Source organism: Rana temporaria, chromosome 1, assembly GCF_905171775.1.
Source record: "Rana temporaria chromosome 1, aRanTem1.1, whole genome shotgun sequence".
Lineage (NCBI taxonomy): Eukaryota > Metazoa > Chordata > Amphibia > Anura > Ranidae > Rana > Rana temporaria.
This window is the reverse complement of record NC_053489.1, coordinates 21,164,504-21,308,682: the sequence shown is the minus strand read 5'-3', so window position 1 is coordinate 21,308,682 and position 144,179 is coordinate 21,164,504. Positions and strand designations below refer to the sequence as shown.

General features: G+C 44.5%; 2 protein-coding genes across 2 annotated transcripts; both read left to right on the top strand.

Annotated features, from left to right (window-relative positions):
- The first annotated feature begins 43,115 nt into the window (after positions 1–43,115).
- Positions 43,116–76,768, top strand: LOC120928058 (vomeronasal type-2 receptor 26-like). The gene is made up of 4 exons (XM_040339174.1): positions 43,116–43,389; positions 48,704–48,995; positions 66,678–67,460; positions 76,073–76,768. The coding sequence occupies exons 1-4, from the start codon at positions 43,172–43,174 to the stop codon at positions 76,766–76,768; spliced, it is 1,989 nt and encodes a 662-aa protein (XP_040195108.1). The 5' UTR covers positions 43,116–43,171.
- A 627-nt stretch (positions 76,769–77,395) lies between these two features.
- On the top strand, positions 77,396–126,845 carry LOC120927981 (vomeronasal type-2 receptor 26-like). The gene is made up of 3 exons (XM_040339059.1): positions 77,396–77,581; positions 81,682–81,805; positions 125,652–126,845. Exons 1-3 carry the CDS (start codon positions 77,396–77,398, stop codon positions 126,542–126,544), a joined length of 1,203 nt encoding a protein of 400 aa, XP_040194993.1. The 3' UTR covers positions 126,545–126,845.
- Positions 126,846–144,179: the final 17,334 nt, after the last annotated feature.

Sequence of the window (144,179 nt, the reverse complement as noted above, 5' to 3'; positions counted from 1 at the left end):
ACCTCCAAGGCGTAAAGGGCAAGCTCAGGCCATGTGCCCAATTTGGATACCCAGAAGTTTAAGGGGGCATAGCCGTCATTGAGTACGTGTAGGCGTGTGCACACATACTGCTCCACCATGTTGCTGAAATGCTGCCTCCTGCTAAAACATTCCATATCAGCTGGTGGTGCTGTTTGTTGTGGTGTGCTGACACAGCTTTTCCACATTTCGGCCATGCTAACCCTGCCTTCTGAGGTGCTGGCGGTGCCCCTGCTGCGTTGGCGACCTCTTCCTCCTCCTCTGCCTTCACCTTCTGCTTCCACTGTGCCCCCGCTGCCAGGTGGGAATTGCACCAGCAGCGCGTCTACCAGCGTGCGCTTGTACTCGCGCATCTTGCGTTCACGCTCCAGTGAGGGGATTAAGGACGGTACATTGTCCTTGTAACGGGGATCCAGCAGCGTGGCCACCCAGTAATCAGCACCTGTTATAATGTGCGAAACACAACGGTCGTTGCGGAGACACATGTAATTAATCATGTGTGCCAGGCTGCCCAGAGGCAACGAACAGCTGTCCTCTGTGGGAGGTGTATCATCTGTGTCCTCTGTATCCCCCCAGCCACGCACCAGTAATGGCCATGAGCTGGTCTGGATGCCATCCTGCTGTGAACATGAGAAGATTTTCACCGCTCCAGGTGAGCCCTATAGACAATCAGGGACGGTCGGATTACCAAGGTGCTGGCAATGCACGTAGCAGTAGCAATAGGAGGAAGGAGATGGACAGCCGCACTCCGAAATAACTTTTCAAAAAAGTTGTCTTTTATTTTCAAGCAGGAACATGCATAATCACCACAACCATAAACCAGGACAGCCGACTAGTTTCGCACTCTTGCTAGTGCTTAATCATGGCTTAAGCACTAGCCATGATTAAGCACTAGCAAGAGTGCAAAACTAGTCGGCTGTCCTGGTTTATGGTTGTGGTGATTATGCATGTTCCTGCTTGAAAATAAAAGACAACTTTTTTGAAAAGTTATTTTGGAGTGCGGCTGTCCATCTCCTTCCTCCTATTGCTACTGCTGTGAACATGGTTCCTCCTCCTCTTCCATGTCTTCCTCCTTCTCATCCTCCACCGCATCATCCTCCAGAACTGTGCCCTTGCTGGACAATTGTGTACCTGGCCTTTGTTGGTGCACGAACCCACCCTCGGAGCCACTTGTGAATTACTGCCCTGAAAGCCTTGAAAATGATCCCGATTCCTCCTCCTCCTCCTCCTGTGCCACATCCTCTTCCATCATCGCCCGTAGCGTTTTTTCAAGGAGGCATAGAACTGGGAAAGTCACGCTGAGAGCGGCGTCATCGGCACTGGCCATGTTGGTGGAGTACTCAAAACAGCACAACAAGGCACACAGGTCTCTAATGGAGGCCCAGTTATTGGTGGTGAAGTGGTTCTGTTCCGCAGAGCGACTCACGCGTGCGTGCTGCAGCTGGAACTCCACTATCGCCTGCTGCTGCTCGCACAGTCTGGCCAGCATGTGCAAGGTGGAGTTCCACCTTGTGGGCACATCACATATGAGGCGGTGAGCGGGAAGTTCGAAGTTACGCTGCAGCGCTGCCAGGCGAGCAGCAGCAGGGTGAGAACGCCGAAAGTGCGCACAGACTGCCCGCACTTTCTACAGCAGCTGTGGCATATCGGGGTAAGTTTTCAGGAAACTCAGCACCACCAAATTCAGCACATGCGCCAGGCAAGGGATGTGCGTCAAACCGGCTAGGCCCAGAGCTGCTACGAGATTTCGCCCGTTATCGCACACCACCAGGCCCGGCTTGAGGCTCACTGACGCCAACTACTCATCGGTCTGTTGTTCCATGTCCCTCCACAACTCCTGCACGGTGTGTGGTTTTTCCCCCAAACAGGAAAGTTTTAAAACTGCCTGCTGGCGTTTACCCATGACTGTGCTGAAGTTGGTGGTGAATTTGTTACGCTGACTGGATGAGGAGGCGGTAGAGGATGAGGAAGCGGAGTAGAAGGAGTTAGGAACAGGAGGCAAACTGAAGCGCCCTGCAATCCTCAGTGGTGGAAGGACATGCGCCAAACTGCTATCCGCCTCAGGCCCAGCTGCCACTACATTTACCCAGTGCGCTGTTAGGGAGATATAACGTCCCTGACCGTGCTTACTGGTCCACGTATCCATAGTTAGGTGGACCTTGGCACAGATGGCGTTGCGCAGTGCACACCTGATTTTGTCCCCCACTTGGTTGTGCAGGGAAGGGATGGCTTGCCTGGAAAAGTAGTGGTGGCTGGGCACGACGTACTGTGGGACAGCCAATGCCATCAGGCTTTTAAAACTCTGCGTCTCCACCAGACGGAATGACAGCATTTCAAAGGCCAGGAATTTTGAAATGCTGGCATTCAGGGCCAGGGATCGCGGGTGGGTAGAAGGGTACTTCCTCTTACGCTCCAGTGTTTGGGAGATGGAGAGCTGAATGCTTCCATGGGACATTGTGGAGATGTTTGGTGACCCAGGTGGTAGTGTTGCTTGCCGGTCCTCTAATTGAGGGGTGGCAGGTGGCACTGTCACTACAGAGGTGGATGAAGAGGCAGAGAGGCCCGAGACTGATGCAGAAGAGGAAGCAGGAGGAGCCAGAGACATTTCTTGGTTTTTGAGGTGTCTACTCCACTGCAGCTCATGCTTTGCACTTAGATGCCTGGTCATGCAGGTTGTGCTCAGGTTGAGAACGTTTATGCCTCGCTTCAGGCTCTGATTGCACAACGTGCAAACCACGCATGTCTTGTCATTAGCACATTGTGTGAAGAACTGCCACGCTAGGGAACTCCTTGGACCTGGCTTTGGTGTGCTCGGTCCCTTGCTGCATTGGGCAGTAGCAGGCATACTGTCTAGGGGACGGACGCTCTGCTTTGGCACCCTGCTCCCTCTTCTGCTGTGCTGGTGGCTCTGTGCGACCACCGCCTCTTCCTCCGAACTACACGGGTCACCTGCATGAGGTTGATTCCATGTCGGGTCGAGGACCTCATCATCCTCCACATCATCTTCCACCCAGTCTTCACCACTGCCCTCCTTGTCGGTCTGTACAATTGCAAAAGCACCAGCAGTTGGCAACTGTGTTTCATCATCATCCAAGACGTGCTGTGATGGTCCCCCCATGTACTCATCTTGAAATATAAGTGGTTGGGCATCGGTGCACTCAATCTATTCCCCTTCTGGGGCTGGGCTAGGTGGATGGCCCTGGGAACACATGCTAACAGACTCATCAAAAAGAAGAAGAGACTGCTGCATGCTTTGGGGCTCAGACTGCTTGGCTGATTTGCAAGGGGGTGAGGTGAAAGACTGATGGTGGACATCGGCTGCAGGCGCCAACTCTGAACTTTCAGCACAAGACTGGTTGGAAAACAATGTGAAGGAACTGGAGGCACTGTCAGCAACCCAATCTACTACCGCCTGTTCTGCTCCTGGCCTCAACATTCGTAGAGCTGGATTAGGCCCGACCAAATATCGCTGCAGGCTCTGTTGGCTACTCGCACCTGAGAAAGGTGTTTCACTTGTGCATGTAGCTGGCACAGATCGACCACGTCCTCTCCCTGTAACAGGAGCTCCACCAGCAGCACCACAACCGCGGCCACGTCCCTTATTTGACGTTTTCCTCATATTTCTCAAATTTAGGGTCTTGCCCTAATTTTGAGAAATTTTAAATACAAAAATAGTGTAATATGGTGAAATAGGCAGAGATTCACCTATATATTTCTCTACCTATAGCAAGAAGTAGGAACCTACCCCTAAAAAATCTACTGCACAGACAGTATATCACAGGGGACAGGTAGAGTGCTGGTGAACTAGGCAGATATTCACCTATATATTTCTCTACCTATAGCAAGAAGCAGGAACCCATCCCTAAACATGGTACTGCACAGACAGTATATCACAGGGGACAGGTAGAGCGCTGGTGAAATAGGCAGAGATTCACCTATATATTTCTCTACCTATAGCAAGAAGCAGGAACCCAGCCCTAAACAATGTACTGCACAGACAGTATATCACAGGGGACAGGTAGAGTGCTGGTGAAATAGGCAGAGATCCACCTATATATTTCTCTACCTATAGCAAGAAGCAGGAACCCAGCCCTAAACAATGTACTGCACAGACAGTATATCACAGGGGACAGGTAGAGTGCTGGTGAAATAGGCAGAGATGCACCTATATATTTATCTACCTATAGCAAGAAGCAGGAACCTACCTCTAAACAATGTACTGCACATACAGTATATCACAGGGGACAGGTAGAGTGCTGGTGAACTAGGCAGAGATTCACCTATAAATTTCTCTACCTATAGCAAGAAGCAGGAACCCAGCCCTAAACAATGTACTGCACAGACAGTATATCACAGGGGACAGGTAGAGTGCTGGTGAAATAGGCAGAGATTCACCTATATATTTCTCTACCTATAGCAAGAAGCAGGAACCCAGCCCTAAACAATGTACTGCACAGACAGTATATCACAGGGGACAGGTAGAGTGCTGGTGAAATAGGCAGGGATTCACCTATATATTTCTCTACCTATAGCAAGAAGCAGGAACCCAGCCCTAAACAATGTACTGCACAGACAGTATATCACAGGGGACAGGTAGAGTGCTGGTGAAATAGGCAGATATTCACCTATATATTTCTCTACCTATAGCAAGAAGCAGGAACCCAGCCCTAAACAATGTACTGCACAGACAGTATATCACAGGGGACAGGTGCAGTGCTGTTGAAATATACATAGTCACCTATAGATTGATGTCCCTATAGGAAAAGTTCTGGAAACTGTCCCTGAACTATGTACTGGACACACACCGTATATCACAGGTGCACAGGTGGTGGCAGGTGCAGTTGAAATATACAGAGTCACCTATAGATTGATGTCCCTATAGGAAAATTTCTGGAACCTGTCCCTGAACTATGTACTGGACACACACAGTATATCACAGGTGCACATGTGGTGGCAGGTGCAGTGCTGTTGAAATATACAGAGTCACCTATAGATTGATGTCCCTATAGGAACATTTCTGGAACCTGTTCCTGAACTATGTACTGGACACACACAGTATATCACAGGTGCACAGGTGGTGACAGGTGCAGTGCTGTTGAAATATACAGAGTCACCTATAGATTGCTGTCCCTATAGGAAATATCTGAAACCTGTCCCTGAACTATGTACTGGACACACAGTATATCACAGGTGGTGGCAGGTGCAGTGCTGTTGAAATATACAGAGTCACCTATAGATTGCTGTCCCTATAGCTGAACAAAATTCCTAAACTATATGAAGCACAGCAGATGTCACAGGAATAAAGTGTGCTTGTTGAGATTTCTGAAGCAGGATACACCTAAATGACACTGTCCCTAAGCAGCAGCAGCAGCCTCTCCCTATCATAACTAAAGCACAGTGACGAGCCAGAAACCATAAGATGATGCAGATATCAAAGAAATAAAGTGTGCTTGTTGAGATTTCTGAAGCAGGATACACCTCTCTGACACTGTCCCTAAGCAGCAGCAGCAGCCTCTCCCTATCATAATTAAAGCACAGTGACGAGCCAGAAACCATAAGATGATGCAGATATCAAAGAAATAAAGTGTGCTTGTTGAGATTTCTGAAGCAGGATATACACCTCTCTGACACTGTCCCTAAGCAGCAGCAGCAGCCTCTCCCTATCATAACTAAAGCAGAGTGACGATCTGTGCTGTGTGCCTCGATCTAATATAGAGGCTGGTCACATGCTGGGTCACATGCTGCACTGGCCAATCACAGCCATGCCATAAGTAGGCATGGCTGTGATCAGTTCCCAGTCACAGTAGAAAAACAAATGGCGATTGGCTGCCGTGCAGCGCGCCAAAACATACCCGAACTCCAAACCCGAACCCAAACTTTTTCCAATTATTCGGGGTCGGGTTCGGGAGCAAAAAAAAAAACAAAGTCCGTACTGAACCCGAACTTTACAGTTCGGGTTCGCTCAACCCTAAATGTTATACCATTCTTGTTATTTCTAGTTTTACCGCATATCACGTGTGTCACTCACATGTATATTGAAATCTGCAACGTGACAATAAATACACAAGATAAGAAACAGCAGTCTATTATTGTGTGCGCAGAGAAAGGTCATCTGCCTAGATAGCTCCGGGAGTATGGGAAGCGAGTCCAGGACATTACCCCAAAAACATATAGATACCTTGCTGTCTCTGACTTCAGTAAATCAGTGGCAAAAATATTTACTGTACAACTAGAGTCAGACATCTCTGATATGAAAACATCAGAACAGCCAAAGAACTAGCATTCTCGAAGGAGAGTTCAGCAATGGCAACCTCCTTTAGGAAGACCAGTGAATGTCTGTTTGTTGATCTCCCCTATCTATTTATAACCTCAGTAAAAAGTCACTTAGGGGCCCTACTGCCACTGGGAAGAAGCTAATGGAGCATAATCTGCACTCCATTCGTTTAATGCAGGGCAGGGGAGACATCGGGGGTCTCATTAAAGGGAACCTCTTCCAAAGGTAAAGGGTAATGTCCTCATGTGATAAAAAAATAAAGTGTAAGAAAATAAAGTTAAATCTAAGCACTTTAACCTCTCGAAATACATACAGTATATATGAGCCTCCCCCACCCCCACATATACGCATATACAAAAATAAACACAGATAGCAAGGGCGTCTGCACACTAAAGCTTCCATTTTTCACAATCAAATCTTTATTAAAAGTAGAGAAGAACATAACATTGTACATGGTAATATATAACTTGTACAGGGAGAGAGTTTTAATTCACACACACAGTCACAGCATATATAAGCACAAGGTAATGGCTGTTGTAATAGGTAAATAATACAAAAGAAATGTTATTTATGGAAAGGAAAAATAATAGGATAACATGTAATGTAATATCATTTTTATTAAAATAAAATCTAATAAAATACATGGCCTATTTGTTATTAAGGTTTAAATGGAATATAAATAAGGGGGCAATGTAGTGCTATTGATAAAAGTACATCTACACTCAAAAGAGGTATACAACTGGGATCCAAGGCTGTATAAAGTCCATATACAACATTTTAAGTGAATGTACATATGATCCAAGAAGGTATAATGTGAACAAATTATAAATATTGATAAACCTATGGGCTTTGCAGCTCTTATGCCACGCACACACGACCGTTTTTCATGACGAGAAAACTGCCATTTTTTAGATTGGTCGTGAAAACCGGTCGTGTGCATGCTCCATAGCAGTTTTCTCAATGAGAAAACTGCCCGCAAAAAAATTAGAACCTGCTCTATTTTTTCTCGCCGTTTTCCCCATCATTCTTTTTTTTCGTCGCAAAAAACGTTCGTGTGTATACTTTTCCGAAGGGAAAAAAAAGTGCATGCTGAGTAATTAGCAAAAGCGTCCCAAAGGGTGGCGCCATTCGAATGGAACTTCCCTTTTTTAGTGCTGTCGTACGTGATGGACTCAATTTTTATTTCCTGATGGACTCGATGGCAGCCTACGTGTGGGTTAACCCCACCTGCTCTCCAATGTTATAAGACCCCACTCCCATACATTTTGGGAACTACGTCTGCCATGGAGTCCATCAGGAAAGGAAAATTTGCGTGAGTATTTGATAGGAAATTTTCCATTTTCCTGACAGACTCCATGGCAGCCTGTGTGTGGAAAATAACTAGCCAAAAACCACATGGGCGGGATTACTGAACAAAAGAAGGTTTTAATTTCCCCCGTCAACAGGATTATTAAAAGAAAATTCACAGAGGATAAGGATCCAGGTTCTACACAATAATGCACCATGAAAGTGTTGATAGAGGCCCATAAGGCCGCCCTGCAGATAACATCTGGAGCCACAATTTGGGAGTGTGCAGTCACCGCCTCTGGAGGAACCAAGCTCTTCACCCTATAGGCCTGCTGGATGGCCTGGACAATCCAGGATGTGATTGTTCTAGACAAAGCATGGTTTCCCCTGTTTTTTCCTGGAAAAAAGGATAAAGAGATGATCTGACAGTCTAAAAGAGGCCGTAGCTTGAATGTACTCATTTAGTGTCTCACCCACATCTAGAGGGTGAGCCTCAGTGGCTTATGGTGTCTCGAAGGTAGGAACAATGATCTCTTGGTTCTCGTGGAAGACCAATGTGACTTTGGGATTTGAGTCAAGCATCGGTATAAGTACTACCCAGTCTGGAAAGAAGACTAGAAATAGTTCTTTGAAATCCGAGATTAAGGTCACCCAGATACTTGAAAAGTGGAGCAGGCATGCCCCCACCTGACATGCCTGAGCGGGCCCAATCTCAAGAGGACTCAAAGGGCTCACGTCCACCAGAATTTGAGTTTTTGGCAGACCTCTGGAAGGATGTTTGTCCCCTCTTCCAGTTTCTCCTGAAGTCCAGACCTGGTCTATAGAAACTCACATCCCTTGCCCATTCTGTGCTCTGTCTTCTTGACTGGGGCCAAAAAGGCCTTTGTCTTGGGGTAGGAACCCCGACTTCCCGCCTGTGGCCCAGACTATGGCACTATGCAGCTTGTTGCCAAATAGTGAGGACTCCTCGAAGGGGATCCTACACCAAGCTTGCTTGGAGGTCGGATCAGCAAGCCCGGGATGCGGCCATAATGCTTGCTTGGCCATCATGGAAGAGAGCATAGTCTGGACCAGAGGGCGGATAATGTCAATGGAGGCTTCCCCAGGAAGACCGATGCCAGTTTCAGCTCCTGAATAGCTGAGCCTATGGCCACCTCTTCAGAGATGACCCTGAGTACTGTATCAGTGTTTTTTGTCTAAACTTCCATTGCCCTGGACATGGATGCCAGGGCCAAGGCAGGTTTGCAGGCCATTCCCGCCATCACGTAGATCCTTTTCAGGTCTCCATCGATCCTTCTCTCGAGACCGTCCTTGAAGGACACAGTGGAGCTGATTTACTAAAAGCAATACGCTGCGCCGGTTCGTGGCTTAATTGGCACGAACCAGCGGGGGGCGGGGTCACAGTAGGATTACACGGCGGGAACTTCTTGCATGAACGTGTGTAGTTCTTGAGGGGAGGACCAGAGACAGCCGCCGAGGGACCTCAGAAGACATGGATCGGGGCCACTCTGTGCAAAACAAACTGCACAGTGGAGGTAAGTATAACATGTTTGTTATTTAAAAAAAATTTTTTTCCTTTAGTGACCCTTTACGTAATGTTGTAGTAGGATTGGGTTGGAGGGTTACATTAACCACTTAAGGAGGGGCGTGGCCTGCAGCGGAGCCGGATGGTAGCCTAGAGAGAGAGCTCCGCTATCCACGAGTGTACAACGGCACTAAACGGCCTGAAAAGGACAAAAATTGACCCTACAGCTAAGCGATCCGGTCCGGGCAACTTCAGGGAGGATGGCAAACAAACGGAAAGGCTCCGTAAAACCCCAACGCCTGATGGACATGTTTACAGTGCCGAGAGACGGAGGCAGGCAAGATGGCGCCGACGCGGCCTCGACTCCCATGCCTAACCACCAGACCAAAAGCAGTGGGGGAGCTCACTCTTCTCACGGAGCACAGCAGTCTCCTCATGGAAGTCAACGATCTACTCCTTCCCCCTCTGATAGCCCTGCAAAAGCTCGTATGAGGTTGGATGGCGCTGGATGCGGCCCTGCAGTGAGCCCTATAACAGAATCCGGAGACGACACACGTGAGTTACCAGACTCCATTGCCACCTTTCCCACTAGCAATCAACCTGTGATGGACACTGTCCTCAGAGATATGCTTGTGACACTACGTAGCTCACTACAGGCAGACATGATGAACTGTATACACAGAGTGAGTGGAGAACTGAGGGAGGTGGAAGACAGGGTGGAACACATTGAGACCAAGATGGGGGAGTATGCCTCCACTATCAACAGCCTGGTGGATGCTAGTGAAAATCAGGAGGAGAATAGTGAATGGATCAAGAATAAGTTAGCAGACCTCGAGGACAGATCCAGGAGAAATAACATGAAAATAAGGGGAATCCCTGAGTCAATACAGCCCCTGGATCTGCGATCGTATGCGATCGACTTATTTTCATCTCTCCTCCCTAACCTTACTGAAGTGGACATTACTATAGATAGAATCCACAGGCTTCCAAAGCCCGCCTTCCTCCCTGCTGCTGTACCCAGGGATGTGATCCTGCGTATGACCTTTTTTCATGTAAAGGAACAGATTATGCAGGCGATGCGTAGGAATGATAATATTCCATCCAGGTTTCAAAACCTACAATTCTACCCTGACCTATCCCAGCATACTCTACACAAAAGACGGAATCTTGGTACTATCACCAAAGCTCTGAGGAACCATGATATCCCCTATAAATGGGGTTTTCCCACTAAACGTGTCATCACCTATAGAGATAGATCATTTAACGTAGACTCTGTGGACAGAGGAATTAAGCTGTTGAAAGAGTGGGATATTCTGCCGGTTCCCAGCGAGAACGACAATCCGACTTCTCAAAAAACAAATGTCACCCCTGACTGGAAACAGGTTACACAGAGAAATGCCAGATCACATAAGTAATTTCCACCATGTCCTTTGTCAGGATATATGAGATACCTCGTGGAATCCGTAATAGGTTTTGGGCATGAACTTATCCCTCCCTAAACCTGAGCAGCATGTAGCTGCACCCGGGTGTGACCCTTCTATGTTACCTCTTGTTGCCATGGGAATGGCTGGATGTCCATTGATATCCCAACTACTTTTTTGTGTTATTGGATCTTTTGTTCCTTTCTTTTCTTTCCTGTTTTTGGATCCATACAGATACCCACGTACCCTCGAAATGGAACTCTACCGGAAGCTCTGCTCGATCTCCACACTGTGGACCTACAGAACAAAAGGTCACCTACAGAACAACTTACCAACCCAGGATCGCAGTGAGTACTTTTGAGTATAAGCCAACAAAGGCATTGCTATCTGGCCTGTTAGGAGGGGCTCTGACCCCTCAGGGATTGGTTATGCCAAAGTCTGCATCATTCCTTTATTGCACCGATGCCAATTAAGATTCTATCTATAAATACCAGGGGAATGAACCACCCTGTTAAGAGAAGATCCCTATGGAAGGAAGCCATGCTTCATAAGAGTGACATCATATGCACCCAGGAAACGCACTTCAGCAAGGAATCCCCACCTCAATGCTCTCATAGGAGCTTCCCCCATGTATACACTGCAAACGCCAACACCAAAACAAAGGGGGTGCTAACAGCCATACAGGACACGGTAGCCTTTACTCTGCACACGGAACTGGCGGACCCTGGAGGGCGATACCTGGCCGTGGTGTGCGATATCAATTCAGTGACTTACACAATTGTTAATGTTTACGCTCCAAATGCCCACCAGATTACATTTTTCAACAAGCTGATGAGAAGGATACAGCCTATTAAGAGAGATTTTCTTTTGATGTGTGGGGACTTCAATGCTGTACCAGATTTAACCATGGATACCACAACCAGAAAGCATAGAGCTGGAGTTTCCCTTCAGGGGTCTATCCATAACGCGGAGATGTTTGATGTGTGGAGGTGTCTCCATGCTGGAGAAAGATACTTCACTTTCTTTTCGCCCCCACACCGCACGTACACGAGGATAGACTTGTTTTTGACTGACTACAATACTCTGAATAGGGCTATTTCAGCATCTATTAACGATATAACGTGGTCGGACCATGCTTCAATCTCTTTATCTCTTAAAGATGCTTCACCCACCAACCCGCCCCCTGTATGGAGGGCTAACACGTTCCTGCTGCAATGGCCTGAATTGCGGCAATCTGTAGAGAAGCACTTAAAGGAGTTCTTCGCTATAAACGATACACCTACCCAGGACTAATTCACCTTGTGGTCTGCCCATAAGGCATATATTCGGGGGATACTTATTCAGTTGGGGGCCAGGACAAGGAAGCAGCGGCACAAACAAATCAAGGACCTCACGGATGAAATTGCACGGGGGGGAATGTGAGAATAAAAAACATTCTTCACAATCATTATCTGCTAGGCTCACACAACTGAGAAGTGACCTCAGACTTCTCTTACTGGAGGACTTTGAGAAACACTCTAAAAGATTAAAAATGAACTACTATGCACAGGGTAACAGGGCAGGTAAAATGCTGGCGAACAAAATTAAGGGACGCAGGATCAAAACCAGAATACCCTACATTCTACACCCCCTACACAAAACAAAACTGTTTCATCCTCAAGATGTGGCGGATGCCTTCAGCCAATACTATGGCACCCTTTACAACCTAAAAGAGGATAGAGACACACACCAACCCACTACATCACTGATAAATAATTTTCTGAGCAAAGTGTCTCTACCTCAATTATATCTAACACAAATTGATAAACTAAATTCACCCTTCACTATTATGGAAATTAAAAAAAATATAGATTCCCTTTCACCCAACAAATCCCCGGGTCCTGATGGTTTTGTAGGGGAATATTACCAGATGTTTAAATCCACCCTGTCGCCTTACCTTGAAAAAGTATTCAACAAAGCTGCTGCCTCCTCGTCCTTCCCCTCAGAAATGTTGGAAGCACTTATTGTGACCTTGCCCAAGCCAGGGAAAAACCCGGACACTCCAGCAAATTTTAGGCCCATTTCGTTATCGAATAACGATATTAAATTGTACGCCAAGCTTATTGCCAGCCGTCTGGTGGATATACTACCTGTACTGATCCATCCTGACCAGATTGGATTTACCAAGGGGCGACAGGCCTCGGACGCCACGAGATGGCTGGTAAATGTTGTTCACCTCGCGGAGGTTCAGCGAAGGCCTTCTCTGCTCCTTGCCCTGGATGTGGAGAAGGCCTTTGATAGGGTCCATTGGGGGTATTTGGAGCTGGTCCTCAAGAAGTTTGGGTTCATGGGACCCATCCTCTCCGCGATAATTAGTGTTGCTCACGAATATTCGTATTGCGAATATTCGGCTCGAATATGGCATATTCGAGTATTCGCGATATATTTCGAATTTCGCGGTGAATATTCGCATTATTTTTTTTGTAAGAAGGAAAAAATTGCGCATACCTTAAAAAAAGGGGAGAATACAGCAGCAACTCAAAAATGTTATACAACATAAATTAATACAAGACAGAAAATGGAGTCGCTCTACAAGAATAAAAAATATGTCTAGTGACAAGACATGTGGGCAAATTATAAAATAAGCAAGCGCAAATAACTTGTGAAATACACAGTGAAACAAATATATAAAGAAATATAGTCCCAATAATAGAAAAATAATCTTTCATAAAAATGTCTTTGATATGTGAAGTGAAAAAAAGTCCAAAGCATGCAGCATGAACGTGTTCAATCTTCAAGGTGTTTGATTGACAAACGGCTGTGACAGATGGATAGAGTAAAGAATCACCACCAATGCAAAACACTTTTTATTTTCTATTGTAAAATATCACGAATATTCTGAGCCAATCAGAGTGCTCCTTCCGCATTTGCCGAATATTCACAATTATTTTGTATTGTAAAATATCAAGAATATTCTGAGCTAATCAGAGTGCTCCTTCCGCATTTGCCGAATATTCGCAATTATTTTGTATTGTAAAATATCACGAATATTCTGAGCCAATCAGAGTGCTCCTAGCGCTGTTGTCGAAATTTCGCCATCAATATCGCATTCGCATTTTGCGAAATTTCGATAAAATATCACGAATATTCTGAGCCAATCAGAGCGCTCCTACCGCAGTTATCGAAAATTCGCAATTATTTTTGCATTCGCAATAGCGAAAATTCGCAATCATTTCATTTCGATAAAATATCACGAATATTCGAATTTAGCGAATATATCTCGAATATTCGACTATATATTCGAGATATATCGCGAAATCGAATATGGCGTATTCTGCTCAACACTAGCGATAATGGCCCTTTACTCATCACCATCAGCTAGAGTATTTACCTCTGGAACACTCTCTAGACCCTTTACTATTACTAATGGCACTCGCCAGGGGTGCCCTCTATCCCCCCTAATCTTCAATTTGATTCTAGAACCCCTTGCCTCGTACATCAGAACACATAGTGACATCAGTGGATTCCCTACATCTAAAACGGAACACGTCATCAGTCTTTTTGCTGATGACATTATTCTGATGCTCTCGAACCCCGATGTTTCCCTGGCTTCGGTACACGAAACACTGCAACTATTTGGGAAAATATCTTACTATAAAGTTAATGAAAATAAGTCCTTTATTTTGGGGTTGGGTGTTAACGCTGGATTAAGACGTTCGCTCAGTTCACGATTTCCATATGCATGGAGCAACGAAGGCATTAAATACCTGGGCATTACATTGACGGCTACATCAAAAAAACTTTTTACATCCAACCATACCCCATTCCTGACCTCCCTTCCGGCTAAACTGCAAAATTTGGCTAAGAGCGAACTTCTATGGTCAGGCCGCTTGGCGGCCTTCAAAATGATGGTTCTTCCACAAATTATTTATCTATTTAGGACCCTCCCCATCCCGGCCCCTAATTCCTTTTTTACTAAAATCCAGACCCTGATCAACCAATTTCTATGGAAGGGTAAGAAAGCAAGGTGGGCGTTTAGGAATTCTATAGCCTCTAGAGGAGCTGGAGGGGTGGGAAATGTAGTGGTTAGAGACTATCATATAGCTGCTGTTTTGGCGCAACTGAGGACTTGGTTCCCTAGTTTGCCAGCCACAAGATGGCGGGAACTGGAGGAAATTCAATATACCCTCGGGAGCTTACATGATCTCTTAATGGCATCTGTACTTATATTCAGGCCTCCAGACGGACTGTCCCCCACAATGGTGGCTTCTTTGACAGACTCTGGTGTACTACTGCCGACATCCCAGACACATCATCCTGGGAAGGTCTTTCCACTGCCGATAACGTGCCTCACCGCCGTCATCCCAGACTTAAACATTGCTCAATGGACCAAAAAGGGAATAGTTCACATCTCCGATCTGATGATAGGCCCCCAGGGGAAGACATTTAGATCACTCCAGGTGGAGTTTGGACTGGGGGAGGCTGAATACTTTACTTTTCTGAGAATACACCATTTCCTTAAGACTGGTCCGCCTCTCTCATTCCAACTCCACTGGAGGGTAACACTTTACCTCACTAAACAGGCTACCAACATAAAGGGGATATCTCTGTTTTACAACGCTATGAATAATAAACTGGTATTTGCGAAATCTACCAACATAGAAGCGTGGGAGGGAGACTTAGATGTTTCCTATTCCTCGGAACAATGGCAATGCGCCCTGCAAATTACCTATGCCTCCACCAGATGCATCAATCTCTGGGAACAACACCAGAAAGTGCTGCTAAGGTGGTATTTAACCCCTTTTAGAATCTCAAAATTTAATCCTCAAGCATCCCCACTCTGTTGGAGGGGATGTGGCCTAGTGGGAACTCTGTTTCACATATTGTGGGGGTGTCCATATGTACGCCAGGTATGGAGCGCAGTTTTTGACCTAACGGCGCAAGTAGTGAAAGGAGAGGTACCTAAAACCCCGGGGTTCGCTATACTTTCATTGGAGATTGACTCTATCCCGAAACCCAGTAGAGAGACTGTTTCCCATATGTTACTAGGCACCAGACTGGCTATCACTCGCCACTGGAGGGACCAGAAGGTTCCCTCAATACAAGAAATAATTGCAACAATCAACACCCATATAGGCTACGAACTGATGTTCGCAGCATCTCAAGGTAGATTTGTGTCGGCCTGCAGTAGGTGGAGGTACAAGGTGGGACATAGTGATCACCGTAATCTATGCATCTAGACTTACTGAATAATTGAGTACTTAATGTAGAAATGGATTCCAACAGAGCTTAGTGATGCTTAGTATCTGTTAATGTCCTATTTTCATTTGTCCCGTTTTCTTTCTCTCTTCCTTTCTTTCCTTTTCTTCTCTCTTCTCTCTCTTTCTTTTTCTCTTCGATGTTGTTTCTTTAACCACTTTCATATCACCTTGACAATCTCGAATATGACAAATATAGGTTCACTCCTTGGGTCTTGTTATTATTATGTGCAAGGTCGGGTGGGGATGGGGGAAGGGCCCTCTCAGGAAGCACGCAGTTAGATCCCATGGGGGTGTCGGGAGGGTCCATTTTATCCTCTGTCTCCTAGTTCATCAATCCCCCTGAGACCACATTAGTTTGAGAGTTGTTTGACCTATTAGGAGGTTCTACCTAGAGATATGTCACTCACATACGGCATACGGATATATTGGTGTGTCACTTCTTGCCTTGCAACTAAGATGTCAAGATTTTCTGATGATATGCAAACCATTTGTTGTTTATTGTATCTACCTCTTGAAAAATTTAATAAAAACGTATTGAATTAAAAAAAAAAAAACACTTAAGGACCCCTTCACGCTGATATACGTCGGCAGAATGGCACGGCTGGGCACAGGCACATACCTGTATGTCCTCTTTAAGAGCTCAGCCGTGGGGTGGCGGCGGACTCGTGACCCAGTCCGAAGCTCCGTGACCGCGCCCATGGGAACCACGGACCCGATCACCGCCGGTGTCCCGTGATCAGTCTCAGGAGCTGGAGAACGGGGAGAGGTGAGTGTAAACACACCTTCCCCATTCTTCATTGTGGCAATGTCAGTGATCGTCTGTTCCCTGATATAGGGAAAGACGATCACTGATGTCACATATCCAGCCCCACCCCCCTACAGTTAGAAACACATATGAGGTCACACTTAACCCCTAGTGGTTAACTCCTAAACTGCAATTGTCATTTTCACAGTAATCAGTGCATTTTTATAGCACTTTTCGCAGAAAATGTTGTATGGTAATTTATCGTGACCCCACGTAATTGACGCTCCTTATGAACGGCGCATGCGCCGTCCGTGAAAGCATCCCAGTACTCCAAATAATGCCGCAAATAATCAATGCTTTAGACATGAACGTAACTTACGCACAGCCCTTTTCGCGTACGACTTACGCAAATGACGTAAACAACGCAAAATTCGACGCTGTCCCAACATCCATACTTAACATTGGCTACGCCTCATATAGCAGGGGTAACTTTACACCGGAAAAAGCCTTACGTAAACAACGTAAATCAATGCGCCGGGCGCACATACGTTTCTGAATCGGCGTATCTAGCTCATTTACATATTCTACGTGAAAATCAATGGAAACGCCACCTAGTGGCCAGCGGAAATATGCACCCCAAGATACGACGGCGTAGGAGACTTATGCTGCTCATATCTAGGCAACAGTGAGGCGTATCGCACGGCCGCGCAATTGTCAGTTAAAGTGTCGCAGTGCCGAATCACAAAAACTGGCCAGGTCCTTTACCTGCATATTGGTCCGGGTCTTAAGTATCTAAACATTTTGGAGGCATATGTATATATTTCTTTCCAAAATGTTTGTACTGTCAGACAGAACCACCAAATGTGTTTGTATATACCTTCTTCTGTGCAGCCGCGGAAACAATGACCAGGATAGTCAGGGGTAAATTTAGCAATTTTGGCTGGTACTAAGTAGTGTTGCTCACGAATATTCGCATTGCGAATATTCGACTCGAATATAGCATATTCGAGAAATCGCGCTATATTTCGAAATTCGCGGTGAATATTCGCAATTCCGAATATTCGATTTTTTACAATTTTTTTTTTTAATCAGATCACATCCTAGATATCTCCATCGACGTCTAAAAGCATTGCTGGTATCATTAGAGACCCTGGGCCGAGTAGCTGAAGCGTTCATTGAATTTTCCAGAAAGATCGCAATGCGATTATTCGGCAAACGCAATATCGCGCGATTATTTTCCTCGCCCCGATCTTCCGCATCAGAGCGATTTTTACAGTTTCATTTTTAAAACAGATCACATCCTAGTGATCTCCATAGACGTCTGAAAGCATTGCTGGTATGATTAGAGCCATTGGCCGAGTAGCTGAAGCGATCATTTTATATTGCCGAATATTCGCAATGCGAATATTCGGCAATAGGAATATTGCGCGATTATTTGCTCCGCCCTTTTGCATCAGAGCCAATCAGAGTTCTCCTTCCACACTCGTCACAGGTTAGCAACCAATAGGAACCTGCCTGCATGGACATTATATAAGCTCACTCCCAGCACCATTTCATTGCAGATTCAGAAGCTGGCTATAGAGTGTGGAGGCTGTTTCTGTGTTCCTGGTTTCCTGTGTCTTTGTTCTTGATTGATTTAGATCATCACCAGCATTGCTATTTAGTGATTCCAGTGGATCTTTTCCAGTATATCAACTGCTTTTTTCAAAGCAATAGACCCAAGAGCTTTTTTCAAAGCTACGTTTTGTGCTGTTTTGTGCTGTTTTTTTCATTTGTGTTACTGTTTGATCCTGCAATCCTCGCTGTTCAGTTATATTTGCAAGAGATTTCAGAACACATTTTGCTGAGCTTTATAAAAGAGCTTTTCTAAAAGCTAAGTTTTGTTCATCTTGTGTTACTGTTAGATCTTGCAGGTTCGCTGTTCAGTGATATTTGATAGGCATCTCAGTTCACATTTTGTTTAGTTTTCCCTAAAGAGCTTTTATAAAAGCTAAGTTTTGTGTTCAGTTTAGTTAAATTTTGTGTAGTAAGTGTACACACTGTTAGTGTACATTTATTTCATCTAGCTTAGCTTAGTGTGTGTTTAGTGTCTGTGTTTTGTGTTTAAAAAAAAAAAAAAAAGTTAGTGTTTGTTTAGTGCTTTTTTTTTTTTCTTTAATTTTGTAGTCCTTGTCTGGTGTACTACTTTTCTTATAGTTTAGTAGCTGTCTGTGTACGTCTTTGTCTGCGTGCCTGTCTTGTAAAAAATACACAAAAACACATTTTGTTCACATTTACCCCCCCCAATAAAGTTTACCCCCCCCACACACATATTAGCAATAATGAGCGGCATCCGTGGCCGTGGCAGCAGGGGTAGGGGAGTTACTCCCAGTGCTGGATCGCTGCCAGCACGGGGTACCTCTCGTGCCCCTACTAGTGGTAGAGGATCGGGTGCAAGGGGAGTACGCCTGATCCGGGAGTTCTTCCCATCGGGCAGCCGCCCGATATTGCCATCTCAGGCTCAAGTAGTGGTGGACTACATGGGGCACAGCAGTGCCACTGAGTCGTCGGTCCCGACTCACAGTAGTACCACCATTACACCGGTGACTGTACTACCCCCCCCCAGCCCCCAAGAGTCCAGCATCTTACTGTTCGACAGCGACAGTGAGAGGGATCTCTTGGGGGAGGCCATGCATCAGGCAGACCTCCAGCTCTGTCCTGATGGTCAGGACCTTTTTGAAGGGATGGATGAGGAGGATGGGATACCTGCTGGCAGTATCCCAGAGACATCCCTTCAAACTGGTGCTGCTGTTTTGGTGCAGGAAACAGCAGCACCTAGTCAGACCCAGGCGTGGGTGAGGGGACAGCGGAGCCAGGCTAGAGGCTCCATGTCACGTGGTTCCCTCAGACCAACACATCTCAGCCCTTGGTCTGACATCTCTGGGGGCGAAGAGGGTGACCCATCATGGTTGCCATCTGACGCGTCGGCTCACTACGTCAGTGACGACGGGGAAGGTAGGCACCCTGGTGAAACGGTGCGCCAGGTCACCACCAGGGAGACCATCGTCAGGGTCTCCACTGGTGATGGCAGCAGGAGGTGTCAGGAGGAGGAGCAGCAGCAGCAGCAGCAGCAGCAGGCAGCTCCACCTGTGCGCACCGAGTCCCAGCAGGTGCAAGTAAGCGTCACCCCATCTGACAGGAGGGCGGTGCTGAAGTCACCTGTCTGGAATTTCTTTACCCTGGTGGCAGACAACCCTACCGTGGCCATCTGCCGGATTTGTAAAGTGAGGGTGAAGAGAGGGAAGTGTTTGGCTCGGGTGGGTACCACAGCCCTGAACCAGCACCTGAGGATAAACCACTGGGCGTTGTATGACGAGATGAAGCGTGGTGGTGGTAGCAGCGCCACCACCACAAGTGAGCAGGGTACAGCAGCCCCTGCCACATCTTCATCTGTTTCCAGCAGGTCATGCCCCCCCGCTCCCTCTAGTAGAGGTACTGGTACCGGCAGCCAGACCTCTACTTCCACAGCACCCTCCACGTCTGTGTCCCGCACTGCCGTCCGGCGCCAGGCGTCGATTTCAGACGCCTTTGACCGCACCACTCCCTTCCCCCCTGGAGACCGACGTGTGCGTTCCCTCAATGGGCTCCTGGCAAGGGTTATTGCCCAACATCTGCTGCCCTTCAACATAGTTGACAGCAACCCCTTCAGGCAGATGTTGGAGCAGGCCCAACCCCAATGGCGTGTCCCCAGCCGCCATTTCTTTGCCAGGACTGGTGTCCCTGCCCTACACCAGCACATTGTGCAGAATGTAACCCTGTCGCTGGATCACGCTGTCAGCGACAGGGTTCATCTGACAATGGATGGCTGGACCAGCAGGCATGGGCAGGGACGCTACATCAGCTTCACGGCCCATTGGGTTTCCCTCCGAGGCGTCGGTGAGGGATCGTCGGCAACCGATCTTGTGGTGCCGCCCCGGGGTGTCCAGGGGAGAACTGCTGGTCTCCCTCAAGCCACTGTCTCCGCAGCTGCTGAGCCTCCCAGCAAGCGCCCCCGTAGCTACTCAAGTGTGGGGCACGTGCGCTGTCAGGCCGTGCTCCAGCTTGTTAGTTTAGGGGACCGGAGACACACTGGAGAAGAAGTGCTGAAAGCACTTCAAGCTCAGGTCCAGAAGTGGCTGACACCCCGAAGGCTCCAGCCAGGTATGGTTGTCTGCGATAACGGCAGCAACCTACTCGCCGCCCTCCATGCTGGCAGTCTGACGCACGTGCCCTGTCTGGCACATGTCCTCAACCTGGTGGTGCAGAAGTTCCTGCGCACTTATCCAGGGTTGAGTGACATTGTGGCAAAGGCGCGTAGGATTGCCAGCCACTTCAGGCGCTCCCCAACCGCTACCGCGTCCCTGTCCAAATTGCAGCGGAAGTACAATCTGCCCCTTCACAGGCTGATTGTGGACAGTGTGACGCGGTGGAACTCCACCCTCCACATGCTGAAGAGGTTGTGGGAGCAGCAAAGGGCGGTGAGGGAGTACCTGATGGAACTAGGCACTGAGAGGGCTTCACCACAACTCCCTTTCATCGCCTGTGCGCAGTGGGGGCAGATAAACCAGGTCTGCCAAGTGTTGTCCTCCTTCGAGCAGGCGACCAAGATGGTCAGCAGTGAGCAAATTGGCCTCAATAGCGTGCTGCCAATACTGTTCATGCTGGAGAGGACACTAGATCGCCTGCTCGAGGCTGGGGAGAGTGCCTTGGTGGAGCAGGAGGAGTCAGCAATGCTCCACCGAGACCAGGGCCAGGACGAGGAGGAGGAGGAGGAGGAGGATGATGATGAAGAGGAGGAGGAGGTGGTTGCTGGTGTCGTCCCGGAGTCAGGGCCTGGTCAGGAGGGAGAGCCGGTGTTGGGGGCACCGATAGTCCGGGGGTTGGGCATGTCTGAGTTTGACCAGCAGCGCCTCAGGGATGAAGAGTCGCACCTCATTCACCTGGCCAGCATTGAGGAGTCACAGCGGGCTGTGCTCTTCCCCATGGCTGCCCACATGCTGAGATGCCTCAGGAGGGACCCCCGGGTTAAGACCATCAAGACGAGGGATGATTTCTGGATGGCCACCCTTTTGGATCCCAGGTGCAAGGGGAAACTGGAGCAGTTCATCCCAGCCAGCCGGAGGCAGCACCGGATGGAGGAACTGCAGGCAGCCATTGTCAGACGGTTGGAGCAGGCAACTCCCCGGCCTCCAGTTGTCCCCCCTCATCTCACCCAGCAGGTGGCTGCACCCAGCTGCAGCCGAGCAGGGGACCTAATGGAAGAGATGAGGATGTTCTTCCAAACCGAGCGACCCAGTACCACCACCAGCAGCAGCAGCAGCAGTCACCACCAGCGGCTGGCCCACATGGTGGCAGACTACATGGCGTCCGTCGGTGCTTCTGACAGTATGAGCACCGACGACCCCATGGAGTACTGGGTTGCCAGATTGGACACCTGCCGCGAGCTCGCTCAGTATGCGCTGGAGTTATTGTCTTGCCCCCCCTCCAGCGTACTATCTGAGCGGACATTCAGCGCGGCAGGTGGGGTGGTCACGGACAAGAGGACCCGTCTGTCCACAGACTCCGTGGACAGACTCACATTCATAAAGATGAATGAGTCCTGGATCGGCGGTGACTTTCTGGCACCCGTCATCGGTTCAGGGCGCTGAAGGGTCCCTTGCCATGCATTCCCTGATGAAGCCCCGGACCTGATGTATTTACAGTGCTGAATATAACTATTTCAACATCAGAGAAAATCAATGTTAATATTTGGTACAGTAGGCTTTCTTTGCAATTACAGCGGTCAAACATTTCTTGTAGTTTTACACCAGCTTTGCACACACTGGAGGAGGGATTTTGGCCCACTCCTCCACACAGATCTTCTCTACATCAGTCATGTTTCTGGGCTATCGCTGAGAAACACGGAGTTTGAGCTCCCTCCAAAGATTCTCTATTGGGTTTAGGTCTGGAGACTGGCTAGGCCACGCCAGAACCTTGATATGCTCCTTACAGAGCCAATCCTTGGTTATCCTGGCTGTGTGCTTTGGGTCATTCTCATGTTGGAAGACCCAGCCTCGACCCATCTTCAAAGCTCTAACTCAGGGAAGGAGGTTGTTGCCCAAAATCTTGCAATACATGGCCCCGGTCATCCTCTCCTTAATACAGTGCAGTCACCCTGTCCCATGTGCAGAAAAACACCACCAAAGCATGATGCTACCACCCCCATGCTTCACATTAGGGATGGCGTTCTTGGCATGGTACTCATCATTATTCTTCCTCCGAACACGGTTAGTGAAATTATGATCAAAAAATTATATTATAGTCTCATCTGACCACATGATTTTCTCCCATGACTCCTTTGGATCAGTCAAGACAATTATGTCAGCAGTTATTTCACACCCTATATACTCTTATTAAGACTGCTGTACATCATGGCAACTCCTGCCCATGTGATATGACTCTGTATCAACTACTACTGTTAATACTACTACTGCTGCTGCTTCAGCTGCTGCTGCCGCCCAGTCAATACACCTATGTCAGCAGTTGTTTAACACTCTATATACTCTTATTCCTACTGCTGTTCATCATGGCACCTCCTGCCCATGTGATATGACTCTGTATCAACTACTACTGTTAATACTACTACTGCTGCTTCTGCTGCTGCTGCTGCCGCCCAGTCAATACACCTATGTCAGCAGTTATTTCACACTCTATATACTCTTATTAAGACTGCTGTACATCATGGCAACTCCTGCCCATGTGATATGACTCTGTATCAACTACTACTGTTAATACTACTACTGCTGCTTCAGCTGCTGCTGCCGCCCAGTCAATACACCTATGTCAGCAGTTGTTTAACACTCTATATACTCTTATTCCTACTGCTGTTCATCATGGCACCTCCTGCCCATGTGATATGACTCTGTATCAACTACTACTGTTAATACTACTACTGCTGCTTCTGCTGCTGCTGCTGCCGCCCAGTCAATACACCTATGTCAGCAGTTATTTCACACTCTATATACTCTTATTAAGACTGCTGTACATCATGGCAACTCCTGCCCATGTGATATGACTCTGTATCAACTACTACTGTTAATACTACTACTGCTGCTTCAGCTGCTGCTGCCGCCCAGTCAATACACCTATGTCAGCAGTTGTTTAACACTCTATATACTCTTATTAAGACTGCTGTACTTCATGGCAACTCCTGCCCATGTGATATGACTCTGTATCAACTACTACTGTTAATACTACTACTGCTGCTTCAGCTGCTGCTGCCGCCCAGTCAATACACCTATGTCAGCAGTTGTTTAACACTCTATATACTCTTATTCCTACTGCTGTTCATCATGGCACCTCCTGCCCATGTGATATGACTCTGTATCAACTACTACTGTTAATACTACTGCTGCTTCTGCTGCTGCTGCCCAGTCAAGACACCTATGTCAGCAGTTATTTGACACTCTATATACTCCTATTCCTACTGCTGTTCATGATGGCACCTCCTGCCCATGTGATATGACTCTGTATCAACTACTACTGTTAATACTACTACTGCTGCTTCTGCTGCTGCTGCCGCCCAGTCAATACACCTATGTCAGCAGTTATTTCACACTCTATATACTCTTATTAAGACTGCTGTACATCATGGCAACTCCTGCCCATGTGATATGACTCTGTATCAACTACTACTGTTAATACTACTACTGCTGCTTCAGCTGCTGCTGCCGCCCAGTCAATACACCTATGTCAGCAGTTGTTTAACACTCTATATACTCTTATTAAGACTGCTGTACTTCATGGCAACTCCTGCCCATGTGATATGACTCTGTATCAACTACTACTGTTAATACTACTACTGCTGCTTCTGCTGCTGCTGCCGCCCAGTCAATACACCTATGTCAGCAGTTATTTCACACTCTATATACTCTTATTAAGACTGCTGTACATCATGGCAACTCCAGCCCATGTGATATGACTCTGTATCAACTACTACTGTTAATACTACTACTGCTGCTTCAGCTGCTGCTGCCGCCCAGTCAATACACCTATGTCAGCAGTTGTTTAACACTCTATATACTCTTATTAAGACTGCTGAACTTCATGGCAACTCCTGCCCATGTGATATGACTCTGTATCAACTACTACTGTTAATACTACTACTGCTGCTTCTGCTGCTGCTGCCGCCCAGTCAATACACCTATGTCAGCAGTTATTTCACACTCTATATACTCTTATTAAGACTGCTGTACATCATGGCAACTCCAGCCCATGTGATATGACTCTGTATCAACTACTACTGTTAATACTACTACTGCTGCTTCAGCTGCTGCTGCCGCCCAGTCAATACACCTATGTCAGCAGTTGTTTAACACTCTATATACTCTTATTAAGACTGCTGTACTTCATGGCAACTCCTGCCCATGTGATATGACTCTGTATCAACTACTACTGTTAATACTACTACTGCTGCTTCTGCTGCTGCTGCCGCCCAGTCAATACACCTATGTCAGCAGTTATTTCACACTCTATATACTCTTATTAAGACTGCTGTACATCATGGCAACTCCAGCCCATGTGATATGACTCTGTATCAACTACTACTGTTAATACTACTACTGCTGCTTCAGCTGCTGCTGCCGCCCAGTCAATACACCTATGTCAGCAGTTGTTTAACACTCTATATACTCTTATTAAGACTGCTGTACTTCATGGCAACTCCTGCCCATGTGATATGACTCTGTATCAACTACTACTGTTAATACTACTACTGCTGCTTCAGCTGCTGCTGCCGCCCAGTCAATACACCTATGTCAGCAGTTGTTTAACACTCTATATACTCTTATTCCTACTGCTGTTCATCATGGCACCTCCTGCCCATGTGATATGACTCTGTATCAACTACTACTGTTAATACTACTGCTGCTGCTTCTGCTGCTGCTGCTGCCCAGTCAAGACACCTATGTCAGCAGTTATTTGACACTCTATATACTCCTATTCCTACTGCTGTTCATCATGGCACCTCCTGCCCATGTGATATGACTCTGTATCAACTACTACTGTTAATACTACTGCTGCTTCTGCTGCTGCTGCCCAGTCAAGACACCTATGTCAGCAGTTATTTGACACTCTATATACTCCTATTCCTACTGCTGTTCATCATGGCACCTCCTGCCCATGTGATATGACTCTGTATCAACTACTACTGTTAATACTACTACTGCTGCTTCTGCTGCCCAGTCAAGACACCTATGTCAGCAGTTATTTCACACCCTATATACTCTTATTAAGACTGCTGTTCATCATGGCACCTCTTGCCCGAGTGATTTGACACTGTATTGTCAATGTCTACTACTACTATTACAGCTCAGTCAAGACACCTGTGTCCCAATTTTTTGGTACACTATTGACTACTATGACCACTACTGATGCTGTAAAGTATTCCCCAAGTGTTTTTATGCTATGTATTACTATTACCACTACTGCTTGTAAATCATGCCTGTGTGATACTTAGTGGGAATGCTTTAATAAGCATTCCTAGTATGGATACCCGTAAATGTATTAATCTTAATTAGTGTGAATGCTTTAATAAACATTTCCAGTATTGATATCCGTAAATTTAGTAATCTTATTATTCCTTACGTTTTTTGGTTCTGCGTAACTTCGGCATACTTTCAGCTATTGAGACCATTCAACTGTAAAAATGTTCGTCTCGTTCAGCTAATGATGGGACTTCTTCAAGTTTTTTTCTACTTTTTACACTTTTATAAATTTTAAGCTTTTAGACCCTTTTTTTAAACATTGAAGTCAATGAGAACATCCTTTTCCCCTTTGAATTCACATGCCATGCCAAAAGTTTCAGCTACTTCATACTTTCACTTACAGACACTGAAAAAACTTTAAAGCGGTCACAAAATATTTAGCTATCCGGCTATGACTTTTCAGATCGTTATCGTTTACAATTTTTTGGTGAAAACGCAATTTACGTTTTGCGAATTTTTCACAAAAATGCAATAGGTTATAATGTAATCCTATGGAGGGGATTTAGAGTCTGTCATGTGACCTTAACATTGGAGATCTTTGTAATTAAAAATATCTTTACAAAAAGGGGAAACAAATTGGTCTCACGCCCACAAGATCTACTTTTCATACACAATTTTTATATCAAAACGTAGCTATGCTTGTCTGGTTTATGGCAATGTGACCAATTCTGCGATACGTATTTTAGTTTTAATTATTGGAGCAACAGCCAGAAATTATGTCTCATAGACTCTCATGTGAAATTATCTAAAAAATGTTGCTGCAGAACTCACAAAGACGCTCTTTTCTAAATCGCAGACATGGCCACATTTTTAAGTTTATCTACATAAATTTCATATCGATGCGTTTACAAGGGCCGTGTATTTCAAACGGTGTAGTCGTTGTATCAATTGCATGTACGTTTGAGGATTTATTAAGCTTTGTTTGGAGGCTTAAATCATGTATTAGATCTGTGAATTAAAAGCGTTTGTAATGTTATTTCTTTCCATAAATAACTTTCCTGACCTCAGTGCAATATTCCTCCTCACTGACCTGGGGGGGAGGGGAAACCTATTGAGGGGGGAGGGGCGACCAGGAAGTCAGCATACTCTATACTTTGCAGATAGAGAAAGAAGCTGTGTGTCCTAAAGATAGTGTAGTGGTTATGGTGAATGTCTTTGGCAAGGGGCTCACCAATTAAGCTATTCAGCATTCCCACTCGCATTTTCCTCAGGAAATGCATTGTCTAGTTATATTATATTTTAATACTCCTGCTGCTGCCTCCATGCTGAGTAAAGCTTCATGACCTTTCTGGCACAGCGGATCCACCAACAGCCTCCGCTACAAGCTACCAGACCGGACTACCAGACCGGATCTAAACAGCAAGTGTAACTATAACAATGAACCTTATGTTAAACCCTGTTTTGCGGCATTTATACTGCAACCATTGGGCTGACTGCAAGAGCTCATCTGCATTCTCTCTCTTTCTTGCTCTCCCTCTCTCTCTCTTTGTATATATATATATATATTGTTGCTTTTGTTATGTTCATTTTTCAACAGTTTATTTTGTGTTCGTCGTGTCTGTGTCGTGTGCTTTAGTTTGTCCTAGGTTAATGTTAAATAAAATAATAGTATAAAATGTTTTTGCTTATTATGAAGTTAAATGTGTTGATGTTGATTTGTTTGATGTGAAGTTAGATGTGTTGAAAAACCTACAACTCTATCTCAAAAAGAAATTAAACATTTCCAAAAAATAAGTTTTTTTAATACAAAAATAAATTTAAATATAGCTCTCAATCCGTTTCTGAATGCGGTGCATTTCCGCAATCTGACCCGATAGCTGCTGCTCTAGCAGAGCATTTTGTTGGGTGAGGTAGCTCATCTTCCGCTGGTTCTGAAGGATCTTCTGGTGCGTCTTTTCGATGAGTCTATTTTGCCTCCTCATATCTCTTGATGCTTTTAGGATATAATAAAAAAAACATTTGGATTTCAAATAACGTTACCAAATAAATAAATATTTTTTTTTGCTTATTAATCAATCATTATCATGTGTATACACTTGTTATGTGTCTAACACATCCCGGGAGTGCAGAATTATTAGGCAAATGAGTATTTGGACCACATCATCCTCTTTATGCATGTTGTCTTACTCCAAGCTGTATAGGCTCGAAAGCCTACTACAGATTAGGCATATTAGGTAATGTACATCTCTGTAATGAGAAGGTGTGTGGTCTAATGACATCAACACTCTATATCAGGTGTGCATAATTATTAGTCAATTTCCTTTTCTTTGGCAAAATTGGCCAAAAGAAGGATTTGACAGACTCTGAAAAGTCCAAAATAGAGAGATATCTAGCAGAGGGATGCAGCACTCTTAAAGTTGCAAAGCTTCTGAAGCGTGATCATCAAACAAAAGAAGCGTGTGGAAAAACAAAGGTGCAAAATAACTGCCCATGAACTGAGAAAAGTTAAGCGTGCAGCTGCCAAGATGCCACTTGCCACAAGATTGGCCATATTTCAGAGCTGCAACATCACTGGGGTGCCCAAAAGCACAAGGTGTGCAATACCCAGAGACATGGCCAAGGTAAGAAAGGCTGAAAGACGATGACCACTGAACAAGACACACAAGCTGCAACGTCAAGACTGTGCCAATAAATATCTCAAGAAAGATTTTTCTAAGGTTTTATGGACTGCTGAAATGAGAGTGAGTCTTGATGGGCCAGATGGAAGAGCCCGTGGCTGGATTGGTAAAGGGCAGGGAGCTCCAGTCCAACTCAGACGCCAGCAAGGTGGTGGTGGAGTACTGGTTTGGGCTGGTATCATCAAAGATGAGCTTGTGGGGCCTTTTCGGATTGAGGATGGAGTCAAGCTCAACTCCCAGTCCTACTGCCAGATTATGGAAGAGACCTTCTTCAAGCAGTGGTACAGGAAAAAGTCACCATCCTTCAAGAAAAACATGATTTTCATGCAGGACAATGCTCCATCACACGTGTCAAAGTACTCCACAGCGTGGCTGGCAAGAAAGGGTATTAAATAAAAAAAAGTAATGACATGGCCTCCTTGTTCACCTGATCTGAACCCCATTGAGAACCTGTGGTCCATCATCAAATGTGGGATTTACAAGGAGGGAAAACAGTACACCTCTCTGAACAGTGTCTGGGAGGCTGTGGTTGCTGCTGCACGCAATGTTGATGGTGAACAGATCAAAACACTGACAGAATCCATGGATGTCAGGCTTTTGAGTGTCCTTGCAAAGAAAGGTGGCTATATTGGTCACTGATTTGTTTTTGTTTTGTTTTTAAATGTCAGAAATGTGTATTTGTGAATGTTGAGATGTTATATTGGTTTCACTGTTAAAAATAAATCATTGAAATGGCTATCTATTTATTTTTTGGTTAAGTTGCCTAATAATTCTGCACAGTAATAGTAGTCACCTGCACACACAGATATCCCCCGAAAATAACTAACACTAAAAACAAACTAAAAACTACTTCCAAAAAAATTCAGCTTTGATATTAATGAGTTTTTGGGGTTCATTGAGAACATGGTTGTTGTTCAATAATAAAATGAATGCTCAAAAATACAACTTGCCTAATAATTATGCACTACCTGTATACTTCTAGCATCAATACCATATTATGGTTCTACAATCTGACAGGTGCGCTTTATATGTTGTCCATTTTTATATCTACATTTTGTTGTTGAAATGTTATTAATCATTGTGCACATATTTACCTTCCTGAATGAGGCTCACAGGACCGCTCTCTTCCTCCTGCTCTTCTGCTTGAGAAGTTGGGGTGGTGGGGGGGGGAAGCTCCTCAGCTTGCTCCTCAACAGGAGCTGGGGTTGGGGAGTGGGAGGGCCCTGGCTGCTCCTCCTCATGCATCTCCTCCTCTGCCGCATCCTCCTCTGCCGCATCCTCCTCCTCCTCCTCATCGGCCTGGCGCCTTCTGCGCTTGGCGCGGACAACTGGCATTGGAGCTCCTATAATAACACAATGTTCATATATTATAAAAATGTTTTCTAATGACGTATGCAAATTCTGTGTACTCTGCTGTATTGTATATGAATACAAATTGATTTATATAGACAGTTAACCAATGGGACAATGTTATATTAAAGGGTCTTGTGGGCACTACAGGGGACTGAGCGTGAGCTGGGATGCAACCATGTTAAAATGAGCTGTTTTTGTCTACTTTGTTTTGTTCAGACCATCTCATGTTAAAAAAAGGGCCTGATGGAGCACACGGGATTACTATAACAACCCCACTCCTAACACAGGAATTTAGTGGTAATCTATATATATAAAACTCAACGTGTGTGTTTGTGCATAAATGTATGTATGTATGTATGTATGTATGTATGTATGTATGTATGTATGTATGTATGTTCCAGCATCACGTACAAACGGCTAAAGATATTTATATGAAACTTGGCACACAGGTTACTTATATGTCAGCCACAAACATAGGATAGGTGGTTTAAACCTTACCCACCCCCACTTGCCATGGTCGGGGTTTTTCTTTAAAGTCCCATGCAAAGCAATGGGAAAATTATGTTCCCACATAACTTCTGTGTTCCTGTCTGCTGTCCCATGTCTTTTTTCAACAGTACTATGAATACCTTGGCTGGTGGTGATATATGTTAGCACAACATGGCATCTTGGTTAACAACATCTGACCTTACATGAATTACATATGACCTTACATAACTGTCACCAAAGGAGCTGCGGTGGCTCCACGCGATTGCCACTGCACTGACAAGTGATTCACCTCTGCAGCTAGGGGTTCGGATCCCGCTCTCGGCTACCTGTGAATTGAGTTTGGTGGTCTCAGCCCCGCCCCTGGTGGGTGTGCTATGCGAGGTTGGGTTGGGAGGACCCCCTCACACCCGCCATTGCCAACCGGGGCATGGAGAAAGGTGGCAGATTGCCTCTGGGGGAGGCCTCCCAACTCCTGCAGGCCGGCTCCTCTCTCTTTCGAGTTCACGCACAAAATACACTTTTGAAAAAAAAAACATAACTGTCAACAATAACTTACCTGGATGATATTTAGCCCGAAGACGTCTGACCTGATCCATTTGGCGCCTCTTCAGGTCAGACCACTTCTTCAAAATCGCATTGTGGTCGTGTTGGCCGCCAAAGTCAGCGATTAGGGCGCTGACCACAGCCCTTTTCTCTGGCTGCCTCCGCAGCTTATCGTATCCTGTTTCCAGGAACTTCTGCAAGATGAAGAACAAAGTATATTGTAATACTTCTGTTGACAGCCTTATGGATATATGACGTAAATGTATGCTATTCAACAATTGGAAGCATTCTCGCCTTATTAATCAATGACAGGGGTAACATGACAGATTTTATATCCTGCCATTTTGGTCGCCACCTTTTTTGCATAAATATAGCAGCCATTATCATTTGCATAATTATGAATATATTATTAACAACACAGGATACACGTATAGAGGAGATATGCGTTGCTAACTCTTTTCCCTGTCAGGAGCCTAACGCCCCGGGGGTCAGAGACGGGACCTTTTCGGAGGGCCACTGACGTATGTACCCGTCGCAGTTTTTTGTGATGTCACTCTTTAGGTGTGTGCACATTTTTCACTGCATCCGGGTGGAGTTTTTGGGTTGTGTTTTGCACGCCACAGGCTTTTCAACAGGAAAAAAACAGCTGGAGGCAGAATGGTTGCAAAACACTACGGGTTTGTTACCTAACTCTGGGTTTCAAGACCAGTCCACCTCCAGCTGTTGCAAAACTACTACTCCCATCAGCCACGGTCTGTCAGTGCATGCTAAGAATTTTACTTTTGCTGCATCTAGGGTGCCACAGTTTAGAGACCCGTGCATAAAGGCCTGAAAAACGGGGGCCTGCAGAACTTACAATACTAGAAGTGCCAGCATTCCCAGGCATGCTGGAAGTTGTAGTTCTGCAACATCTAAAGGGCAATATGTATTCGAACGTCCTTGGGCCTTGAGGACACTGAAGTCAGGACGTTCGCATACGTCCTATGTCCAAAAAAATGTTAAATTCATTATGCTAAATAACAAGGAAAAGTGCCTAAATACACATTTGCCAACCAGGGTGTCTGCAGCTGTCCAGGCATGCTGGGACTTGTAGTTTTGGAAAAGCAGGAGACACATTTTTTGTGAAATACTAATATCTGATCATATATACTAACTTTTAAACTAGACTGAAATGCAGTTGAAGATAATGAAATAACAGTGGTCGAAATACTTACACAAATCAGCAAATTTTCCTCAGATACAGTGAAATTACTTCCAACCATCTTGCTCTGCGATTGCGTTGCGATCAAAAAGTTGGAAACTGGCAAGGGTCCAGGAAATGGTCGCGTGTTGTTCGCGTGTTGATTGCGCTGCTTGGACCGAGATGGGTCCATATGGCTTCGGCTGTATGGACCACAGTAACTCTTTTCCCTGTCAGGAGCCTAACGCCCCGGGGGGTCAGAGACGGGACCTTTTCGGAGGATCACTGACGTATGCAACCGCCGCAGTTTTTTGTGATGTCAGTCTTTAGGTGTGTGCAAATTTTTTCTTGCACCGGGTGGAGTTTTTGGGTTGTGTTTTGCACGCCACAGGCTTTTCAACAGGAAAAAAACAGCTGGAGGCAGGATGGTTGCAAAACACTACGGGTTTGTTACCTAACTCTGGGTTTCAAGACCAGTCCACCTCCAGCTGTTGCAAAACTACTACTCCCATCAGCCACGGTCTGTCAGTGCATGCTAAGAATTTTACTTTTGCTGCATCTAGGGTGCCACAGTTTAGAGACCCGTGCATAAAGGCCTGAAAAACGGGGGCCTGCAGAACTTACAATACTAGAAGTGCCAGCATTCCCAGGCATGCTGGAAGTTGTAGTTCTGCAACATCTAAAGGGCAATATGTATTCGAACGTCCTTGGGCCTTGAGGACACTGAAGTCAGGACGTTCGCATACGTCCTATGTCCAAAAAAATTTTAAATTCATTATGCTAAATAACAAGGAAAAGTGCCTAAATACACATTTGCCAACCAGGGTGTCTGCAGCTGTCCAGGCATGCTGGGACTTGTAGTTTTGTAAAAGCAGGAGACACATTTTTTGTGAAATACTAATATCTGATCATATATACTAACTTTTAAACTAGACTAAAATGCAGTTGAAGATGATGAAATAACAGTGGTCAAAATACTTACACAAATCAGCAACTTTTCCTCAGACTTAGTGAAATTGCTTCCAACCATGTTGCTGTGTGATTGCGCTGCGATCATAAGTTGGAAACTGGCAAGGCTCCAGGAAATGGTCGCGTGTTGTTCGCGCAATTGCGCATGCGTGATCGAAAAATCGCAATCGCAATATGTTTTTTGGTTAAAATATCATACATATTCGATTTCAGAGTGCTGCTACAGCAGTTTTCGAAATATCTGCAATCAATTTCGCATTCGCATGTTGCGATATTTCGATAAAATATCAGGAATATTCTGAGCCAATCAGAGCGCTCCTCCAGCATATCTCGAAATTGCGCAATAAATATCGCATTCGCATGTTGCGATATTTCGATAAAATATCACGAATATTCTGAGCCAATCAGAGCGCTCCTCCAGCATATCTCGAAATTCCGCAATAAATATCGCATTCGCATGTTGCGATATTTCGATAAAATATCACGAATATTCTGAGCCAATCAGAGCGCTCCTCCAGCATATCTCGAAATTCCGCAATAAATATCGCATTCGCATGTTGCGATATTTCGATAAAATATCACGAATATTCTGAGCCAATCAGAGCGCTCCTCCAGCATATCTCGAAATTCCGCAATAAATATCGCATTCGTATGTTGCGATATTTCGATAAAATATCACGAATATTCTGAGCCAATCAGAGCGCTCCTCCAGCATATCTCGAAATTCCGCAATAAATATCGCATTCGCATGTTGCGATATTTCGATAAAATATCACGAATATTCTAAGCCAATCAGAGCGCTCCTACCGCAGTTATTAAAAAATCGCAATTATTTTCGCATTCGCAATAGCGAAAAATCGCAATCAATTAATTTCGATAAAATATCACGAATATTCGAATTTAGCGAATATATCTCGAATATTCGAATATATTTTCGAGATATATCGCGAATAGTGTTGAGCAGAATATGCCATATTCGATTTCGCGATATATCTCGAATATATATTCGAATATTCGAGATATATTCGCTAAATTCGAATATTCGTGATATTTTATCGAAATGAAATTATTGCGATTTTTCGCTATTGCGAATGCGAAAATAATTGCGATTTTTTGATAACTGCGGTAGGAGCACTCTGATTGGCTCAGAATATTCGTGATATTTTATCGAAATATCGCAACATGCGAATGCGATATTTATTGCGCAATTTCGAGAAATGCTGGAGGAGCGCTCTGATTGGCTCAGAATATTCGTGATATTTTATCGAAATATCGCAACATGCGAATGCGATATTTATTGCGCAATTTCGACAAATGCTGTAGGAGCACTCTGATTGGCTCAGAATATTCGTGATATTTTACAATACAAAATAATTGCGAATATTCGGCAAATGCAGAAGGAGCACTCTGATTGGCTCAGAATATTCTTGATATTTTACAATACAAAATAATTGCGAATATTCGGCAAATGCAGAAGGAGCACTCTGATTGGCTCAGAATATTCTTGATATTTTACAATACAAAATAATTGCGAATATTCGGCAAATGCAGAAGGAGCACTCTGATTGGCTCAGAATATTCTTGATATTTTACAATAGAAAATAAAAAGTGTTTTGCATTGGTGGTGATTCTTTACTCTATCCATCTGTCACAGCCGTTTGTCAATCAAACACCTTAAAGATTGAACACGTTCATGCTGCATGCTTTGGACTTTTTTTCACTTCACATATCAAAGACATTTTTATGAAAGATTATTTTTCTATTATTGGGACTATATTTCTTTATATATTTGTTTCACTGTGTATTTCACAAGTTATTTGCGCTTGCTTATTTTATAATTTGCCCACATGTCTTGTCAATAGACATATTTTTTATTCTTGTAGAGCGACTCCATTTTCTGTCTTGTATTAATTTATGTTGTATAACATTTTTGAGTTGCTGCTGTATTCTCCCCTTTTTTAAGGTATGCGCAATTTTTTCCTTCTTACAAAAAATAATAATATCAAACATACAAATATTCATAACATACACATACACAAAGCCCCCCCCTTTTGCATCAGAGACAATCAGAGTTCTCCTACCACAGTTATCGAAAATTCGCAATTATTTTCGCATTCGCAATAGCGAAAAATCGCAATATTTTTTTTTTCAATTTGGCAACATAAAAGGATCGCCTCAGCTTAGCTACTCTGCCCAGGGTCTCTAATCATACCAGCAATGCTTTTAGACGTCGATAGGATGTGATCTGTTTTAAAAATCAAATTGAAAAAATGCGAATATTCGGAATTGCGAATATTCACCGCGAAATTCGAAATATAGCGCGATTTCTCGAATATGCTATATTCGAGCCGAATATTCGCAATGCGAATATTCGTGAGCAACACTAATCGCGAAATCGAATATGGCATATTCTGCTCAACACTAGTACTAAGTATCATCTAGTTAGTACTTTATAGTTGGTTTCCATAGCTATTACATTAGGGGAGGAAGATTCATGCCGCATACACACGATCAAGTTTCTCGGCGATGCAAACACCGCCGAAAAACCCGACGGGAAAACCGAGAACCGGCTTGGTCCCTTTTCCCTGTGTACACACGGACGTTTTTTTCCGACAGGTTTTCTCTTGGTCGAGAAAACTGGCCGTGTGTAGGCTCCCTAGCAGTGATCCCTATGGGAAAACTGCCGAGCAAGAAAACACTGCGATTCGCGACGACAATAATTTAGAACATGTTCTAAATTTTCTCGTTGTGATTCTCTGTGGTTTTCTCATCTGGAAAACTGCTGGAGAGCCTACACATGGACAGTTTTCTCATCCAAGAGAACACAGGACAGTTTTCCCGACGAGAAAACTGATCGTGTGTACGCGGCATTAGTTATAGACCAAATTTGTAACCAATCTGCCTCATTTAGGACAAGTCCTCCTCCCATTTCCGCACGTAGGTAGGTTTATCCGTTTCAGCATTTATTAGTAATTGAGAATAGAGGGAGGAGATTAGTCCTCAAGCGTGTGGGTCGTTTTTGCAAGCGGATTCAAAACTAGTGAATTGGTTCAGAGTCGTGTCTGAAATGGTAAAACAAATTTCTATCAGCACAAATAATAATGCCCTTAGTCACTAAACAGTGATATGTGTAGTGGGTGATTTAACAAAATCCCACCAAAAAACAAAAGTGAAAAATTAAAATAAATACCCCCCCCCCCCTCACCTGGCTGCTGAACACACAGAAAATGTGTTTACTTCACATGTAGAATATATAAAACAAAACAGTGTTGCACTTCCTTAATACAAAACTACTCCCCCATAAATCCTTAAATGAGAATAAGTGATTAACTTGCAATATAGCAAGATACCGAGTGCACAATCAAATATTTGTGTTACCCAACTGGGAATGCTTGTGTACTTTTGCACTTGACGGGCGCATGTCTGGGCGTATTTATGCACTGGGCGTAGGCAGTGGGCCGGCGTATCTTAGGAGTTACCTAAGGGTGTGCAACCAAATATTAAGTTAAGGGTGCCAAGAATTATGACCAGCCCATTTTTGAAGCTTTGTGTGACATTATGTCCAATGTGCTTTTCTCTATCATACATCACGGGACACAGAGCGGCATAGTAATTACTATGTGGGTTATAGAGTCTACCTTCAGGTGATGGACACTGGCACTCAAAGACAGGAAGTCCCTCCCTATATAACCCCCTCCCCTAAGGGAGCACCTCAGTTTTTTCGCCAGTGTCTTAGGTGTTGGTCACATTGTGAAGCTGGCTAGGTCCTTTGTGGCTAAGCTAAAAGCTGTTTTAACCGGATCCGTCCAAGGTGCTTCATAGCCAAAGTGGACGGTACCCGGGCCCCGGGTAGAAGAACAGGATTTTGCATATAATGCTTCTCTTTGTAGAGCTGGATCCTGGGTTCCAGAGCATTGGTCAGTTTAAAGGACCAAATGTTTGTCTGTAGCCAGGATGCTATATGGGTCCAGGGGAGAGGACCTGCTATGGACCCAGTCCCTGAAGGTCGGTGACAGAGCCCACGGTGAGGGGTTAAGGCTGGGCCTCTTGCTTTGGCAATACCCTGCAGCGTGGACAGGTAAGTGGGGGATCTGCGGGGCTTGGTCTGTCAGCAGGTCCTCCATTAAGGGGACTATGGGTAGCCTATATTATGCTGCTATGCATGGGCATATCCACCACTATGTCTGTTGAGACAGGATGGTTTGTGTTTTGTATCCAATACATTCCCCTGCCTGGTTCTAGTGGTCTGTTGGGCTAACAGGTACAAAGTGCATTAGGAAAGCAGCCCTTGAAGGAAAGCACTAAAAAGCTTACTGGCCTGGGGGCTTGGGTATTCCTTGGGTCCCCCCTGAGAGCCGTCTTCATCCCTGGGTGCAGCTCCCCTCAGCAGTCCGCCACGGACCGCGAGTTCATGCCTACACGCGCGCGCACACATACACGTGTTATGTAGGCGTGGCGGGGTGACGCAGCGTGTGACGCGGCGGCGCGGGGCCAGGCAGCGTGCGGCGTCTTCAACAGAAGCACAGCGCCGGTGGACGGCGGTGGTGTGGAGACACAGAGCGCGTGCTTCCAGAGGCTGTCAGTGCCTTTGACTCTCTGAGAGTCCTTCAGGTTGGTGGACCCAGGTACCCTAAATGTACCTGTTCAGGGGCTGAGAGCCCAAATCTGGACACATCGTTTTCAGGTAAATGCCTTTAGCCTCCTCCCCCAAGACAGGTCCCACTAGTTCCAGTTTTCTGGTGGGAGCTTCAGCCTATGGGCAGCTCCACAAGTTTTCCTAAGTAGTTGCACTACATAAGGGAAGACTTTACTGTGGCCTATAGATTCTGTATTGTTTACAGAGGAAGTACCTTGGTTGTGGGCAAATGGCTCCTAAAGGGGCAGACTCCGCTAAAGCGGCAAAAAACGCAAAGAAACCTAGGGGGTCCCCATCGGGTTCAGAGGATCTGGGCCAGGCCTCAACAGCACCTCTCTCCCCTGGAAGACCAGTGCAACATCCAGGTAGAGCCGGTGGATTTGCCTGGTGCTGTAGCAGGCCCTGTTCAGCCAGCCCCTGTATTTGTCACAGAAGAGGCCCTGGCTGCCACCTTGGGGGGTTTGGAAGAGAGATTGGCAGCCTTGATTGCTGCCTCCCTTCCTGAGAGGAAACGGGCTAGATCGCCTTCCCCTAAGCTATGGTCCCAGAGTTTGGATAGCCTTTCCTCCGAGGAAATGGACTTCCTGGGGGATTATGGGGAGGATCTGGAAGGGAAAGATTCAGAAGAATCCACCATTTAGGAACCCTTTTCAGCTTCCCAAGCTGAGAAGCTGTGGATTCAGTCCTTAACCGACATGGTCCGCACAGCTTTCAAGTTACCTCTACAGGAGTCTCCGGTGGGTGCAGTTTCCTCACTGGGGTCTTTGAAGGCACCACAGACTAGTACCTTCTTTCATGTCCACCCTCTCCTAGAAGATCTTATGTACAAGGAATGGGCACGACCGGATAGAATCTTTATTCCTCCTAAAAAATTCTCAGTATTATATCCTATGGAATAAATTTTTTCCAATAAATGGTCAGTCCCAACTGTCGATGCCGCCATATCATGCGTGAACAAAACATTGACCTGTCCTGTCGACAATGTCCAGATGTTTAAGGACCAGGTTGACAAACATTTGGAAACTTTATTAAAATCCTCCTTTGCCACGGTGGGTGCAGTGGTACAACCAGCCGTAGCGGCCATTGGAGTATGCCAGGCCCTGAAAGATCAGACTAAACAGATCCTGAAGGACATTCCAGCCCAACAAGCGCAAGAGTTGGCAGACTTGCCTAGAGTGCTTTGTTTTGCAGTAGATGCAATAAAGGATTCTATCCAACAGGCATCTCGTCTCTCGATGTTTATTGTGCATATGCGCAGGCTCTTATGGCTGAAGAATTGGTCAGCCGAGACTCCTTGGAAAAAACTATTAACAGGCTTTCCCTTTCATGGTGAAAGGTCATTCGGTGAAGACTTGGACAAATACATACAAAAGATAACAAGTGGAAAGAGTACTCTTTTGCCGGTAAAGAAACGGTTCAGAGGCCCCACTTTTAAGCGTCCAGCATCACCAGCGCCGGGCCCCTCTAATCCCAGGCAGTATCGACGGCCGCCAAACCGATCCAGTAGCGACAGCAAACCACAGGGCCACCAGTTTTCAGGAAACAAGAGACCCTGGGTTTGTAAGCAGAATAAACCTGCTCCAAAATCGTCCTTGTGAAGGGGCACCCCCATCCTCTTGGGTGGGGGGAAGACTCCAGCTATTTTCAGAAATCTGGAAAAAGGGAATCCCCGACAAGTGGGTTCTCTCCACGGTGGCTTCGGGTTACCGGCTGGAGTTTCGGGGGATACCCCTGCCTCATTTTCTGAGGTCAAGTGTGCCAAGCGACCCAGGAAAAAGGGCTTCTCTGTTGGCATCCCTGGACCGTCTTTTGGCCCAAGGGGTAATTGTGCAGGTACCCACTCAGGAACGAGGTCTGGGATTCTACTCAAATTTGTTCATAATCTCAAAGCCAAACGGCGATGTCAGGCCGATTTTAGACCTGAAACGCTTAAACAAGTTCCTGGTTGTTCAGACCTTTCGGATGGAATTCATTCGTTCGGTAGCCACATCCCTGCATGGGGGAGATTTTCTTGCGTCCATAGATATCAAAGACGCATACCTCCACGTCCCGATATACCCAGGTCACCACAAATTCTTGAGGTTCGCGGTGGGTCAACACCATTTTCAATTTGTGGCACTTCCATTTGGTCTGGCCACAGCCCCAAGGGTCTTTACGAAGATCCTGGCTCCAGTATTGGCCAATTTAAGAACCAGAGGAATCCTGATTCTGGCATATCTGGACGACTTGTTGCTGATAGATCGCTCAGCCCCCAGCTTGGAGCGAGCAGTTCGAACCACGGTTCAATATCTAGAGGCCTTAGGTTGGGTCATAAACAGGGCCAAATGGGCCCTGCAACCAACGACAAGCCTGGAATACCTAGGTTTACGCCTCAACACAACCCAGCAGAAGATATATTTGCCTCAGGCAAAGGTCGATTCCCTAAGGTTGATTATTCTATCATTACTAAGCAGGCAAAAGCCGACTGTTCGTCGCAGCATGCAACTGTTAGGAATGATGGTAGCAACCTTCAAGGCGGGACCCTACACTCAATTCCACTCAAGGAAATTACAAAATGCGATCCTGTCAAATTGGAAACCGAAAGATTCCGTCCTTGGATTGTCCCATGACGCTCGCCCCATCAGTCAGGGGGAGCCTCTGTTGGTGGTTAACACCCCAAAACCTAAACAAGGGAAGATCCTTCAGTCCAATAGCCTGGAAGATAGTCACCACGGATGCCAGCCTAACAGGTTGGGGAGCGATCCTGGGGGACTTATCCCAGCAGGGAACATGGTCAAACACGGAAAGTTCCCTGGCGTTAAGGGCTTGGACGACCAGGTTACAAGGCACCCCGGTCAGAGTACAGTCGGACAATGCCACGGCTGTGGCATACATAAACCACCAGGGTGGCACCAGGAGTCGGTCAGCCCAGAGGGAGGTGGATCAAATCTTTGTTTGGGCAGAAGCCCACAAACCATGCCTTTCAGCAGTGTTTATTCCCGGCATAGAGAATTGGAGGGCAGATTATCTCAGCCGTCTGTAATTGTTCCCGGGGGAGTGGTCTCTCCATCCCGAGGTTTTCCAGACCATCTGCCAAAGATGGGGTACACCGGATGTGGACCTGATGGCCTCGAGATTAAACACAAAGCTGCCCAAGTTCCTTTCCCGGACAAGGGACCCTTGGGCTTGCGGAACGGACGCTCTGGTATGTCCTTGGCACCGTTTTTCCCTGATTTATGCCTTCCCGCCGTTACAGCTGTTACCCAGACTCGTGCGTCGGATCAGGATAGAGGGCAAACCCGTAATCCTGATAGCTCCAGCTTGGCCACGAAGATCGTGGTACTCCCTGATAGTCAATATGTCAGTCGGAGACCCCTGGCCTCTACCTCTGCGGCCAGACCTGCTGTCTCAAGGACCGATATTCTACCCTGTCTTACGGTCGCTAAGTTTGACGGCATGGCGGCTGAATCCTTCGTCTTAAGGAAAAGGGGATTGTCGAAGTCGGTACTTTCTACCCTAATCAGTGCCAGGAAACCAGTCTCTGGGCAGATATACTACAGGGTGTGGAAACCTATGTCTCTTGGTGTGAGGCCAGAAAGTGGCATCCACGAAAATTTGTCATTGGTAGAATCTTGGAATTCTTACAACATGGTGTGTACATGAAGCTGGCTGTCAGCACCATCAGGGGCCAGGTCTCTGCGTTATCGGTGCTCTTTCAGAGACCGTTGGCCACACATTCCCTGGTCAAAACCTTTTTGCAGGGAGCTCTGCGGATTAATCCTCCAGTCAGACTCCCTTTGTGCCCATGGGACCTAAATTTGGTCCTGTCAGCTCTGCAAAAGCAGCCCTTTGAACCCTTAGGTCAAATTCCCTTGATCCTGCTGTCCAGGAAGTCTTTCTGGTGGCTATGGCTTCGGCCAGGAGGGTGTCTGAGTTGGCAGCTCTCTCCTGTAGGGAACCTTACTTAATAGTACATAGTGACAAGGTCGTGCTACGACCTTTGCCTAACTTTTTGCCCAAGGTAGTCTGAAGCTTTCATTTGAACCAGGACCTGGTTCTCCCGTCCTTTTTCCCTAAGCCAAATTCAGGAAAGGAAAGATTACTACATGCTTTAGATGTGGTAAGAGCTATAAAGGTTTATCTGAGGGCTATGGCCCAAATCAGGAAAACAGATACTTTGTTCATCTTGCCGGATGGGCCCAAAAAAGGGCAGGCAGCATCAAAGGCTACGTTAGCCAGATGGATTCGGCAAGTAGTTGCTCAGGCCTACGGCCTGAAAGGTAAGGAGCCTCCGGCTTCTATTAAGGCTCATTCTACTAGAGCTTTAGGAACTTCTTGGGCAGTACAACACCAGGTCTCCATGGCCCAAGTTTGTAGGGTGGCAAACTGGTCATCAGTCCACACGTTCACAAAGTTTTATCAGCTGGACATGAGGAGGCACGGGGACTTGGCCTTTGGGCAGGCTGTCTTACAGGCCGCTCTTTGAGATCCCTGCACTCGGTGGCACCTCTGGGTCCTTCTTCTAGCTCTCCCTCCCCTCATTTGGCATTGCTTTTGGACATCCCACATAGTAATTACTATGCCGCTCTGTGTCCCGTGATGTATGATAGAGAAAAAGGGATTTTTAAAAACAGCTTACCTGTAAAATCCTTTTCTCGTAGTACATCACGGGACACAGAGCACCCGCCCCTCTTGGGGAAAAATTGGGAATAATATTGCTTGCTACAAAACTGAGGTGCTCCCTTAGGGGAGGGGGTTATATAGGGAGGGACTTCCTGTCTTTGAGTTCCAGTGTCCATCACCTGAAGGTAGACTCTATAACCCACATAGTAATTACTATGCCGCTCTGTGTCCCGTGATGTACTACGAGAAAAGGATTTTACAGGTAAGCTGTTTTTAAAAAATCCCTTTTCTTTTCTCCCTTTTTTTGTTTTGTTCCAATACACACAAAGGGATAAACATGTGTATAGCAACACATGTGTTACTGCAATACTTTTCTGTGAGAAATACTTGATTTTCTGGAAAAATGTCTGGGGTGCCAACAATTTCGGCCACGAATGTAGAACATCATTGTGCATTGTTATGTTATAGAGTTTACTTTTAAATACATTCTGTTTCTTGGTTTAGAGTTGTTAAAATTAAGCACTTGGAAATAAAAAAAAACTACCTGCAAAACAACTAAAAGTAGATAGAAGACGATGTCAGTATATTGAGAACAATAGAAGCTGTATGGTACTGAACTGTATAAAAGGAGGGTGAGAGGAGCCAGCTCCTTGTATCGTCCTTGTGACACACATGCTGCAGAGGTCGGTGTCACAATGGAGACCTAAGAAGAATCCAGTGAGCGGAGCGATGGTCATATTATATCTCTACATCTTCCAGTTCTGTTTGATGCCGCAATGTGTGACCCTATGGAGATCGGGGATGGAAAGTCCAGCCTGCTCCCTCAAGCTTTCTGATGTCATTGATGAATTTGAATATTTTCAGGATGGAGATTTGATCATTGGAGGAGTGCTCACTCTGAGGTCAAAAATCGAATATCTAGCACTGATTGAAGAAAAGACATACAGGTATGTAACTTACTTGCTAGGAAGAGGGGGACAAAAGTGATCGGGGTGACAAAAAACAACAGAGAGGACTTTACACAATGATTAGAAGAAATACATGTGATGGAAATATTGTAAGGATGTATATGTAGCAAGATCCCGGGTCTCCTTTAGTCTAATGAGAACCTCCAGGGCCAGGAGTTCACTTCTTTGTAGAGTGGGTTGCAATGTGTATTGGCAGTCTCAGAGAATTCTACAGGTAGACAGCCATGCAGGGAAAGGCATCCAGCAAGACACCACATCTGCATGTGTAGGAATGCTGTCTCCTATGGCAACAGTCTTAGAACAGTTTCTAACACAAGTTGTAATGAGCTGCTTTACTTCCTCTACAGTCACTTCTTTTCGTTCAATAGAATTTTATTGAAATGTATGATATATGTCAAGAATAAGTAGATAAGTAAACATACAGATGAACAGTTACAGTATCTGTCGAGCAATGTTAGATTGTATCATATACCATCTATGTATACCTGTATATGAGGTAGTATAGTGACATCAAGATGGATACATTTTGTCATGCCATTTATTAGGTTTTCGGTATAGGACAGAGGCAGAAGGCTTGACTGCCATCCTGGCCCCCCCGGTGGGTGGAATACTGTTATAATTAGGGATGAGCTTCGTATTCGAGCCGAGAACCTAATTTTACCACAAAAAAAAAAACTGTGAAAACATATTGACTTGAGTATAAGCCGAGGGTGAGAATGCAGCAGCTACTGTAAGCGGAAAAGAGGGTCAACAATGCCCATGTGCATGCCTCACTGTGCCATACCTCACTGTGTCTATTGCAGTCTTACTGTGCCATACCTGATTGTGCTTAATGCAGTATCACTGTGCCATACCTCATTGTGCCCATTAAAGTCTCCCTGTGCCATACCTCACTGTGCCCATTGCACTCTCCCTGTGCCATACCTCACTGTGCCCATTTCAGTCTCCCTGTGCCATACCTCACTTGTGCCCATTGCAGTCTCACTGTGCCATACCTCACTGTGCCCATTGCAGTCTCACTGTGCCATACCTCTCTGTGTCCATTGCAGTCTCACTGTGCCATATTTCACTGTTGGAGTACCTGCAATCTTGACAGGCGTCCATTTTTAACCACTTAAGCCCCGGACCATATTGCTGGTCATGACGGGGCCCCTTTTAGCGATTCCGCACTGCGTCACTTTAACTGACAATTGCGCGGTCATGCAACGTGGCTCCCAAACAAAATTGGCGTCCTTTTTTTCCCACAAATAGAGCTTTCTTTTGGTGATGTTTGATCACCTCTGCGATTTTTAGTTTTTGCACTATAAACAAAAATAAAGAAAACTGGGGTTGGGACTTTAAATGAGGCGTATAAAAAACACACGCCTCCATCCCTATTGGATACAAAAAAAAAAGGGGTTTTTGGGACTTTAAATGAGATGCGTTTTTAAACAAACAGTAGTATAAGAAAAATAGTAAACATTTATAACCAGGCTCATACTGTACTTACCACCCAAACAGCAAGCCAAATTCAACTGTCTAACTGTATATGTTAAAAGCAGAAGATTGGTTGCACACATTTGCAAGTTCATGAGTAAGCTGCAGAGCCAGCGACAAGGCTCTCTGCGATCTGCAGTCCTAACTAAACTTTTGAAGTCTCCCCAATGGAGGCATGTAAAGACTGATGGGTAGATGGAGGACAGGTGACTAGGGGTGTGTCCCCACCTCCACCTATGCTTGGTATTGTGGTGAAGAGCACTGGAAAAAAAACGCATAATAGTATAAGGGTATCAGCAAAACGCATCTCCATCCCTATATGGTACAAACAAAACTGGGGTTGGGACTTTAAATGAGGCGTATGAAAAACACACGCCTCCATCCCTATTGAATACAAAAAAAAAAATCCAAAAAAAGTAAAAAAAATTCAATTAAGCGTTTATTGATTGGTTTGCGCAAAAGCTATAGCGTTTACAAAATAGGGGCTAGTTTTATGGCATTTTTATTAATATTTTTTGTACTAGTAATGGCAGTGATTTTTTATGGTACTGCGACATTATGGCGCACACTTCGGGCACTTTTGACACATTTTTGGGATCATTGGCATTTTTATAGCGATCAGTGCTATAAAAATGCATTGATTACTATAAAAATGCCACTGGCAGGGAAGGGGTTAACACTAGGGGGCGAGGAAGGGGTTAATTATGTTCCCTGGGTGTGTTCTAACTGAAGGGGGGTGGGACTGACTGATCGCTGTTCATACATTGTATGAACAGACGATAAGTAATTTCTCCCCCTGACAGGACCTGGAGCTGTGTGTTTACACACACAGCTCCCGGTTCTCGCTCTGTAACGAGTGATCGCGGGTGCCCGGCGGTGTTCTTGCCCGCTGGGCATGTTCGTCGGCATCAGGGGCGAGCGGGGGGCGCGTGCCTCTGGCGTCGCGCACGCACCCCTATTGGCTGAACGGCGAGATAATGTAGATTTGGATGAATACACCTTGTATAACTGCCTTATGGGAGTTCCATACCACCAGCAGGTCAGATACTGATTCAGAGTTAATTGAGAATAATTCCTCAATTTGTTGTGTGGGGGGGGGGGGGGCAGAATAGCAGGGAGTGTGGAGAAGGTTAATTAACCCTCCATAGGTAGAAATTAGGTTGAGATGATTTAGCAGCTACTGTATGGTGATGCTGACATGGGGCATGATCTAACCAGGTGGTGGTGTGAATAGTTGAGATACATTTATCAGCTACAAAGAGATCAATTTGTGAGTAGGTGTTGTGGCGCTGCGATAGATAGGTATAATCACGTTCACTCCCGTGACAACTTCTCTACATGTCAAATAAATCATTAGAAGCAATAATGCATGTCTTTTGGAGGCCACAAGCGAGTCCATGGCGTTATCTGGGACTAAATTGAAGTCTCCACGTATCAGCAGGTGGCATTGTTGGACTTTTATTGCTGTATGCAGAGTCCTTTTGAGGAAGTGCATCTGGCGTTGGTTCGGGCGTAGATGACCACCAAGCTATAGTGGACATTATTGATAGTACAAAGTAGAATAATGTAACCTCCTTTCGGATCTGTAATGCAGTTATGAAGTTGAAAGGAAACAGTGTTCCTGATGAATGAATATTCGCCTTCCTAACACTGAATCGCCTCTCCGCCAATCAGATGCGCAGGTCTGTTACCCGTGACCTGATTGGCTGAAAGGACAGGCGCTGCGATTGGATGCCTATCAGGAGGAGGAGACGCAGCATGGACAAAGGAGCCGCTGTCTGACCCGCTAAAAGGTCCCACAGCTCGCCGTCGTCACCCGCTGCCTGACCCGCCACCGAGACAGGGTAATTGCTGGGCAGAAGGCGAGCGAGAGGGGGGTCACAGTGGCAGCATTTGATGGGGCACAGTGGCAGCATTTGATGGGACACTGTGGCAGCATTTAATGGGCACAGTGGCAGCATTTGATGGGCACAGTGGCATCATAACATATGGGAAGTATGACATAAACAGAACAACAACCAGATGGACAGCTCTTAATGGACTGAATGTTTGTATGAAGGAGAGTCACAAGAGTCAATGTTGACATGAAGAATGACAAATGTTTATTCCTCAATAAGCAAAAATTATAATGGTTAAACAATTAAACACTTTGAAAAAAAAGGAAAGAGCCAACGACTGAGGGACTGAGGAACGCAGGCATGAGTTGAAGGTGTGACTGCCAGTTGCTTCAGAGTGGTGTGGGGCGCCTGAGAAAGGAGGCTGTAGAACTGTGGCTGCCAGCCACTCGAACCAACCAATAAGCCAATCAAGGCCGAGGAGTCGGCGTGCCTGGATGAGGCGACTGCACGGTGTCAATGGAAAGGAGGTAGCTGGAAGCCCGTAACCAGGGTGGAATGCAGGCTCGTCTGTTGGCAGGATGACGCGTTTCGCGCGGATGCGCTTTGTCATGGATGTTGACAAAGCTTATGCGCACAAAACATGTGACGGCAACAGACGAGCCTGCGTCTCATGCTGGTTATAGGCTTCCACCTTCCTCCTTCCCGTTGGCACCCTGCAGTCGCATCATCAAGGAGGGTCGACTCCTCGGCTTTGCTTTGCTTCCCGGTTGGCTCGAGTGGCTGGCAGCCACAGTTCTTCATAGAGAGAGGCAAGATTCTTCAGTCTCCTTTTCCAGATGCCCCACACCACTCTGCAGCAACTGGCAGGCACACCTCAAACTTGCGCCTGCATTCCTTGGTCCATCGGTCATCCTTCCTCCCCCCTTCCCAGACCAGGCTTCTATCTGCACAGCATGGACATTGGCGCCTCTCCATGCCTCATCGGCTAGTAACCTGAAGGATGGTAACCCCTTTAACGCCCGTAGGAACCTGTGTGGTATCATTGACTCTTTCCATTTTTATTTCAATTTATTTGATTGTTTTAACCATTATCTTTTTTGCTTATTGAGGAATAAACATTTGTCTTTCTTCATGTTAACATTGACTCGTGTGACTCTCCACATACAAACATCCAGTCCATTGAGCACTTTCCTTCATCTGGTTGTTGTTTACTTTGTGGTGGCCTTTTCAATGACATTTCATTATGTATTTGGTAGATTTATTCATAATCTCTGATCCCTCCTGTGCACACATAGTCATACATAGATATTATCTACATACCGTGTGTGTGTATAAATATAAATATATTACATATATAACACACAGATAACATTATATCCATCTATCAAATTACTCTTTCCAAGAAGACGATATACAGTTCAGTTTTGGTCACCAGTCCTCATGAAAGATGTTGTTGAATTAGAAAGATTTCAATGACGACGAGCAACAAAATGAATAAGAGGGATGAAGGAGCTCAGCAATGAGGACTGATTACATTGTTTTTTTTTTTTTGCAAAATCTTTTTTATTGAAGTTTTCATCCTCTTTTTTTTTCAGGGTTTACTTCCTCTTTAAAGCTTGTCGGAGGGGTATTAATCCTCCTCTGACTGTCATATGAGGCTGCATGGCCCCTGGCTTTCTGTCTGGACAGTGCTGATTGGCCCTGTGCTGATCACATGTACCCTTCCCCCCCAAAAAAGGGAGGATCAGAAAAGACAGGATCAAGCAGCCTTTTTACACAATTTGGAGGATTAACCCCTTAGGTTTCACAGTGCGTATAACAAGCATGCTTTACTGCATACAGTATACAGACTGATTTTACTGTTGTGGGTTTAGTAACACTTTAAGCTCATCACATGTATGAATATTTGAAAAATATTTTAAATAGATATACAAATTGTTAACTTACTGCTTTTGGGGTGGGGGGGTGTCTTTTTATAGCTCATCTGTTCGGTATTACGTGAACCTCCTAGCTTTCCTCTACGCAATTGATAATATCAACCAGGATCCAGACATCTTACCCAATATCACTCTCGGCTTCCATCTATATGACTCATGGCTGGAACCCAAGAAGGGTGTACAGAGTGTTCTGCAGATCTTATCTGGACCAAATGGGACAGTTCCTAATTATTCATGTAAAGGACAAGGCAAGCTGGCCGGTGTTATTGGAGATCAATATTCATCCACTACAATCCCAATCGCCGAAATCCTCGGACTGTACAGATACACACAGGTAAGTGGAAACGACTTGTATATTTGTAATACTATTCTAGGTCACCAGAGACAACAATATACATTTTACAAAGACATGGCGGTCTGTGAAAGTTAAAGTGTATGTAAATGCAAAGCCAGTCAAACAAATGAAAACACACCTGGCACCATCACTAATGGTTTTTCCCCATTTTGCATCTCGAAAATCCAATGTAATTATTTTTTTTTGCTTCTGAGAGTGGCTGCCAATTACAATGGTGAGGGCTGGGTTATGGGATAGGAGGAGCCACTGTTAATCCTACATATTTTCTCACTCCCGTTAGGCTCCCATTTTTCAACCTCACCAACAGCAATGTTTGACAGGGTGAGCAGGGGTATTTGATTGACAGTGGCTCCTCCAGTCATTACTATTCACAGCAGGGCAGAGGTCCTCCCAACCACCAGGGCCATTCAGAGAGATAAGAACCTTAGACACCTGGAGCATGTACAAAAGTAATGGCAACATGGCAGCCATCACAAATTTTGGGGCCCTTTAGGCAGCTTTAGGCAGGGCCCCCCTGGAGCAGAGAACCGGGGGAGGGTGGTGCTGACAAAAAAACAAAAAGTGTAATCTCTTCTCCCCTGACGTGAGATAATAAGCGGGGAGCCCTGGGGACCATCGGGCCCCTTACAGGTGTAATGAAAAAAAATGGGAGGGGGCTGGCCTGGCCAGGAAGGGGCCCTGGGGACCATTGGGCCCCTTACAGGTGTAATGCAAAAAAAAAGGGGAGGGGGGCAGCCGGGCCCCTGGGGACCATCAGTAGGAAGAAGTGACTAGCAGGATGAAAGGATATTTTGGCTAAAATGTATTAAATAAAATCGAAGGCCCTTGATGTCATGATTCATACACCACTTACCTAGTACTACCAGATTCCTGACGGTCGGTCACTTATTGTCCTCTCCCAATTTCCTAGTTTAGTTTGCTCCCTTTTCTTCTTCTGTCTGCTCTCACTTCTTCCTGATATCCCCCTAATGGGTTTTTGCTGTCCCTCCTTTTTTATTTTTTATATTGGAGTATAATTGCCCTACCATGAGATTTTTGACCATAATGTCGCGTACACACAACCGTTTTTCCTGTCAGGCAAAAAAGCTAAGTTTTTTGCGACGTGATTCGTCGTGATTTCTCTCAAGCCTGACTTGCATACACACGTTCATGAAAAACAGTGCCGTACAACACGTACGACAGGACTATAAAGGGGAAGTTACATTCAAATGGCTCCACCCTTTGGGCTGCTTTTGCTGATCCTCGTGTTAGTAAAAGTTTGGTGAGAGACAGTTTTCAGTTTTTGTGCTTTTCAGTCTGCTACAGCGTGATGAATGTACTATCTCCATTACTAACTCTAGTTTTACCAGAATGAGAGCACTCCCGTCTCATAACTTGCTTCTGAGCATGCAAATTTTTTTCCCCCTCGGAAAAGCAGACACACGAGCAGTTTTCGCAACGAGAAAAAGAACGAAGGGAAAAACGACGAGAAAAAATGAAGCAGGTTCTAATTTTTTTGCGGGCAGTTTTTTAGTCGAGAAAACTGCTATGGAGCATACACACGACCGGTTTACACATGACCAATATAAAAAATTACAACTTTCTTGTCATGAGAAATGGTCGTGTGTACGCGGCATTAGTAGTCAATAGTTTTCTTTTGTAATTGTATGTTTATTGAAATTTTTCCAACAAAACAAGAAAAAGCAAACACAATACAGAAAAGTATCATTATCATCTTATAAAGAAAAAGAGCAGCATCTCTTATGCCCTGTACACACGATCGGATATCTGATGGAATCTAATCCGATGGATTTTTTCGTCGGATATCTGATGAAGCTGACTTTCATCAGTCTTGCCTACACACCATCGGTCAAAATGGCAGTGACGTAAAACACTACGACGTGCTGAGAAAAATGAAGTTCAATGCCTCCGAGCATGCGTCGACTTCTGAGCAGATTCTGAGCATGCATGGATTTTTCTCCTATGGAGTTCCCCACAGACGATCATTTTTTTCTATCAGTTTTTTATCCATAGGAAAATTTTAAAACAGGTTCTATTTTTTTTCACAGATGGAAAAAAAACGATGGGTCCCACACACGATCGGTTTGTCCGATGAAAACCGTCCATCGGTCCGTTTTCATCAGACAAACCGATCGTGTGTACAGGGCTTTAGTAGTAGTGATATCATAATCAGAAGAAAAAGGAAAAAAGAAAACCAAGGGAGGGGAAGGTGCACCATGGATCTTGACACAACATATACAGTATATATATATAATAATAGAATATATAGTAATAATAGTATTCAGGCAAATCATTCGAACATGAAGGGACTAGAGTTGAGCGGACACCTAGATGTTCGGGTCCGAACCCGAACTTTAAAAAAAAAGTTCAGGTTCAGGAACCCGAACCCGAACTCCGAACCTCATTGTAGTCAATGGGACACGGACTTTTTGAAAATAAAAATGCGCGGAGGTCCCCGCAAATTCAATAACCAGACCCTTTAGGTCTGGTATGGATATTAAGGGGAACCCCGCCGTCAATTTAAAAAAAAAATGACGTGCGGTTCCCCCTAAATATCCATAACCAGACCCTTCAGGTCTGGTATGGATATTAAGGGGAACCCCGCCGTCAATTTAAAACAAAAATGACGTGCGGTTCCCCCTAAATATCCATAACCAGACCCGTTATCCGAGCACGTTGACCTGGCCGGCCGCAGAAAAGAGGGGGGGACAGAGTACGCCACCCCTCTCCTGAACCGCACCAGGCCACATGCCCTCAACATGGGGAGGATGTCCCCATGTTGATGGGGACAAGGGTCTCATCCCCACAACCCTTGCCCGGTGGTTGTGGGGGTCTGCGGGCGGGAGGCTTATCAGAATCTGGAAGACCCCTTTAACAAAGGGGACCCCCAGATCCTGACCCCCCCTGTGTGAAATGGTAATGGGGTACACTGTACCTCTACCATTTCACGAAGGAAGTGTAAAGTATTGTAAAAAAACACACTGACACCGTAGAATAAAGTCCTTTATTAAAAAAAAAAAAAAAACTCCAGCGGTGAGAAATCCACTCGTTCCCGGCTTCCTGCGTTGTCCTGATCCTGCGACGGCTGTGGGTGATCTCCCGCGATGAGACGATCCTGCGACGGCTGGGTGATCTCCGATCCAGCGATGTCAAGATCCATCCGGAGCGCAGCAGCATCCCCGACCTCCTCATCGCCAGACACAGCCAAGCGGAATGACGCGCTGGAGCTGTGACATTACTTATATAGAGGAGGCAGGGCCACCCGTCACGTGACCCCGCCCCCTCTGACATACCCTCTGCTACGTCACTGGCGAAGCCCATAGTCTTCCCTCTTCTTGGGCTTCCCCAGTGACGTAGCAGAGGGTACGTCAGAGGGGGCGGGGTCACGTGACGGGTGGCCCTGCCTCCTCTATATAAGTAATGTCACAGCTTCAGCCGCTCATTCGCTGGGCTGTGTCCAGCGGTGAGAGGAGGTCGGGGATGCTGCTGCGCTCTGGATGGATCTTCACATCGCTGGATCGGAGATCACCCGGCCGTCGCAGGATCGTCTCATCTCTGGAGATCACCCGCAGCCGTCGCAGGATCAGGACAACGCAGGAAGCCGGGAACGAGTGGATTATCACTGCTGGAGGTTTTTTTTTTTTTTTTAATAAAGGACTTTATTCTACGGTGTCAGTGTGTTTTTTTTTACAATACATTACACTTCCTTCGCGAAATGGTAGGGGTACAGTGTACCCCATTACCATTTCACAGAGGGGGGGGGGTCAGGATCTGGGGGTCCCCTTTGTTAAAGGGGTCTTCCAGATTCTGATAAACCTCCCACCCGCATACCCCCACAACCACCAGGCAAGGGTTGTGGGGATGAGACCCTTGTCCCCATCAACATGGGGACATCCTCCCCATGTTGAGGGCATGTGGCCTGGTGCGTTTCAGGAGAGGGGGGGGGGGCACTCTGTCCCCCACTCTTTTCTGCGGCCGGCCAGGTCAACGTGCTCGGATAACGGGTCTGGTTATGGATATTTAGGGGGAACCGCACGTCATTTTTTTTTAAATTGATGGCGGGGTTCCCCTTAATATCCATACCAGACCTAAATGTTCTGGTTATTGAATTTGCGGGGACCTCCGCGCATTTTTTTTCCCCCGAACTTCGATCCCGGACCCAAACTTTTTTCAATTATTCGGGTTCGGGAAAAACACAAAGTCCGTACCGAACCCGAACTTTACAGTTCGGGTTCGCTCAACCCTAGAAGGAACTAGTTGCCTAGGGCAGTGGTCATCAACCCTGCCCTACAGGGCCCACTAACAGGCCAGGTTTTATGTATTACATTGGGGAGATGCAGACTAGAATACTGGAATCACTGAGCAGTAAATGATATCACCTGTGATGTATTTCAGTTATCTTGCAAACCTGGCCTGTTAGTGGGCCCTGTAGGGCAGGGTTGATGACCACTGGCCTGGGGGACATTTGAATAACAGTTCAGGATAGCGAATCAGGAATGAAAGAGGAATTGTCCCAAGGATTCTGTATCTTTGAGAATTGAGGCAGAGTCGTGAATCACTGATGTCATATGTTCCATTCTACATACCTTTGCTATAGCCAAGATCAATTGGGATTGTGTGGGGGGAGGGGGGGGGGGGGTGGGGGGTAACCAATGGGTAGGTATTACTCTCTTGGCGGCTAAGAGAATATATGACCTCAATTTTTTGGCATGTTTAGATATTCCAGGGACTGGTAATGGGCCGGGTCTTTTGGGAAGTCCATCGCCAACACAGACTGGAGCACTGATTGGAACGAGGACCAAAATGGCAGAATTAACGGGGGTTCCCAGAAGATATGGTAGTGCGTTCCTATATCTCGTAAGCATCTCCAGCATTTCTGGGATATAGAGGGAACATATTTATGGATAACCTCTGGGGTCCTATACCAGAACATGAGGATCGTATAAGCTGTCTCTCTCTGCTCCACGCATCTGGAAGTAGTTGCTAGTTTTTAGGTCTATCGGGGTCACCTACGACCATTGAGTCGGATCATTAGGGACCGCGTACTATAGGTTTTTTTTTTTATGGTTGTAGGCTCAGCATAATACTGGTACTCTGATCCACACAAACTAACTACATTTAGGGCCAGATCCTCAAAAGAGATACGCAGGCGGATCTGCTGTTCCGCCTGCGTATCCCTGTTTCTATCTTTGGAACTGATCCACAGAATCAGTTTCCAATAGATAAGCAGACAATCCGACATGTGTAAGGGACTTAGGCCCCGTACACACGAGAGGATCCATCCGCTGAAAAATCTCAGCGGATCGGTTTCAGCGGATAGATCCCCTGGTGTGTACGTTCCAGCGGATATTTATCCGCGGATATTTCCGATTTCCAGCAGATAAAAATTTGTTAGCATGCTAACAAATCTATCCGCTGGAATTGGCTCCAGCGGATCGATCCGGTGGTCTGTACAGACTCACCGAATCGATCCGTCCGAACCTGTCCCTCGCATGCGTCGTAATGATTCGACGCATGCGTGGATTTCCTTATATGACAGCGTCGCGCACGTCGCTGCGTCATCATCGCAGCGACGGCGCGACACGTCACCGCGGTTGAATTCCGCACAGATTTGGATCCGATGGTGAGTACATGCCAACGGATCCAAATCCGCCAGAGGATTTATCCGCGGATACGGTCCGGAGGACCGTATCCGCGGATCAATCCTATCGTGTGTACCAGGCCTTACACTGCCGGATCTTAGGATGCAGTACCGTATCCGCCGCTGGGGGCATTTCGAGTCGAAATGCCGCTTCGGGTATGCAAATTAGCACTTACGGAGATCCACAAAGCTTTTCAGCTTCGTTTTTTCTCCGTAAGTTTTAGTTTGCAATCGTAACATTAGGGCTGCTTTTACAAAGTGTAAAGTTAGTACACCATGTAAAAGCAGACCCTTCTTTCCAGCGACGCTGTCTTTTTTTTAAATTTTTTTTTTTTCCCGTCGCAACTTTTTTGTCCCGGCGCGATTCACGAAGCTCAGCGTAACGTAATTTTGCGCTATGCACGTCGGGAAAATGACGTCACGAGCATGTGCAGTACGTCCGGCGCGGAAGCGCGCCTAATTTAAATGGGACTCGCCCCCATTTGAATAGGAACGCCTTGCGCCGGCGGAATTAAAGTTACACACCCGAAAAATTCTAGGTAAGTGCTTTGTGGATCGGGCACTTAGGTAGAAATTTTCCGGCAGTGTAACTTAAATGGGAAAAGATAAGTTACGGCGGCTGGCTGTGGATCTGGCCCTTAGTTCTCTATGTTTTCAGAGTTATTCTTTTATTATGGTAACTTTCTACTCAAAATTCTGTTATATAGTTGATATATGTTCTTTATTCTCAAAGTCTAAAATTGTTGTATTCGCCGCTTCAAGAAAACGCATTACTCACCCTAATTTCGATATGTCGAACCTGGTTTGATTTTGTTTTCATATGTCTGTTATATATTATTCTCAATAAAATCTTATTGAAAAAAAAAAAAATTGAATAGAAGGTTTACACTGACATGCCAAGTTTCTTGTAGTGACCATATTTTGGGGGTGGAGAGGGAAGGTTAATAACAATTGTACTTCTCTTATTTGGTCGGTTTTGGTTTGTTAAATATAATACTGAATGCATTTTATCATATAAGTACAAAAAATACCTGTTGATCCCGTGAGGACAAATCTAGTCACTACCTGTGCACTCCACCGCTGCCTCTGTTCTTCCAGGCTCCTGCTGATAAAAGTCTTAATGGGTTGTAAAGGTATTTTTTTTTCTCTAAATAGCTTCCTTTACCTTAGTGCAGTCCTCCTTCACTTACCTCATCCTTCCATTTTGCTTTTAAATGTCCTTATTTCTTCTGAGAAATCCTCACTTCCTGTTCTTCTGTCTGTAACTCCACACCGTAATGCAAGGCTTTCTCCCTGGTGTGGAGTGTCGTGCTCGCCCCCTCCCTTGGACTACTGGAGAGTCAGGACGCCCACTAACACACAGCTCCTTTCTCTATCTGCAACGTAGAGAGCGTCCTGACTCGCCTGTAGTCCAAGGGAGGGGGGCGAGCACGACACTCCACACCAGGGAGAAAGCCTCGCATGACTGTGTGGAGTTACAGACAGAAGAACAGGAAGTGAAGATTTCTCAGAAGAAATAAGGACATTTAAAAGCAAAATGGTAGGAAGGTAAGTGAAGGAGGACTGCACTAAGGTAAGGGAAGCTATTTAGGAAAAAAAATTGTACCTTTACAACCCCTTTAACCACTTGTCCACCGGGCCTATTTTGGCACTTCTCTCCTTCATGTAAATATCACAATTTTTGTTGCTAGAAAATTAATCAGAACCCCCAAACATTATATATATTTTTTTAGCAGACACTCTAGGAAATAAAATGGCGGTCATTTCAACTTTTTTTTCTCGCACGGTATATGCGCAATCATTTTTCAAACGCCTATTTTTGGGGAAAAAAAACGGTTACATGAATAAAAAAATAACAAAACAGTAAATTTAGCCCATTTTTTTTTGTATAACATGAAAGATGATGTTACGCCGAGTAAATTGATACCTAACTTGTCACGCTTTAAAACTGAACACACTCATGGGATGGTGCCAAACTTTGATACTTAAAAATCTTCATAGGCGACGCTTTAAATTTTTTTACAGGTTACTATTTTCGAGTTACAGAGGAGGTCTAGAATTGTTGCACATGCTCTAACGCATTCAACAATACCTCACATGTGGGGTTTGAACGGCGTTTACACATGTGGGCGGGACTTACATGCGTGTTCGCTTCCGAGCACAAGCTACCGGGGACAGGGGCATTTAAAAAAGACCTCACATCTCTCCTCCAGGCTTACAAGCATGAGATTGTGAAAAAAAATTCACTGATATCATGCCGACAGCCGTGATTGCGGCTTTGTTTACTTCCGGGTACCCGGGCGTGACGTCATAACGTCGCGCCCGGGCCTCCGATGGTCATAGAGATGACTGGTGACCATCTGGTGGCCAGCACTGACCGATTATTTCTCTAGGCCCCCGATGGCCCGGAGAAGCACCCGATGGCGGCGGGAGGGGGGGACGTCACCTCCTGCTGCCTAAAAGAACGATCAAGCGGCAGAACTACTGGCACTAGAGGGCACCTCATAGCAGCAGTGCCTCTCCTTGTTTGGGACTGATGTCCCTCTGTCAGAAGTTCAGTGGCTGGCTTCCCCCCCCCCCCACTCTGTTAGCGTGAGGGGAAAAAAAGACGATTACCGATCTTCTGTTTACATCACGTGATCAGCTGTCATTGGCTGACAGCTAACCATGTGGTAAAGGGCCAGGGTCTCATTAACTCAGTGTTTACAGAGCGCGCTGCACATGCCCCACAAGGGGCACACAGGCAGCTCATGCACAGGAAGATGCCCGCCCGGCAATAAAGGTCCATGCTTTAGCCATCATTCGACTATAGCACGGGCTGGAGGTGGTTAAGCTTATGCCCCCGGATACAAGGATTTTGGTCGCAAGTAGGTACATTTCTATAGTTATATAAAGAAATAGTGAAGATATAGGCCTAATTCCACTATCTCGGCGCTATGGGCTAGAGGTATTTGTAACAAGACAACAATCATTAAATGTTACCATTTATCATTCAAATAAACCTGTCAGCAGCCGCTTAAAAAATAAAAACATCAAAATATATAGTAAATTCTAATAAGCAGATAAATACATAAATACTTATTAATTACTAAAGCAGCGCTAGTTGTCACTGAAACTGTGACCTCTCTTTTCTATGACCATGCATAGAAGAAAAAGTTCTCAAGATGTTAGAGTAAAAGCAAGAGTCCAGTGAAAGAAATGTTCTTGAAAAGAGTGGTGAGCTGTCTGCTGCAAGTGACATCAAGCGTGCACACTCCACCCTTCAGTTGTTTCTCATGTCAATCTCCCCTTAAAGTGGAAGTAAACCCTCCTATCATTTTCAGCCAAGGAAGCTGCCATCTTGGTCTCTGTTTAATCTACAACTACCATGATGCTGCACATGTGATCAGTTATGACACCAGCCATTGGATGGTTTGACAGTTTGGTTGAGAGCACAACCAATGGGAGTGTTACATTTCCTACACATGCCGGAAAGGTAACTGTTTTATGGACAGGTTTACTTCCGCTTTAAGGTAATGTACTGATGGTAGAGTTTAAAGCGGAGGTTCACCCTAAATTTTCACTTTGGGTGAAAAACTTTCGTTTTTTTTTTTTAATCGCCATTGTTACCTTTGTACTGCTGCCGTCTGTGTCCTGTCAATCAAAATTCCCCGCGGGGAGTGGGCGTGTATGATCCTTTTCCCCCGACCAGCGCTATGCTATGTCTCCTGGGATTGAGTGCTGAGAATCCCAGGAGACGCGCTGTGCTCTAATCCCACGATATCTCGCGGGTCACGTGACTGAGCAAGCGTGTAGTGTTGACGGCGTATCCCGGAAGACTACCCTGTGGGCTTCACAGTGCCCGCAGTTAAAATGGAAACGCACATCGCTCGTTTTTATAAAATATTGTTTCCTCGAGAATACAGATTACGGCGGCTAAAGGAGTGGGACACACTGGTGCAGGGGTGCTAAAGGTAGGAGCGCAAGAATAATATATAAAAAAAAAATTGATAACCCGCGGAACCCCCGCTTTAACTAGCTCTGAATCTCTGCTCTGTTCGAATTCCTCCAACTCCAGGACCAGCAGTTGATCAGTGTGCTTTGCTCCTAATATCAGAACAATAGGAGGGCAAAGAAAAGACTAGGGGCTAGATTCAGGTAGGGGCGCGCATTGTTACGGTGGCGCAGCGTATCGTATTTTCGTATTTTTTTTTTTACGCCGCTGTAAGTTAGAGAGGCAAGTGCTGTATTCACAAAGTACTTGCCTCCTAAGTTACTGAGGCGTAGCGTAAATGGGGCCGGCGTAAGCGCACGTAATTCAAATGAGGATGAGGGGGCGTGTTTTATGTTAATTCTTGGTGACCCGACGTGATTGCACCGTCCGTGGAATTTCCCAGTGTGCATTGCTCCAAAGTACGCCGCAAGGACGTCATTGGTTTCGACGTGAACGTAAATTACGTCCAGCCCCATTCATGGATGAGTTACGCAAAAAACGTACATTTTTCAAATTTCGACACGGGAACGACGGCCATACTTAACATTGCGTGCGCCTCCTAATAGCAGGAGTAACCTTACGCCGAAAAAAGCCTAATGTAAACAACGCAAAAAAATAGCGCTGGGCGTACGTAAATTTGTGAATCGGCGTATCTAGGTCATTTGCATATTCTACGCCGAAAACGACGGAAGCGCCACCTAGCGGCCAGCGTAAATATGCACCCTAAGATACGACGGTGTAAGAGACTTACGCCAGTCGGATCTTAGGCTAATGTCTGCCTGCTAATTGCTTTCTGAATACAGAAAAAAGATACGCCGGCGCAGCTTTGAATTTACGTGGCGTATCTATAGATACGCCGGCGTAATTCAATGCTGAATCTGGCCCTAGATATGGTGTAATACCATTTTAAAGTCTTTATTCCACAAGCTGTATCAATCAGCGCATTGATATGGTTAACAGCTTAAGTTAAAAGGTGGTTTAAAACACCCAGCAAATACCGGGCTGGTTCCTAGGCTCAGAGTGGTATATTGTTGCATGTGTCAGTCCCGTCCACCGTGGATAGACACCGCTCTACTACCACACACTGGAGCGCAGCTGGAACGCAGCACACAGTGTAATGCTTCCTGTGTGTCGTGAGGTCACGCCCTGATGTTTCGTCCTTCCGACTTCCTCTGAGGACGTGGCCTCTCGACGTAACAACACAGTTTAAATAGTGATCTTATCTGTTTACAGGGCGTATTCAGCGTTAACCCCTCGTGTCCCGGATCAAACAAGCATGTGCATTAGGGAGTTGGTTCATTGGAGCTATGCTATAGTAAACACACCCTATACCACAGCGATCACATAACATCACTTAGAGCTCATATACATGGTAATTTTACTCTTAATCATTTTGGGTGATATTAACCACTTGCCGACCGCCTTACGTCTTTTAACGGCGGCACTTTAAAGATGGATATCTCGGTAACGGCAGCAGCTGCTGCCACAACCGAGGTATCAATCTTTAGTGGCAACGGTCCTGTAAACGATAACGGCGGTCTCCGTGGCGGATTCGCTGCAAGATCGCCGTTATCGGTGGCGGGAGAGGGCCCCCCCCTCCCACCGCTCTCCCGCGCCTTCCGACGCTTACCGGAGCCGTCGGTAGCGGCGGAGGCGATCGGGTCCGTTCGGCACCTGTGTGGGGATGCGACTGAGGGAAAAATCGCCCCCACCCGTCCCCATATCTCTGCTGGGCGGAAGTGACGTCAAAACGTCAGTCCCGCCCAGCGTCTTTTTTTTTCCTGTCATTTGAAAAAATGACAGTTTAATTTTTTTTTCCTTTTTTTGCATTTAAGCCTAAATATGAGATCTGAGGTCTTTTTGACCCCAGATCTCATATTTAAGAGGACCTGTCATGCTTTTTTCTATTACAAGGGATGTTTACATCGGCGATCGGTGATGCGGGGTGCGTGTCAGTCTGACACCCTGCATCTCCGATCTCGGTAAAGAGCCTCCGGAGGAGACTCTTTACCACGTGATCAGCCGTGTCCAATCACGGCTGATCACGATGTAAACAGGAAGAGCCGTTGATGGCTCTTCCTCACTCGCGTCTGACAGACGCGAGTATAGGAGAGCCGATCGGCGGCTCTCCTGACAGGGGGGGTTTGCGCTGATTGTTTATCAGTGCAGCCCCCCCTCGGATCGCCACACTGGACCACCAGGGAAGCCCACCCTGGACCACCAGGGTGGGCCAAACAAAAAAAAAAGCATTGAAAAAAAAAAGTCTTAAAAAAAAAAAAAGCTTTTTTTTTAAAAAAAAGATGCCAATCAGTGCCCACAAATGGGCACTGACTGGCAACATGGGTAGATCAGTGCTGCCCCACAATGTCCATCAGTGCCACCCCAAGTGTCCATCAGTGCCACCCCACAGTGTCCATCAGTGCCACCCCACAGTGCCCATCCATGCCCAGTGCCCACCTATCAGTGCCCATCTGTGCCACCCATAAGTATCCATCAGTGCCACCCATAAGTGCCGCCCATGAGTGCCCATCTGTGCCGCCTATGAGTGTCCAGTGCCGCCCATGAGTGCCCATCAGTGCTGCCCATGTGTGCCCATCAGTGCCGCCTATGTGTGCCCATCAGTGCTGTCTATGTGTGCCCATCAGTGCCGCCTATGTGTGCCCATCTGTGCCCGTCAGTACTACCTCATCGATGTCCATCAGTGCCATCTCATCGGTGCCCATCAGTGCCGCCATATCAGTGCCCGTAATTGAAAGAGAAAACTTACTTATTTACAAAAAATTAACAGAAAAAAATAAAAACATCTTTTTTTTTCTAAATTTTCAGTCTTTTTTTAGTTGTTACGCAAAAAAAAATGCAGAGGTGATCAAATACCACCAAAAGAAAGCTCTGTTTGTGGGGAAAAAAGGACGCCAATTTTGTTTGTGAGCCACGTCGCACGACCGCGCAATTGCCATTCAAAGTGCGACAGTGCTGAAAGCTGAAAATTGGCTTGGGCGGGAAGGTGCGTAAGTGCCTGGTATGGAAGTGGTTAAATGTAAACAGAGTTTACAAAGATCGAGCCATAAACAGAATAAATATATATATATATACCTCTATACCTCAATATTCTCACAATTGTGTTGGCACTGACAACAACTCTGTTCCAATGCCATTCACAAGCATTTTTTCAAAGACAAAAAGAGTTGAATGTTACATAGAGGTAGGTCTAAAAGGATTACCCAGTTGGTCTTAATTATTGGTTATTATATTGGTTATCAAACAATCAACACTAATCAATCAAACAAATATAATATATTAAAGAAGACGTAATATATTAAAAATATATATTATCTCTCCATGGAGGAACTTGGACTGGCAATAAAACAAATGAAGGTGGGTAAAAGCCCGGGCCCTGATGGTCTCCCTTTAGTTTATTACAAATGATTTCTAGATGATCTTGCTCCTCAGATGCTACGAACGTTTAATTCATTCGCGAATCCCCACGCTTCTCTAGGAAGAATGCTAGAAGCCCATATAGCAGTTATCCCGAAAGATGGTAAGGACCCCTCACAAGTATCGAACTACAGGCCAATATCCCTGCTCAATGTAGACATTAAACTGTATGCAAAGATACTAGCAAACAGGTTGTTGTCGCTGATTCCTGGTCTCATAATGCCTGACCAAGTGGGTTTTATCCCGGGCAGGGAAGTCAGGGATAACACTATTCGCACCCTAAATTTGCACCATTGGCTCACCTCGTCAGGCACCAAGGGGTTTCTGCTCTCCCTTGACACCGAGAAGGCGTTCGACAGGGTGGCCTGGGATTACATGCGGGAGGTACTGAAAGGCATAGGCCTCCTTCCCCGCATGTTCTCGCACATCGACGCTCTGTATACTAATCCCTCAGCTAGAGTGAAGGCTAATGGCCTCCTGTCGGACGCCTTCTCTATCAGCAACGGCACACGTCAGGGCTGCCCGCTATCCCCCTTGATCTTTGTCCTGACATTAGAGCCCTTGTTGAACAGAATACGTAGCAATTCAGACATCAAGGGCATTCCCTTTGAACGTAGGGAATTTAAAGTTGCCGCCTTCGCCGACAACATACTGTTATCCTTGCAAGCCCCCCGACTCTCTTTACCTAACCTACTGAAAGACATAAATCATTTTGGTGTACTGTCCAAACTTAAAATTAATTATGCCAAGTCCCATGCGCTTAATGTAACATTGTCCCCGCAAGACGTTTCTCACTGCCAGGATTCTTTCCCCTTTCAATGGAAAGCTGAGGCCATTACCTACCTGGGAATTCAAATCACTAGGTAAATATCAGATCTATATAGCAAAAATTTCCTTTTCTCCCTCACCAAAATTCAAACGGACTTGAAAGTTTGGGCCACCCTAAACATATCCTGGTTCGGGCGCTCGGCCCTCATTAAAATGGTTGTCCTCCCTCGCCTTTTATACATAATGCAGGCAATCCCAATCCACCTACCCCCCTCCTTTTTTGCGACATACAAAACGGCCTGCACAGCCTTCATATGGAAGAATACAGCCCTGCGCATTAAATATTCGCGCCTGACCTGTGCTAAAACGGCGGGTGGAATTGGCCTACCTGACCTATACAAATATTACCTAGCCTGCCAACTGACCAGAGTAGTAGATTGGAAAACTCACAAAAAGGGGAAATCGTGGGTGGTGCTAGAAAACTCCTTCTCACAAACCCTGACACATACACTCCCTTGGTTGGTACCCAGATACTAGCCCCAATCCATCAGGCAGCACCCTCTCATCCTCCCCTCACTACTGGCCTTTAGGAGGGCAATGTCTCTCTTCAATCTATCCTCACAACCAGGTCCACTGACTCCCGTGAGAGAGAACCCTGAGTTCCCACCGGGAGAATCCAAAACATTCCTTCAACTGGAATGGCCACACAAGGAGGTTCTGGCTTGCCATTTCTTTCATAAAGGCCGTAGGCGTTCCTACGATGAGTTGATCTCCGATTCTCGTACTGGTGCCTTCCCCTTCTGGTCATATAGACAGCTGACACACTTTCTTACTTCCACAAACTCAAATGAAACATGGAGTAGGCGTCTCACACCATTTGAAGCACTTTGCACACGCACTACGCCCCAGAGACACCTAATTTCATACATTTATGCCCTTCTTCAAGCTGATACTGATCCTTCCTTGACACATTCATTACATACCTCTTGGGAAGCAGATTTACAATTGAATCTATACATTTGCTCATAAGGGATCGATGAATGTAGCTATCCAGGAAAATGGATATAAAATCATAACTAAATGGTATAGGACCCCGGCTCGCTTACACAAGTTCTCGCCCTCAGTTCCGAACATATGTTGGAGATGTCAAAGTGCAATAGGCTCTATGATACATATCTGGTATGGGAGTGGGAGTGCACTTTGCTCCAACCATTCTGGAAAGAAGTCCACTTCATAATATCTTGGGTTACCACCTTTAACCTAGATTACAACCCAGCTCAGTACCTTCTACACCACACAACCCTACCCCGACACACCTATCAGAAATCGCTGGCCATGCATATGGTCAATGCGGCCAGACTCTGCATCCCCACCCACTGGCGTTCAATGGATATCCCAACCATCAGAGAGTGGCTGACCAGGGTGTCCAAAATCGAGGAGATGGAGGAATTGATTCATACTGCCCAAGACCGTATTCAGAAATTTACAACGACGTGGGCCTGCTGGTCACATTTCAGGAACTCAGATTATTACAAGTCCCTCTTCCCTTGTTAGCAAGTGACTACCTGGTAGAAGGATTCTCACGACCTGGACCCACCCTCCCCCCCTTTTTTTTCTCCCTTTTTCTTTCCCCTCCCCACCCAGGGCCTTGGGCCCCCTTGGCGATGTAGCCGACCAAAAGTCCTCCAGGCCCCACACTTGAGCCACAAATGTCGGTTATCCATAATTTGTTCATAGGCTTATAGAATCTATCTGGTGATATGTTAAATATCGCACGGTTCTACTATACATGCTCATTGATGTCGTAATAACTTGTGTTACCTTGTAAAATATTATGTCATGTTTACATTACCAGAAGAATTGTCATGTTTTTCTACATATGCATTTCTGTACACGTATATGTATGATTACTTTTTACCTAATAAAAACTTTTTGTGGAAAAAAAAAATATATATTAAAAAGTATATTAAAAAATATTTAAATATATATACTAAGTGTGTAATATTAAACGTGATAAACTCATTAATAGCAAATTCCTTGTTATTCACAGTGGATTTAAAATTAGCTATACCTCTCATTGGTTCTGTTACTGATTTACATGATTTACATTTTCGGCAGGCAAAGAAGCCCTTTTTATCCCAAAAGGATGCTGGTCTTGTCGGTTGGTCAAGTACTTTTTTCACCACTTTATCTCTTATATTAGGTACCTTTCGGTATATACATTTTGGAGTTACCGGAAGTACCGTTTTGTCAAGACACAGTACATGCCAGTGATTCTGGAGTACAGTTTCTACTTCCTTGTATTGTGCATGTAAGGAAGACATAAAACTCCATTCATGATTTCCAAAAGGAGTCGTCCTGGTCAAATCTTTTAAGACCTCAACTTGTGGGATTAATTTTATCTCTTCAGATATTGCATCTGAAATCACACTGCACATATCACGCAGGGGAGGGTGGCTCCTCCTACTTGGAAGAACTTGTCCGGACACGTTGTAGGCGCGTGCTAGGCCGCACGTATGCCCAAGCTTAGCGATGCAAGGTTAACTCCCTCGCCGCCGGACAGTTCAAGTACACAACAAGTACAACAAGTACAACAAGTACACAACACCGGACACTTTTCACTCTTTAGTAAATGACCGCTCACTTTTTCTGGTTGCTAATGGTAACAGCGGAATCCCAGACGAGCCCCCACGTGTAGCGATACCCCCGAAGGAGCCGCTGATTGTTTTGGGATTGGTGGATTAAGTTACCCTGTAGTGTGTCTAGGGGTGATAGCAGTGAGCCAAAACAGTGAGCGAATGTCCAGACAGTGAATAAAGGTTTTTCCAATGCTTTATTTCCAAGCCAACACGGCCAACATCAATTAGGAAAAGAAAGGCTGATGAAAATAAAGGGGAACCTTGCGGTATCAGGCCTGGATATTAATTGAGCAGTCCTTGCTCAATAGAGTACCAAAATTATTACTCGTCACCACTCTTAGTTGGAGTGGGTAAAGTGCCCCCGGACAGACCCCTCTCTCAAGCCTGGCAGCCGAAGTGTCGCTTAGGATTTTCTGGGAGGAACAGGTCTCTCTCACAGACCTGGCTCTAGGGCCTCTGCCACAGGCCAATTACTTTAAAGGAGCTAATGGATGAGCAGAAGAGATCCTCCCAGTAGATTTTTAAGATAGGTTACCGGATGACAGAAAAGCGTACCTGTCAGCATTCCAGTCACCAGATCCCCGATTGGTTCGTTCAAGCCCTGTTGGACAACCTGCCTCCGGGTTCTCCTCAGCCGATCCCCCCCAATCGAACGGCTCCCGGCCTGGGATCCTCTTAATCGAACCGGGAACCCAGTAAGTCACTGGGGTCCCCTTTTACCTACGGATGAGGGTTTGTGTAGCCTGCAACGCTGGCGGGGTCCATGGATGCGCACACCCTGAAGGTGGATTTCGCATCTGGAACGGGACCCCGCGAAGATTTTAGAACACATGACACCTGTCAGAGATATACCATTCCCCAGCATGCCTTGCGAGGGAAAAACTCATCTAATTGGCTGCTGAGAAAAACTTGCTCTGCCAGAACCCCACCAGCGCCAACTGCCAGCCAGGGATGGTACTGCATCCCTGGAGTACAGATTGACCCAGTGGAAATTTTTGGAATGACAGAAGTCCCAACTTAAATAAATTGTGAATGGGAGCAAAGTAACTCTCCCATGCCCCACTAATTTTAGCGTAGTGCCCGTACTGAAAGTAAGGGGGCGCTACAGTAATAATCCTTGTAATGTACATCAATCACCCAGAGGGGAATGTTTTTTTTTTCTCAGCAAAAGTGGAATTGTGCTTTAATATTCTTCTTTTTTTTAGGTCAGCTATGGAGCCACCGACTACTCATTAAGTGACAGACTCCTTTACCCGCATGTATTCAGGACCGTTCAGAATGATCATGTCTGTTATTTTGGGATTGCCAAACTAGTGAAACATTTTGGCTGGAATTGGGTTGGAATACTTTTCTCAGATGATGATACTGGAGAGACGGAGACACAAATTCTGAAGAGACATTTGGCTTCCCAGGAGATTTGTGTGGCTTTTGAAAAAAGAATAACTGTAAATCATGCTGCAATGGATCAGTGGACAGACACACTTCATGAAGTAAATTGTAAAGTTCTAATACTTTGCGGTTCCTTCACAAGCAATGCTCAAACATACATTGTTGAATACACTCGGATCAACAAAAACAATATACTTATCCTCCCCCCAGCCTGGACTTTAGAGAAAATCCAGTCAATAACTTTTTATCAAAGTTTTATAACATCTTTGCATTTCAAGTTTTTTGATCTACAAATTCTTAGAAATACAAATCTATTTGATGAGGATTTATTGTCAAAAGGTCCACAAGTTCAGCTTTTGTTGGATGATCTGACCGTAACATTATACAATATAACATCAACTCAAAATGGAAAGAATATTTATTTCCAAAAATGTACCACTTCTAGTGACGCGCTAATAAGATTGACTCTTTCAATGTCTGGCAAACAAACGCTTTATGGAGAATCTTTACAAGTGTATTTTGCGGTAGAAGCGATGGCTGAAGCTATACATTATTTCACCAAGATCAATCGTAGTTTTAATATTAACAGATTTAAGCAGGTAAAACAGTATAGCGCCACCTTCTGTCAATTATTTTTTGTATATAAATGTAATGCCGCATACACACGGTCTGACTTTTGACAGTGCAAAAAAATAGAGAACATGCTCTCTATCTAAAGTCTGTTGGAAATTCCGACAGAAAAAGTCCGATGGGGCATACACACGTTCAGGATATTTCATGGAAAATTCCCATCGGACATTTTCCTATGAAAATTCCGATCATGTGTATGCGGCATTAGAATTTTTTTTAAAGGAGTACTTTGACCAAACATTTTGAGCTTTAATAAAATGCTATACAGCAGTGGTCTCCAAACCTTTTTGGCACCAAGGACCGGTTTGTGGAAGAATATTTTTCCAAGGCCCGGTAGGAGGAATCGCGATGTGTTGCGTTAGAGGTTAGTGCGGGAACCCTGCAAATCCATTGCGGGTTCCCGCATCACAGGTTTTGCGGCGGCAGTTCACATTGCCCTATGCGAACTGCTGGGAGTGTCAGTTAAAAGTTAACAACACCCCCAATTCAGTTCGCATATCGCAGTGCGATCTGCAAACTCGGACAGGAATCGGTTCGCATGGGTGTGAACACCCATGCGATCCGTTTCTGCTACGGACAAAAAAGGGTCCTGTGCGAGTTTGATGTGAATTCAACCATACAATTTTTATGGCTGAAATCGCATAGAGATCGCATGTGAAGTGCACTGCAGTGCGGTGCAAATCAAATCCGAACTCTGACATAGCTGCAGTGTGAACCAGCCCTAAATGTCCCAGTGTAAAAATATTGTTAAAATGTCCCATTAAAAAAAAATGATTAAATGTCCCAGTATAAAAAAATTATTAAATGTCCCAGTATAAAAAAATGATTAAATGTCCCAGTATAAAAAAATGATTAAATGTCCCAGTATAAAAAAAGTGATTAAATGTCCCAGTATAAAAAAATGATTAAATGTCCCAGTATAAAAAAATGATTTAATCATTTTTTTATACTGGGACATTTAATCATTTTTTTTTATACTGGGACATTTAATCAATGTCCCAGTATAAAAAAAAAATGATTAAATGTCCCAGTATAAAAAAATGATTAAATGTCCCAGTATAAAATAAATAAATACATGTGCCATTATAAAACAATATAAAAGTCCCTCAGCAGTGCCCACTGTACTTACACAGTCTCAGCGCGGGAATGTGAGGGGGAGCCGTTAGATTGCGGGAATGCATAGAGCGGGTGGGCGAAGAGATGATGTAACTCTCTCTCTGCTCTCATCGGGCGGCTGCGCCTCTGTGTAGTGTAGCCTTTCAGCCCCGTATGTTAGGGTGGGACAGCGGCGCGCCTCTGCGTAGCGCAGGGAGATGGCGTCATCTGCTCGGGCAGCTGAATTTCTAATGGAGCTCCCGGATATAGCGGCGGTACGGCCCGCCAATGTGTCCTGTGCGTTGCGGCCCAGCTGGACCGGGGGTTGACGACCCCTGCTATACAGGATTCATATAGCGCCAGTGGTGGTCCAATCGTAGAATGTAGAATGGATAGATTTATGCATTGCATGAATCTATCCATGGACGCTGTAGCCACCCCCTATTCAGGCGTCCGGCCCTTTTTGGATGCAGGACGCCTTAATTACAGCGGCAGGGGTATTTTTTTTAAGCACCTGATTAGAGCCACAAGCTCTAATAGGCTTCAAAAAAGGTGGACTTAGAGCGCAGAATATTGGAGTCCACCCAGATGTGTTAGAAAAGCAAATACATTTTTGCTTTTCTAACCCTAAACCACCTCTCCTCCAATCAGAAAGCGCAGGTCTAATACCCATTACCTGATTGGCTGAAGGTGCAGACATTCCTATTGGACATCTAGCGGAACGAAAGAAGAGACACACGGAAACCATGGAGGATACAGGAGCCTTCGTCCCCGACCCGCTGCATGTCCCACAGCTCACCACCATTACCTGCTGCCTGACCCGCCACCAAGATGGGGTAAGTGCCGGTCAGACAGCAAGTAGGCTGAGAGGGGGTCACAGTGGCTGCATATGATGGGCACAGTGGCTGCATTTTATGGGTAAGAGGTTGCATATGATGGGCACAGAGGCTGCATATGATGGGCACAGTGTCTGCATTTTATGGGCACAGAGGCTGCATTAGGGATGAGCCAAACACCCCCCCCCCCCCTTCGGTTCGCACCAGAACCTGCGAACAGACCAAAAGTTTGTGTGAAATTTAGAACCCCGAATGTTTGAAATCTAAAGTGCTAATTTTAAAGGCTAATATGCAAGTTATTGTCCTAAAAAGTGTTTGGGGAACCGGGTCCTGTCCCAGGGGACATGTATCAATGCAAAAAAAAGTTTTAAAAACTGCTGTTTTTTCAGGAGCAGTGATTTTAATAATGCTAAAAGTGAAACAATAAAAGTGAAATATTCCTTAAAATTTTGTACCTAGTATGCCTGTGAAGTAGTGCTTGTTTCCTTTGTTTAGAACTGTCTCTGCACAAAGCGTAGTTTCTGAAGGAAAAAAGTAATTTAAAATCACTCGCGGCTATAATGAATTGTCCGCTCCCGGCAATACAGAGAAAGGTCATTCATAAAACAAAAATGCGTTGGGGTCCCCCCCAAATTCAATTACCAGGCCCTTCAGGTTTGGTATGGATTTTAAGGGGAACTCCACCCCAAATTTAAAAAAAAAATGGCGTGAAGTTCCCCCCAAAAATCCACACCAGACCCTTTATCCGAGCATGTTACCTGGCAGGCCGCAGGAAAAGAGGGGGGACGAGAGAGCACCCCCCCCTTCTGAACCATACCACACCACATGCCCTTAACATTGGGAGGATGCTTTGGGGGTCTGTGGCCCCCTCAAAGCACCATGTCCCCAAGGGCCTCATCCCCACAACTCTTGCCCGGTGGTTGTGGGGGTCTGCGGGCGGGGGGCTTATCAAAATCTGGAAGACCCCTTTAACAAAGGGGACCCCCAGACCCTGCCCCCCTATGTGAATTGGTAATAGGGTACATTGTACCCCTACCATTTAGCAAAGAAAGTGTAACAATTGTAAAAAAAAATAAACACAGACACCATTGGAAAAGTCTTTTATTAAAAAAATTAAAATTAAAATAAAAAAAAAAAGATTCCAGAGGTGGTAATCCACTCTCGGTCTCCGCTCCAACACTGTCGGTATTCTGCGATGGGTGATCTCCTCTCCACCGGGGTCCAGTGATGAGAAGAACTTCTCTTTATCCAGGTCCAGGATCCAGCGATGAGATGTCCACACCAGACCTGAAGGGTCTGAAATGGATATTTGGGGGAACCCCACATAGTTTTGTTTTTTTTTGACGCGGGGTTCCCCTTAATATCCATACCAGACCTGAAGGGCCTGGTAATTGAATTTGGGCGGACCTCCAAGCATTTTTTTTTATGAATGGCTTTTCTCTGTATTGCCGGGAGTCGGCAATTCATTATAGCCGCGAGTGATTTTAAATGTCTTTTTTTCTTCAGAAATGACACTTTGTGCAGGGACAGTTCTTTTTTTTTTTTTTTTTTTTTTCACTTCAGACTCTACCTCATAGAGTGCGGATATATGCTCATGTTCTACGTACCAGCCCATTGCATCTCTATTTTGGTTTTGCATCATTAGTGTCGCTTTTCTTTATAAGGGTTTCTCTTTATTTATTTTTTTTTTTATTTTTTTTTATTTTTTTAATATATTATTTATTTATTTATTTATTTCCTTTTTGTTATGATTTTTTTTTTTTTTTTTTATACATATGCTATTATGACATGCGCATATACAATAAACCCATATAAACCCATATATACCTCCTCTTGCAAAAGAGCAAATAAAAATACCAAAAGGTTGACCATTTTAAATTTTTACCCCCCCTTACCTCTACCCCTCCCCCCCCCTCCCCTGTCTCACCTTAGACATTTTCTTCAGACCTGTAGATCTTTCTAATATTCTTCTAGGAGAGCGTTTAAAATTCTTCCCTTAGCTTTTCTGCGTAGCTCCAAGATTTCTTGAAGATCCTCCAGTTTTCCCATTTTGTGCTTAATAAAATATTATTGCCCTCTAAACCCTCTTTCAATTCTTCCATTTTGTATGTTTCTTCGACTGCGTCGATCCATTCCCAAATCAGAGGGGGGTCTGGGTCTTGCCACCTTCTAGGGATTAATCTCTTGGCGGCGTTCAGGAGGTGCGGTATCAGTGATTCCCTGTACCTTTTAATACCTTCTTCTCCCCCATGGAATAAGACAACCCATGGGTCCATCTTTATCTTTTTCTTTGTGATCTCCTCAACGCATCCCAATATTTTTTCCCAGTACTCTTTTATCTTAGGGCATCCCCACCAAAGGTGTGCCATATTTCCCAGTGTGCTACACCCCCTCCAGCAGTTCCCTGTCTGCCCCTCTTTAAATTGTTTTAATTTATCCGGTGTCATATACCAACCGGCAATGCATTTAAAGCACATTTCCGCCGTGCGGCTATCCACCGCGGAGGAGTGGGTCAGAGTCAACATTCTCTCTATTGTAGTCCTATCCCGCTTTGTGCCCAATTCCCTTTCCCATTTTTCAATGAATGGGGGTTTACCCGGCTCCCCCATCTTCATTAAGATCCTATAAAGTTTTGAAACAATACCTTTGGATCTTTCCGTGGTACAGATTTTTTCCAAGTCTGACAGCTGGTCTCCTGACCTCAACGGGTGTGGGAGACCTTGGATAAAATGGTTAAGCTGCTGAAACCTCCACTCATTGATTTCCATTAAATTTTTATTAAGTTTTAACTCCTGTAGTGTTCTAATGTGTCCCTGACTCATAATGTCTCTTAATTGTGCCGTGTCTTTTTTAATCCAATGCCCCCCCACTTGTGTCTTACCCGGTGCAAAAAAATCGTTGTTTTTCAGTGCTATAAGAGGTGAGTTATATTCTTTCTCAATTTTTTTATATACTATATCCCATGTTTTCAGTGCCTTTTTTGTTATCTCGTGTAGGTTTATGTCCAGTGTCCTAAATTTGGGGGGGTTCCAAATTATCTTATCTAACCTTGCCTGTGATAATTCATTTTCTAAACTTACCCATCTTTTTTCTTTATTGAGTCTGGCCCACTCCACCACCCTTGTCAAAATAACCGCATCGTAGTATCTCTTAACATCCGGAACGGCGAGTCCTCCCTTTTTTTTTGGTTGCATTAATGTTTAAGAAGATATCCTGTGTTTCTTGTTCTTCCATATAAAGTTCATAATTAATTTATTAGGGGCTGAGAGTAGAGTTCTCGGGAGGGCTATGGGGATCATCTGGAATTTATATAGGACCTTTGGCATAATGACCATTTTGCAATAGTTGATTCGTCCTATCCATGATATTGCTCTATTTTCCACCCTTTTTGTCTCTTTCTTAATTTCGTTTAGCAATGGGATAAAATTTATCTCGTACGTTTTTTTAATTGATTTGGCTAACATAATCCCAAGGTATTTAAGTTCACTGACCCAGTCGAAACGATGTTTTTTTTCAGGGATTTTTCTTCTATCTGATAGAAGTGCAGGGACAGTTCTAAGCATGGGAAACAAGTGCTACTTTGCAGGCATACTATACACCCCCCCCCCCCCAGGTACGAAATTTAAAGGAATATTTCACTTTTATTTTTTCACTTTAAGCATTATTAAAATCACTGCTCCAGAAAAAAATTGCAGTTTTTAAAACTTTTTATTTGCATTGATACATGTCCCCTGGGGCAGGACCCGGGTCCCCAAACACTTTTTATGACAATGACTTGCATATTAGCCTATTAGCACTTTTGATTTTTCATGTTGGTGTCCCATAGACTTTAACAGTGTTTGCGTGTTCGAACAAATTTTTTGCCTGTTCGCATGTTCTGCTGTGAACCGAAACCAGGGGGTGTTCGGCTCATCCCTAGTACTCAACAATACAATACACAGGTACGCAGAGCCCACGTGCACTCGCAGCCCATGTGTACTCACAGTCCACATGCACTCACAATACTCAGGTACTAACAATCCACACACACTACTAAGATATACACAACACTCAAGTACTCACTACACACAGGTATTCACACACTCACGTACTCACTATCAGGGCCGCCATTAGGGGGGTACAGGAAGTACACCTGTAAGGGGCCTGGAGGTCCCCAGGGGCCCAAATGGCAACCCCACAGGGCCCCATATGGCAACTCCCTTTTTTTTATTTATTTTTTATATAAAAAAAAAAATCTTTTTAATATATTTGTATTTTGTTTTTTTATTAAAGGGCCATATTTTTTTTAGAGGTCCGGAGGTCCCCAGGGGCCCGAAGGCCCCCAGGGTCCCGGATGGCAACCCCCCCTTTTTTTTATTTTTTTATAAAAAAATATAGTTTTTTTTCTAATATATTTTTATTTATTTTTTTATTAAAGGGCCAATATTTTTAGGGGTACGGGGAGCCCGCAGATCCCCAGGGCCCCGGATGACAACCCCCCTTTTGTTTATAAAAAACATATATTTTTTTATATATTTTTTATATATTTTTTAATTTATTATATATATATATATATATATATATATATATATATATATATATGTGTGTGTATTATTATTAAAGGGCCCAGAGGTCCCCAGGACCCCAGGTGGCAACCCCCCTTTTTTTTATAAAAAAAGAAATACATTTTATATTATTTTATTTATTTATTTTCTTTGTTATATATATATATATATATATATATATATATATATATATATATATATTTTATTAAAGGGCTCAGAGGTCCCCAGGGCCCCATGTGGCAAACCCCCTTTTTTATTTGTTATAAATGTTTATTTTTGTATTTTTGTTTATATATATATATTTTTTATTTTTTTTATTAAAGGACCCAGAGGTCCCCAGGGCCCTGGATGGCAACCCACTTTTTTTTTATATAAATGTTTATTTTTTGTTTTTTATATTTTTTTGTATTTATTTTTATTAAAGGGCCTAGAGGTTTATTTTTTATTATTAATATTAAAGGGCCCAGAGGTCCCGGATGGCAACCCCCCTTTTTTGCAATTTATTTTTATAAAAAAAAAAAGTGTGTGTGTATGTATGTATATGTATATATATATATATATATATATATATATATATATATATATATATATAATTTTTTTTTTATTATTAAAGGGCCCAGAGGTCCCCAGGCCCCCGGATGGCTACCCCCCTTTTTTATATATATTTTTCTTTATTTCTTCTTTTTTTTGTAAAGGCCCCACCTCCTCAATTCGAGGCAGCCCCCCCCCGCTTATCAATTTCAGGCGGCAGCACCCCCCCCCGGTTCTCTGCTCCAGGGGGCCCATGCCTGAAGCTGTGTAAGGGGCCCCATAATTCCTGATGGCTGCCCTGCTCACTATACACAGGTACTCGTGGTGATCGTTGGTGCGGTGTGTCAGTCTGTAAAGAGCTTCCAACGAAGGCTCGATACCAAGTGATCAGCTGTGTCCAATTACAGATGTTGATCGGCCTTTCCTCACTTGCGTCTGACAGACACGAGTAGAGGAGAGCTGATGGGTGGCTCCCCTGACAGGGGGGTCTGCGCTGATTGTTTATCAGCAAAGCCCCCCCCCCATGGATGCCCACACTGGACCACCAGGGAAGCCCCTAACATGTGGGTGGCCAGGTTTGTCTCCCATGGCCATCCACATATACCAATACATGCCCAATATATGCCAATCAGTGCCCACAAATGGGCACTGACTGGCACCATTATGGAAAAAAATTAAATCAATGATGCCCAGCAATGCCCATCAGTGCCACCCATAAGTACCCATCAGTGCCGCCTATTAAGTGCCCATTAGTGCCCCCTATGAGTGCCCATTAGTGCAGCATACCAGTGACACCTATCAGTGCCCATCAGTGCCCATCAGTTCCACCTCATTGGTGCCACTTCATCGGTGTCCAACGGTGCTGCCTTATCAGTGCCCGTCAGTGCAGCCTTTTCCGCCTGAAGGTGAAGCCTGGGCTCTTCTCTCACTGTGTCTCGGCTCCCATATGCCTCCTCAAGGTTATGATTGTTGATCTACTGGGAATCCATTGATCATGCTTATCCCTATTGGAGTGTTGCCGATTGGAATACTTGACAGACACATCTTGCCTCTGACACATCGCCAGCTTTGAGCTATCATCTTGCTGGTGGGGAAAACATCGTTCAGCAGTGACCCCATATATCCAGCCCTTCCGGTGGAGTGGTGAGGACCTTTGCCTATAATCATTGTGAGGAAAAGGCCCCGGCTAGGTTTAAGCCACAGGCTAATCTGGTCTGTCAACTGGTAAGAGTACACCCTTTCTGGTGGTGGATTTTCGGTGGTTTGCTGAGTCACAAGAATTTGGATGTGTACACCTATCACTCTTTACCTGAGTCCATCTTGGAGTACCTATCTGCAAAGAATTGCATTTCTTGGGATTTTTCTATTTAGATGGATTTCCTTATTCTGACTGTTTGAGAGTTAAAAAGTATATGTTGCAAGGGTGTGGCTTAACTGGCGACCGGGATGGACGCACATTGAGAGAGCTCCATGATCAGACACAGCCGACAGCTTTTTCTTTTGCTCACCGGACCCTAGAAATGGGCAGAGTGAACCACCAGACTCCTCCATAGTTCAGTCGCCTCCTTCTCCCAGAGCATCTCTGAACTCTTCAAGGCCTCTGGGAACAACGTGGCGAGTTCCAAGATGGCACGGTCCCAGCCGGACGAAGATGACTTCAGCGAGGACTCGCAATACACAGCCGAGGACTCAGGTAGGAGCCGCTCTCGTTCCAACAAGCCACTTACCTTTGCAGACATGTCGGTCATTGCGGCTGACATTAAGGCCACGTTCTCGGCAGCGATAACGGACCTGAAGTCCAACCTGCTGGTCTTATCAGACAAAATGGAGGCTGTGGAAGTGAAGGGGAAGCAGAGAGATAGAGCTATACGAAGGCTAGAAAAGGTGGTGGACACTCATGCTTCTCACTTTATTGAAATTAACCACCACTTAGAGGATTTGGACAATCGTGGCCGTAGATGTAACATTAGAGTGATGGGGATACCAGAGTCGGTTGAGAGCGATCAGATTGTTCCTGCACTACAAAGAGTGTTCAATAGCCTGTTGGAGAGGCAAGAGGACACTGTGATTGACTTTGTTAGAGCGCACAGGGCTCTCAGGGCTAGGGGCCCGGATGATGCTCCACCTAGGGACATTATTTGTTGTCTCCAGAGCTTTCCACTTAAGGAAGATATAATGCGGAAGGCACGTGGTAAACAAGCATATCGTTTTCAATGGCACGGATATTATGTGGTTCCAGGATCTATCACAAATCACACTGAGAAATCGTAGGGCACTGCGCCCCCTGCTGGAACAACTCAGGAGGAAGGACATAAAATATACCTGGCGCTTCCCCTTTGCCTTAGTCGTCACACTTGCAGGCAAACAACACATCTTGCGCTCGCCGGCCGATTTACCAGGCTTCTGTGAGGCACTAAATTTGGAGATGCTGGATCTCCCTGAATTGTACCAGGAGTATGCTCTTCCGCCACTGCCTAGGAGCCCACCTGATTCCCCCTTCTCTACACCGGATAAACAAAGGTCCAAGAAACCAAAACATGAGCACGGAGCGTCGGACTGGGTCGCGTGCGCGACCCACGGCTGGGCTCTTAAAAGGGACGTATATATACGTCCATGTGCCCAGCCGTGCCATTCTGTCGACGTACATCGGTGTTAGGCGGTCCTTAAGTTGTTAAAGGGGACATACCTCTGCGCCCATTTGCCCAGCTGAGCCGGCGTATATCGTTGTGTGCCGGTTGACATGTGGTTAAATAAATAACATGTTGATAAAGCGCAATAGAAACAAAGGAAAACAAAATATAAACAGTTTAAACTTTAACTTGTTTGAGTTTTTTTTTTGTCTCCCAGTTGCATAAATATATAAAACAAATAAAAAATCCATTCAAGATCGCAGACAGAATGACCTTCTTTGATGACAATGGTGAATTTCCTTTCCAATACACAATAGCTAATTCCATGTGTGCTTTCGGTTCCACACCACCAAATAGCTATATTGATGTTGGCTTGTACACACCATGGGCTAAAGAGGAAGACCAAATTCATATTGACCCCAATGAAATAATATGGAACCAAGGCAATAATAAGGTGAGGAGGAGCACATGTGGCTTTCACTTTTCATGACATTGGCCACCCATTGTACAGTTTTCACGACAGATGTGTAACGATTATAGTCAAGCAATGACATTTTCTAGTAATACCTACCCATGAGCTTTGTGAAAAATGTATATACGTTCCTGCTCCTTCGAAAAAACAATACCATAGACACAGAGCAGCCATCATACATTTTTGGGCCCCCATACACAGCTTAGGCCTGGGCCCCCTCAAGCCTGTCCACCAACATTCCCCAGGGCTTGCCCACGGGCCATCCCACTGAATCCACACACCGGCCACCTCACCTGTATGCACTCATTCCCCCCCTCAATCCCATCTACAATCATGGCCGAAATAGTTGGCACCCCAGATTTTTTTCCAGAAAATCAAGTATTTCTCACAGAAAAGTATTGCAGTAACACATGTTTTGCTATACACATTTGTATTCCCTTTGTGTGTATTGGATCGAAACAAAAAAAGGGAGGAAAAAAAGCAAATTGGACATAATGTCACACAAAACTCCAAAAATGGTCTGGTTAAAATTCTTGGCACCCTTTTAAAATTGTGGCTAAATAAGATTGTTTCACGCATGTGATTCTCCTTTAAACTCACCTGGGGCAAGTAACAGGTGTGGGCAATATAAAAAATCACACCTGAAAGCAGATAAAAAGGAGATAAGTTCACTTAGTCTTTGCATTGTGTGTCTGTGTGTGCCACACTAAGCATTGACAACAGAACGAGGATAAGAGAACTGTCTGAGGACTTGAGAACCCAAATTGTGGAAAAATATCAACAATCTCAAGGTTACAAGTCCATCTCCAGAGATCTAGATTTTCCTTTGTCCACAATGCCCAACATTATCAAGAAGTTTGCAACCCATGGCACTGTAGCTAATCTCTCTGGACGTGGAAGGAAGAGAAACATTGGTGAAAGGTTGCAATGCAGGAAAGTCCGGATGGTGGATAAGCCGCCCCAAACAAGTTCCAAAGAAATTTAAGCTGTCCTGCAGGCTCAGGGAGCATCAGTGTCAGCGCCAACTATCCGTCGACATTTAAATGAAATGAAACGCTATGGCAGGAGACCCAGGAGGACCCCACTGCTGACACAGAGACATAAAAAAGCAAGACTACAGTTTGCCAAAATGTACTTGAGTAAGCCAAAATCCTTCTGGTAAAACGTCTTGTGGACAGATGAGACCAAGATATAGCTTTTTGGTAAAGCACATCATTCTACTGTTTACCGAAAACGGAATGAGGCCTACAGAGAAAAGAACACAGTACCTACTGTGAAATATGGTGGAGGTTCAATGATGTTTTGGGGTTGTTTTGCAGTGGGTGCCTTAAATGTGTGCAAGGCATCATGAAATCTGAGGATTACCAAAGGATTTTGGGTCGCACTGTAGAGCCCAGTGTCAGAAAGCTGGGTTTGCGTCTGAGATCTTGGGTCTTCCAGCAGGACAATGACCCCAAACATGCATCAAAAAGCACCCATAAATGGATGGCAACAAAGTGCTGGAGAGTTCTAAAGTGGCCAGCAATGAGTCTAGATCTAAATCCCATTGAACACCTGTGGAGAGACCTGGAGCAGTTTACAAAGGAAGGGTGGTCCAAAATTCCCGGTGAGAGGTGTAAGAAGCTTATTGATGGTTATAGGAAGCGACTGATTTCAGTTATTTTTTCCAAAGGGTGTGCAACCAAATATTAAGTTAAGGGTGCCAAGAATTTTGACCAGCCCATTTTTGGAGTTTGGTGTGTGACATTATGTCCAATTTCTTTTTTTCCCTCCTTTTTTTGTTTTGTGCCAATACACAAAAAGGGAATAAACATGTGTATAGCAAAACATGTGTTACTGCAATACTTTTCTGTGAGAAATACTTGATTTTCTGGAAAAATTTCTGGGGTGCCAACAATTTCGGCCATGACTGTATAATTTTTGCACAAGAGCTGGATGACAAAGTATAATTATTTGTATGCACACATTGTAATATAAGCAGGCCTCCCGGAGGGGGGTTTCAGTGCCGCGCCACAGGGCGCCCGGGTGAGGGTGCTGTCTGTGCCACGATGCCAGCCGCCCATAGGGGGGTGATTGTTTGCTGTTGACTGTTTCCCAGTATGTTCAGCATTACGGCTCACTGTATTCAGTGCTCTTAAGCAATTCATTATTTGTGAATCCTTTGCAGTTTCTTACTCAATGATCACACCAGTCACAGCACTTCCTGTAGCAGGCTGACAACACTAAACAACTGCCCCAGTATTAGCAGCAACATTGTCAGCCTGCCATGAGTCCTCCTCCAGTGTGGGCCAGTGGCTTATGCCCTGTACACACGACCAGTTTTCCTGGCATGCCAAAACCCAACGTTTTTCCCGACGTGATTCATCTCAAGCCTGCCATGCATACACACGTTCATGAAAAAAAAAACGCTTGACAATAGCGCGTTGGCGTCCAACACGTACGACGGCACTATAAAGGGGACGTTCCATTCAAATGGTGCCACCCCTTGGCCGGATTTTGCTGATCCTCGTGTTAGTAAAAGTTTGGTGAGAGACGATTCGTGCTTTTCAGTCTTCGTGCTTTTCAGTCTGTTACAGCGTGACAAATGTGCTATCTCCATTACGAACGCTAATTTTACCAGACCGAGCACTCCCGTCTCATACTTGAGTCTGAGCATGCACGTTTTTTTCCCCTCGGAAAAGCCTACACACACGAGTATTTTTCGCAAGAAAAAAAGACTGACGGGAAACACGACAGGAAAAATTAGAGCAGGTTCAATTATTTTTTTTTGCGGGACGTTTTCTCATTGGCAAAACTGCTATGGAGCATACACACGACCGGTTTTCCTGACCAATAAAAAAAATGTCAGTTTTCTCGTCTGGAAAAAACGGTCGTGTGTACGAGGCATACGTGTTGTCAGCTTGAAATAAGAAGTGTTGTCCCTGCCAGGATCCCCAGACTGTACACAGTAAGGCATGTTGGCAACTCTACCGATAAATAGATTTTAGGTTTGCACGCACTTTAACCACTTAAGACCCGGACCATTATGCAGGTTAAGGACCTTGCCCCTTTTTGCGATTCGGCACTGCGTCGCTTTAACTGACAATTGCTCCCAAACATGGCTCCCAAACAAAATTGGCGTCCTTTTTTCACACAAATAGAGCTTTCTTTTGGTGGTATTTGATCACCTCTGCGGTTTTGATTTTTTGTGCTATAAACAAAAATAGAGCATACATTTTGAAAAAAATGCAATATTTTTTACTTTTTGCTATTATAAATATCCCCAAAAACATATAAAAAAAACTTTTTTTTCCTCAATTTAGGCCGATACATATTCTTCTACCTATTTTTGGTATAAAAAAAAATCGCAATAAGCGTTTATCGATTGGTTTGCACAAAATGTATAGCGATAGTTTTATGGCATTTTTATTAATATTTTTTTTCACTACTAATGGCGGTGCTCAGTGTTTTTTTTTTTTCGTGACTGCGACATTATGGCGGACACATCGGACAATTTTGACACATTTTTGGGACCATTGTAATTTTCACAGCGAAAAGTGCTATACAAATGCACTGATTATTGTGAAAATGATAATTGCAGTTTAGGAGTTAACCCCTAGGGGGCACTGTAGGGGTTAAGTGTGACCTCATATGTGTTTCTAACTGTAGGGGGGCGGGGCTGGATGTGTGATGTCAGTGATCATCTTTCCATATATCAGGGAACAGATGATCACTGACATTGCCCCACAGAATAACGGGGAAGGTGTGTTTACACTCACCTCTCCCCGTTCTTCAGCTCCAGTGACCAATCGCGGGACACCGGCAGCGATCGGGTCACGGAGCTTCGGACCGGGTCGCAAGTGTGCCGCCACTGGCGCGCTCTCGACCCCGTGGCTGGGCACTTAAAGAGGACGTACAGGTAAGTGATTGTGCCCAACCGTGCTATTCTGCCAACGTATATCGGCGTGAAGGGGTCCTTAAGTGGTTAAAGTGAAATTGAAGCAATGGATAAGGAGATGGAGTTTTGCAACACACTCTTATTTAATCTTCAATGTTGTTTCACACAAGTAGATTTAATTTTAATTTTTTTCACTTCCTTTTAGAAGCTGGAATCTCGGTGTGCAGACACTTGTTTGCCGGGATCCAGAAAAAAGCAAGGATTGTCTATCCACTCTTGCTGCTATGGCTGTGTCCCATGTTCAGAAGGACAGATATCTAATATGACAGGTATGCCTTTTTTATATAAAGTTTTATTTATTAATGTTTTATAACTTTACACTGAAAATCACAGATGTGCAAAAGCAAAGTATGTCATACTCTAGTGGTGCAGGAAATAACCATAATATGGGAGGGTGTAATACTACTTGTAGCCACAAGTTTTTGGACTATTGAGGGAAACTTTCATTTATGTAGAGATAGAATTCAAACTAACTACAGACCATCCACTGGGTTCTTATCAGGTTAAGATCCTAGCACTGAGGCCCTGTGCACACGGGCAAGAATCTCGTCAGGAATAAAAATGTTTTTCCTGATGAGATTCTTGGCAAGAATCTCTTGCCGCCCGAGTGTACAGACTCTCGTTTCAAAAGAACCGCGGTTCTCTTCAATGGAAATAACGCCGTGATGTAATCGCAGCATGCGCTCGTACATTCAATGCCGTCATCTTGCTTCACCCTACCTATGCCGTGGAAGCTACCGCGCATGTGTCAAAGTCATTTCGAGCATACACGGGTAGCCACGGTGACAGGTAAGTATACACACTCTCAGGTTTCTCGTCGGGAAACAGGCCGACAAGAATCTCGACGAGAAAAAAGGGAGAGCAGGTTCTCTTTTTTTTCTCGTCGAGATTCTTGCCAGATTTCCTGAAGAAAAACCTGAAAGCCTCGTACACACAAACGGTAATCTCGGCAAGAAGCAGTTTTCTTGGTGGTTTTTGCCGAGAAAACCAGTCGTGTATACAAGGCTTGAGATTTAGAACTTTCCGTAAAGTCCATACCAGTGGCCCCGAAGTGTGCCTTAGCGTGGAGCGCAGCTTCAACCAGAAGGGACGTAGGAGTGATTCAGGCCAATGAGATAACGTGTTTCACAGTGTCCGCTGTTTCAAACAACGGAAGCTGTGAATGCGTTCTCTCATAGGCCCGAATCACCCCTATGTCACTTCTGGTTGCTGCAACTACACGGCGTGACTGCCCGCCAGCTTCAGGATTCCCCTGCAGACACCCTATTGCTGCCTGATTCTCTGGGACAAAGCCATCCATCCTACGGACCGCACAGTGACTCCGGACACTTTTAATTTTTTTATGCCCACTCATGCCTTTGCCCTGTGAGTAGCCATTTTTTTTGTTCAATAATATTTTTATTAAGTATACAGAATATACAAGTACAAAAGGGGATGAAACAGAAGACCATTCCAGAACAGAAAACAAAAACGAAGTCAGGGACATCAAATCAAAATAAAACAAGGTACATATAGAGAAGGTGCAGGAGGAGCACTCTGACTGAGACCAGTCCCCACTTGGCCAGAACCGAAAAAGAGCCCCTGCTCGGTATTATTACTAGAATGTCCCTGAACTAAAATGCTTACAATAAAATGTGAAACATTGGATGGTGAGAGGGTATAAAGAAGGATGAGGAGAGAGATAGGGAAAGAACAAGGAGAAGAGGAGAAGAAAGAAAAGGGTAAGGGGGGGAGGTGGGGGTGAGAGGGGTAAGGAGGGAAGTCGCCACAGGTGGGTACCATTCATATGTAATTAATAAAAACATGTTAACCAAGAGAACAGTGTCTCATAGCTCAATGTATAATATTAGCATACGCAGTGGTAAATTTAAAGGCAAACCAGTCGGCCCATATTTTAATCGCCAAATCAGATTTATTCTTACTAAAGAGTGTGAGATCCTCCATATGATACGTATGATCAACTTCCTCTAACCATTGACACAATGTTGGAACTGTGGCCAACTTCCAATACCTGGGAATTAAAGACTTCGCCGCATTTAAGAAATGCGGTGTCAAGGATTTCTTATATAGGCCCACTGGTCTGTCTGTGCAGTGTAACAAAACAACCCCAGGATCACTGGGGGTCTCATATCCCTGGATTTCCTTCATACAATCAAGAACAGCTTTCCAAAATGGGCGTATATTTGGGCAGTCCCACCAAAGGTGAGCATGTGTTGCCCTGTTTCCTCAGCCCCTCCAACAGAGAGGGGAAGTCAGAGGGAACATCCCATGAAGTGCCACAGGAGTGAGGTGCCACCTGGTGAGGATTTTGTAGTTTACTTCCGCGGTCCTGGAGGAAATTGAGGAGGTATGAGCCAAACTAAGGATCTTGGACTTCTGGGCTGTCTGTGAGTGTTATATTGAGGTCTCGTTCCCAGTTACGAAGGAATATTGGTTGGCCTTTGGTTGTTAAGGACATCAATGCCTTGTAGAAATATGAGAGGGGTCTCTCTGGGGGTTGGTCCTCTGCAAAGGCTAGTTCAATTAGGGACAGATCCGTGAGAGATCGAAGTGGTCGTGGAAGGGAGCGTATAAAGGCTGAAAGTTGGTGGTATTTCCAGTGGTCCATGAAGCAAATGGGGGAGGGGCCCATTAGGTCTGATAAGGAGGCCACCCCATTGGGAGTAATCGCTTGATGTAACATAGTTGCATTACCCAGAGACCAAGGCTTTCCAGAGATGAACATGTTCCCGGGGGGGAAGTAGTTATGTCCAGCAAGAGGCATTAATGGGCAGTTATGCAGCCACCCAAAAGATCTACACAGCGAGTCCCAGATCGTTAAGGTGGAATGCGTGAGGGGGGAGGTGGGCATGGCAAGAGATCTGCATTGTTTGGGGATCCATAGCTGTGTAAATAAATCCGTGGAGCACATGGACTCCTCCAAGGATACCCATAATTTAGAGCGCTTATGATATCTCCAATCTAATATTCTAGTGAGTACTGCAGCTTTAAAATAAACCTTAGCATCCGGTAGAGCGAGGCCCCCATCGGATTTAGACCTAATAAGTGTGGATCTAGCTAATCTGGGTCGCCTCCCACGCCAAATGTATTTACTAAATAGGGACCGGAGGAGAGTAAAAAAACCTACTGGGACCTTGAAAGGGATCATTTGAAACAGAAAGAGTAGCCTGGGCAGTATGTTCATCTTCACAATGCTGATCCTCCCCAACCAGGAATGGGCAAGCTGGGACCACCTCTGCAGATCTGCTTTAATAGTGTTTAACAGGGGCATATAATTAGTTCGGAACAGGGAGGAGGGGTTGGGGGTCAGAAAGATGCCAAGATATTTAAGGGACTGGGGCTGCCAATTAAAAGGAAAGGAGTCTTTTAGACGGGTGGCTAGTGTATTTGGGACAGTGAGGTTTAAGATTTCGGATTTAGACATATTGATCTTAAAATTAGAGATGGCACTAAATTTTGAGAAAGCAGACATCAGATTAGGGAGGGATATAAGGGGGCGTTGTATATAGAAGAGAATATCATCCGCATATGCGGCATATTTATGTTCGACAGAGCCAACCGTGATCCCACGAATGTTCTGGTCTGATCTGATAGTCGATAGGAAGGGTTCTAGGGAGAGGGCGAATAAAATAGGGGAGAGGGGACAACCCTGTCGGGTGCCATTATATAATGTAAATGATTCACTCAGGGTTCTGTTTATGCGAAGTTGGGCGGTTGGAGAAGAGTAGAGGGCTGATATACGGGACAACAGAGAGGGACCGATGCCAAGATGGGAGAGGGTCATCATAAGGTACTCCCAGTCCACCCTGTCAAAAGCCTTCTCAGCATCTGTAGATAAAAGAAGGGTGGGCAGGGAGAACCGACGAACATATGACATCAGTGAGAGGGTGCGAAGGGAGTTATCCCGTGCCTCTCTCCCGGGAATAAAGCCCGTTTGGTCCAAAGATACCCATTGGGGGAGGAGCGGGAGGAGCCTGTTCGCAATCACTTTAGCGTAGAGCTTGGCGTCAATGTTTAATAAAGAAATGGGTCTGTAGCTACCGCAATTACAAGGATCCTTACCAGGCTTAGGGATAACTGTGATGTGTGCGTGGAGGGTTTCCGGTCGGAAGCCATTATCCCCTGAGATGGAATTAGCGTACTTGGTCAGATGCGGCATCAGTAAATCAGCAAAGGACCGGTAGTATAGAACCGAAAACCCATCGGGACCCGGAGCTTTACCAGAGGCCATAGCTTTTAATGCAAGACGCATCTCAGAGGTAGTGATCTCTCCTTCCAAGGTAGCCAGCTTGTCCATTGATAGTCTGGGCAGGTTGGCTTGGGAGAGGTAGTCATTGATAAGTCTGGATCTGGTCCCTGCATCCTCAACTGTGTTACGTACGTGGTATAGAGTCTGGTAGAATGAACGGAATTCCCTAGCAATGGACGTCGTGTCATGTACTAAAGAGTCTCGCGAGGTCTTTATCCGATCTATAATAGTGGCTGTCTTTTTTTGTTGCAACGAACGAGCCAACAGGCGCCCAGGCCTGTTGCCCCATTCGTGCATACGTTGGGCAATGATACGATAGGATTGCTTCTGGTCCAAATGATAAAGGGCTCGAAGCTCCTCCCTTTTCTGTGTCAAAGTATGGAAGATCGCTTGGGATCGAGTAGACTTGTGTTGGCGTTCTAAAGTTTCAATTTCCCTGATCAGTTCCCGTTGTTTAAAAATGTGTTCCCTCTTTCTCCTTGCACCCAATTCGATAAGTTTACCTCGGATAAAGGCTTTATGGGCCTCCCACAGCGTGCCAGGGGCAACACCAGCGGGTTGATTATCAGTGAAGTATTGAGATAAATCACTCAGGAGCACCTTCCTATCCACTTCTTCGGAAAGGAGGTTGTCATTGAGCTTCCAGTTCGCGGATCTACAGGGTAAAGAGGGGATAGCTACAGTGAGAATGATCGGGGCATGGTCTGAGATAGTAGTGGCAGCGATTGAAGAGGCCGTCGGGAGGGAAAGATGATGGTGACTAATGAAGAAAAGGTCTATTCTAGAGTGGGTCTGGTGCAAATGGGAGTAATGGGTATAGTCTTTCACCCGGGGATGCATGATCCGCCAAATGTCCATCAATTGGGCATTATGTAAAGATTTACGCAAGAACGAAAGGCGTCTCTGCGAAATACAGGACTGGCCTAGGGATGTATCCAGAGACGGTTCCAGGGACACATTAAAGTCTCCGGCTAGGAGGATGCATCCCCGGGCAAAATCCCCCAATTTCTTAAGGGTAGAAGCTATAAAGGAAACCTGATCACGGTTGGGAGCGTATAAAGTGGCGATTGTGCATGGCATACTACCCAGGCTACCACGAAGGAATAGGAAGCGACCCAGATCATCACTAAGCATAGCATTGAGCTTAAAGGGAGCCCCCTTGCGAAACCCAATGGCCACACCCTTAGATTTGTGTACATCTGAAAGGCTGTAATACCATAATGGGTATTGGGGGGAGGTGAGTTTCACAGAGGTGGTGTGTGTAAGGTGGGTTTCCTGCAAGAGGACAACATCCCCATGCAGACGACCCAGCTCTCTTTAGAGGTTATGTCTCTTACCTGGGGAGTGTAGACCCCGGACGTTCAGGGAGACCAAATTCAGCGTAGCCATAAGGTTTCAGAGTAGGGACACATATCCTCATTGCTAGGAAGGCAGCACCTGCGGCGGGGACAAAGAGTAAGGGACAGGGAGGGGAGAGACAAGGGGGGAAAGCACCATAGAGGTAGAAAGAGAGAAAGAAGAAATAGACAAAGACAAGTGACATCAAAAACAACATTGACCCCAAAAGGGGGACACCTTATAATTGCACGCAAATGAATGCGGTGCAAGGGAGGGTAGTGCGAGCGGGACGACACCCCCACGTCCACGGCCCCCGAAGAGGCTAGGCCATAGGGGTGCAGGGCCACGCCACACACCCTCAGGAGGGGGGCGGAATCACGCCAGGAGCTGGCGGCGAGCATCGAAAGAGCGACGATCGCCGTCAGGGAAACCCAGCGCCGACACCAATTACATCAAAAGTACATTAAAATTTAAACTTAAATCTAATGGTATAGTGTAGGTTAAACGGAACATTGGTTTAGAACCTGCTATGTATGACACAAATTTCCCATAGGATCCGTTGGGCGAGGTGGGCAAAACTAAAAACATAACCACCCGAGAAAGAACCCCACCCAAGTCATTCCTGCCAGAGTAATGGGTCAACCAAATTTTAAGTGAGATAGGGTGATTAACAGAACCCGAGGGTATCAGGAAAGACAGGAGAGACCTATGTGGTAAAGTGGTCAGGCCGAATCAGCCGGATTGGCCTGGAATCATGTCATGGAAAGCTTCCATCTGGCGGTGAAGGCCTCATCCCAGAGGCGGTGAGATCTCTGCGGTGGCGGATCGACGTCCGCGGCTCACATTCTTTCACTGAGGAGTAGGTGCTGCGGGAGGAGGGGGGAGAGTTTCTTGCCAGCCGGGTAGCTCCGGGGGGGAGATATCAACATCCGAACAAAATTTCTCCAAATCTTCCGGGAAACGGAGTATTGCTGTCTTACCTCCATGATGAGCAATGAGAGCCGACGGGAAGCCCCAGCGGTAGGAGATCGAAGCGGCCCTGAGCTTCTCAGTCAAGGGTTTCAGGGCTCTACGGCGGTCCAGGGTTTCCCTAGCAAGGTCAGGGAAGAAAGACAGCACGGCCCCATCGAAGTCCAGGGAGGAGGAATCGCGGGCCTTGCGCATTATTTGCTCCTTTTCCTCGTAATAGTGGAGCCTGCAAATCACGTCTCTCGGGGTGTCTGATGAGAGATTGCGGGGGCGTAGGGCTCTGTGAACCCTATCCAACTTGAGCGGGTGGTCTGCAGGGAGGCCTAGCATTCCATTAAAAATGCCACGGACCGAGTGTAGAAGGTCGTCATCTCCCGTCGCCTCGGGGAGGCCTCTAATACGGATATTATTCCTTCTGGCCCGGTTCTCCTGGTCCTCGATCTTGTAAAGGGCCATTCTGTGTGCAATAGTGAGGGACCTTGTGGAGGACTGCAGATCTCTAATGGCGGCTGCGTGGCAGTCCAAACGGAGTTCCGATTCTTCCACACGCTCTAACACTAGCGCCAAATCCCCACGTACTGCGGAGAGATTTTTCTTAATGGAGCGCTCCAGTCCTCGGAACATAGAAGCAAATTCAGCTTTAGTCGGGAAGCCTTCTACAAGTGCCGCAACACTAGATCGACCAAGGGAGCTCTCCTCTCCTTCCGAGCAAGCAGACGAGGCTGGAGAGTGATGCCTGTGTTCCGGCTTGCGGCGGGGGGCGGAACTCACCCCTGAGCTTGTGCCACGTGTAGTGCGGCCTAGTCCATCTGCATCCTCCACATCTCCCGATTCCATGGAAAGGAATCTTTTGATGGAGCCCGAGGATGCCCCCGGTTTAGGAAGAGTCTTGCCCGATTTTTTCCTCATGTTGAGCGGTTGGGAGATAATAATATAGCAGGTTTTTGTGGTGTCAGCGCCGGAGCTCCTGTGAAGCACGTCTTCACCTCTGCATGTCCAGGCCACGCCCCTGTGAGTAGCCATTTGACTGTCTATGTTGTCTTAATAAATTACACTTATTATACTGCACTTAGTCTAACACGCCTTGCTTTTTACCATTGTATCTTTCAGAGTTTGCTTCTGATTTCATGGTAGCTGCCGCTAGTGCACACCCTTACAGACTGTGTCACCTGTCCTTTTAATATTATTGGACTTTTTAGAGACTATGCTCGATTGAATTTTGCACCATCCTACCTTTTCTCTGTTAACATTAATTATGAGTATGGTAAAGTGGAAGTAATTCCATCCATTTACTAGTTTAAAAAAAGTTTAATTTCCGGCACGTGTAGGAAATTTAACACTCACATTGGTTGTGGTCTCAACCAAACTGTCAAAACATCCAATGGCTGGTGTCATAACTGATCACATGTGCAGCAAAATGGCAGTTGTAGTTTAAACAGAGAGATGACAGCTTCCTTGGCTGAAAATGATAGGGGGGGGGGGTTACTTACACTTTAACTGGATATAACTGTTTTAACTTATTATATAGACGTTGTAAGTTTCAAAAAAAAAATTCTCCGTTGCTTAACTCAACCTTTGTAGCTTAATCTTTGATATTTATTTATTGTAATATATGCATTTATTACTTTATTGTAATGATTTAACTTTAATAAAAAAATATTGTTTAAAAAAAAGAATATAATGTCAAAACAGAGAGCACACAATAACTTCAAAGTCACAACCCCACACTTACTGAACCCCCTTTTATCCAGGTTTCCAAAACTATTACCAAAATATAGGCTTCAGGTATGTGTTTGGTATAAACTGGCTAGTGTGAGGACAGTAAAAGAGCACTTGAAAAGACAGCAAATAGAAAGAGACCGAACAAAAGCAACAAATATTGTTCACTGACTGGGTAACATGTAAGCAGTTTAGTAAGGTCGAAATAACAGTGGAAGAGACAAGGCAGGTTTTATCTTGAAATATAAATTAGAGTGTATTACTTGAGGGGCAATGGAGTTAATTTACTAAAGGCAACCAGGCTGTGCATTTTGCAAGTGCAGTTGTTCCAAAGCTTAGTAAATGAAGTGAAGCTTCACTTTGTAAAGAATATCCAATCAAATGCAAGCAAAATATAAAACATCACTTTGCTAGCACATGATTGGATGATGGAAGTCAGCAGAGCTTCTGCTCATTTACTAAGCTCTGGGGCAACTACTCTTGAAGAGTGCAACTGCACTTTGTAAAGTGCACTATTTATTTCCCGTTAGTAAGTTAACCCCAATAGCCACAAATATTGTTCAGGGGCTTGAGGGGCAGGAGCTATTGTTCAGGGGAGGTTGGCAAGATGGAGATGTAAGAGGGAGAGAGGGAGAGATGAGGCAGTTTTAATCTTACAATGAATGTTATTGTATGTTATTTGAGGGACAATAAGTGTAAGTGTTGTAAAATGGCTTGATGGTAAGGATGGGCAATCTGTTCGAATCGAACGTTGCCTGTTCACCCGTTCGCCGAACAGTGAACAATTTGGGGTGTCCGCGGCAAATTCAAAAAGCCACGGAACACCCTTTAAAAGTCTATGGAAGAAACCAAAAGTGCTAATTTTAAAGGTTAATATGCAAGTTATTGTCATAAAAAGTGTTTGGGGACCTGGGTCCTGCCCCAGGGGACATGTATTAATGCAAAAAAAGTTTTAAAAACTTCAGTTTTTCGGGAGCAGTGATTTTAATAATGCTTAAAGTGAAACATTAAAAGTGAAATATTCCTCTAAATTTCGTACCTGGGGGGTGTCTATAGTATGAATGTAAAGTAGCACATGTTTCCCGTGCTTAGAAAAGTCCCTGCACAAAATGACATTTTAAAAGGAAAAAAAGTAATTTAAAACTGATCGCGGCTGTAATGAATTGTCGGGTCTCGGCAATACAGATAAAAGTAATTGAAAAAAAAAAACAGCATGGGTTCCCCCCTTAGTCCATTACTAGGCCCTTTGGGTCTGGTATGAATATTAAGGGTCACCCCTAACCAAAATTAAAAAAAGCGTGGCCCTTCAGGTCTGGTATGGATATTAAGGGGAACCCTGTGCCATTTAAAAAAAATGGTGTGGGGTTCCCCCCCAAAAATCAATAACAGACCCTTATCCAAGCATGCAACCTGACAGGCCGCAGGAAAAGAGGGGGGGCGGGAGAGCACCCCCCTCTTGAACCGCATCAGGCCACATGCCCTCATTTCCATAACAACTGATGATTCATCAGCTGTCAATGGGTTTTATCGCTGACAGATGAATGATAAAAAAAAGTGCCTGTTAAAAAATATAGAAAAAAAATGCCAAATGTAAAAAAAAATTGTGTGGGGTCCCCCCAAAATCCATACCAGACCCTTACCTGGGGATGCAGCCTGTCTCTGCCCCACCCCACTTGTCCCCCACACCCCAAAGCACCTTGTCCCCATGTGGGACTGAACACTGAAACCCTGCACAGTTACTCCTGTTGGGCACAGGAACAGTCCCAGCTGTTAAAAGAGAAGTATGTTTTTGATTTTTGGTTTTATAATCATACTTACCTAGGTGGATGGAGCATCAGACCGATGCTGCAGCTGTCCCCCGGCATCTCTGCACTGAGAACCAAGCCACAAACACAGCTGATGGCTCGGTTCTCACTCCTCCCCGAGCAGAGAGATGCTGCCTGTCAGTCAGCAATTCTCTTGCTCTGACTGTTCCACGCTTATTGGAGAATGAGTTGTGGAGGGGCAGGGAACGGCCATCTTAGAGGCTCGCTGAGATGCTGAGACTGCCATCAATCAAAGCAGCTGGCGGATCAGGACTTTGGAAGTTGGGATGACATGATGCCTCAACTGATGGCCGTGACTTCAGCAGAGAGCGGACATGAGACCGCTCTCCGCTGAAAACGGGTCACAGGAGTGCAAAATGAATTGCACTCCTGTGACCCAGAGGAGAAACCCAGCCTAAAAATCTCAGGCTGAACTTCTCATTTAAAAATTATTGAACATAATTGAAATTATATGCACCTGTTAAACAGGTGCAGAAAGAACAATTTGGCCGTAGGTGTTGGTGGTGTCCTGAACCAAAAATACTGTTGAAAGCTAGCATAATGAAGATTCAGGAATAGGATAGGCAGTCTTCAGGGGATCCCAGATCCCTAGAAAATTCAATCAGTTACATCAGCATGAGGGGCTTGATGGCTGCTGATCTAGGACTGATTAATTTTGATAAATGTAAATGTAGCACTACCCCCGGCTGGATTGTTTTGGGTCTACGCTCGGTAATTAACCCCTAAAGTGGCTCAAAACCCTCCTGTGACACACCTGGCAATAGTTGAGAGTTGTGGACCTCAGTAGCTTGTAAGAAACACAATATCCCATTACACAGCAACAGATTATGCAATAAAAGGGATTACCTTAAGTGGAGGGATCTTGCAGTAAAAAAGATAGGGGGGCATGGCCGGATGCGAGCGGAGAAAGAAGTGTCTTGGAGGAGCTCCGCCAGGCCTGACTACATCCACAGCCATCCTAAGTCAGCGCCTAAAAACTGAACCTCCAAACCCCCTGTTCTGACTCCTGGGCTTCCCCTAAGCAGGTCCCTACCTGAATCGGGACTGTAGGGCATTGGATCGCTCTGCAATTTGAGCTGTGGCCGGCACCATCCCTGGTGTTTTTCACCACCATCTTGAGGCCTGCGAGGCCTCGGAATCCACCAAGCTCGGGTGCCGCGGCCGCGGGACGAACGGTGATCACTCCCGGACCCATCCGTACCGGCTCTCCCGAACCTGGGGAGAACAAAACGGAGCAGGGAGGACCCGAAAGCCGGCGATAGCACATTGCAGAGGACGCTACACCCCAAGCACTGCAGTAGCCTTCCCGCCCCTCCTAAGCAGAAACCGAGCCCCACGGCATAAAAACAACACCTCACCCGCAAAGAGAATGACCCGGGCCGCAGATTGAGGGGACTTTCTTGCCAATAATCAGCCCTGATCCCACACCTATAGCGGTCATATTGCTACTCCCATCGGCAGTGTGGCTGCTTAGTTCCGCACAAGCCAGGCTTATTATCTATAAATACACTGGAAGTGCCCAGTTGTAGGATTGCTTCCTACACTCCCCTCCTAAGATCCCAGAGAAGTGTTTTAGCACGTAGCCTGGATAGATGAAGTGTACCTGAGCCCTGGAACTCTGGGAGGCCTGAGATCTGTAAATTACCGTCTGAAAGGTGAATATGTCCACAAAATTAAGGAAAGGGACACACAATCATATACTTCGCTTCTTAGTAACACCTAAATGGAAAATATCACCCGCAAACATCAGTAAATACCACTACAGCGGAGGAGGGAGAAACTCCAAGATGGCGTCATCACACAGGCTCAACATGGAGGAAGAAATAGAGGATGATGAGGTTTCCTTACCGCCATCTGAGGATTCGGCAACAGTTAACAATGATAAAGACAGACCTCTGACCTATGCAAGCATGACTGACATAGCGGCGGACATCAAAAGATCATTCGCATCGGCCATCACTGACATTAAAACGGAGCTGCTGAAGCTCTCTGAACAAAAGTTAAAAAAGCTATAAACAATAAGAAAGTAGCTTTTAAAAAATATAAAAATGAAGGAACACTAGTGTTGTTTAAATGTTACAAAGAATATAACAGGATATGCAAAAAGGAAATCAAGGATGCAAAAATTCAAAACGAACGACAGATTGCAAAAGATAGTAGGACAAACCCCAAAAAATTCTTTAAATATATTAATAGTAAAAAGGTGAAGTCTGAGCATGTAGGCCCCTTACAAAATAATCTAGAGTGGGTGACTGGGGACAAAGAGAAGGCAAATTTATTAAATGTTTTCTTCAGCTCTGTGTATACAATGGAGCATGGGGGAGCTCATGTCCAAAATGGGGGTGGGAGTGACACAGCCCCAAATCCACAATGGCTCAAAAGTGATATGGTCCAGAAATATTTAGACAGAATAAAGGTGGATAAAGCACCTGGACCTGATGGCATCCATCCACGGATCCTAGGTGAGTTGAGCTCTGTCATTTCAAAGCCACTGTATCTAATATTTAGGGACTCATTAAAGACAGGAATAGTACCACTGGATTGGCGCAGGGCCAATGTGGTGCCCATATTTAAAAAGGGAACAAAGTCTTTACCAAGTAACTATAGACCTGTTAGTTTAACTTCTATAGTTGGGAAGATACTGGAACGTTTAATAAAAGACCACATGGATGAGTTCTTGCTGGAAAAAAACTATTTAAGCAGCAGTCAACATGGATTCATGAAAGACAGAAGTTGTCAGACAAACCTGATTTCCTTTTATGAAGAGGTAAGTAAAACCCTGGACAGAGGCGTGGCTGTGGACGTGATATATTTGGATTTTGCAAAAGCGTTCGATACAGTTCCGCACACACAGCTCATGTGTAAGGTAAGGTCTACAGGATTGGATATATCAGTTTGTAAATGGATAGAAAACTGGCTGAAAGACAGAATTCAGAGAGTCGTGGTTAATGAGTCTTACTCTGAATGGTCCAAGGTTATCAGTGGTGTACCCCAAGGTTCAGTGCTGGGACCCTTACTTTTCAATATATTTATAAATGATATTGGGTCTGAGATCAAAAGTAACATTTCTGTCTTTGCAGATGACACCAAGCTATGCAGTGGAATAACGTCCTTGCAGGATGTCTCCAATTTACAAGCCGACCTCAATGCTCTGTCTGATTGGGCGACTAAGTGGCAGATGAGGTTTAATGTAGATAAATGTAAAGTTATGCACTTGGGGGCTAAGAATATGCATGCATCATACATACTAGGGGGAGTACAACTGGGGGGGTCTGTAGTGGAGAAAGATCTGGGGGTTTTAGTTGATCATAAGCTCAATAATGGCATGCAATGCCAAGCTGCGGTTTCCAAAGCGAGCAAAGTCCTTTCTTGTATTAAGAGAGGTATGGACTCCAGAGACAGAGATATAATTTTGCCCCTGTACAAATCATTAGTAAGACCTCATCTGGAATATGCAGTTCAGTTTTGGGCACCAGTTCTCAAAAAGGATATAGGAGAACTGGAGAAAGTGCAGAGAAGAGCAACCAAATTGATAAGAGGCATGGAGGAGCTCAGCTATGAGGAAAGATTAGAGGAACTAGATTTATTCACTCTTGAGAAGAGGAGAATAAGGGGGGATATGATCAACATGTACAAATATATAAGAGGTCCATACAGTGAACTTGGTGTTGAGTTATTCACTTTACGGTCATCACTGAGGACAAGGGGGCACTCTTTACGTCTAGAGGAAAAGAGATTTCACCTCCAAATACGGAAAGGTTTTTTCACAGTAAGAGCTGTGAAAATGTGGAACAGACTCCCTCCAGAGGTGGTTCTGGCCAGATCAGTAGATTGCTTTAAGAAAGGTCTGGATTCTTTCCTAAATGTACAGAATATAACTGAGTACTAAGATTTGTAGGTAAAGTTGATCCAGGGTAAATCCGATTGCCTCTCGGGGGATCAGGAAGGAATTTTTTCCCCTGCTGTAGCAAATTGGATCATGCTCCGCTGGGGTTTTTTGCCTTCCTCTGGATCAACTGTGGGTATGAAGTTGGGTGTATAGGATTTTACTGTGTTTTTTTATTTTGTTTTTTGTGGTTGAACTGGATGGACTTGTGTCTTTTTTCAACCTGACTAACTATGTAACTATGTAAATGGCTGTAACTGAACGAGCTGCAAAAAGGAGACACAGAGCACTGATTAGATTGGACGATATTACTGCTTCACACTTCCAACTCCTGATATGAATAGACACTTAGAAGATCTGGATAATCGCGGAAGAAGGCACAATATCAGAGTTAGAGGTATTCCAGAATCCGTCCTCCCTCACCAAATCAGACCAGCACTAACATCCATCTTTAACGGCCTGCTTGATAGGCCTGAACAATCCCCCATAGAATTTGATAGGGCTCATAGAGCTGTCAGGCCCAGAGCTCCAGAAGGCAATCCGCCTAGAGACATAATTTGCTGTATACCTAATTTTGGCCTGAAAGAGGAAGTCTTACAGAAAGCAAGATCTAATGAACAAATCCTGTTCAATGATGCTACGGTTCAGCTTTTTCAAGACTTGTCCCCATCACGCTAAAGAACAGGAGGGCATTGAAACCCCTTCTGGAAGTGCTGAAAGAGAAAGGCATAAATTACAGATGGAAATTCCCCTTTGCACTCCAAGCCTCCTTCTTGGGTAAACAGTACATGCTCAAAATCCCTGAGGAGTTCAAAACGTTTTGTGAAAATCTCCAAATCACACCAGTGGAACTTCCAGACTGGTACGCAGAATTTTTACTACCGCCTAAAATTAACAACCCGCAGTTCGGATCTGGATCAACACCTACTCACTTGCCCCTCCATCAAGGGAAAATCCGCAAAAAACAAAATATAAGCATCTATGACCCTCATCCTCCAAGAGCACTAAAAGTCAGAGGCTGAAGTAAGCAATATATGAATGAACCTCTCACTTCTTAAGATTCCTTGACTCTTTACTGATATATACATGTTATATGTTATGTGTTACAAGTTACTCTTTTACTTTAAACAGCTACGATACTACTTTGTGAACCTTTCCACATCTTTTTTCATGATGTCTCTAATGACATAAACACATGGGACCAATAATAATGACCCCAAAACAAGGAAGACACAGACTTCTATTCATAAATGCCCACTAGAGGGTGCTAGTACACAAGAATGGGACTAATAACAAGTCTGTTTTGATGATCCTCTTCATTAGGCAAAACATCACTAATGCCTAAGAGACTTTCTCCTCCCTAATCATTATAGGATACTTTGCCCCCTATTAGATCACTGGCGGACTGGCTGCGTTATGTTGATGAAAATGCAACAATAGATTTGATGGTACCAGCCACAAGATACTTTGGAAAATTCCTCTGATCGACGACGTGTGACTTGAGATGGGACTCTTTGAGGGAAACATCACACCTCTAGCTCGAGGAATGTGGCATTTGTACTCACAATTCTAGTAGATGCTTAAGCAGGGTAAAATAGAGGACTAACCTGAACTGATTGTGCTGGATTATATATTACATCACAATTCCCCTATTTTCCTTTTTTTTTTCTTTTTCTCTTAGGGGCCTGAAACCAGAATATGTAAAAATGAAAGGGGTAGTGGCGCTGTCTAGAATAGAGGCTGAAAGTATCTAAAAAGGTACAGATGTGACTTGTATGTGATCACACCAAGTGAAAAGGATACAAGTGCCTGAGTGTGATAGTATGTGATAGCCTAATTGGCATATAGTATACACTCTGAATGTAGTACAACAGGTGTGCAAACAATTGGCTATTAGAGCCGCAAAGGTGGTCACACAATGTGTGAAATATAAGTTAAGTGATGCAAAAAGGTTACAAACTTATATATATCAAAATAAACCGTGATCGTCAATCAACGATAAGTGGAAATGTAAAATCCAAAATTATATATGTACCAGCAGAGTGGTAAATACCAATAAGTGTGTAACTCAGCAAAAAATGCAAATGAGGCTATAATCAAAAAAATCAATGCATAAATCCAATGGTTAGATATAGCAACCACAATATATAGTCCACACAATGTCAAAAAATAAAGATAAAAAATGTATATATAAATAAGTGTCCGTGAACTGGTGCACCCAAAAGGGTGGTGAATCACAAGATGCAGTGGTGGATTCGCACAGTGCTCCGGTGCTCCCCTCCTGGGTCCCTACTCACCAAAGACACTCACCCCTGCAGGGGTAAAGTGCAAGTAGAAAGGATCTCCAGCAGCTGCGATATCGATCTTCCTGGGTCCTATGGATGCACAGATGTCCTAGCCCGAATGGCTCTGCTTCTTTTTTATTTATTAGTTCCGGGGATCCTCCAATGAAAAAAATATTCTCATGGTGCAGTATGTTCAAAAAATGGGGGGTTTATTTATTAACACTACCGCTGGGGCATGTGCAATACAACATACATAAAATAAACGTTTTTAAAAACCAATTTCCAAGGGTTAATGGGATGAGGACAATTGGTGGGGATAAATTATAAAAACAGAGTGATAGGCAGTCAGTATGCAAAAGCATAAGCCTCCCAGCACAGCACTACTATCCGGTAAGATCGTAAGTGTCGTTTCCAGCTGGGGAACGCCGCGCGCTCAACAGGGTAACAGCTGATCAGTCCGGCAGTGCGTGTGGGTGTGCGTGTATCCGCTTTACGCACGTTTCGTATTGATTACGTCTTCTGAAGCGGGTGCACGCATACCTCGTCAGATAGTTTATATAGCGAGCGTCAGCATGCGGACATCCCTCCCCCTCTACGGAAGAAGCCAATCAGGAGATATTAGGGAATCCCAACTAATTGGTATATTATAGGGTATCCCGATGGGCGTTCCTATTGCCGCACGCTGGCGCTGGTATCCTCGGACATATTGCAGATTTATTTAAGCAATAATTTAAAAAGTGAGACATCGGCATTGCATACAACAGTATTACTATGGACATGCAAAGATCATTGTCTCCTATGTTGGTTTCCTAAATGGTGATTGATAATACATTTGATAAAACCTTATATGGGAAAGTATCTATTAGGCATTGCTTATAGGGGGGAACGCTATCCACATAACAACGTCAATCCGTCCGTAATATATTCAATAGCAGAGCCTAAATATGTAAAATATCACATAATAAGGTGGGAAGGAAAAGGTCCGCAAATACTAAGTGGTGGATAGTTGTACAATAAAAACTCAGCATATACTGTAGATCAGGAATAAAAACGAGGATAAAATGAAAGAAATAATATAGAAGGGCTGGGTGTATAGATGAAGTGACAGCTAGCCAAAGCGTAGTGGTATGTAAACCGATGGTTAGGTAGCATATATATTAGATAGAATTTCATTCCTTTATATAATTATATTAAGTTGCCAGGGCAACTTAGGGCAATGAATCCCATTAGTATGGTGTAGGTTATCATCATAAAAAATGTTCAACTTGACCAATAAACCCTATTCTGAGATGTAATGTGAATGAGATGTCTTAGCGCTTTGCTACATGACCATCTCGGGTTAATACATGGGTTAGGTTGGTTTGGACAAAAGACAAGGTGGTTAGTGGCCTGTAAGGCCATAATTACTAGGGCACCAATATATTCAAAAATTCAAAGATTCGAAATTATTACACCCCCCAAAAAAGGGTTCTAAACGGTTAGAATGGTTCTGGAAGCACAATAAAGCTTCAAACAATTAATTAATGGATTGGACGACAGCCATTCATAACAACATTAACCCCTATAAGCAAGCCACTACATAGATGGGCTAAAATGTGATATAATGTACAGATTATTGGCCCATAACATTGGTAGGTGAACTGCCTGTAACATGTATGTTGGCCCTCATAGGGGGTATGACTATATCTGTCTCTAATGTGGGCCTAAAGGTAGATGTAGAGAACTCATAGGTGTCCAAAGAGGGAAAAAGGTATACAGCATAGAGTGGTAGGAATATTGAAATCATTATGCTAGTGGCATAGAAATGGGCAGCATTGAAATGCTGGCTACAAGGACATCCCCGCTACTCACAGGGGTGTGGGAAAGGTAAGAGAATGGGTAGACCATATGGACTGTATAGGATAGTATGCCGGGTGGTCTTATATTAATATGTAATAAATCTAAGGATTGGCCAGGAAGCAATTTAGGTCAATATCCTTGTTTAGCCCGAAGGGCGCCAAAGAGCCCAGACGGTATATCCATCCCGTCTCATTTTGGGAGATGGCTGTTGTTTTATTGCCACCCCTCCAATTATCTTTAATGGTATCTATACCATAAAATATCAAACTAGTTGGATCTTGCTGGTGGAATTCTTTGAAGTGGCGTGAAAGATGGTGTTTTGGAAAACCGGCTTTGATCCTGTTGATATGCTCTCGTATTCTCACTTTCAAGGGACGGGTGGTTCTGCCCACATATTGTAAGTGACACGGGCATTCGATAACATAAGTCACGTGTGTGGTATCACAGGTAATCAGCTCCTTAATTTGGTATTCTTTGAAGTCATTTCTTGATTTAAAACTTGTTTTCTTTCTGGGTTGTTTTTTACTCACCCTACAGGCCAGGCATCGCTGGCATTTGAAAAAGCCCTTAAGTTCAGGGCAAAGACTGGTAGTCCGTGGTGGATCAAGGACATTGTGCACCAGGTAGTGGCGTAGCGACGGCGCACGTCTGTAAATGAAGCTGGGTTTTTTACCTAAAACTTTAGTAAGGGCGTGGTCTTCTTGCAGGATCGGCCAATATTTTTTGATGATGTGTTCGAACTCTTTATATTGGGAATTGAAGCCAGTAATAAATGCTACATCTGTTTTGTTATTTTTGCTCTTCTTTTTGAGTGACAGCATGGAACTTCTATCCATGTTTAGAACTTCAGCTTTTAATTTTACCAGATGTTCTTCCTTGTATCCCTTCTCCTTGAATCGGTCAACAATTATGTCTGCTTGGGCCATATAGTCTGTGATGGAACTGCAATTCCTCCGGAGTCGCATCATTTGCCCTTTGGGTATATTGGCTTTCCAGCGTGGATGATGACAACTTGTTGATGGAATGTATCCATTACGGTCCATGGATTTAAAGTGTGTTCTTGTATGTAACTTAGATCCTTGTTTGTAGATCTGAAGATCAAGGTAATCTATGCATTCCATATTGTGCTTCCCAGTGAAGGTGAGGCCATACCTGTTGGTGTCCAGATCTTGTAGGAAATTTTCGAACATATCAGTTGTTCCGTCCCATAGGATGATAAGATCATCAATGTACCGCCTGTACAATCTAATCTGGGGAATATTTTGACTATATATGTGTTCATCCTCCCAACAGTCCATCAGCAGGTTGGCAACACTGGGGGCATAACGAGCCCCCATCGCCACACCCTTGGTTTGTACATAATAGTTTTTCCGGTACCAGAAATAGTTACATTCCATCGCCATTTGGAGGCCTTCTACTATATAGTTAATTTGTGCTTGTTTTAACGTAGTATTTTGGTGTAGGGCTTTTTCTACCCCCATCACCCCGTCTGCTTGTGATATACTCGTGTACAACGAATTAACGTCAATAGTGGCTAGAAGCCAGTTTTCTGCACCTTCAATGTGTTGTAATTCATTGATCAATTGAAGACTGTCGCGGAGGTGTGATCTACCTTGCTTGACTATTGGTTGTAAATATGTATCCAGGTACTCCCCTAAGCGGGAGAAGATGGAATTAATTCCGCTAATGATTGGTCTGCCTGGGGGTTTTTCTAGTCTTTTATGTATCTTCGGGGTGTAATAGATTACAGGTGTTTTGGTAGAATTGGACACTAAATAGATAGATAACGATATCCAAATTAAAAAACAAAAGAAATTCAAGAGGGACGTACTTGATTATAAAAACATGCAGGTATACAAATGGCAAGCCTCCATGGAAGAACCTACTGAAGGCCTCGATGATACCTTTATGGATGAAAGTGACCCCACATTAATAGCCGACGTTGAGGCAAGTGCCTCTGGGCACTCAGCCAACACAGTGGCAACTAATAGGGCTGGAGAAGCCACATTGGGAACACCCCATACACCAAGATGGCAGCAAGGAAGACCTGAGAACAGAAGGGTAAGATACCAAGACAATGAGTATTACAGGAGCCCTAATCCACCAAGATGGAGATCGCATAGCCGTAATAGGCACTCTCCAGGTCGAGACCATTACCCCTATGACCCCTATCATAATCAAGGAAGAAATAATGGGGATTTTCACAGGGGAGGCCCCAATACCCGACCACCAGGAAGATGGCGAACGAGAACAGGACACGGGAATACAGGATGGAGAGGGACGAATGGCAGCCGAGGGGCTACCCCTGGAAGATCAGCAGGAAGAGGAGAAAACCAAAGAAATCAAGGATATCAGGAACGAGCACCCTACTCCAATCCATGGCACAACAGACCGTACCAACAGGACAGAGAAACAGAGCCCACCCAAAGAGAAAACGCACCAGAGGGTGTAGGGGAGGGCAGAAGAAAACGCCCAAGGCAACATTAGGGAAAGGTATATTTAACCTTAGTGATATCCAACTAACTAAGGAAGAAATGCAGATCTTGGACTTAGGTTTGAAATATGCACCGGAAAAAACATTGGACCAATTTGAGGTGTTTATTGACCTTCAAAAATTTCTTAGAAAATTAAATTTACGCAAATTTTTCCTGAATAACCAAGATGAGAATATGACGGAAGTACCGGAATACACCCAAACCAATTTACGGAACAATTCCACGTTTAACCCTAATACACCAGGGAACCAGTGTATAGGAGCTTTTAAAAAAATGGTGGAAGCAGACTTGAAAAAACTGCAGAAAAAATACAAAAATAAAAATAAGAATGTGTGGAAAACCATTAAAGAAATTGGTAAAAGAAATGAAGTCATAATCAGACCGGCAGACAAGGGAGGCGGCCTTGTCATCTTAAATAAAGTTGACTATGAAGAAGAGATGGAAAATCTGCTCAGAGTCGAAAACACCTATAAAAAACTTAAGGGCAACCCTAAAGCAAGGTTCACCAAAAAATTAGAGAAATTTGTCAAAAAAGGCAAAACTTTGGGAATTTTGAACAAAAAAGAGGCCGACTATTTAGTGTCCAATTCTACCAAAACACCTGTAATCTATTACACCCCGAAGATACATAAAAGACTAGAAAAACCCCCAGGCAGACCAATCATTAGCGGAATTAATTCCATCTTCTCCCGCTTAGGGGAGTACCTGGATACATATTTACAACCAATAGTCAAGCAAGGTAGATCACACCTCCGCGACAGTCTTCAATTGATCAATGAATTACAACACATTGAAGGTGCAGAAAACTGGCTTCTAGCCACTATTGACGTTAATTCGTTGTACACGAGTATATCACAAGCAGACGGGGTGATGGGGGTAGAAAAAGCCCTACACCAAAATACTACGTTAAAACAAGCACAAATTAACTATATAGTAGAAGGCCTCCAAATGGCGATGGAATGTAACTATTTCTGGTACCGGAAAAACTATTATGTACAAACCAAGGGTGTGGCGATGGGGGCTCGTTATGCCCCCAGTGTTGCCAACCTGCTGATGGACTGTTGGGAGGATGAACACATATATAGTCAAAATATTCCCCAGATTAGATTGTACAGGCGGTACATTGATGATCTTATCATCCTATGGGACGGAACAACTGATATGTTCGAAAATTTCCTACAAGATCTGGACACCAACAGGTATGGCCTCACCTTCACTGGGAAGCACAATATGGAATGCATAGATTACCTTGATCTTCAGATCTACAAACAAGGATCTAAGTTACATACAAGAACACACTTTAAATCCACGGACCGTAATGGATACATTCCATCAACAAGTTGTCATCATCCACGCTGGAAAGCCAATATACCCAAAGGGCAAATGATGCGACTCCGGAGGAATTGCAGTTCCATCACAGACTATATGGCCCAAGCAGACATAATTGTTGACCGATTCAAGGAGAAGGGATACAAGGAAGAACATCTGGTAAAATTAAAAGCTGAAGTTCTAAACATGGATAGAAGTTCCATGCTGTCACTCAAAAAGAAGAGCAAAAATAACAAAACAGATGTAGCATTTATTACTGGCTTCAATTCCCAATATAAAGAGTTCGAACACATCATCAAAAAATATTGGCCGATCCTGCAAGAAGACCACGCCCTTACTAAAGTTTTAGGTAAAAAACCCAGCTTCATTTACAGACGTGCGCCGTCGCTACGCCACTACCTGGTGCACAATGTCCTTGATCCACCACGGACTACCAGTCTTTGCCCTGAACTTAAGGGCTTTTTCAAATGCCAGCGATGCCTGGCCTGTAGGGTGAGTAAAAAACAACCCAGAAAGAAAACAAGTTTTAAATCAAGAAATGACTTCAAAGAATACCAAATTAAGGAGCTGATTACCTGTGATACCACACACGTGACTTATGTTATCGAATGCCCGTGTCACTTACAATATGTGGGCAGAACCACCCGTCCCTTGAAAGTGAGAATACGAGAGCATATCAACAGGATCAAAGCCGGTTTTCCAAAACACCATCTTTCACGCCACTTCAAAGAATTCCACCAGCAAGATCCAACTAGTTTGATATTTTATGGTATAGATACCATTAAAGATAATTGGAGGGGTGGCAATAAAACAACAGCCATCTCCCAAAATGAGACGGGATGGATATACCGTCTGGGCTCTTTGGCGCCCTTCGGGCTAAACAAGGATATTGACCTAAATTGCTTCCTGGCCAATCCTTAGATTTATTACATATTAATATAAGACCACCCGGCATACTATCCTATACAGTCCATATGGTCTACCCATTCTCTTACCTTTCCCACACCCCTGTGAGTAGCGGGGATGTCCTTGTAGCCAGCATTTCAATGCTGCCCATTTCTATGCCACTAGCATAATGATTTCAATATTCCTACCACTCTATGCTGTATACCTTTTTCCCTCTTTGGACACCTATGAGTTCTCTACATCTACCTTTAGGCCCACATTAGAGACAGATATAGTCATACCCCCTATGAGGGCCAACATACATGTTACAGGCAGTTCACCTACCAATGTTATGGGCCAATAATCTGTACATTATATCACATTTTAGCCCATCTATGTAGTGGCTTGCTTATAGGGGTTAATGTTGTTATGAATGGCTGTCGTCCAATCCATTAATTAATTGTTTGAAGCTTTATTGTGCTTCCAGAACCATTCTAACCGTTTAGAACCCTTTTTTGGGGGGTGTAATAATTTCGAATCTTTGAATTTTTGAATATATTGGTGCCCTAGTAATTATGGCCTTACAGGCCACTAACCACCTTGTCTTTTGTCCAAACCAACCTAACCCATGTATTAACCCGAGATGGTCATGTAGCAAAGCGCTAAGACATCTCATTCACATTACATCTCAGAATAGGGTTTATTGGTCAAGTTGAACATTTTTTATGATGATAACCTACACCATACTAATGGGATTCATTGCCCTAAGTTGCCCTGGCAACTTAATATAATTATATAAAGGAATGAAATTCTATCTAATATATATGCTACCTAACCATCGGTTTACATACCACTACGCTTTGGCTAGCTGTCACTTCATCTATACACCCAGCCCTTCTATATTATTTCTTTCATTTTATCCTCGTTTTTATTCCTGATCTACAGTATATGCTGAGTTTTTATTGTACAACTATCCACCACTTAGTATTTGCGGACCTTTTCCTTCCCACCTTATTATGTGATATTTTACATATTTAGGCTCTGCTATTGAATATATTACGGACGGATTGACGTTGTTATGTGGATAGCGTTCCCCCCTATAAGCAATGCCTAATAGATACTTTCCCATATAAGGTTTTATCAAATGTATTATCAATCACCATTTAGGAAACCAACATAGGAGACAATGATCTTTGCATGTCCATAGTAATACTGTTGTATGCAATGCCGATGTCTCACTTTTTAAATTATTGCTTAAATAAATCTGCAATATGTCCGAGGATACCAGCGCCAGCGTGCGGCAATAGGAACGCCCATCGGGATACCCTATAATATACCAATTAGTTGGGATTCCCTAATATCTCCTGATTGGCTTCTTCCGTAGAGGGGGAGGGATGTCCGCATGCTGACGCTCGCTATATAAACTATCTGACGAGGTATGCGTGCACCCGCTTCAGAAGACGTAATCAATACGAAACGTGCGTAAAGCGGATACACGCACACCCACACGCACTGCCGGACTGATCAGCTGTTACCCTGTTGAGCGCGCGGCGTTCCCCAGCTGGAAACGACACTTACGATCTTACCGGATAGTAGTGCTGTGCTGGGAGGCTTATGCTTTTGCATACTGACTGCCTATCACTCTGTTTTTATAATTTATCCCCACCAATTGTCCTCATCCCATTAACCCTTGGAAATTGGTTTTTAAAAACGTTTATTTTATGTATGTTGTATTGCACATGCCCCAGCGGTAGTGTTAATAAATAAACCCCCCATTTTTTGAACATACTGCACCATGAGAATATTTTTTTCATTGGAGGATCCCCGGAACTAATAAATAAAAAAGAAGCAGAGCCATTCGGGCTAGGACATCTGTGCATCCATAGGACCCAGGAAGATCGATATCGCAGCTGCTGGAGATCCTTTCTACTTGCACTTTACCCCTGCAGGGGTGAGTGTCTTTGGTGAGTAGGGACCCAGGAGGGGAGCACCGGAGCACTGTGCGAATCCACCACTGCATCTTGTGATTCACCACCCTTTTGGGTGCACCAGTTCACGGACACTTATTTATATATACATTTTTTATCTTTATTTTTTGACATTGTGTGGACTATATATTGTGGTTGCTATATCTAACCATTGGATTTATGCATTGATTTTTTTGATTATAGCCTCATTTGCATTTTTTGCTGAGTTACACACTTATTGGTATTTACCACTCTGCTGGTACATATATAATTTTGGATTTTACATTTCCACTTATCGTTGATTGACGATCACGGTTTATTTTGATATATATAAGTTTGTAACCTTTTTGCATCACTTAACTTATATTTCACACATTGTGTGACCACCTTTGCGGCTCTAATAGCCAATTGTTTGCACACCTGTTGTACTACATTCAGAGTGTATACTATATGCCAATTAGGCTATCACATACTATCACACTCAGGCACTTGTATCCTTTTCACTTGGTGTGATCACATACAAGTCACATCTGTACCTTTTTAGATACTTTCAGCCTCTATTCTAGACAGCGCCACTACCCCTTTCATTTTTACATTTAGTTTTGTATCCCCTAGGGGATTATACATCAGGGGGGCTGCAGTCTTCACTATCACCGTCTTTGAGTTATTTCAATACTAATACCACCCTAGTTCATTGCTCCACCCTTACATACTCTCTCCTAAGCGCGGTACATCTCCCTTTTGAAACCAGAATATGGCTAAGATAGATTTGTTTTCATACTTCTGCTCTTCTCACTCCTCAGGCATCCTATGTTTAATTTGTTTATTGCCTAATATGGGCCGAAAACCCCCAAACATATATTCCTCTACCAGGAGACCCTGGTACAAATTCAGCAGAACAGTGAGTATAATAGATATTTACCTATAGATATCCTCTAACAGAATCATCAGATATTTAAAAGAATTAGGCCTTATTTATTGAGCCGGTGATGTTATCTTAATAACAAAATACAAACCACACAGAGCCGCTTTCCACTAGATGGCTTCATATCCCCTGCTCTATATACTATAACCTGGTTTGCTATGGGATGAAGCTCATAATATCTTATAGCTACTAGGATCCAGGATGGTTGTGTAATGAACATGCTATCCCAATATGACAATGTTATTACAATCACTTTAAACACTAGCTGGTGTTCTGGGCCTAGGTTTATACACTTATACTAGGAGAAACTCAAAATAATCAGCCGCCAGCTACTGTTATGCCTTACTTCTATTTTAGAGGGGATCTAATACTATGAGATAACTGCAGGTTATGTGACGCCCTCTGCTCACAAATCCAGCACTTTTGTCTTTGTTTTCTTCAGTTTTTTCCCTCTTTTTATCCCATGTGAAACCATACGATACCTATTTCAGATGAGATAAAGATTTTTTTTGGCTAAATATACATGCAAGATCTCATTTTATCTGGTTCATATTGTAGAAAATGTTTTTTTATTCACTAACTATGATCACAGTTATTATACAGTGGACGGTTTAAGATTCGTTTTTGTTGTTTTATATACAAAATTCCCAGGTCTCTCGGTTACACATGAGACAGAATCTTACACTTAGTTCACCATAGTGACATCTTGGAAATTGCCACCTTGTTGCCGATTCCCCGCTGCCGCACCTCCCACCTACCCCCAGAGTTAAAATGAGTGCCTTGTGTTTTAGGCTACTAACAAGCTCCCCACCTCCTAGGTGAGATTCGAGCAACTACTCAACCACCCCTACCTGCGCCTTTCTCCCTATATACCTTCCTACACACCCCCTTCCATACCCAATCTCACATATCCCTCTAGACCCCCCCCCCCTCCTTTTTATTTTTTTATTTATCACCTTTAACCTTAGAGCACAGCAGAGGACATTGGAGCAACATATAAGTTAATATTTTTCCAAACAATACCCACCTGCATAAAAATTTCTCGCTAATAATATACATAGAACAAACATGGCATACGCATTTTTAGGGAAATCACCAACTTTGAAGCCCTGTACACATGATCAGTCCATCCAATGAGAACGGTCGAAGGACCGTTCTCATCGGTTAACCGATGAAGCTGACTGATGGTCTGATGTGCCTACACACCATCAGTTAAAAAAACGATTGAGTTCAATGCGGTGACGTAAAACACAATGACGTGCAGAGAAAAATTAAGTTCAATGCTTCCATGCATGCGTTGACTTGATTCTGAGCATGCGCGGGTTTGTAACCAAGGCTTTTGCATACTAACCGTCGGTTTTGACCTATCGGTTAGGCGTCCATCGGTTCAATTTTAAAGCAAGTTCTAAATTTTTCGACCGAAGGATAACGGACCAATGGGGCCCACACACCATCGGTTTGGACCGATGAAACGGTCCTTCAGTCCGTTTCCATCAGTTTTGACCAACCGTGTGTACGCGGCATAATTTCTCACAATATTAATGGCCTCAATGTACCCGAAAAGAGGTCTAAATTGTTGAAAGAGCTTAAAAAAGCCAGCCGTCAATAGTATTTCTACAAGAAACACACTTCAAAAGCAAACATGCCCCTAAATTCACAGAAAACATATTTACAAAAACGTACCATGCCACTAACCCCTTAGCTAAAACAAAATGAGTCTCTATCTTAATCAATAAAAATTCCCCTTTTCAATTACAACAGCAACTTATAGACCTTGATGGACGCTACCTTTTCCTAAAAGGTAGACATGTGCACAGAAAATGTTTTCATTTTTTTTTGTTCTGTTTCGTATCGTTCCGTAGGTTCGTTTCCGTTCGTTTTTCGTAAGACGCCCGTTTTCCTGTTCGTTCCCGTTCGTTTTTCGTACGACGAGATTTTTTCGTATTCCGTTTGTTTCGTATTTTCGTTACTGTTTTATTTTCGTACATGCGGGATGGTTCGTTATTCTGTTTAATTCATGTTCGTTACTTGTTAGACAATAATTTTCGTGAATTTTCGTCAATGATTTGCATTCTGTGTTTTGGATTCCTTTTTCTGTTCGTGTTTTCGGTCGTGTGTTCGTGTGACATCTATGACAATTTGTTGTAGATGTCATGTGGGCATGCGACTAAAGATACGAACAGAAAAAGGATTTTCGTCATTTTGTAATTTCGTAAATATATTGCGGGATTCGCGGCACTTTCAACACGCGGCTCATCCATATTAACGATTGTTAAGCCCCATACACTTGGTCAGACTTTTTTTAACAACAAACATAAAAACGATCGTTTTCCGTTCGTTCTCAGAAAATTCGTTTGTTTTTAAACTCCATCAGAAAACCATTTTTGGGTTCAAAAGTCTGGCCAACTGATCTCCCTTCAGATGAAAATCCACAGAAAAGTTTATTTGGCTTTACTGTACTACTCAGCACAAAAGAGAAGCTGCTTCACTAACTACACTCACTGCCCATTCAAAAAAACGAAAAAGACATCTGTGGCAAGGGATTTGCATTCTGCGTTTTGGGTCCTTTTTCTTTTGGTGTTTTCAGTCGTGTGTTCGTGTGACATCTGTGGCAAAAGATTTGCATTCTGTTGAATCCAAAATACGAACAGAAAAAGGGAATTCAAAATACAGGGGTCTTTTGTTGTGGATGTCGTGTGAGCATACGACTGGGGATACGAACAGAGAGGGGATTCAAACAAATTACAGAATGCAAATCTTTTGTTGTAGGTGTCATGTGGACATGCGGCCGAGGATACGAGCAGAGAGGGGATTCAAACAGGATACAGAATGCAAATCTTTTGTTATAGATGTAATTTTCGTTCTTTTGCCGTTTTCGTTTTGTCGTATTTTCGTCGGATCGTTCGTTTGTATTTGCGGTTGTTCGTTATGCGGCTCATTCGTAATCCCGTCATTTTCGTATTTTGGTGCTTTAATTTTTTCGTATGTACACATTATTCTGCCGGTACTAAAATGAACATTTTCATACGAAAATAACATTCGTACGAACGGGAATGCACATATCTACTAAAAGGTGATTGGGCGGGATCCCCTATCACATTGGCAAATATGTACTTCCCAAACACCGCCCATATTTCATTCTGCCGTAAGGTAATAGATGAGTTTAAATGGTTCGCAGAAGGATGTATTATCCTGGGAGGGGACTTCAACATCCCCCTTTCCCCCCTCAAAGACACGTCGACAAGGTCATACTGCAGTAACGTACAGGATCCTTAAAGACATCAAAATACTCCTGAGTTTTTTATCCCTGGTTGACAGGTGGAGATCTATACACACTACCGAGAAAGACTATACTTTCTTTTTCCCTCCACACAAACGATACTCACGGATAGATTTAATTCTCATCTCGCAGAGAGACCTGAGCAATCTACATACAGCTGAGATAGGCATTATCTCTCTTTCAGATCATGCCCTCACAGCAATCTCCATGTGATTTTAACCTCCAAAACTACCAACCTTTAATTGGAGATTAAATGCTTCACTCCTGACTGACCAAACCATAAAGGACGAAATTCATGACACAATAAATGATTATTTTAGAACCAACGTAGACGCTGATACTAACCCCTTAAATAATTGGGAAGCTCACAAAAGCGTTGTAAGAGAAGAACTTATGAAATGGGGCGCTAGGAAGAAAAAATAGAGAGAGAAAGACATTGCCAAATTGACTTCACAAATTGCTAAATTGGAATCACAACAAAAACAATCACTCTCAATGATAGTTGAAGAAGAACTGACACATTGTAGGAACTCCCTGAAATAATACTTGACCTACAAATTAGAAAGGAACTCTTTTTAAAAAAAAAGTATTTACTTTGAACATGGGGATAAAAGTGGGAAATTACTGGCCAAAGCACTTAAAGACACGACATTGGCGGGATACGTACATGCTATAAGGAATAAAGACGGAATACCTAAACACAAACCTACAGATATAGCAGACATTTTCCATAAATTCTACTCGAGACTATACAGTCTCCCAGAACAACATAAACCTCCCCATCTGTCAACCATAAGACAGGAAACAATTTGTGATTTCCGACAAGAGAGCAAAATCCCCAAATATTAGCCAACATATTAAAACCCCTTCTCCCAAAGATTATAGGACCAGAACAAGTAGGGTTTATGCCAGGTAGGGAAGCCTGAGATAATATTACTGAAGCACTAAACCTATTTCACTTCACACAAAATTCTAAGATGAAGGGCCTTCTGCTTTCTACTGATGCCGAGAAGGCTTTTGATAGAGTCTCCTGGGACTACATGATGTCCACGTGCTCCCATATTGGATTAAATGAGAATATGTTGTCATGGATTTCAGCTCTCTATTGAATCCCCCAGGCCAAAATTAAAGTCAATAACATTTTTTCTGACCCTATTAAAATCCGGAATGGTACACGCCAGGGATGTCCTCTCTCCCCTCTCCTCTTCATTATCTCTTTGGAACCCCTAATAAGAAACATAAACCTATCTGAGGACATACAGGGACTCAAGGTGGGGAAGAGAGAGTATAAAATAGCCGCCTACGCAGATGATCTCTTATTTTTCTTAACACAACCTCATAACTCTATCACTAACCTTAAAAGATCTTTAAAACTTTTGGGTTTATCTCAAACTTCAAAGTTAACCAATCCAAGTCTGAAGCCCTAAATATCAACCTCCCACCAAGCCAACTAAAGTTAATGAATAACAACTATAATTATAAGTGGGAGCAAAACAAACTGAAATATCTAGGAATATATCTGACCGACAATTTAGACTCTCTCTACCTCCACAACTACAAACCACTACTCTCCTCATTGATCAGAGACCTTCATAGTTGGTTCTCCTAAGATTGCTCTACCTCTTTAATGCCCTTCCCATCAAAATTCCTGAAGCCTTTTTTAATAGCCTTCTCAGAGCACAGAGACACTTTCTCTGGACAGATAGGAAACCAAGAATAAAGTTCAACTTACTGACACTTCCCAAAAATAGAGGGAGAATAAGCTTACCGGATTTCAAAAAATATTACCAAGCTTCCCACATTACAACAATAATCGACTGGCACTGCCATGGTTCGAACAAAGATTGGATTCAATTATAACAAGACTTAACCCCAAACAACTTACTTTACTACCCCTGGTCAATGCACTCTAAAACAGATAGGAAACTATCACATCCTTTAGTGGGGAACACCCTTAACATATGGCACAAAATAGCAAATAAACACAATCTCGCCTCAATCCCCGGACCATTAAGCCCAATCACTAATAACCCTGACTTCATCCCAGGTCTACACCTGAAGAACGCACAGACTCGCACTGCCTCTCATTGCCTAACAGACTCAAAGGCCATAGCTTTGGATGCTTTGCAGGCGAAGTAGGACGGAACATTTCCTGGTTTCTGGTTCTATATGCAACTGAAGGATTTCTTGACAAACAGCAAACACAGATCATCATACTGCCTACCAATGTCTCCCCTTGAGAATCTCTGCTTCAAGATATCCCCAGTAGCTAATTCTACTTCCCTAGCCTATTCATGGTTAAACCATTGATTTAAAGACTGTGAAACAATGGGAAAAGGCATGTATTATGACTCACAAGTGCTCTTTGAGCTCCAAATATCAAGAGAATACTTACAAAAATTTTACCCAATGGTATATCACACCTCAGAGGGCCAGGAGGTGGTCCCCCATGACCTCAGACTCCTGCTGGCATTGTGGTAATAAAATTGGCACCTTTCTTCACATATGGTGGGAATGCCCACTAATTCTTAAATTCTGGGATGAGGTTAGAAAATTGATTAAATTCATCACAGGAACCAAACTAGAACTTACAACAGCTACCTGCTTGATCAACGTGAATACCCTCACCATAGGCAAATAAAAGAAATCCCTTACCAGACATATTTTATTAGCAGCTAAAACACTTATCCCCATTCACTGGAAAACCACCCATGTGCCCAAAATCAGGGATTGGTTGGACAGAGTAAACTACATTTACAAAAGGACGAAACCTGGCAACCTTGGTTATTATTTTTCCACTCTCCTGAATTCCAATTATTAAATGTATAGCACATTACATGCTAAATAGTGTTGTTACACTGTACCCCCACTAGGGAAGCCAAACTGCTTCCCAAAGCCACTTTCATTTACACCTGCAGTGTGTTAATGTTTCCGCATTTTACGCAACCTGAAAGATAGAATGTTGCAGTATCACTTCTACTTTTACCTCTGGGCTACGTCTGTTATGCTCCTACTACACCTCCCCCCCTTTTTTTTTATCCCCTTCGCTACCCTAATTCCCTCACTTTCTTTATCCCTTTCTTATAATGTTTCTATAGCATATATATGCCTTATGTAATGTCTACCCATGTATCTGGCTGTGTGATTTTCTTATATTTTATGTACTGTGAAATTGTCAGTCATGGATGTATGTTCCAGTACTACATTTGCCTTATTATATGTTTTGTAATAAGCTTTAATAAAACGTTTTGATTGGAAAAAAAAAAAAGATAGGCTATGCACAGACTTTAAGATAACCAAATTAATATTTTACTTAAAGAAGAACAAAAGAACATGAGTAAAACAGTGATACTCTATTTGCAGATCCCTGCAGTATCAGTGACAATATTAAAGTTTTGGCAGAAGCTAGGCTGCAACATCAGATAGACCTGTGTGAGCTCACAGCAAGGGGGTCTCCTTCAACAAAACGTGTATATTGAAACGCCCTCTTGTCAAACCTCACCCAGCTCTCGCCTCTCTACAATACAATATAAAACAGTAGAACGGATTAAGTAGAACGTATTAAAGTAGTAGAACTGATTACTCAGCCAGCGAGCAATGCAACCAATATAATGAATATACAACTCTAAACAGATAGTCCTTGGGCGTTATAGCTATAACTAATTATAATGGCCTCGGGTCCCAGACCAAACTTCAATACAGTCTCTTGCTAACAGTGTGTGCACTTGTTCGTTGGCATGCAGTGGCACGCTAAGAACAACTTGTAATCCAGTAATGTAATAGTAAACTGATAAAGTCTCCTGGATAGTCAACCCAGTAAAATGGATGTCAGCGATCTGCCTACTCCCAGTGGAGACACTCCTGCAGTAGGGTGACCAGACATCCCCGGTTTCAGGGGACAGTCCCCAGATTGAGGACACTGTCCCCAGACACAAAAGTTATATAAAATTACTAAAGCGCTATTATGAATATAAAATTCAGTTATAGTAATGGATGAATAAATGATTTCAGCTGCAATCATTCAAAGGTGCTCTGATTACCAAAAAATGTAATAAATATTGATGCGCTAACAACCAACCCCTTACTATAGCACAATATTACCAAATACAATTATATAGTGCTAGATGTCCAATAAACAACATATATATGAACAATGATACTGTGGTTCAAAAAAGTGCAATGTGCATATGACAAACACTAAATTGTATATAGTTCCCCAAAGTGCAATAGTGCTGAAATGAATCCTTTTGAAATTAAGGAAGAAGGGAGAAAAAAACCTCACTAGATAAAAAAAAGTCCAAACATCAGACCTGCATAGCTTAGTATGATTAGTCCATCCAGCAGAAAACAGCTTCAGCTAATAACTCTCCTTAACCACTTCCCTATCGAGTCATAGTAAAATGACGTTGGCAGGGACCTTTCATCCTTCAGACTGGACGTCAATCGGATTTACCCTGGATCAACTTTACCTACAAATCTTAGTACTCAGTTATATTATGTACATTTAGGAAAGAATCCAGGCCTTTCTTAAAGCAGTCTACTGAGCTGGCCAGAACCACGTCTGGAGGGAGTCTCTTCCACATTTTCACAGCTCTTACTGTGAAGAAACCTTTCCGTATTTGGAGATGAAATCTCTTTTCCTCTAGACGTAAAGAGTGAACCCTTGTCCTCAATGTTGACCGTAAAGTGAATAACTCAACACCAAGTTCACTATATGGACCCCTTATATATTTGTACATGTTGATCATATCCCCCCTTGTTCTCCTCTTCTCAAGAGTGAATACATTCAGTTCTTCTAATCTTTCCTCATAGCTGAGCTCCTCCATGCCTCTTATCAGTTTGGTTGCCCTTCTCTGCACTTTCTCCAGTTCCCTGATATCCTTTTTGAGAACTGGTGCCCAAAACTGAACTGCATATTCCAGATGAGGGCTTACTAATGATTTGTACAGGGGGGGGGGGGGCAAAATGATATCTCTCTGTCTGGAGTCCATACCTCTCCTAATACAAGAAAGGACTTTGCTTGCTTTGGAAACCGCAGCTTGGCATTGCATGTTATTATTGAGCTTATGATCAACTAAAACCCCCAGATCCTTCTCCACTACAGATCCCCCCAGTTGTACTCCCCCTAGTATGTATGATGCATTCATATTCTTAGCCCCCAAGTGCATAACTTTACATTTATCTACATTAAACCTCATCTGCCACTTAGTCGCCCAATTAGACAGAGCATTGAGGTCCGCTTGTAAATTGGAGACATCCCGTAAGGACGTTATTCCACTGCATAGCTTGGTGTCATCTGCAAAGACAGAAATGTTACTTTTGATCTCAGACCCAATATCATTTATAAATATATTGAAAAGTAAGAGTCCCAGCACTGAACCTTGGGGTACACCACTGATAACCTTGGACCATTCAGAGTAAGAATCATTAACCACAACTCTCTGAATTCTGTCTTTCAGACAGTTTTCTATCCATTTACAAACTGAAATATCCAATCCTGTAGACCTTATTTTACACATGAGCTGTGTGTGCGGAACAGTATCGAACGCTTTTGCAAAATCCAAGTATATCACGTCCACAGCCACGCCTCTGTCCAAGTATACCACGTCCACGCCACCCCTCTGTCCAAGTATATCACGTCCACCGCTACTCCTCTGTCCAGGGTTTTACTTAGCTCTTCATAAAAGGAAATCAGGTTTGCCTGACAACTTCTGTCTTTCATGAATCCATGCTGTTTGTTGCTTAAATAGTTTTTTTCAGCAAGAACTCATCCATGTGGTCTTTTATTAATCTTTCCAGTATCTTCCCAACTATATAAGTTAGACTAACAGGTCTATAGTTACTTGGTAAAGACTTTGTTTCTTTTTTAAACATGGGCACCACATTGGCCCTGCGCCAATCCAGTGGTACTATTCCTGTCATTAATGAGTCCCTAAATATTAGATACAGTGGCATTGAAATTACAGAGCCCAATTCTTTTAGGATCCGTGGGTGGATGCCATCTGGTCCAGGTGCTTTTCCACCTTTATTCTGTCTAAATATTTCTGGACCATATCACTTTTGAGCCATTGTGGATTTGGGGCTGTGTCACTCCCACCCCCATTGTGGACATGAGCTCCCCCATGCTCCATTGTATACACAGAGCTGAAAAAAGCATTTAATAAATTAGCCTTCTCTTTGTCCCCAGTCACCCACTCTAGATTATTTTGTAAGGGGCCTACATGCTCAGACTTCACCTTTTTACTATTAATATATTTAAAGATTTTTTTGGGGTTTGTCCTACTATCTTTTGCAATCTGTCGTTTGTTTTTAATTTGTGCATCCTTGATTTCCTTTTTACATATCCTGTTATATTCTTTGTAACATTTAAACAACACTAGTGTTCCTTCATTTTTAGATTTTTTAAAAGCTATTTTCTTATTGTTTATAGCTTTTTTAACTTTGACCGTGAGCCACATTGGTTTTATTTTTAGCCTTTTAAACGTATTGCCCATGGGAATATACTTTGCAGTGAGGTTCCAAACAGTCTTTTTGAAGAATTCCCATTTCTGTTCTGTGTTCATCGGTGCCAATATTCCCTCCCAGTCCATGTCCTGGAGAGCAGCCCTCATCCTTGGAAAATTTGCTCTCTTGAAATTGAGGCCCGGATTCACGTAGAATGGCGTATCTTTGTGTGGGCGTAACGTATCCTATTTACGTTATGCTTCCGCAACTTTTACAGGTAAGTGCCGTATTCTGAAACGAAAGTTGCGGCGGCGTAGCATAAATAGGCCGGCGTAAGCCCGCCTAATTCAAATGTGGTAGATGTGGGCGTGTGTTATGTAAATTGTATGTGACCCTACGTAAATTACGCTTTTTACGAATGGCGCATGCGCCATCTGTGAAAGTATCCCAGTGCGCTTGCCCCAAATTAACCCGCAAGAAGCCAATGCTTTCGACGTGAACGTAAATGATGCCCAGCCCTATTCGTGAATGACTTACGCAAACAACGTAAAATTTTCAAAATTCGACACGAGAACGACGTCCATACTTAACATTGGTATGCTGCATCTACGCCTCATATAGCAGGGGTAACTTTACGCCGGGAAAAACCTAAGGTAAACGGCATATCTGTTATGCGTCGGCTGGGAGTATGTTCGTGAATTAGCGTATCTAGCTGATTTACATATTTCTAGGCGTAAATCAGCATACATGCCCCTAGCGGCCAGCGTAAATATGCAGTTAAGATACGACGGCGTAAGAGACTTAATTCTAAGAATCAGGCGCATAGATACGACGGCTCGGACTCAGAGTTACAACGGCGTATCTGGAGATACGCTGGCGTAACTTGTTTGAGAATCCGGGCCTGAGTGTTTTTATCTTTCCTTTATGTATTTCTTGCTTATAGTTAACATCAAATGAAATCATGTTATGATCACTGCTACCCAGGTGTTCCTTTATCTGAACATTAGTAATAAGCTCTGCACGGTTTGAGATTACCAGGTCCAACAGAGCATCATTCCTAGTTGGGGCCGCAATAAACTGGACAATAAAATTGTCCTGCAATAGGTTTTACATTTTTTGTCCTTTATTCCAGTCAATTTCAGGGTAGTTAAAATCCCCTATTATTATCACCGTCCCAGCCCTTTCCATCTGTGCAAGGAGCTGAGTCTCCACCTCCTCATTAACATTGGGTGGTCTATAACAAACTCCAATTATTAACTTTGAACTACGCACATCTGTATGCAGTTCCACCCATAATGCTTCAGCCTCATCACACTCTCCATCAACCAGGTCCTCTTTCACGCTTGCTTTGAGGTCACTTCTCACCTTTCCTTTTTACCCTGTCTTTCCGAAAGAGAGCATAGCCAGGAATATTAATAGCCCAGTCATGTGAGGATTGAAGCCAAGTTTCAGCAATACCGATTACATCATAGCTCTCCTCATGCACCAGAGCTTCCAACTCATCTGTTTTGCTTGGCAGACTTCTGGCATTGATGAACAAACACTTAAATGTATTGTTACATTTTTCTCTGGTGTTTTTCATATCATTTTTAGTAGTACAAATGGCACTATAATTTCCAAAGGCTGTTTGCAACATGGGAAATTTCTTGTCACCTGCCATAACCCTCCCCCCATCTATCCCCATTCCACTCTCCATTAATGTCTGACCCCTAACTGACCTGTGTGCCTGATGTAATTCTAGTTCACACTCCCCCTCAAATCTAGTTTAAATACTCCTCCAGCATTCCCATAAACCTCTCCCCCAGCACAGCAGACCCCCTTCCATTCAAGTGCAAACCGTCATTAGCATATAGGTTGCACCCCAATGAAAAGTCAGCCCAGTGCTCTAGAAACACAAGGTCTTTAGCCATGCATTCAGCTCTCTAATCTCCCCCTGCCTTTCCTGTGTTGCGCATGGCACAGGCAATATTTTAGAGAATATCACCTTGGAGGTCCTTCCCTTCATGTTGCAGCCTAGTTCTTTAAATTGATTCTTAACGAGCCTCCACCTTCCATGTATACTGTCATTGGTTCCAACGTGGACCAAGACAGCTGGGTTATGCCCAGCCCCTCCCAGTAATTTATCCACCCGGTCCACCACATGCTGAGCCCTGGCACCAGGGAGACAGCAAACCATTCGGTTGAGGCGATCCTGGTGACAAATTATTCTATCAGTCCTTCTGATTATAGAATCCCCTATTACCACCAACTGTCTAGGCCTACCTGCACTCCCCTCCCCACCTCTACTAGATGGGTTGCTCTCCCGGCTGTTAGGGGTAGCAGTAACATCTAGGGCTGCCACCTCTGTGTTCGCCACCTCCACATCTTCACCAAACTTGACAAATTTGTTTTGATGCACAAATACAGGACTGGCCTTCCTTTTCTGCAAGCCCCTTCCACTCCCTCTAACTACATTAACCCATATTCCTACAGTAGGTGTTTGTGATATTGTGTTTTTAGCACGACAGCATCGCGCTGATTCTCGGCGACATGGTGCCGAGATCTCGCCGACATCTCGCACTCACTGGAATAGTGACAGCACATCCCAACAAGCGCGTCATAGAAGCGACGGGAGATCCGACTTGGATTCCCGCCAATTCTACACGTGTGCGGCGTTTGTTATGAATCCTGAGGGGGAAGTCCCCGCCGGATTTTAAATAAAAATCCGGCATGGGTTCCCCCCTCAGGAGCATACCGGGCCCTTAGGTCTGTTATGGGTTGTAAGGAGAGCCCCCCTACGCCGAAAAAAACGGCGTAGGGGGTCCCCCTACAATCCATACCAGACCCGTATCCAAAGCACGCTACCCGGCCAGCCAGGAAGGGAGTGGGGACGAACGAGCGCCCCCCCCCCCTCCTGAGCCGTACCAGGCTGCATGCCCTCAACATGGGGGGGGTTGGGTGCTCTGGGGCAGGGGGGCGCACTGTGGCCCCCCCCACCTCAGAGCACCCTGTCCCCATGTTGATGAGGACAGGGCCCCTTCCCGACAACCCTGGCCGTTGGTTGTCGGGGTATGCGGGCGGGAGGCTTATCGGAATCTGGGAGCCCCCTTTAACAAGGGGGCCCCCAGATACCGGCCCCCCACCCTAAGTGAATGAGTATGGGGTACATCGTACCCCTACCCATTCACCTGCAAGAAAAGTGGTAAAAACACAAATAAACCACACAGGGTATTAAAATATTTTATTAGTCTGCTCCGGAGGCCTCCCCTGTCTTCTTTATTAGCTCTTTTACCAGGGGGAGCTTCTTCTTTGACGTCTTCGGGTGGGTGGGGGCCGCCGTCTGGTTCTCTTCCACCGCCGGGGGGGGGGTCGCTTTTAAAAAAGCCCCCACCCCCCGGCGGGTTTCCTCCGGCGTCTTCGGCGGGGGGGCTTCTTCTTCCGCTATCCCGACGGGTCTTCTCCGCTATCCGGGGGTCTTCTCAACCATCCGGGGGTCAAAATCGGGAGAAGAAGAGAAGTGAAGAACATGACGTCACAGCACGGAAGAAGAACTCGCAGCACGGAAGGAGAAGAAGACGCACAGCACGGAAGAAGGCACCGGACAGCGAGACGAAGAACCGGGGTGCGCCGAGTCAACAGCAGAGAGCGGCGAACATAGAAGGAGACCCCCGGAGAGTTGAGAAGACCCCCCGGATAGCGGAGAAGACCCGTCGGGATAGCGGAAGAAGAAGCCCCCCCGCCGAAGACGCCGGAGGAAACCCGCCGGGGGGTGGGGGCTTTTTTAAAAGCGACCCCCCCCCGGCGGTGGAAGAGAACCAGACGGCGGCCCCCACCCACCCGAAGACGTCAAAGAAGAAGCTCCCCCTGGTAAAAGAGCTAATAAAGAAGACAGGGGAGGCCTCCGGAGCAGACTAATAAAATATTTTAATACCCTGTGTGGTTTATTTGTGTTTTTACCACTTTTCTTGCAGGTGAATGGGTAGGGGTACGATGTACCCCATACTCATTCACTTAGGGTGGGGGGCCGGTATCTGGGGGCCCCCTTGTTAAAGGGGGCTCCCAGATTCCGATAAGCCTCCCGCCCGCATACCCCGACAACCAACGGCCAGGGTTGTCGGGAAGGGGCCCTGTCCTCATCAACATGGGGACAGGGTGCTCTGAGGTGGGGGGGGGCACAGTGCGCCCCCCTGCCCCAGAGCACCCAACCCCCCCCATGTTGAGGGCATGCAGCCTGGTACGGCTCAGGAGGGGGGGGGGGGCGCTCGTTCGTCCCCACTCCCTTCCTGGCTGGCCGGGTAGCATGCTTTGGATACGGGTCTGGTATGGATTGTAGGGGGACCCCCTACGCCGTTTTTTTCGGCGTAGGGGGGCTCTCCTTACAACCCATAACAGACCTAAGGGCCCGGTATGCTCCTGAGGGGGGAACACATGCCGGATTTTTATTTAAAATCCGGCAGGGACTTCCCCCTCAGGATTCATAACAAACGCCGCACACGTGTAAAATTGGCGGGAATCCAAGTCGGATCTCCCGTCGCTTCTATGACGGCTCTGTCTCCATCGCGGCAAGCCAGCTCGGCGCTGGCTCCCGCGATGGGGCTCGTAGGTGCTCAATCTCGCCGAGGAAGAGAGCGAGATTGACACAAAATCGGGTTCACCTACTGTATCTGATAATCCTGACTTGACCCTCCACCCTCCACATCAACCTTACTGACCACCTGCTCAGCGAGCAGAGCACCCCTTTCAAGGTTGTCCTTTCTACCCAGTGTTGCAACTTGCTCCTCCAGATCTCTAATGCAAGCTTCCAGAAGGGCAACCTGCTCACATCTGTCAAAGCGGTATCCATCCTGGAGCTGTTGCACCAATTTTGCATACATGTGGCACACTGTGCACTGAGCAAAACCTTCAACCCTGCTAGCACTCATTTCCCAGTTACATTATAATTACTTGTATGCAGTTTAAGATGTTACTTGCAGTTTAGAAGACTCCTGTCTTAACTCCTGTTTTCAATTCCTGGTTTTTAACACATCCACTTTAGTTTCACCTCCATAGATGTACCAAAACTACATCTATCAGAGAATCGGCTATTAAATTGCTCTATAGATGGTATCTTACACCGGCTAAACTTAATTCATGTTATCCTTCACTGTCTCCACTTTGCTTTAGGGGATGTCCCGACCATGGTACGCTATTGCATATATTTTGGGACTGCCCCCATTTAAAGGACACTTGGCACAAGGCCAGTATTGTGATTGACAATATTGCCGGCCGTGGGATCCCTCTTACACCCCTATTCTGCCTCCTATTCTTCCCTATTCAGGATATTCCAACATCTAGCACAAGGCTTATCCACACATTTCTCACCTCCTTTCATTGGGCTATAGCCTTTAATTGGCGCTCCACTTTGGTACCCTGGCCACAGATTCTCAACCGTATGACAAACATCAAACTCTCAGAGAGAATTCACCATACGCTATATGATTCTATGCCCCGGTATACAAAAAAAAATGGTCTCTCTGGAACACCACACTCCTGGTTCAAGATTAACTATGACTAACCATAACCCTTTCTTCCTGTACAATGTTAATTTTCAATGATACTTGTATACATTCCTGTACCATCATTGTTATTTTTTTTGTACCTTGACCTTTTCTACAATAAAATCGTTTTTAAACAAAATTCCACTTGTGTTCATAAAATCCACATGTGAGCTACCATCATCAGGGAGCCAGCTCCTATGGGAGTTTTTACAGACACTTATATACTCACCTGTGAACAATTAACCACTCCCCTTAATTAGCAGAAAGAAAAAAAAGCTGTTTAAAAAGTGTCAGAGAAAAGAGGGAAACAAATCAACACTTGCAAGCAGAAGCAGTTAAAAGCAGTTATGGTTTATTAGGTAATACACCGTGCAACATAACCTCTGACCAATTTGGGTAGTCCTGCAATATAAAAATCCTTAAGAAGGACTTCACAGAATAGGGGAGCACTTGCTGCGGGGATACATGGTTTCCCCTCTTTGAGGAAAAGTCCACTTTCGGACTTTTCCATCCCTATTATCCTGGTCAGTGGCATGTCTGAAGGTCTAATAATGTATGATCTAGCAGTGCTATTTCAGGTATTAGTACCTGCTCGCTACCCTAGCAGCTGACTCTGCAAATGCACTCTAATAACAACAGAATCTACAAAACCCTTGTGTACATCAGATAAAACAGTGTAAATCATAAATGACCTGGAAGAAGTGTCCCGTTGAGCAATGTGTATACAGTTATGTTGTGGTACTCCCTCACCCTGTTCTCCTATTTAATCCTAAAAAGGCATTCAAATCGGGCTGGGTCTGATGTGTGTAGTTTTGGATTTTATCTCCATATGCGCCCAATCTCTGAGCAGACATGTAAATATTTTAAATAACATGGTCGCATTGCGAGTGGTGGGTAAAGTAGTAGGTCTGCCCAGGGTAAATGATGTTGCCATCCCGACTACCATCGCACAGGATGCTAATGCTAGGAGGCACGCAGGCATGCCTTGAACCTGAACTGGGACCATCTTTGGAAAAAAAACCTACAGGGCACTGTTCTCCACCTTGGCGAGGACACCTGCCATAGTCTTAAAATTGTCCCTTGCATACAAATAAAACATTTTTTCCTACACAATCAGGGAGGCCAAGTCCGGGCGCTACAACCATAGCATTTTCAGATACCGATCTACTCGGGCATCCGGATATATCTTTTTTCAATCTCCGGAAGGGATGTTCAGCCCTTGGTAACACCTTTTGGTAACAGGTAAAACAAGAAGTGGTATATTATAAAATCAACTGTGGTGAACAGTGTGGTGTTCGTTTACTAGGGCAGCCATAACTGCTTGTGACTGAAGACACGTTCCATGTGTCAAGCTGGAATATGGCTGTGGAGGGGTCAGAATGGCTGGCAGACATAAAAGATCACATTGATTCCAAAGTCTTGTTTCATAAGAAGTTGCCCCCTGTGGACCACTTGTTCTTCTCGTTCTGGGGTCCTTAAAGTTGAATTTTTAATCCCAGCTATACTGGGCCAGAACTAGGGTGGAATCTGTGAGTTGCACAGACCCATCAAGACCCATCACCGCCGGCGTGTGCACGCGACCCGGTCCAAAGCTCCGTGAACGTGGCCGCAGGACCCCCGGACCAGATCACCGCCGGTCCTCTAGAGCTGAAGAACGGGGAGAGGTGTGCTCCCCCAGAGCTCTTTCTACTACTGTTTCTCAGAACAGCTAGAGGACTAGTTGGTACTGTCAATGTTGGGTAATAGGGTGGGGTTGAGTTGGCATCAGTATGGGATATAAACTTGACACATTCTTCTGGGGAATATAGGGAGGTGGGTTTCCCATTTAGGGGCAGGGGGCACTCAGAGAACACAAGAATCTCTGTTTCTCTGCAGAGTGCAGACCCAGGGTTTCTTTGTTCCGAGGGTTTTCTGAGACCCATGCAACATACATTTTACATGTCTCACCCGGGTTCCGGGGGAGGCAGACCTTTGGTAAGTTGGATTCCTATTATTTGTAAATGTTAGAGGGATCTAATTGTGACAGTGATTTGGGACAAATGACAAAGATGTTGTTTCTTCTATGAATTTGACTTCTAAGTCCCTTAACAGTTAGTCCATCTTGGAAAGTCACTTGTGTGTGTAGGTTAAACCTTAGTACTTGAACCCTTGGTTTGCCTTCCCTGAACAAAGGACCTTTACCAACCCCGTAGTGATAACCCCCTGGTACGCTGGCTACCAAATAAGTCTTACTACCGTGATAACAAAACAATAGTCCAACAACACACTCTGGGCATTTACCAGGAATTAATAATATGCTTATACTACTATACAATATTATCCTTATATTTCTATGCGATAGAAAGATAAGCAAAAGTAATCTGAGATATCGGACAACCTGTCAGTCTTATTGTGTATACACCTTTAAATTCCTTTTGGTCTCTCAGGACCCTTAACAGTCACTCAGGACTGCAGACCCACCCAGAGTTTGTATGTGTTCCTAGAACACTTAAAAAGTCTATCCCCTACACAGAAAAATAAGGATGGTCGCAAACGCAGGTCACATGCAAGGTAAAAATAAATTCAACACTTACCGGAAAGATGTCTTGACCATCCTGCCATACTACGCCAGTTGTTGGGGTGAACCCTTCCTAGGTTCAATAGATTACGAGATCTGACCAGGTTGTTCCTCCATCTCAGCAGGCCTGGAGATCACTCTAAAATAACTGGACACAGACACAGTGTAGTCCCTCAAAGTAATCTGATAATGCTGTATTATTGCGTGGTTTATATAGACAAATACAATAACCTTCGAGCATAAGTTTAGTTCATACAGTACTTTTCCTCAGTTTATATAGTAGAAAACAGTAGCAAAGAGATCAGCCTAAACCAGACTAAACAAATTACAACGAGATTGTTCATGTGACATTACTGAAAACAATATAGGACAAGAATGTGATTAGAGGTACTTTAATGTCATTACAAAGAAAAAACATATGTCCTATAAACAAGAAACTAGATAGCGTGCGACTAAGCGTGGGAAAGCATCAAATAGAAGTATAAAAACAAAGTAAGCTGATACATTTAAAATGGATGCTGACAGCAAAATGGAGTTAAGTTTGTTCATTCTCTTTCTCAGAATCTCTGACCCCGATGTTCATTGTGTTTGTATTGTTCTTCGCAGACAGCGAAAACTGCATGAAATGTCCTGATGAAGCATTGCCAAATGAGAAGAAGGATCGTTGTGTTCCAAAATTGGTGGAATTTCTCTCCTACACTGATGATCCCATTGTAGGAGTTATCTCAGCTGTCTCCATCCTCTGTTGTCTTCTGACTGGTTTAATATTGGGGATATTTATACATTACCAGGACACCCCCATTGTTAAAGCCAATAACCGGGACCTGAGCTATATTCTCCTGGTCTCCATCATGCTGAGCTTCCTCTGTGTCTTCTTGTTCCTCGGCCATCCAGTAGATGTGACCTGCATGCTGCGTGTCACCTCTTTTGGTGTCATCTTCTCAGTTGCCATCTCTTCTCTACTTGCCAAAAGTATCATGGTGTGTATTGCTTTTAAAGCCACCAAACCTGGGAGTCCCTGGAGGAAATGGATGGGAACCAAACTGCCTAATTCTATCATTTGTGTCTTCTCACTGGTCCAAGTCATAATCTGTGTCACTTGGTTGTCTATTTCTCCCCCCTTCCAGGATCGGGACACTCACTCTTATCAGGGGAAGATCATCATTCAGTGTAATGAGGGTTCAGTTATCGGCTTCTACTCTGTCCTGGGATATCTGGGACTTCTGGCAGCTGTGAGTTTCATTATCGCCTTTTTAGCCAGGACATTACCGGACAGTTTTAATGAGGCCAAGTACATCACCTTCAGCATGCTGGTGTTCTGCAGTGTCTGGATTGCCATGATCCCAGCCTATCTGAGCACCAGAGGGAAATACATGGTGGCTGTGGAGGTTTTTGCTATAATGGCATCAAGTTCTGGACTTCTTGGCTGTATATTTTTTCCCAAAGGTTACATAATTCTGTTCAGACCTGACCTAAACACAAAAACATATATCCACTAATATGTATGGAGCAACACTGGGTTACCAGTAGTTATAGCATTATCTCTATTATTGGCAATTTTAGTATTTTGCTAGTGTATTGAGAATGTTAAATTCTAACATTTAATACTTACCTCTCTGATGGATGGTGAGTTTAACTTTTGCTCTGGATACCACTGGTATCAGACAATTTTGGTTTGTTGGAAACCTTGTCCCCTGCTGGGTGTAGTGGTTCCTCCCACCAGCCGTTACATCACTACAGAACAATGTAGTCACTTAGTGAGGAGGAACCACAGTAACCAGAGGAGGACAAAGTATCCAAAACATCTTAACGTGTCTGATACCAGAGACACCCATCACTCTTCGAGAGAGGGAAGATTTCACTCACCATCTTCCCGGAAGATAAATATTAAACATGTTCTTTTTATAAGCTATGTGTAATGTATTTGTAGTGTCAGGGTCACTTTAAATATATTTTATATAGATGTATCCGGATATATTAATAAATACATATTGATGGTGTTTTTTCAAATATTTTTTTTTAATATTAGTTAAGATTGATGAGAACATGTCCTCAGTAAATTCACATTTTAAGCAATCTTTAAAAAAAAAAAAAATTGAATTTTAAGTGACAAGTTGACTTAATTTTAAAGGATATTTTATTTATAGGACCTAATAAAAAATCCTCCTCCTTGTGTAAATTCATTTGAAAACTTCTGCCACAAGGGAGCATTCATCTTCCCTATACAATGCTGCAGAACCAACACTCCCACCCCACACCTTGCCAGATCCTAATATGAAGACTTCCAAAGCTAAAAACAGATTACAGATGCTCATTGATCAATCATTGGATTTATTCTGAAAAAGACATTTAACATTAGAATTATGTTAGCTTAATATGTTTTTAAATTATTGTTCTTACTCATAAGGGCCCCCATAATAGGGTATTTCTGCCACCTCCAAGATCTTCTCGTCAAAGAAAAAGCTAAAGATATTAAGAAGTAACAACCTCCCGACCCCTTCCTACAAGTATTCTAATCATACACACTAAATATAACATTGTATAAAAAAAAAACTATATGTAAATTCTCCCCGAGATGATCCCAACTATGATAAATTATATAAAATATGGTCACTAATAAACCATTTTGTGCAGAAATATATGTTCCAGACCAAAACATTTGTATCGACGAAACCCTTGTCCACTTCACTGGCCGACTGCAATTCATACTTTATATTCCCAGTAAGAAAACCAGATACTGATACACACTCAACAAATTGTGAGAGAGAACCAGTGGATATGTGCATGCAAAGGCAAAGACTCCCTTGCTCCAGCCCCCTAAGTTCCTACATTGGAACCAGCTAAAAATATTGTCTGGGACCTGGCTTAGCTTCTGCTCAAAAAAGGCTACATCTCTTCCTCAACAATTATTATACGAGTTTGCCCCTTTTCTGCCACCTGTACCATGAAAAAACCTTGACCTGCGTTACCACCAGAAAAAACACAAAGGGATTCCCACAAAACTTAGTGACAACAAGGTTACAAAGGGGGAATGTACAAGTATGAGGAATGAGGAAGTGTTATCCGTGAAGTGGAGGGACAAGAGAGATGTCTATGTCCTGTCCACCATCCACAATGACATCTTAGCGAAGATTCCCAGAAGACACGGCCCCATTGTAAAGCCTGAATGCATCCACAATTATAATCTGTTTATGGGAGGGGTGGGTTTAAACGACCAGATACTACAGCCATATTTACAAATTACAAAGTCCCTTTACTGGTATAAAACAGTCACAATTTACCATTTTCATATGGTCATGTATAATGCGTACGCCTATCAGAAGTCAAGAGAAAGACCCAGTACCTTCCTCAAATTTATTGAAAACATTGTCACTGCCCTGATCTAACAGCAATGAAGCATTTGCTCTGATTGTGTGAGTTGACTTCATGAGCAAAATATTCCCGAAAACTTTTGTCCCACAGAATCAAGAAGAAGACACCAAAAGAATGTTGTGTTTGCAGCAGAGGCGGAGTTAGAAGAGACACCAGTCATCACTGTCTCCAACGTCCCTCCCACGGCTCACAGCAGGGGTCCAGTGCATTCTTGTTCTCCATTTCAGGGATGAATCAGGCCTGAATTTTTGCCTGAATTTCGATCTGAAACGGAGCCAAAGACGTACAGTACAGGCCCCTTGTTCAATCTGCTCTGTGGCCGCCACGGAGATGTGTGAACCGGCTCCATTGAGAGCCAGACACACTCTCCTGTCAAGCGAATTGGATGCAGGAAAACCCTCATCCAATTCGCACTAGTGTAAACCCAGCCTTAGACGTTTTCAAACATCCCTAAGATAATTAGTTTCAATTATTTTTAACAGACTGTAATTTCCCAGTTTCAAATAACTGTGTGGATCATTTGCCTGCTACCACATTTCTATCTTCCACATTAATTGACCCTGGCCTGTTTACCAACAATGCCTCTGGGCACTGTTCTCCTGCCCTCCAGGGAGGAAGCCTTGCCTCCACATAACTTTCAAGAAGTAACCCTTCTGTTGGACTGGGGAATGGGTTGGGGGTTGGGGGAGGGTGAAAGGGCACACGCAATTTTCTAGATACCAAAATTTAGAAATTACTTTATTTAAAACCCTCAAGGAATGCTAAAAGCAGACCACTCATATCTCAATAATGCCTATATATCAAAATCGATTCAGTTACTAGTTAATACTATTGATTTTGTAAACTGATGCCGTGTGCACACAACCGTTTTTAATATTATGGAAAAAACAACGTTTTTCTCAATGTGATTCTTGTCAAGCCTGCCTTGCATACACACGACGTGAAAAAAATGCTTGAGCAAAGCGCGGTGACGTACGACGGCACTATAAAGGGGAAGTTTCATTCGGATGACGCCACCCTTTGGGCTGCTTTTGCCGATTTTGTGTTAGTGAAAGTTTGGTGAGAGACAATTTGCGCTTTTCAGTCTTCGTGCTTTTCAGTCTGTTACAGCTTGACGAATGTGCTATCTCCATTAGTTTTACCAAAACAATCGCACCCGTCTCATAACTTGCTTCTGAGCATGCGCATTTTTTTCCCGTCTTTAAAGCGTACACACAACCATTTTTCACAACGAGAAAAACGACGACGTGAAAAACTACGAGAAAAAAATAGAGCATGTTCTAAATTTTTAATGCCATTTTTCACATCATGAAAAACGGTTGTGTGTACATGACTTTAGATCTAATATATATATATATATATATATATATATATGGCCAAGCAACAATTATTACTATGTATATATATAATTGAATAAATTAAATATAATATAATCAATTAATTGATGAATGTGATGGGTGAAAAATGATGAAAAATAATAATAATTTTTTTGCTTATTTAGTTATGATGAAATGTGTGTGAGTGAGCGAGTGTGATAAAAATGATTGATTAAAATAAATATTGGTGAAAAATTAATATTAATTAAATAAAATGAAATAAAATGTCATTTGATGTGATGAAATAAAATGAATTAAATAAAAAGTCCACAACAATTAAAATTCTGAGCAATGTAAAAAACATGCTCAGAGCCGTGAATGTGCAATAAGGGTGCAATTAGGTGAAGTGCTACAAGTTAATGCAAAAAAGCTTTTACCTTATGTAGCACTGCCCTGGAAGGAGCTGCTGGTTTGTTTTGGGTGGCATGTTACCTCTGTTTCTCCGCCGTCTAGGAGTACTTGATGAGAGTTGTAGTAAATGGAATGTCCACACATCAGGTGTCTTTTCTGTGCTTTTATTACCCAGCCGGGTAAAAACAGTAAAACTGGTTGAAGAGTAAAGAGATAGCGGAAATGAAGAATAGCAGATTCAGGTGTATGTAGATGGGAAACAATCCTGCTTCCAATGACAACTCCTGCTTCACCACTCTAGCCAGAGTGGGTATAGCGCATCTGGACAGGCCTCTCTCACCAGCCTGGCAGCCAAAATGTCACTTGGAACTCGGGGTTAAGTCTCTGCCACAGACCCTCCCAATGGTTAAAAATAATGGACATAATATTGGTCCGGAATCCTCCCTAACAGATTCAGCACCCGGATGTCCTTCAGGTAGTTTTGGTTAGGTTACCGACTGATAGGCTACCACGTACAGCCTCTTAGCACCCGGTTTCCCTGGTCCCCGATGGATGGTTAGACCCCTCTTGGAACGCCAGCCTCTCTTGGCACTCCTCAGGCAGACTCTCCACCGGACAACTTCCTCTAACAAGACAGACAGCTCAGGACCTCATCAGATTGGGGACCTAGTCGATCACTAGGCCCCAGCCCCAGATCAAATGTTCCGTGCCAACGTGGTCCTGGAACCAGGAACACTGCGTAGCACGCACACCCCGGCCCGGAAGGCCATTTTACCAGGGTGCCGTGGTATGGCTACCCTAAAGGTGGGCGCCACATGGGAAAAAGACCTAAGAAAATGGCGTCTGCCCATTAAATCCCCCCCCAGCATGCACAGTGAGGAAGACTCCCCCTGATAGGCTGCTGGGAAGGAATATCCAAACCCTTGACTCCACTGCTGCCACCTATCGACCTGGGGTGGCCCAGCACCCCAGAAACGACAGCATGAACCCACAGCACAGCCAAATCTAGGACAGGGGCTCCAAATTTAAACAGAATAACCTGGTCAAAGCCACTTAACTCTCTGACCCCTCTAAATTTACACTAGCACCGGTTCTGAAAAGTAACCAAGCGCTACACTTAAATCATTCAAACAGTAAACACAGCCTTCAATGGGCTGTGTGTGTAGTGCCAAAACAGTGAAATCGTTCGCAGACTTCTATGTCTGTGGGACCTTAAAGTGAAACATTGTATTGAGTTACAATATATAATAAAAGTAAATATATAAAGACAAATAAACCTACATGGTGGTCTGTCAATGGTGCTTACCTTTGAGAGATGTTTGCAAATGTCTCAGTGTTTGAACAGCCATCTATGGATCTCTTCTAGATCAACTGGAGGCTGTGATATTTATAATGCTTATAATTGAAGTAATAGAAATCAGCTGCCCCATCGCTCAACATCCCCTGCCCTGTGATCACTATTTGTACACATCTTGAGCGATGGTTGTACTATTTTTATATTATTACATTTTATACATTGGATTTATCTGCACTATGTGGAGGCCTTACTTTTTTCTTTGTATGATCCACACTTCTCCCTGACGAGAGGAGTACTATAAGTACCAGAAACATTGCGGCCAAAGTCTGGTTTTGTGGATCATCGCCTGTTTGATTGATGCGGATGCACACATACATCAGTCCAGCCATAGAAGTTCAGGTTTGAGATCCTGACTGCCATCCACGCCTATTTGACCCACCGCCACTGGCATGTGTGTCCACAGATTAGGGTAAGCGTACCAATTTCCTACCCCTGGTGTTGGAAGCACAATCCTGGGTTTAGCGTGTGAATACCACTCTGTATGATTCAGAAATTCATCTATATTGTGGGACTAACATCTTTCCTAGATTATGCTAGAGGAAGTCCACACATCATATATATTGTGATGAACTTTGGGTTACCTCACTGACTCTCACGTTTATATGTTCATTTATCCTCCTTTTGTATTTAGGTGGCTTTCAATGTGTTCACACATGTAAAGCTTTGTACATGCTGTAGGTTATTATATATATTTCTCATGTTGTCACACCAATGTGAATTTCCACTCTATTTAAATTTTTGACACTTATTGTATCACTATAAGGTAGTCATTGCGTGTGTATGCACTCATCCTTCTACCTACCTTTCTTAGATGTTGTATTGTATTTCACACACTGCATTGTTTCCCTTGATAAATATCCGATGTCTATTAATATCTTAGCGCTGCATCTTTCTTTTTCCTTTTTCTTTTTGTAGTAGAATAATTAATGTCCTGACACAATTTCTCAGGGTGAATAGCTACTTTACCTGCTGACCAAATTACAAGGAGCTGAGACCAGACTACTTGGATGGCTGTGCGAAAAGAGAAAAGAGGAGTACCTCTCACCTTAGTTTTATTAGCCTCATGAAATCACAAATACATGCATTTGATTGGTTCACATTATAAATCCACACCCACTCCATCCTCAGTATCACACACCCCCTTGTGACGTCTGTAGCATATGACACACACATTCCAAAGTCCAGGAGCAAAGGGAAAGAAATTGAAGTCATTATTTGGAAGAAATCTTCTGGTCAGATGGAGACAGGAATAGGGGGGGAAGGGTTGAACACGTTTGAAACATGAGGGAAAGAATTGGCATCTGTTCCCAATCTTCAGCCTTTTTGTCCTTCTTATTTTTAATGCTGAGTTCATTACTTTTAAAACTTAATTTCATATCTGACAAATTTTATCAAGGAAAATAAACACTTATTGTGACATCTTTTCACACATGCATATATAAAAAGAAATATAAAGAACAACAATATAGAAACAATATGAAAATATAAAAGATTAAACATTTTAGTGGTTCTAATAAAAGAATTCAAAATAGAAATTTTATCCAGATCCATCACATTTTTACATAGGAAGAGGGAGCTGAGGGTGTCTTCCATAAATTGTAAAAAAGGGTGTCTTCTTATGCCCTGTACACACGACCGGTTTTCCTGACATGCCAAAACCCGAAGTTTTTTCCGACGTGATTCCTCTCAAGCCTGCCTTGCATACACACGTTTAGTCCAAAAAAAACGCTTGACCAAAGCGCGGTGACATCCAACACGTACGACGGCACTATAAAGGGGACGTTCCATTCAAATGGCGCCACCCTTTGGGCTGCTTTTGCTGATCCTCGTGTTAGTTAAAGTTTGGTGAAAGACGTTTCACGCTTTTCAGTCTTTGTGCTTTTCAGTCCATTACAGACAAATGTGCTATCTCCATTACAAACGCTATTTTTACCAGAACGAGCGCTCCCGTCTCATACTTGATTCTGAGCATGCGTGTTTTCCCCCCTCAGAAAAGCATACACAGGAGCGGTTTTCGCAATGAGAAAAAGACTGACGGCAAACAGGACAGGAAAAAATAGGGCAGGTCATAAAGACTGTCATGAGGGATCTGAGCTTCCTCCAGTTCCTGCCATCTCGTAGTGGGAGATTTAGGGGACCAGGTTCTCAATTGCGCCAAAACAGCAGCCGTATGATAGTCCTTAATCACCATATTTCCCACCCCTCCTGCCCCCCTAGAGGTTATAGAATTCCTGAATGCTCACCTAGCCTTCTTTCCTTTCCATAGAAACTTGTTTACAAGGGCTTGAATCTTGGTAAAGAAGGAGTTAGGGACCGGGATGGGGAGAGTCCTAAACAGGTAAATCAGTTGAGGAATAATTATTATTTTGAAGGCCGCTAGGCGGCCCGACCATAAAAGTTCAACTTTGGTTAAGTCCTGGAGCTTAGCTGGAAGGGAGGCTAAAAATGGAGTGTAGTTTGTTGCAAAGAGATCCTTCGATGAGGCAGATAGGGTGATACCCAAATAATTTACACCATTGTTGGTCCAAGCGTATGGAAACCATGAACTTATAGTTTTTTTTAATCTAGTATCAATACCTAACCGCAGTATAAAAGATTTATTCTCATTAACTCAGTCACTCTGAGCTTAGTGGTGGAGTAGGATGCTTCTCGACGAGTCTGCTCTCACCCAGGGACCAGATAGACTAGACAGTCAGGCAGGCAGGTTCTTCCTAGCCCCTTGCTGAAACATCTACTACTACAGCACCCAGGACCAGCGATTTTCTTCCTTCCCCCTGGGCCCCCCTCTTTGCTTTGCAGGCATCACCTCCCGGGAGCCTAATAAGGCAATTGGCGGCCTCGCTTCTCCTTACCCCCCACACCACCAGCCGTAATTAAGGCATCCCCCCACCACCTCCCCGCCTCAGTTTCCAGCCGTCCATAACCCTACCTTGGCCCCCGCTCGCCCCCGCCACCTCCTGGAAAGATTTGCGGTGGCCACGATTAGGAAAGACCGCGGCTTCACCCACGGCTTAGCGGCGCGCCACACCTACACCCAGCAATCCCCCTCAAACTGCTCAGAAACTCCCCCCTTTACCCCAGGAGGATTCCCACCCTCTCCCAGGTAACTACCAACCACCATCCGACTGGAATCGGACCACTTGGCCTTCAGGAGAAAGATTAAAACCCATCTCTTCTGAGGTCCAGGGGTTCCTTACCCATGAAATGGATACAGCGCCCAGAGGCAATTTAGTTTGCATGTGTTGCGCTTTACAAGTTTCTCACTCACTCACTCACCTCCGAGCCTCCTCCCCCACGCCCCTCGCATTAAAATTATTTTATGGGTAACCTCATGACATTTTTTTTAAAGGGACAGAATACAAAATGTATTAATAATGTGTACTGTTAAAGAAGTACAATTATAATAGACTTGCTTGGATTTATAGGGAGGAGGGGGCCCACTGTTTTTAAAGCAAAGCCAACTAGGAAACTGACATTTTGAGCCAGTAGTTGCACTAAAAAGCCCACTCCTTACTGTTTTAGTTTTTTCATTGGTACTTGTCCTGATTCTACAACCAGTCAGCACCATATATTCTCCATTTCTTTCTGGGGGCCCTGGAGGTAGGGTAGTGGCCCTTAACATCAGGAAAATAGTACTTTAAAAAAGGGGGGGCTTTGCTGCCCTCCCTTTGAGCTCTCCCAATGTTGAAATGTATGTGACCTGATCTGGTACAGGAAGTTGGGGCTGTGCGCTCGCTGTCCTTTTCTTCCTGACCACCCAGGGTGCATGCCTAGATAAGGGTCTGGTTGTAGGATTAACGGGACCCCACTCCATTTTTCTCTTTGGAGGTCAACTACTGTGTGTGAGCCAAGATAACTATAACAAAAAATCCACATCCAAATATACATTGCCAGTATGTGCAGTTGATGAGACTGTCCATGCAAATTGTACTGTTCCATACAGCTTTAAGGTATCCCCCAAGCATGTCATCTAAAGTATTTATTGTATTCAAAGAGAAGATCTTCTTCCTGATTTATGATGGATATTAATTTAGTATCAACATTCATCTCCTATAAACTTCGATAAGGTCAGAGTTTGTGAACCTCCCGCACACCAAACCCGGGCAGATTCACTTAACCAAAAAAAATAAAGATATAGGGCCGGATTCAGGTAGATTGGCGCATCTTTCTGCCGGCGTAGCACATCTCATATGGGCTACGCTGACATAACACAGAGAGGCAAGCAGAGTATTCACAAAGCACTTGTTCCCTACGTTGCGCCAGCGTAACGTAAATTATTTGGCGTAAGCCCGCCTAATTCAAAGTAGGTGGACGGTGGGCGTGATCCATTTAAATGAACCGTGACCCCATGCAAATGATGGGCCGAACGAACGGCGCATGCACCGTCCCGTAGACGCTTCCCAGTGCGCATGCTCAGAATCATGTCGGAACGAATGCCTAAGATACATCGAATCACTGAACGTAACCTACGCCCAGCCCTATTCACGTAGTCCTACGTAAACGACGTAAAATACAATGGCTGTTCCGTGGTGCATACCTTTGCATAGGATGTGCCTCCTATAGGTGGAATAACTTTACGCTTATGTAAACAGCGTATATTTCTGCGACGGGCGCAAGTACGTTTGTGAATCGGCGTATCTCCCTCAGTTGCATATTTGCAATGAGTCGGCCAGCGTAAATATGTGCCCAAGATACGCCGGCGTAGGAAAGTTACGTTGGTCGGAGAAAGCCTATTTTCAGGCATATCTAGTTCTATGGGCACGGCGCATAGATACGATGGCGCACATTGACACTTATGCGGCGTATCTGTAGATATATATATAAAATGTATACAGTATATACGCGAGTATAAGCCAAGTTTTTCAGAACATTATTTTGTGCTGAAAATGCCCCCTTCGGCTTATACTCGAGTCACCTTTTTGCACCTGATTTGGGGACCCAGTATCGGCCGGCCGTAGGTCCCCTGTACAAAGTTTGTTGTCTGGGGAACCTACGGCCGGGGAGCACTGATTTTTCAAACCCAGGCACCCCTTCCATAGACTCCCATGTTAAACGGTAATTTTTCCCGTAAATTTGGGAACCCAGTACTGGCTGGCCATAGGTCCCCTGGACCCAAAACTTGGCACACTTGTAGACCAAGTGCTCCTCTACAAGTGTGCAAAGTCTGTCTGGAGGACCTACGGCCGGGGAGCACCAATTTTTCTAAACCGGGCACCCCTTCCACATATTCCTATGTTAAACGTAAGTCTAGTCGTGGACACAGTGGGCCAGATTCAGGAACATCAGCGGATCTTTGGTCCGGCGCAGTGCATCTTTTTTACACTGCGCCGGAGCAGCGCAGAGAGGCATGCTAGTGATTCAGGAAACTTTTTTCCTGTCTCTTGCCCCGGCGTGGCGGATTTTTCACGGCGTAAGGCGGCGTAGCGCGGCGTAAGGCGGGGTAGAATAAAATGGGTGGCTCCCTATGCTAATGAAGCGGGGAGCGTGGCGCAGGGGTCACGGCGGGGCGCAGAGTCGGCCGCGCATGCGCAGTGTGCTCCCTGGGGCAAATGCCCCAATCTGCCCATGCTCAGAACTGCCCCCCGGCGTGACACCTGCGCTACGCCGGCCCACTGCCTACGCCCAGGCCATAAATCAGACCAGAGTTCCGCCCTACAGGTGCAAATGTTCCCAAGCAATTTTATCAACTGCTAGGTAATTTGCTATTGCTCTTGCTATTGTCTGTGCATTATTATGTCTGCTTAAGTAGCAACAGGTGGCCGGATGACCAACTTTAGCCCTGAGGAGAGGGCAGTAATTATTGAGGGGCTCTCCCAACATGGGGACCGCCTCTATGGGCCACAGAGTGGGCACACTGGCAAATCTGATAAAGAGCGATTTTTTGCCATCATTACTAACCAGGTCAATGCTTTGGGGGTTGCGGAGAGGCAGCCCAAACATATCAGAAAAAAAATTAATGATTTGCGCAAACTGGTTAAAGACAAGTTGGTGGCAATGCGTAAACATGCCAGGGGAACAGGTGGCGGGCCAGCAAAAAAAATTACATTGACATCAGAGGACCTTGTGGTGGCCAGGTTCCTAGATCGTTCGGTGGTGGAGGGCCTGGATGGGTTTGATTCTGGAGAGCAGCCCTTGAGGACAGGTAAGTGTGTTTTCTCTTCTTTCTGGTGTGTTGCATGTGTGTGTGGGGGGGAGGGAACAAGTGACAATTGTGTGGGTCCACCAACATCTGAATGTTTTGTGTCCTCCACAGATGTGCAGGATGGAGCTGGGCCATCATCGGCTGCCAACCGACCCACCACATCCAGGGTGGAGACTGCCCCTACCTCTGTGGTGGAGGAAGTGGTGGAGGAGCAGCCCGTAGAAGAGGAGGAGGAAACGTTTATTTTATTTTTGGAGACCCCCATTCCTGACCCCTCCCCCACCTCCCCCCTCATGACATTTACCCCCTCAGGGCTCTCTAGCCCTATCAGGGATTCCCCACCTAGGGACCCAAGCCCCTCCCAGGCCGGGCCCTCACAGGACCCAAGCCCCTCCCAGGCCGGGCCCTCACAGGACCCAAGCCCCTCCAGCCGTCCTCAATCTACTCCTGCCCCAAGGATGGCTCGTCAAAAAAGGAGGAGAGTCCATGACGAGCTGGAGGTGTCTCTGGCAAGGGACCAAACTAAACAGACCCGCTATATTACTCAGCAGGCTGGCCAGAGTTTACTAATAAACGACAGCCTCCAGGACGTGGTGGGTAACGGGGCAGCCCTTCTCACGTCTCTGGGTGAGCTTCAGGCCACCACAAGCGAGCTGGTGGCAGAGGTCCGCAGCCTGGCAGGTGCAGTAAGAGAGGAGGGGAGGCTGACACGGCGCCAGCAGCGCAGCAATGTGACCCGCCAGCTGCGGATGCAGGCTGCAACTAATATCTACCTTAATAGGTTAGCCGTGGCAATGGAGGGCAGGGATGCAGCTAGGGAGAGACTGGGGGAGGTACCACCACCACCACCCCCTGCCCCACCAGCCCCGGCCCCACCAGCCCCGGCTCCACCAGCCCCGGCTCCACCACCCCCGGCCCCACCAGCCCCGGCCCCACCAGCCCCGGCTCCACCAGCCCCGGCTCCACCACCCCCGGCCCCACCAGCCCCGGCCCCACCAGCCCCGGCCCCACCAGCCCCGGCTCCACCAGCCCCGGCTCGCCGCAGGCAACTGCGCCCCAGGAGCCGAGGGCCAAGAAAGAGCCCACGACAGGGCCGTTGATTTTGGTTAAATTTAATTATACTCAGGTTTTTTTGTTTTTATTTTTTTTTATAGTCATGTTATTTAAAATGTTTTATTTTTCTACTCAGGTTATGAGAATATTTTTTCCATTTTACTCATGTATTGCAAAAATTTATTTTTATTTTCTCAAGTTATGAGAATTATTTATTATTTTATATGCACACGGGAGTTAGTGCATGATTTATTCATAAAGATGTATGAATGGACAGCAACATAATTGGAGCCTTGGCGCGGCGTTGCTGCTCCCTAGTACCATGGGTGGTACTTCGGTCTAATCCAATTCTGTGTGAATGTGGGGTGTATGTGTTAGGGACCACAGTGATGTGCATGCATCCATTAACATTAATTTAATCGTGAAAAATAACGTTCGACGAGGCGACTCCTGACTGCTCTTCCTTCAGCAGACGGGTTAGCCTCTGGCAGGGGGGGATTATGTGGTTGGGGGGTCAGGTCCTCACGTAGCTCAATCTCCAGGCCCCTTCTCACTGCAAAGTTATGGAGAATGCAACAAGCCCCGATAATTTTGCAAACAAATTCAGGGGAATATAACAGGGTCCCCCCAGACTTATCCAGGCAGCGAAAACGAGATTTCAGCAGACCAAATGTTCGCTCCACAACTCCACGGTTCCGTGCATGGGCTAGGTTGTATCTCTTCTCTCCTGGGGTTTGGGGGTTCCGGAATGGGGTCATCATATGTGGTCCAAGTGCATATGCTGCATCACCTGTAAGGGAAAAGACAGGAGGATGTTACTCATGCATGTGCCCCTCGTGATGTCTATATCATGGGGGGGGACAGTCATACCTGACACCCATGTCACTCACCAACCAGCCAGCTGTCCCCGTAGACGTTCTGGTCAAATTCATCTGGGATGTTGCTATGACGATAAATAAAGCTATCATGGCACGAGCCGGGGTGTTTGGCACGGACGTGCCATATTAGTCCTTGGGCATCTACTATAATCTGCACATTAATCGAATGCCAGTGCTTTCGATTACAATAAATGTGCTCGATGTCACGGGGGGGCTGAAGTGCCACATGTGTACAATCAATTGCACCCACTGTGCCAGGAAATCTATCAATTGCATAAAAATCTTGCATTGTCTTCATCCGCTGGACCTCCTGGGAGGGTTTTATGAAGAGGTGGGACATGTGTCTCAATATTGCTGGTATCACCTGGTGAACACACCTGCTCACGGTGGGTTGTGACATCCCATCCGACAGTGCACTTGTCCTTTGAAAAGAACCAGTGGCCAAGAAATGAAGTGTGGCTAATACCTTCACCAGTGGCTGCACTGCATGTGTGCGGAGTGTGGGGCTTGTGAGGTCATCCTGCAGGAATCTGGTGATTTCCAGTATGGCTTCACGGCTGAACCTGTAGGTGCGATACACCTCTGCGTCCCCCATGCCAAAAACATTAATGCGTGTGCGGAAGATTATCTCCTGTTCCCTCCTACGTGCCCGTCGACGCAGAAGTGCAAGGACCACGGCTGCCCCTGGCATGATGGCACACAGGTGTTGTCCAGCAAGTGTACTTGCAGCTCAGTTCGTCTGTAGCGATGTGGTTTTATCTGCTCTCCAAATGACCTGTGCAAGTGTGGTGTAAAGTTACCCCTGCTTTATAAAGGGTAACTTTCCGCTGCAAACCAGAGTTACACGCACCGGGAGTAGCCTGCGCCGGCAATTCGTAATTTGCTGAATCGGACCAACTCCCTCATTTGCATATTTAAAATAGAAAAACCAGGGCCGCGCTAGTTCAGACCAGCGTAAATGGGCGCCCACGCCGCACCGGCGTGGAAAGGTCCAAACGAAAAAAAAAAATCTACGTTACGGCGTAATATTGTTTGCTGAATACGGCGCGGAGATACGCCGGCGCAAATTGGCATTTACGCCGCGCATCTCAGTCTACACCGGCGGAAATTGTTCCTGAATCTACCCCAGGGAGGCACAGTGAGGCATGGGCAAAAGTGAGGCATGTAAATGGACACACTAGGTTTATACTTGAGTCAATCAGTTTTCCCATTTTTTTTGTGGTAAAATTAGGTGCCTCGGATTATATTCGGGGCGGCTTATACTTGAGTATATGTATATAGTTAGTCAGGTAATGAATCGAAAATACCTCATGAAGTGGGATTGTATAGGCAACATAAATTAAATTTTCAAAAATATATATGAAAAAAATATAAATTTATTACAAAAATACATACAGCATATACAAAAAATTGTTGAATATCTCGAGAGTTACATGAATATACATAATACAAAACAAAACATAAATGATGCAAATACTGTCCGGCATACGGTACCATCACCATTTGGGAGGTAAGTTGTAGCTGAAAAGCCGACGCGTTTCGAATGCTACGCATTCTTCATCATGGCATAAAACAAGTATTGCATCTGAGGTAGAGCAAAAAATGTTATATATATTAAATACATTCACGTTATAACATTATATTCTCTTCATTAAAATGTAGAAGCAGTACACATACATCTTCCTCATCAAATAAAGAAAAGACACAAAATATCAGTGAAAAATCTCACCTATTGCTTAAAAAACTCCACGCCCAAGGGTGTGGGGCAGGAGGCCCCTCGGTGTTCTGGGACCCAGATGTCTCCTGTAGCAGGTCGCACCATACAGACAATTCCCTATTTGAATATCACTCATAGAGTGGATAGAACCAATTGGTTCAATTTAGGTGGTGTTAGTGGTCCTATATGGAGGAAATATCAAGAGTTGTATCAAAAAATACCAGTGTTGAGCATCAAATCATTGGTTGGAGATTATAATCCAAGCCATTCATGAAAGACTCACCACCAGTAGTTTGGAATCTTGTATCCAAATTGAGCTGGATATAAATAGGTCCTGAGGATGATTTTTGGTTTTCCCAGACAGGTTCCCCTTGGAGGTGAAAAAACAGCTCCTTGCTCTCCTGGATATGGAGAGGGAATGACACCACCTAACCCTCCTGGCCCTCCTTAAGTACCTACCTTAACTCTATTCAGATGCTGTGATCCTCCCCTTAATCACCACATCGATTGTTCCAGCTTTGGATTGTTGGAAGCCATGTGTGGCTCCCTCTTGCTTTCAAAAACGCCGCTATGGCGAGGCGCATTACAGCGCCGTCATTGATTGTGTACATGTCGGCGTCACTTCCGATACCGGAAGTATCGCCGCGGCCATTTTGGTAGTGGGATTCGATTGCCAGTCGATTAGCGTCACTTCCGAAAACGGAAGTGCTACTGCGGCCATTTTATTGGTTAGTTATATATGAGATGTCTAAGACATCTCAACCGGATCCGGAAGTTCCCCGGCAGCCATTTTAGAAAAGGGCCTAAACGTTTATTAGGAATCTGGCATGTGTCTTCAATAGGGAAAGCGGCCAAATCACAGGGAAAAAATTAAGAAAAAGGGGTGGTGGGAGGATAAAACGCTCAGATTATGACAACATTCACTGCTTGAAAAGATGAAAAAAAGATGAAAAAAAACGGGCACAGCTCAGATTTGAGTAGCTTGATAAGGCACTGTTCTCCTGCAGTTCTTTGAGGAACCACTGGGAGACACTTGAGGAGTGAAAAGCCACAGCTGCCTTTTGTATTTACCTAAGAGGATACGACTATCTCACCTAGAGTAAATTTTGTGACATTTGGGCACAAAGCCCAAAGTCTCCCCTGGCAGCTGATGAGTCAAACAATTTGGGAAAGGATGGAAGCAAACTGCAGATACACCCCAGAGACACCGACGTCCCATCGACCAGGTTGATGGCCAATGTCCCACACCTCCGAGCCATAGAAGCCAAAAAAGCAAAAATAGGCTAGATAAAGGAACAATTTGTCCATATCCACATTTTTAGCAACAATTCCCTTCCAACCAATCTGCATGAATGCAGACTTTTAATAGAAGGAAAAGTTGAGTCAAACAACATATCCATTGTAAAAAACAATTCCAAAAATAATATACATACAATAATAAGAAAAACAAAAAACCCCCCTATATTTCTAAGTGTCATATTTGACATTTGGCCCTAACCTGGAAATATCAAGTGCCTTCACTACAATGGGGTAAAGAGGGAAGCTTTGTAGAAACTGAGAGAAAGGTCTGCTAGGAAATCAAAACCAGGGATAGAGCTCTTCTTCCCCGACTGAAATCCTAGTCAGTTTTGCCAGAGGAAAATCCCTCCAGAAAAGGCCTAAAACTCTCACTTTCGTTGAGGCCAGGGGGTGTAGTGGCCCTCAGATACCTAATCCAACGCATTTCACGTTGTAGTAGGATCTTGTTCCAGTCACCCCCACGTAAGGGGATATGTATACGATCCAACACAGTAAAATTAATATCAGGCATATGATAGCCATGGTGCTTGGCTACATGTCGACCCAATGGGAGATAGAGATTACAGATGCGCATAGAGTGCATGTGTTTCTCTATTCGCTTATGTAGTTCTTGTTTAGTTTTACCCACATAAAATGAACCACACTGACACTGCATGAGGTATACCACCCCCCGAGTTTTGCAATTGGCAAAATGTTTCAGGGAGAAGGTATCCCCATTTGGCAGTGTCAGTGTGGTTCTCCTCCCTATAACAGAGCATTGGGCACATGCCCCGCAGGGATAGGTGCCAAAAGTTTTGCAAGGATCTTTTTTGCTGTTTCCTTTGTACTCACTTTGAACCAGCAATGTACCTATAGAAGGTGCTTTTTTAAAGGTAATCTGTGGCTGGTTAGTAATTAAGTTTTTTAAGATTGGGTCTTCTGTCAGGATAGGCCAGAACTTAGAGATCGTCTTTCGGATTTTTTGATGTTCGTTGGAGAAATTTATGATGACTCTAGTGTTAGATTCTTCCTTTTTATTGACATTTTTCGATTTAAAGATGAGGGACCGTCTATTTGTATCCCTCACTCTATTGAAGGCCTTCTTCAGGCTAGTTTTGGTGTAGCCTCTTACCAAGAGGCGTTCAGATAATAAGTCACTTTCCTTTTGGAAGTCAGCATCCGTAGAGCAGTTCCTTCTGAGCCGAAGGAACTGACTATATGGAATAGACTTCTTCAGGACTTCAGGATGAAAACTCTCCGCGTGAAGCAGAGTGTTTCCCGCCGTTTCTTTTCTGAATAGAGATGTACCCAGTGTACCATCCAATTCTTTGAAAATACGGATATCCAAAAAGCTGACCTCTGTGTCGTTGTATGACATGGTAAAGAAAAGATTGAAGCTGTTGATGTTCATCAGCCTCAACATTTCTATGAGTTCACTTTCCTGACCGTCCCAAACAATAAAAATGTCATCTATGTAACGCTGCCAAACAAGAATGTTGGCAGCGCACATAGATGCACTTTCACCCAACAAAAATTCCCGCTCCCACTCCCCCAGGTACAGGTTTGCGTATGAGGGTGCACAGCACGTCCCCATAGCAACACCCTGTACC

Excerpts from the sequence above, each read along its gene's own strand:
- LOC120928058 (XM_040339174.1), top strand. The coding sequence starts at position 43,172 with ATGGTCATATTATATCTCTACATCTTCCAGTTCTGTTTGATGCCGCAA. Across the intron at positions 43,390-48,703 it reads ATTGAAGAAAAGACATACAG|CTCATCTGTTCGGTATTACG; the intron begins GTATGTAACTTA and ends GTCTTTTTATAG. Across the intron at positions 67,461-76,072 it reads ATATTAACAGATTTAAGCAG|AGCATCTCTGAACTCTTCAA; the intron begins GTAAAACAGTAT and ends TCCTTCTCCCAG.
- LOC120927981 (XM_040339059.1), top strand. The coding sequence starts at position 77,396 with ATGACCTTCTTTGATGACAATGGTGAATTTCCTTTCCAATACACAATA. Across the intron at positions 77,582-81,681 it reads GGAACCAAGGCAATAATAAG|AAGCTGGAATCTCGGTGTGC; the intron begins GTGAGGAGGAGC and ends ACTTCCTTTTAG. Across the intron at positions 81,806-125,651 it reads ACAGATATCTAATATGACAG|ACAGCGAAAACTGCATGAAA; the intron begins GTATGCCTTTTT and ends TGTTCTTCGCAG.